At 39.9% G+C, this 144,179-nt stretch overlaps 3 protein-coding genes and 9 long non-coding RNA genes across 13 annotated transcripts; 4 read left to right on the top strand and 8 right to left on the bottom strand.

Moving 5' to 3' along the window:
* Positions 1 to 20,385: 20,385 nt before the first annotated feature.
* Positions 20,386 to 23,459, bottom strand: LOC131006567 (uncharacterized). The gene is made up of 3 exons (XR_009095592.1): positions 23,107 to 23,459; positions 21,222 to 21,285; positions 20,386 to 20,682 (listed from the first exon to the last, which is right to left on the bottom strand). It is a non-coding gene; the product is annotated as an uncharacterized LOC131006567 (long non-coding RNA).
* Positions 23,460 to 31,303: 7,844 nt separating this feature from the next.
* On the bottom strand, positions 31,304 to 34,413 carry LOC131006566 (uncharacterized). Its single transcript, XR_009095591.1, has 3 exons — positions 34,023 to 34,413; positions 32,140 to 32,203; positions 31,304 to 31,600 (listed from the first exon to the last, which is right to left on the bottom strand). It is a non-coding gene; the product is annotated as an uncharacterized LOC131006566 (long non-coding RNA).
* Positions 34,414 to 42,656: 8,243 nt separating this feature from the next.
* LOC131006565 (uncharacterized) lies at positions 42,657 to 44,125 on the bottom strand. The gene is made up of 2 exons (XR_009095590.1): positions 43,525 to 44,125; positions 42,657 to 42,927 (listed from the first exon to the last, which is right to left on the bottom strand). It is a non-coding gene; the product is annotated as an uncharacterized LOC131006565 (long non-coding RNA).
* Positions 44,126 to 46,009: 1,884 nt separating this feature from the next.
* Positions 46,010 to 48,174, top strand: LOC131006564 (uncharacterized). Its single transcript, XR_009095589.1, has 2 exons — positions 46,010 to 47,283; positions 47,882 to 48,174. It is a non-coding gene; the product is annotated as an uncharacterized LOC131006564 (long non-coding RNA).
* A 7,555-nt stretch (positions 48,175 to 55,729) lies between these two features.
* LOC131006563 (uncharacterized) lies at positions 55,730 to 57,656 on the top strand. The gene is made up of 2 exons (XR_009095588.1): positions 55,730 to 56,765; positions 57,364 to 57,656. It is a non-coding gene; the product is annotated as an uncharacterized LOC131006563 (long non-coding RNA).
* Positions 57,657 to 63,698: 6,042 nt separating this feature from the next.
* On the bottom strand, positions 63,699 to 64,684 carry LOC131018134 (uncharacterized). Its single transcript, XM_057946878.1, has 4 exons — positions 64,572 to 64,684; positions 64,383 to 64,452; positions 64,203 to 64,310; positions 63,699 to 64,121 (listed from the first exon to the last, which is right to left on the bottom strand). The coding sequence occupies exons 1-4, from the start codon at positions 64,682 to 64,684 to the stop codon at positions 64,035 to 64,037; spliced, it is 378 nt and encodes a 125-aa protein (XP_057802861.1). The 3' UTR covers positions 63,699 to 64,034.
* Positions 64,685 to 80,743: 16,059 nt separating this feature from the next.
* LOC131006562 (uncharacterized) lies at positions 80,744 to 83,263 on the top strand. The gene is made up of 3 exons (XR_009095587.1): positions 80,744 to 81,022; positions 82,481 to 82,542; positions 83,056 to 83,263. It is a non-coding gene; the product is annotated as an uncharacterized LOC131006562 (long non-coding RNA).
* Positions 83,264 to 94,786: 11,523 nt separating this feature from the next.
* Positions 94,787 to 97,680, bottom strand: LOC131006561 (uncharacterized). The gene is made up of 2 exons (XR_009095586.1): positions 97,448 to 97,680; positions 94,787 to 95,582 (listed from the first exon to the last, which is right to left on the bottom strand). It is a non-coding gene; the product is annotated as an uncharacterized LOC131006561 (long non-coding RNA).
* A 7,510-nt stretch (positions 97,681 to 105,190) lies between these two features.
* Positions 105,191 to 119,211, bottom strand: LOC131006559 (uncharacterized). Of its 2 annotated transcripts, XM_057933703.1 has the most exons (7): positions 118,424 to 119,211; positions 118,267 to 118,338; positions 106,467 to 106,669; positions 106,262 to 106,391; positions 105,864 to 106,175; positions 105,683 to 105,787; positions 105,191 to 105,600 (listed from the first exon to the last, which is right to left on the bottom strand). In XM_057933703.1, the coding sequence occupies exons 3-7, from the start codon at positions 106,667 to 106,669 to the stop codon at positions 105,196 to 105,198; spliced, it is 1,155 nt and encodes a 384-aa protein (XP_057789686.1). In that variant the 5' UTR covers positions 118,267 to 118,338; positions 118,424 to 119,211; the 3' UTR covers positions 105,191 to 105,195. The 2 variants fall into 2 exon arrangements, with proteins under 2 accessions (XP_057789686.1, XP_057789687.1); XM_057933704.1 differs by lacking the exons at positions 118,267 to 118,338; positions 118,424 to 119,211 and adding an exon at positions 106,768 to 106,963.
* Positions 106,768 to 117,105, bottom strand: LOC131018046 (uncharacterized). Its single transcript, XM_057946811.1, has 3 exons — positions 114,515 to 117,105; positions 114,335 to 114,434; positions 106,768 to 107,295 (listed from the first exon to the last, which is right to left on the bottom strand). Exons 1-3 carry the CDS (start codon positions 117,103 to 117,105, stop codon positions 106,768 to 106,770), a joined length of 3,219 nt encoding a protein of 1,072 aa, XP_057802794.1.
* Positions 119,212 to 127,515: 8,304 nt separating the features above from the next.
* Positions 127,516 to 130,553, bottom strand: LOC131006558 (uncharacterized). Its single transcript, XR_009095585.1, has 2 exons — positions 130,273 to 130,553; positions 127,516 to 128,329 (listed from the first exon to the last, which is right to left on the bottom strand). It is a non-coding gene; the product is annotated as an uncharacterized LOC131006558 (long non-coding RNA).
* A 5,384-nt stretch (positions 130,554 to 135,937) lies between these two features.
* Positions 135,938 to 139,278, top strand: LOC131006557 (uncharacterized). Its single transcript, XR_009095584.1, has 3 exons — positions 135,938 to 136,053; positions 137,908 to 137,974; positions 138,578 to 139,278. It is a non-coding gene; the product is annotated as an uncharacterized LOC131006557 (long non-coding RNA).
* The last annotated feature ends 4,901 nt before the right edge of the window (positions 139,279 to 144,179 follow it).

The following is a 144,179-nucleotide window of genomic DNA, read 5'->3' as shown; positions in this document are numbered from 1 at the left end:
TTCAAATGAAAGACTTAGGAGATGCAGCGTACATCCTGGGGATCAAGGTCGTTCGTGATCGCCAGAAAAGGATGTTGAGCTTATCTCAAGCGTCTTACATTGATACTGTGATTGCTCGTTTTAGCATGCAAAATGCCAAGAAAGGCTTGCTACCTTTTAGACATGGCATTCCTCTGTCTAAGGACATGTGTCCTAAGACGCCTAGTGAGGTTGAGGAGATGAGGAAGATACCTTATGCTTCCGCCGTAGGTAGCCTCATGTATGCGATGTTATGCACGAGACCTGATATTTGCTATGTCGTTGTCATGGTTGCAAGATATCAGTCGAACCCTGGACCAGGACACTGGACTGCGGTAAAGCATATTCTCAAGTACCTGAAACGGACTCGAGATTATAGGCTAGTTTACCAGTCAGACAGTCTATTTCCTTTGGGTTACACCGATTCGGATTTCCAGGCTGACCGGGATGAGAAGAGATCTACCTCTGGTTATGTGTTTACCTTGGGAGGTGGAGCCGTATCGTGGCGGAGTGCAAAGCAGAAGTGCATTGCAGACTCCACCATGGAAGTCGAGTATGTAGCTGCTTCGGAAGCTGCTAAAGAGGCTGTATGGTTCCGGAACTACCTCTTGGATCTAGGAGTGGTCCCTAATTTGCCTAAGAGTATCATAATTTATTGTGATAACTCGGGTGCAGTGGCAAATTCTAAGGAACCCAGGAGCCACAAGGCGTCAAAACACATAGAGAGAAAGTACCACATCATACGAGAAATCGTAAACAGAGGAGATGTGCTAGTAGAAAAGATTGATACATTGGAGAACCTAGCTGATCCTTTCACGAAAAGCTTACCGCAAAAGACCTATGAGAAGCATGCTCGAGGGATGGGATTGCGGTTGATGCCACCCACTTAGAGAAAAACTTTCAGTATAAGTGGGAGAGATGAAGTGAAGTTTTTGTAATAGCTAGTATTTAGACACATTGTATAATAAAAGTTTTGCTTTAGTATAAGTGGGAGATTGTTGGATTTGTATACTGAAAGCAAGAACTTTATGCTTGTATACAATGATTCCTGTTATTCACTATTCTTATCTCCTATCTGTTTGGTGTTCATGATTGCATATGTATGTTCTTTATCTCTGTATAAGTAGATTATATGGTGTGTTGTAGATCACAGAAGACCATATAATTGGAATAACCTTAAGAGATATAATATGATCACAGCCGAAATAACTCTAGGACAAGTTATTGGTTTAGGCTGCAGTATTGATGGAAGTAGTTTGTCTTGGCTACTTGTCTATACTGGTACGTCATTACGTATTGATAGGACCACAGTTTGAGATGTATTCTTCTATCTGACTTAAGTGAAGAATCAAGGTCTCGGTGACTCATAAATCTTAATACTAATAAGTATTCAGATATATATGTTAACTCGTATATCACTTTGACTTACTATGGGTGAAAGTTATATACTAACTCGAGTACTCTGTATCTTGCGTGATAGCGGTTAATATATGATATTTGATTTTCTGTATTAGTACCCGTATCCGGTATAGGATAATGACATCCCCTTAAGGAGCTCAATAAGGTTTATTACGCTAAACCCTGCAGGTTGATTAAGTTCAGGCGTAATAATAAAGTTTGAGTGGTACTGCTTAAGGAATTATTAAGAGATTAATTAATTTAAGCTGTCAGAGCTCTAATTAATTAATGGATGTCGGATATTTTAAATACGGAGATTTAATAAGTCTAAATACAAGCCCCGACTCATCACCGGCAATAAAGGGGTAAGTCAGTATCGGTTCTCTAGTGGAATGAACTGATATTTATAAATTAATTATGGTCTGGGCTGACCATGGATAAATTAATTTATTTGAGGCCCATCTTTATTCCTTGTATCTGGTCCCTGGGCTGGCCCAATGTCTCCAAGCCCTAGAAGACAGTAAAATCGGCCCTCTCACCAAAAGTGGCGCCTCCTCCTTCTTTGTGTATTATTAAATACAGCTGTCAGCTCTCAGGAAAATACACTGATAAAAATTAGGGTTTTGAGAGCAGAGGGAGGCGCAGGAACGTGATTGGCTTTCTGTCTTGGGAGTTCTCATAGTTCATTGTCCATCCAACGTTGAGAATCGAGCGGGATACGGTCGAGAAGATCAGAGCTGGAGTCTGAATCATTCGACGCGATCATCCACCATCTGTGCATCCAATTCTCAAGTAAGTATTTCCTAACACCTATGTGCAGCTGTTAAATTCATAGGAGCATGTTAGGAATTAATCGTTGTATGATGAATTAATAATAATCCAAGAAACGATCATCGGGCAATCGAGTATTAATTCAATTTAATATTCCTTCACATCCCCCATCTTCTTGGTGTGAACAATTGCCTTTTCTTCTTTATCATTAGCAGAGGAACAGATGTTAGCAGAGAAATGGCTGATTTATCTGCTATGACTGTTGAGCACTGAGCTTTGCTTCGCTGCTCTGATATCTTGAGGCTGTGCACGCCGGTCTGATTCTTCAAGTAGCCTCTCTAGCTCATCCACTATGCGTTTATGCTCTGTCTCCTCGGGATTGGCAATTTTTTTCTCATTCTTGCAATGGGGGATCTCCAGCTTGATTTCCTTGACATCCTTGCCGTCCCTCTGCTCTGGCTGATCTCGCTGCTCTGGCTGATCTCGCTGCTTTGGCCCGCTTCTCAATTGAATTGCGTTACACTTTTTGCTTGGCTTCACAGCACATTGCTCTTCAGGTACCTCCCTCTTCGGCAGACTATGGGGGAATGGAGCTTTTGGGATGTACTCCCTAAGTGGAATAGGAGATTTGTAGGGTTCCTCATTTGGTTGTTCGTTCTCCTTGCTCATCCTCCTGTCTTTTGGAGACAGAGTGCCATCAAAAATTGCATTGCACTGGCCCTTTGGATTGGCAGTAGTGTTGCTCGGGAATTGGCTCGACTTGTGCTGCGCAGCTGCTTGGTTGACTATCTGACCAACTTGAGTCTCTAAAATCTGCACTTGCTTGGACAGTGCTGAAAAAGTATTTCCAACATGACCCACTTGAGACTCCAAATTGGTCATCCTTGTATTAACAGTTGTCTTCATACTAGACATCTCTGTTAACATCTGCTGCATCATATCCTCCATTGATGCTTTCTTCGGCTCATTTATAATTCCTCCGTTAGATACAGAGAATCCAGGTGGAGGCTGCAAAGCATTGCTCGGATTTCCGTAAGAAAGGTTAGGATGTGGGCGTGCTCCTGGCTGGAACTGCTGACCTCTGCTATATACTCCTGGCTGTCCTCGATTCAACTCACTGATCTTAGTAGTCAGCTCTGTCAACTGAGTAGCCATCGCTGCCTGTTGAGTAACCATTGCTGCCATAGGATCAGAACTGGACGCAGCTGCAACCTTCTTTAATTGAACTCGCTCAGATGGCCATTGGTAGCTCGTAGCAGCCATACTATCAATAATGTTCCATGCTTCAGAACTACTTTTCTGGAGTAGAGATCCACCTGCAGCTGTATCCATGTGCATCCTTGTACGCTCCCCGCAGGTATTGTAGAACATGATAATGAGCGTGCCTTCATCAAATCCATGGCTTGGACACTTTCTCAACTTCTCTTGATACCTCTCCCATGTATCTGCCAGCTTTTCTCCTTCAAATTGCTGGAACTGCATAATGTCCATCTTTAATTTTAGGGTCAGGCCAGGAGGATGGAACTTGCGTAGGAATGCATGAGCCAAATCTTCCCACACGATATTCTCTCCCAGCTGCAGCGTATGATACCACGACTTCGCCTTATCCCGCAGTGAAAAGGGAAAAAGACGAAGATAGATAATGTCATCGGGGACACCATTCATTTTCACCGTGCTACACAGCTCTAGGAAATGCGCCAGGTGCGCATTAGGGTCTTCAATCGCTTGTCCACCATATTGGCTCTGTTGGACCATCGTGATCAAACCCATTTTCAGCTCAAAGTTGTTGACGTTCACTCGTGGGGGCTCCTGGTACACATACTGTGGAATGAACGCTTCATTGATGGATGGTTGTTTCTGAGCCTCTCTCATCTCCTGTACATCAAGCAGCTTCTTCAACTGCTCTTGCAGAGCTCGAATTTGGATTTGCTCAGGAGTAGCCATCGTATCTGTCTCAAATAAAAACAAAAATAAAAAAACAAAAAACTGCAACTAAAGAATAAAACCTATAGTACTGTAGAATCCTATCGAAAATATTAAAGCAACTTCTTAACAGTCCCCGGCAACGGCGCCAAAAAGTTGATCACTAATTTCTTAGCAACAAATACCGCAACTAACACGGTGCAATTGTAGCAAATAATCAGTAACCGAGTATCGTATCCACAGGGACTGACACAACGAAATAACTCTAGCTATCTCCTAAACAGACTATAACAGTAGACAGGCAACAAAAAGTAGGAAGGTTTGATTAGCACTAAATTCAAATAACAACAAATAAAATAAGGTAAAAAACTCAAATAATAAAAGACTCTGACCCTAGGGATGTACTTTTACTAATTAATTATATGCATTTAATCTATTGATTCAATTACCAATTTAATCCAACCCTGATGAGAGATCACAAAACTATTCACAAGCTTCTCTAACGAACACCTATGAAAGTAGATTAATTTACCCCCCCTTCACATTCAAGACTCCAAGGAATAAATTAACTCCCAAGCGTACACAAAGAATAGCTCCCTACAGTTTCACCTATCCCATTCAAGTGTGAAGGCTACTACTATAACATGCATTCCTGAATCGGCTGAACAATTATCGCATTCAAGTCTCAAACTGAACAACTAGACATGTAAATTATTGGCCAAATAATTCACAAGAAATTAAGCACCAGGAATCATGAATCACAAGTTGGAAGGCAAATTGATATCAATAAATCATACACACATAACTAAATAGCTATGTACAAACCCTATGTTCAGATTAACGAACTAGTCAAACATAATAAAAGAAAGCAAAAACATAATTAATGAGAACTCAATTGAAAGAACTGAATTAAATAAAACTCTGAATAAAATAATTGTAGCGGCTTGAATCTTCAATCTTGTGGAAATCCAATCCAAGCTGTAAAAACTGGAAAGCAATAATAATCTAAAGCTATGAAACTGAGAAAATAAAGTTTGGGAACTGAAAAAGGAACCCCAAAATAGGTCAAAAGAAGACCTATTTATAGTGTCAGGGTAAAATACAGTGTTTGAAACCCAAAAGAACTCCAAAAACGCGCAAAACTGAAAAATCCGGGTAGCCGGCGACCCACCCGGCGACCCATCCGGCGGTCACCGGCCCAAGCACAAAAATCCTTCATCACACGGTGATCACCGCATCTTTTCCAACGTTCCAGAAGGTCCGGCGACCTAGGCGGCGGTCGCCGGTCAGGTCGCCGGAAATCCTTCTTCGGGCGGTGGTCAACGGTGTTTGACCGCCGGGTTCTGACTGCTGCGCGCGATGTTTTCGTTTCGCCCATAACTTTCTCGTCTGAAGTCGGATTTGCGATCCGTTTGCGCTCACGAACTCCTATCGAGATGATATACAACTTTTATTTCAGCATAGTTTTCCAAATTCGAACTCAATAAACCTGAAATTTCCTTCAAAGTTCGAGTAAGAATCATGTTTCAAAAGATAAAGCAAATTGAGCACAAAACAATCATCCAACACTCAATTCCTTGTAAAAATGACATCATATGAATACTAAAAACCATGGAAACATGAGTGTTATCAAGGTTATTCCAATTATACGGTCTTCTGTGATCTACAACACACCATATAATCTACTTATATAGAGATAAAGAACATACATATGCAATCATGAACCCAATCAGATAGGAGATTAAATAGTGAACACAGGAATCATTGTATACAAGCATAAAACTTTCTTGCTTTCAGTATACAAATCCAACAATCTCCCACTTATACTAAAGCAAAACTTTTAGTATACAATGTGTCTAAATACTAGCTATTACAACATCCACTTCACACTTCACTTCTTCTCCCACTTATACTGAAAGTTTTTCTCTAAGTGGGTGGCATCAACCGCAGCCCCATCCCTCGAGCATGGTTCTCGTAGGCCTTTTGCGGCAAGCTATTCGTGAAAGGATCAGCTAAGTTCTCCAAAGTATCAATCTTCTCAACTAGCACATCTCCTCTGCTTACGATTTCTCGTATGATGTGGTACTTTATCTCTATGTGTTTGGTCGCCTTGTGGCTCCTGGGTTCCTTAGAATTTGCCACTGCACCCGAGTTATCACAATAAATTATGTCTTAGGCAAATTAGGCACCACTCCTAGATCCAAGAGGTAGTTCCGGAACCATACAGCCTCTTTAGCAGCTTCGGAAGCAGCTACATACTCGGCTTCCATGGTGGAGTCTGCAATGCATTTTTGCTTTGCACTCCGCCATGATACGGCTCCACCTCCCAAGGTAAACATATATCCAGAGGTAGATCTCTTCTCATCCCGATCAGCCTGGAAATCCGAATCGGTGTAACCCAAAGGAGATAGACTGTCTGACTGGTAAACTAGCCTATAATCTCGAGTCCTCTTCAGGTACTTGAGAATATGCTTTACTGCAGTCCAGTGTCCTGGTCCAGGGTTCGACTGATATCTTGCAACCATGCCAACGACATAGCAAATATCAGGTCTCGTGCAAAGCATTGCATACATGAGGCTACCTATGGCGGAAGCATAGGGTATCTTCCTCATCTCCTCAACCTCACTAGGCGTCTTAGGACACATGTCCTTAGACAGAGGAATGCCATGTCTGAAAGGTAGCAAGCCTTTCTTGGCATTTTGCATGCTAAAACGAGCAATCACAGTATCAATGTAGGTCGCTTGAGATAAGCTCAACATCCTTTTCTGGCGATCACGGACAACCTTGATCCCCAGGATGTACGCTGCATCTCCTAAGTCCTTCATTTGAAACTGTTCGGATAACCATTTCTTTATGTCCGATAATAGCTCAACATTGTTGCCAATGAGGAGAATATCATCTACATAAAGTGCAAGGAAAACCACGTCGCCATTGGCATCTAAACGGTACACGCAACTTTCGTTTTCACAACGAGTAAATCCATAGGATTTAATCACCTCGTCAAAACGCTTGTTCCATGACCTCGAAGCTTGCTTAAGTCCATAAATGGACTTCTTCAGCTTCCAAACAAGATGCTCTTCGCCCTTTTTCACAAATCCTTCGGGTTGCTGCATATAGATGTCCCTTCCTTCTTCAAGGAAACCGTTTAGAAAAGCGGTTTTGACATCCATTTGCCAAATCTCAAGGTTCATGTGGGCTGCTATGGCAAGGAGTATTCGGATAGACTTAAGCATGGCAACCGGCGAAAAAGTTTCATCATAATCTATACCCTGTTCCTGGGTATAGCCTTTCGCCACCAGTCTAGCTTTAAAAGTTGCGGCTTCGCCATCCGAATCTCGCTTTCTCTTGTATACCCACCTACTACCTATAGCCTCGAAGCCATCAGGTAGTTCAGTTTTCTCGTATACACCCATAGCAGTCATGGATTCTATTTCAGAAACCATGGCGTCGTACCAAGAATCTGCATCCAGATCTTTCATCGCTTGTCTATAGTTATCAGGGTCGACATCCTTTTGTTCATCAACATGAAGAAGATCCGAAGACTCTCCCAAGAACATAAATCGATCGGGTTGAATTATAACCCTCCCACTACGACGAGGCGGTGGTGGTACAGCTGTGACAATGGTTTGTGTAGTATCCTTTGGTGCATTCACTTGCACACTTGGCTGGGGTAATGGAATCGCCTGTCCATTGCCTTCGATTTCTCGAAGAACAATCTCGGACTTAGATTTGTGATTATCTATATAATCCTGTTCCAAGAATCGTGCGTTGGTGTTAACAACCACTTTCTGATCCTTAGGATTATAAAAATAACCACCTTTCGTTCCCTTAGGATATCCAACAAACAGCATTACTTCACATCTAGGTTTCAATTTCTTCGCTTTCTTGTCTAGCACGTATGCAGGACAACCCCATACCTTTATATGGCTTAAGCTGGGCTGGCGCCCAGACCATAACTCAATAGGAGCTTTAGGAACCGATTTGGACGGTACTAGATTTAGTAAGTAAGCCGCTGTTTCCAAGGCATATCCTCAAAACGAAATGGGCAACGATGCATAACTTATCATTGATCTTACCATTTCCAAAAGAGTTCTATTTCTTCTCTCTGCCACACCGTTCTGTTGGGGAGTACCCGGTGCAGTCAATTGGGATGTAATCCCTGAATCTGACAAGTATTGCAAAAATTCGTTCCCGAGGTATTCGCCACCGCGATCAGACCGCAATGACTTGATAGATTTACCCAATCTCTTCTCCACTTTTGCCTTGAATTCTTTGAATTTCTCAAAGCATTCAGACTTGCGTTGTAGTAGGTAAATGTACCCATATCTTGAGTAATCATTAATGAAAGTGACGAAATACTCATACCCTCCACGAGCTTTTGTGGACATCGGCTCACACAAGTCAGAGTGAATCAATTCTAACACATGCGAGGCCCTATTGCCCTTGGCCTTAAAAGGCCTTGCCGTCATCTTTCCTTCTATACAGGATTTGCAGGTTCTAAATGGAACAGCTTGAAAGTCTTTCAAGACTCCATTTGAAACGAGCCTTTGGATCATATTTACATTGATGTGGCCTAACCTTGGGTGCCATGCATGTGTATATTGTTCATGAGAAAAATATTTCCTTTTATTCGGATTATGACAGATTTGTGATGTAGATGCAACATGGACAAAATTTTTAATTGGACATGTAATAGTATAGAGAGAGTTGTTCAAAATTCCAAAGCAAATAGTCATGTTATTTTTCATGATAGAGACACCCCTATCAAAAGTAACAGAATATCCATCCAAAAATAACTTTGAAACATAAATTATGTTCCGCCGAAAATTCGGCACATATAAAATATCTCTCAAAACTAAAATGTCATCACCAAAACATAAAGATAAATCTCCAATAGCAACAGCTGCGACCTTCGACGCATTGCCCATGGAGATGGTGATCTCATCACTTTCCAGCTGCCTTGTCGGCTTGAAGCCCTGCAAGGTGTAACAAACATGATCAGTTGCCCCCGTATCCACTACCCATGAATGAGTAGAAAACGAAGCTAAACATGTCTCAGTTACTAGAACTTGTGACGTACCTTGTCCCTTTGCCTTGAGCATCAGACAATCTTTCTTCCAATGCCCAGTCTTGCCACACTTGAAGCACTTTCCCTTTCCCGTTGGCTTCTTCACGCCGCCGGTAGGGCCGTCCACTTTGGCTTTGCCACTCCCACTAGCTTCATTGTCATTCTTGCCCTTTGGACCTTTCCACTTCTTTTTCCCGCCTTTCGACGAAGAAGCAGATCCCTTGGCAGCGACAAGAACCTCTTTCTCCTTCCGCATGCCCATAACTCCCTCCGCCGTAACTAGAGCATTCAACAACTCATTAAGAGTATAGTTGGCCTTGCTCATAACGACATTGAGACGGAAGTTCTCATAAGATTTGGGGAGAGTGTTGAGGATGATATCGACTTTGGCTTCGCCTTCGATACCTCCTCCTAGCAGATCAAGCCTGTCAAACAAATTTATCATATGCATGACATGATCGTGCACAGAACTGCCGTTGCTCATCTTACATGCCAAGCTTTCTCTCATCATGTTAAAGCGGGCAGATCTTTCGGACTCCCCATAAACCTCAGAGAGATTTAACATGATCGTAGTCGTATCGTCCATGCCCTGATGCTGGAGTTGCAAAGTTTGCGACATAGTCATCATAATATAGCACTTGGCCATATTATTCGACTTGTGCCACCTCCTATGCGCCTCACGTTCCACATCAGTTGACTGATCAGTTAAAGCCGCGGGACGTGGAGTGGTAAGCACAAAACTGTGCTCGTCAGCGTCAAGAATATACATTATGTGGTGTTTCCATTCGGTATAGTTAGGACCGGTGAGAGGATTGTTTGCTAGAATATTAATTATCGGAGACATAGACATATCTGAAAGTAAACAATTTAAAAAAGTAAGAACATGAAAGCATATAGTTCGTAACAATAATATTGTAACCTTTTGATAAAACAATATTAGTGAAACCTCCAACGGCTCAAAGAATTCCATATGTAAGCCACGTTCGTGTGGACGTTTACACATGAACTCCTCAACCAGACTATATACTTAGTCATTTAATTTCCATCCATGTCAACTTAACCTTTTGACAAAGGAAATTAATAGTTGGACTTAAACTAGACCATATCATTTTCAAGAAGGGACTCCGTGGGGAGTTGTACATTGTACTTGAAATGATATCTAAACAATAACCACAATTTAACCTTGATGATTAAATTCTTGAAATTAGCATACTCACTAGGACCATACCGCTTTCAATTTAATCTCTTGGTTATCTTATTTAAAATCCATCCTCTAAAGTACTCATGAGAATTACACGAGTAAGCCAAGTTCGTGTGGACGTTTACCGCATAACTCCCACTACTTAAATGGATTTAAATATTTTTAATAGAAACCTCAACTTAACAAACTCGTGAAATTAAATACAAAGTAAGTCACGTTCGTGTGGACGTTTACTCATATTCTCAATCACTTTGTCTTGAGGCCGCATGTGGAGGTCTTATAATAATTTTTAATTGCTTAAAAATTATTAAAACTGTTTAGTCTTTTTAATTTCAAAAGGTTTGTTCATGCTCAAGCACATAATCCTAATCATGCTTTTCTAGAACGCAACATGTAAAACATGCTCGCAGAATTCTAAAACATGCTTAAGAAAACGATAAAACCTACTATCATGCTTGTCTAAGCGCAGTTAATAATGCATATTAACAAGCAGAGACGAACAAAAGCAGGTAAATAGCATAAGGGATTAACACCACGACATGCAAAGAATAGTAAAAGAAAAGAAAATTCTTCGTGACCCATTCGTGGAATCCCAACATTTATTCTATTTAAAAAAATAAATAAAATAAAAACAAGACCAAAACTAAAACTCGGCCCGAACACTTTGGCCCGTCATTGGAACTAGGGTTTGGGCCCCCTAGGGTTTGAGATTTGCAGCTAGGGTTTGGAAACCCTAGCTGCCGCCGCCTCCATTGCACAGCCGCCGCACAGCGCCGCCGCAGCAGCAGCCTGGCGTGTGCCGCACCAGCAGCCTGACGTGCGGGCAGCTCAGCGGCAACAGCCTCTGCGCGGCATCCGGCGCACAGCAGCAGCCGGCTCGGCGTCCTCGGCTTCCAGCAATAGCAGCACAGCAGCAGCAGCGGCAGTCCCCGGCGAACGCGGCAGCAGCAGCAACATACGGCAACTGCAGTGGCAACAGCGGCAGCGCGCCGCCCGCCGGGCGCGCACCGCCCCTGCCGGCTGCTTCCCGTCGCACGCCCCGCCACAGCCCGCCTCGCCTCGGCCCGCCTCGTCTCGACGTCATCCGACAATCTTGGTGACAGCAGCACGCGGCAGCCCGGCAGCCTGACCAGGCGCGCACGGCGCACAAGCGCTCGTACGCGCGCTACCCTCGGCGCCGGCAGCCCGTGCCGCACCGTACCCGTCGTGTCTCCTTACACCGTTCTTCTTCGTTGATTCATCGTCATCTTCGTCTCGTACCTCAGTTTTACAGATTTACAATGGAAAAACAAATACAATTGAAATCCTAATCTAACCACGGATTTTCTCACGGTGAAAAACGATTACAACGTCAAACGACGTATTCCACGAATCAACAGACCACGAAGAACAACAGCAGTAAAAACAACGCACATTATTAATCGTACATAAATTAATAATAGAGCCAAGAAATTAATCCTGGGCTCTGATACCAATTGAAGGAATATTAAACTGAATTAACGTTCCGCTTTACCTGATGATCGTTTCTTGGTTATTATTAATTTATCATACAACGATTAATCCTAACATGCTCCTATGAATTTAACAGCTGCACATAGGTGTTAGGAATTACTTACTTGTAAATCGGATGCACAGGTTGTTGATGATCGTGTCGAAAGACTCCAACTCTGATCTTCTCGACTGTATCCCGCTCAACTTTCACCGTTGGATGGACAACGAACTGTGAAAATTCCCAAGGCAGAAAGCTCCTACGTTTCCTGCGCCTCCTCTCAGCTCTCAAACCCTAATAATTATCAGTGTGTATTTCCTGAGAGCTGACAGCTGTATTTTATAATACAGAAAAAGGGAGGGGGCGCCACTTTTGAGTAGGGGACGATTTCTAGCCCTACTTGGGCTAGGAGACATTGGGCCAGTCCAGGGATCAGATACAAGGAATAAAGATGGGCCTCAAATAATTTAATTTATCTATGGTCAGCCCAGACCATAATTAATTTATAAATATCAGTTCATTCCACTAGAGAACCGATACTGACTTACCCCTTTATTTCCGGTGATGAGTCGGGGCTTGTATTTAGACTTATTAAATCCTCGTATTTAAAATATCCTACATCCATTAATTAATTAGAGCTCTGACAGCCTAAATTAATTAATCTCTTTGTAATCCTTAAGCAGTACCACTCAAACCTTATTATTGCGCCTGAACTTAATCAACCTGCAGGGTTTAGCACAATAAACATTATTGAGCTCCTTAAGGGGATGCCATTATCCTATATCGGATACGAGTACTAATATAGATAATCAGATATCATATATTAACCGCTATCACCCAAGATACAGAGTACTCAAGTTACTATATAACACTCGCTCATAGTAAGTCAAAGTGATAAACGAATCAACATATATATCTGACATCTTATTAGTATTAAGATCTTATAAGTCACCGAGATCTCTAATTCTTCACTTAAGTTAGATAGAAGAATATATCTCACTGTGGTCCTATCAATACGTAATGACGTATCAATATAGATAAGTAATCAAGACAAACTACTTCCATCTATACCACAGCCTAAACCAATTATATTATATCTCTTAAGGTTATTCCAATTATACGGTCTTCTGTGATCTACAACACACCATATAATCTACTTATATAGAGATAAAGAATATACATATGCAATCATGAACCCAATCAGATAGGAGATTAAATAGTGAACACAGGAATCATTGTATACAAGCATAAAACGTTCTTACTTTCAGTATACAAATCCAACAAGATTTACTTTGAAATCTTTTACGAACGAGATTTATTTTAAACGGTGAATAATAATATCATTAGTGAAGATATACATTTTTCTAATGAAATTTCTCGGAATTTTTTTTTTTTTTAGATAAATGTGAAGTGAGTTATGTGTGTGCACTAATTACCAGTGTTATGTTATTTTGGCCACATTAGTGCATAAGTATAGTTTTTATTTTAATTAGTGAGTGATATTACATGATTTAATTTTACTACACATTCCTACACTCACACACACATTATTTTAATGAATTTAGCATGTGCTATTTGCCAAGTGGGCAAGTGGATAATGGTGTAGAGATTAGGGGAGACATGGTATTAATTGCCAAATATTCTTAAGATCAAAGAGTATCAAAACAAATCAAAAAAAATCCTCTCACCTCTCTCTTACCCTCACTTTAGCCCCTCTCTCTCTCTCTCCCTCACCTCTCTCTTTCCTCCATTGATCTCCCTTGAAGAGACCTTCCAAGCTTTCCTAAAATCACATCTATGCAAAAATCCTTCACTAAATCAAGCCTTAAACACTTTCTATACTTGATTCAAAGAGATTAGTGGAGTTTCAAGCTTGAAGTTACAGAGAAGAAATTGTCATTTCTCTCAAAATCTTTGAGTAAGTGTTTACATCTCATAGATCTAGACTATATGGTGTTATATATGTGTATATATGTATGATTGAAGCAAGAAAACACCCCCTCACTCCTTTTGTGAGATTTTCAAACATAGGGAGTTTTTCCCCTTCAAAAATCTTTCTCATTCTTTTCTTAAATTAGGATGAGATTTATGCTTACTAAAGTGTTTTAAGATAATTGCTATGTGTGTTGAAAAGTTTTGACATGAGATATGAATTTTCATTTAGTTTAGTTTACCTAAAATTGGGAGATTGTTTAGCCCTATTTTGTGATGATTTTGTGAGTTTTCCTGCTGCGCATTCGAGCTCGTTTTGTACCTTTGTGCTCTATTTTTCACGTGCTCGATGACCTTTTGGGTGTGCTACTATCGTATGCAGGATTCGGGAGTTACCGCGCGTTTTGGCATCGTTTGGAGCGGTTTCGGAGGCAAGGCTCACGGCCGCCGCCGCCAGGCGGCGGCCGCCGTCGAGATGGCGGCCGCGGCCCCACGGCGCGGGCCGTGCTTTACTTGGAGAAGATCAGCGAAAGGCTCCCACGGCGGGCGCCGCCAGCCATTCACCAGCCCAGGTCCCACAATTCAAGAAAAGGCCGAAAGGGGGGGACGGCGCCGCCGGACGGCCGCCACCGCCTCACGGCGGCCGCCGCCCCTGTGCAATTCCGGCAGTTACGAAAATTGCTATAAAATCCGATTTTGAGGGTTTCATTGACACCTTCCGACCCCAGCAGCCTCCACCTGCGATTTTAGGCTTTTTCCCTTAGTCTAGTTAGATAGAAACATTCTAGATACTTGTGGATTCCGCTAGATCGTTGTTTCCATTGAATCGATTGTAAGTTCTTCATTTTGATTAGTTAATCTTTACAAGCTTTCTCGTTATTGCATTGCCTAGATAATCGAGCACTTAGATAATGATATTTGATTAATGCTTTTGATGTTTTCATCGCCTAGATAATTAGTGTTTATGGTTGTTGATTTACTATTGCTTTCTAGATTGCTAGTTAAAACCCTAGTTTTTTGGCTTTCCTGCGTTCTTAATCTGCTTCCCATCTTTCGCCTAGATAGATTTATATGCTTTCTGTTGATTCTGCATTAGATAATTTACAAGCTTATTTAATTACGCCTAGATTTAAAGAGAGAGTGTCAGACCCAATCTACCCGATTAGAGTGTTTAGGTTTTATTTCTGTTTCTTGTGAGTAGCACGATCGAAGCCCTGCTAAGTCTTCCTTGAGAGACGACTTGAGTCACCTTACCACCCTAGGATGACCTCGTATAAATTCGAGTCCATCCGTTAGGTGTTTTTGGGATGAGTCAAATTTTGGCGCCGTTGCCGGGGAAGGCTTTAGGCATTTGATTGTGTTGCATTGTTTTCCGTGTTTACTTTTGTTTATTTCTTTTGACTCGGTTTTTTTCTCCCTTCGGTGCGTTTGATTTGTTTGTTCGTGTTGTGTATGCAAGGACGTAGAAGCTTGAAGAGAAAGCTTGCACCTTACTACGACAACATTCACCGACCTCGTGAGGTCCCTTTAAGCCTGGAGGTGGAGTCCGAGTCCAGTTCGAGAATCCTTGTGGAATCACAGTCTCGAGAGGGAGACTGTGAAGAGAGAATCGTTTCCAACCCCATTCTGGAAGCCGTTGAGGATACACCTTCTGTGCACTCTGACGGAGAAGAAGGAGCTCGGCCTAATCCTGACCAAGAAACCATGGCGGAGCAGAATGTCCAATACATGGGGGATTTCTCCAGGCCGGTCATTGGGAACACTAGCACTTCAGCTATAGTGCTTCCCACTGCGGTCCAGAATTACAATCTGAAGCCTAACGATTCAAACCTGTTGCCGCTCTTTTATGGGATGCCCAGTGAGGACGCCTTGCAGTTCATCCGTGATTTCTGCACCCAAGTGCAGACCTTCCCACTGCTGGAACTCACCGAGGATCAGTTGAGACTCAAGTGCTTACCCTACGCACTCAAGGACCGGGCGAGAACGTGGTTACTGTCCCTGCCGCCGAACTCTATCACCACATGGAGAGAGGCGAGTGAGAAGTTCATGCTGAAGTACTACCCTAATCACAAGACTCAAGAGATTAGGAGCCAAATAATGAACTTCATGCAAGGAGCTGACGAGCCTTTCCACGAGGCTTGGGAGAGATTCCAAGAGCTCCTCCGCCAGTGCCCACAGCACCAGTTAGCACCCGTCATGTTGATGCAGTTTTTCTATGACGGATTGATTCAGACGGCACAGTTTATGGTGGACAGTACAGCAGGGGGCAACATTGTCCGGAAGACAGCTGATGAGCTCAAGGAGATTTTCAACACACTTGCAGCGAGTTCTCAACAGAAATCAGTTAGAGGAAGGAGGGTTGAAGCCAATGCAGTAGCTCCCAACAATGAGCTTCAGAAGCAAGTAGCAGAATTGATGAGGCAAGTTCAGCACCTCAAGATGAACCAGGCAGAAGCCCCACCAGTTCACGCGCCACCAGCTGAAGGATGTGGAATATGTGGCGAATTTGGCCATGGAATTAACGCATGCCATCGAATGGGCGAATTCCCTCCTGAAGGACAAGCAGAAGTCTATGCTGCTCAGGGCTATCCGGGGAGGCCTCAATTTGAACAGAGGCCCAGCTTTAATCAAGGGCAACAAAGCTCCAATTCGGGTTGGAGAGCTCAGCAGCAGAACTACACTCAAGCTTATCAGCAGTAGCAGCCTCAGCAGTATCAACAGTTCTCTATACAACAAGGGAATTTTCAGCAGCAGCAATACCAGAATGCTCCTCAACAGTTTCAGAAGCAAGCTCAACCGCAGAAACCGTCTCTCGAGGACACCATGCAGTCCTTTATGGAGATGACCAAACAAAACATGGAGTCTCAGAGTGCTACTATCAAGCGCCTCGAGACTATAGTTGGGCAATTAACAGGAGCCTTGACTCAGCTGCAGCAAGAACAGCCAACGGGGAGGTTCCCAAATCAGGACCAACAGCCGCATCAAGCTCATGCCGTGGCGGTGATCGAGGAAAATGCCCCAATAACTGCTGGGAAATGGAGAAGCAGAATCGTGCAAGCAATCAAGGCTACCCAATGCCCCAGTGAGCCATTGCCACCTGTCATTGCTACACCAGAACAACCACCACCCAAGCAAGGAGATCCAGGTAGCTTTATTTTTTATATTAGCTTAGGTGGGGTTGAAAAGGTCTTAGGAATGCTTGATTTGGGCGCGGCAGTCAATTTGATGCCGCTTGATATTTTTGAGAAATTGGGAAACAAAGAGCTGAAATGCACGAACATTAAGATAGAGCTAGCTGATGGCTCCATTAGCAGCCCACGAGGCCTTGTCGAGGATGTTGAGGTGGTCGTGAGGGGGATTAGTGTTTTAGCTGACTTTGTTGTACTTGATGTGGGAAAAGGAATTAGAGGCGAGAATGGGCATCTCGTGCTACTTGGCCGACCCTTTATGGCCACCACCCAGACTCGCATCGATGTGAGTACGGGGACTGTGAGTATGGCAAGGGCAGGTAGAGCGATAACATTCTCAACCTTTGATGAAAAACCTACGCCCTCCACTTCCTTAATTCAAAGCTGCTCTTATGTTGAAACTATTGATGCTTTGGAGGAGAACTGTATTGTGCAGGAACTCTTGAATAAGCTGCAGGAGGAGGACGAGATCGTGGAGAAATTCCTTGCTAACTTGCAGGATGAGGCTGACATTGAGCAGGAATTTCTGGAAAAGCTGCCGGAGGAAGTTGATAAAGAGCAATGCCTTCTGTGTGCTTTGCTATTGGAAGAGAAGTTCGAGGAGGTGGTGTCACTCGATCTCGTCGGAGGTGTGGATAGAGGGCCATCCCAGGAGATGAGCATGGAGGACTCATTTGGAGGACCCGCAGCTGCAATTCAAGAAGATGTGTTTACAAGGGCGCTAAGGCAGCTGGAGCTCCAATCGGATTTTGGTTAAGGGGTTCTCTTAGTCGGGCTGGCGACTTAAAATCTAGCGCTGCATGGGAGGTAACCCATGTTTTCTTGCTTTTTCTTGTTTCGTTTTTCGTTTGTTTTGTTTGTGTCTTGTTTTGTTGCTTTTGTAGTTTGGTGCAGGTTGTTGTGTTGGAGACTGCTTGTTCTTTGGACGAGAGAGAGGCGGACATTGTGGGACGCTACAGATTCACCACTGGATCGGTATTTAGGGAAGTTTCCTCTTTCACCCCTCTTTTTGTTTGCACTGAGGACAGTGCCAGATTTTAAGTGTGGGGGGGCGTTTGTTGGTATTTGTAAATCTTGTGGGTGTTTTCTCGTGGTGTTCTTGGGCTTTCTTGTGTTGGGGCGAATGGTCCCCTTGTCTTGTTTTCTTGCTTGTTTTTAAGTGCATCTCGCATGTTGATGGTGGTTCACTGGCGATTCTGGATTGTGTCTGTGTTGTTTGTTATCCTTGCCTTTCGTGATTGATTTGTTCCCAATGAAGTGTAATTAGTTTAAGGTTTTGGTGCAACACCCTGATGAGCAACTCTTGACGTGATTTGTCCGGTAGATGCTAGGGGGAGTGTTTTCAGTGCAATTTCCTAATATCTTTCTCTGTGTTGAATTGTTTGGTTGGTTGTTGAGTTTTTGATAGATCTGGGTCTCTGCTCCTCTAATGGCTTCATTATGAGCATGGAAAACCACACGAGAATATTTTGGATCACCTCCAAAAGTTCAATCTCGTGAATTATGGCTCGTCTATTGAGAGCAAAAATAACTTGACCCCAAAAAAAAGAGAAAGTGAAATGTGAAAAAAATGTAAGAATGTGAAAAAGGATGAGATATGATTGTAAAGGAAATTGCATTAGGAAATTCACCCTTAGCGGAGAATTGGGTCTGATCGGATTGAGTTGTATCATCTTGTTGTTGCATTTTAAACCTTAACTTTGAACATCCGATTGGGGACTTTGATATTTTGAAAGACTTGGATTGGTTGTGTTTGCTTGGTGGGAAGAATCGCTGGTGGATTTTCTGTCGATGTTGTGATTGTTGCTTGAGGACAAGCAAGGAATTAAGTGTGGGGGGGTTGTTTAGCCCTATTTTGTGATGATTTTGTGAGTTTTCCTGCTGCGCATTCGAGCTCGTTTTGTACCTTTGTGCTCTATTTTTCACGTGCTCGATGACCTTTTGGGTGTGCTACTGTCGTATGCAGGATTCAGGAGTTACCGCGCGTTTTGGCATCGTTTGGAGCGGTTTCGGAGGCAAGGCTCACGGCCGCCGCCGCCAGGCGGCGGCCGCCGTCGAGACGGCGGCTGCGGCCCCACGGCGCGGGCCGTGCTTTACTTGGAGAAGATCAGCGAAAGGCTCCCACGGCGGCGCCGCCCCACGGCGGCCGCCGTCTCACGGCGGGCGCCGCCAGCCATTCACCAGCCCAGGTCCCACAATTCAAGAAAAGGCCGAAAGGGGGGGACGGCGCCGCCGTCCCATGGCGGCCGCCGTCCACGGCGCCGCCGCCTCACGGCGGCCGCCGCCCCTGTGCAATTCCGGCAGTTACGAAAATTGCTATAAAATCCGATTTTGAGGGTTTCATTGACACCTTCCGACCCCAGCAGCCTCCACCTGCGATTTTAGGCTTTTTCCCTTAGTTTAGTTAGATAGAAACATTCTAGATACTTGTGGATTCCGCTAGATCGTTGTTTCCATTGAATCGATTGTAAGTTCTTCATTTTGATTAGTTAATCTTTACAAGCTTTCTCGTTATTGCATTGCCTAGATAATCGAGCACTTAGATAATGATATTTGATTAATGCTTTTGATGTTTTCATCGCCTAGATAATTAGTGTTTATGGTTGTTGATTTACTATTGCTTTCTAGATTGCTAGTTAAAACCCTAGTTTTTTGGCTTTCCTGCGTTCTTAATCTGCTTCCCATCTTTCGCCTAGATAGATTTATATGCTTTCTGTTGATTCTGCATTAGATAATTTACAAGCTTATTTAATTACGCCTAGATTTAAAGAGAGAGTGTCAGACCCAATCTACCCGATTAGAGTGTTTAGGTTTTATTTCTGTTTCTTGTGAGTAGCACGATCGAAGCCCTGCTAAGTCTTCCTTGAGAGACGACTTGAGTCACCTTACCACCCTAGGACGACCTCGTATAAATTCGAGTCCATCCGTTAGGTGTTTTTGGGATGAGTCAGAGATCTTGAGTTTAAGGTTTGATTGATAATTTGATGATGAGTATGAGATTATGAGATGTCTAAGATGATGATTGATGGAGTAGATTGTGGACGTGATGTTAATTGATGACTTTGATGTGAGTTAGTTGATGAAAAATTAGGTATATGTGTATCTATGCCTAAAATTGTTAATTGATGGTTTATATGTGTGATTAAGTGGCTTAAATTGATAGATCTACGATTAGATTAATGTTTCATTTGCATTTGTGAAGTTTCAAAAAGTCTAGTTTATCAAAAATCGGGACTTTCATGTCTTTTGTGCTTGTCGCAGCCCGATTCCCGACACTAGTGATAGTGGGGTACGAGTATTGATACGACTATTTTTAAAGAATAAAAGATAAGAAGAATAGGTCGAACATCAAGCGGAAGCTTTCATCAAAGAATGCTTAAGGGAAAATCATCATAAATGATCCCAAGGGTAAAATCGTCAACGTCGTTATAACTTTTTAATTAACAGGAATTTCATGATCAAAAACAAAACAGGTATAGCTTATTTTTCATAAGGAAACATAATATGCAGAGTATCGCAGCAAAAGGCGAACCGGTTACATGTATGGAGACACATAACCGTGAGTATATTACTTGATTCATATTCAAAGTAACTTCACATCAAGACTTTATCGATAAAAAGGAAATACGATAAAGTAAATACGTCATCTAACGATCCCCCACCAGCACCAGACCAATCTCACTCCTCGCTTAGCCTGCACATTTAGAAATACATGCAGGGCGTGAGTATATAATACTCAGTGGGCAAACGCCGAAAAACAAGAAAGGCGCTCTTAGAGCTATAAGTTTGAAGCTTGCCACATCTCAGCAATACACAGAAATAAGTTAGTATTAAATGAATCTGTGCATGCAGTTTTCATAATCAACATCATAAATAAACGATAGCGCTATCATAGTACTCATCATGCATGTACCACATCTACAACTCATCATCATCAAAGGTACTGAGAAGTAGGCCTCCTTCTCAAGCACCGTGACTGGCCGACCCAAAGACGGCTCACAGTCACCTCTGTGTACACTAGCCCTGGCAGGATAGCTATCAACTGCCCAGGACCCGAATTCGTCTCATCTCATCAGTAGAGGGTAACATACAAGCTCAACATAAAAAATTGGCAAGTCAAACATTTCTCAACATCATTTATCTCAAATAATTTGATAAGCTTATAACATCATTATATCATCAAATCATTTTAGAAAGCTCGGATAATATATGTATACTCAAAATATTGCCCACCTGAAGACCTTACTCAAAAACTCCCGTCAAAGCGGAGTTACTTACTTCCCTGCTCTGCTCGTGTCTTCAGGGATCATCGTCATCATCGAAGGTTCATGTCATAAAATGAATCTCGATTAGAACTCAACGACAAAAACTCATGCCTTAACTCATGCTCTATCTTATATTCTATCTCTTAATCGACTCTACATAAACTTCTTCACTCATTTCAAATCCTTAAGTCCAAGGATAGGTTTCAAGAAAATCATGGTTCTAAGTCTCGATTTATCTCTCATATAAGACTCGTCTAATCTCATTAAAACACTTAGGCAACATAAACACATAAGGCACATAAGAAAATACAATCAAACATCAACAAATCATGTTCTGTTTTCCCACTGACTCAACTTCAAAATTTAACACGTTCTGAGTCCGACATCTTCTGGACTCCAGACTCATACCAAAAGAAAGGTATTTGAGTCTAGTTTCATTTAAAAAAAAAGTAGAGTCAGAAACTCCAAGTGGTTTGGGAGATATGGCGTTTTTACCACGGTCTACCATATTCGGCAGTTTTGAGCAATCGGAAACATTGATTTTTGCAAAATAGTAAACGTTGTCAAACTGAGCTCAAATTTGGTGGATATCTAGCCGATACAGTAAGGTGGATACCATAAAAATTTGGAAAGCTAGATCACACAGGAAGCTACTGAAATGAATGATTTTGTCCCCTGTTCTCTGAAATTCCCGGTAGAAATGTGCAGATTTGGTTTTGCATTTTGTAAAAATCGTAAATCAAGTCCCAATGACTTGAAAGTTTACCGGTATGCTCAAGACTCATGTAGGGACATACTGTAAAATTTTCAAAGCCATTAGACATCGACAACCCATCGATCACAATAGGTCCGTAGCCTACGAAAAATCACCAAAAACTCATCTCAAACTCTTAAATGCTCAATTCAACATTCCTTCAAAGAAAACCAATCAAAGCTCATTTTAAACACATATAACACTCAAAAACATTCAAAAACATTTAAAATACTCATCATACTCAAATTAACTCTCCTCTTTTACATCTTAACTCAAATCTCAAGGAAAACGTTTCTACAAACGTATCAAGTCAATCCTCTTCTCAATTTCATGCTTAAAAACACTCAATCATTCAAAATGACCTCATACTTCATATAACTCATTTTATACATATAAATCCCCTATAATCATACCAACCAAACTTTAATAAAAACTCATATATTCACATAAACTCTCAACAAAAACATGACAACTTCACAAAATGGTCATAAAGCAAATTAGACCTCATTTTATCAATTATTGACTTCTCAAAATATGAAAACTCAAAAACTCTCATAAACTAACTCAAGTCAAAATTTTACTTAGCTTCCAATAGACTTAATCAAACATATTAAAACACCAACATCATGCTCAATTACACATATCTTAAGCCAAATCATTTATTAAACACATAGACAAGAAAATCCCAATTTTTACCAAACTAAACTCTTTGACATTTTATGAACTCACATGGATCTTTAATCTCATCATATATCTATTAATCTTAACCCATTTAACTCACATATAAACCATCAATTTACAAATTAGAGCATAGATACACATAGCCCTAATTTTAATAAACTAACTCATATCAAAATCATCATTTGACATCATATACATCTCATGGACTCATATTCATCATCAATTCATCACTTAAATCACTTTTCTCACCTCAAAACAAGGAAAGAAAAAGAAAAATTTTTGAAGGGTAGAACACCCATTTTTTTTTTTTCGAAAATTTTGAAGAATAAGAGAGGGGGTGATTTCTTGCTCCAATCCTTCAAATATACTCATATACAAACTCATACAAGTCTAATCTATGGATATAGAGATCACTTACCCAAGTTTACACCAAATATCAAATTTTCTCTCACTAACTTCAAGATTGAATCTCCATGGATCTTCTTGAATCTAAGGAGATAGAAGGTGTTTAAGGTGGATTTAGAGGGTGATTTGAGTTTTGGTATGAATTTGTGAAGCTCCGAAGGTGCATCAATGGAGGAAAATGGTGGAAAGTAGAGAGATGAAGGGGAGAGAGGTGGTGGTCGAAAGTTAGGGGAGAAGGAGAGAGAGGAATTTGCAAGATATGAAATGATCTTGGTAATCTTATAAAAGATTTGTGAATCTTTAAAGAGGATTTGAGAATCTTATGAAATATTTGGCAATTAATGCCTTGATCTCTCTCTCTCTAATCTCTACACTCTCTCTAATCTCTACTCTTTAAATCTCTACTCTCTCAATCTCTACACTTAGTAAATTTTAGTAATTAGTCTCATACTTGGGAAATTAAAAATAAATCATGTGAGAAGGGTGATTAAATAATAATCACAAAAACTATGGAAATATTAATCATTAATAAAGTACCATAGTATAATTATTCATGTGACCAAAATAAAATAATTATAGCACTAATATTAGTGCACTCACTCAATTATAATATTCCTCATCATAGGAAAAATAATTAAAAAAAAATATTATGCTTGGAAAAATTTCCATAAACCGGCATCATTCGATTTCTCGGTAAAAACAAACCGCACTTTCTTTGGAAACTTAATAAAAATTCCCAAGTGCTAAGGTTTCAAATAAAAATCATAATAATATGGTCATATTGACACACGTCACAAAATCACATAATCACTCAGTCACGTAAATTCACATAACATCACATCAAAGCAGTTGGCAAACACAAACAGACTAAACGTCTCTCTCTAACCGACTATTTTCATCAAGGTTCTCACTCTTTCTTTCTCGACTCTATTTCCAACTCATTATTCCTATTTTCTTAATAGGACAGTCAATCTCTGATATCTCAGTATCCGGTATCTCTATTCCCGGTAGTTGGAAATAAAATAAAATCTCAGCTCAATTCAATCAGCATCTCTATCTCAACTCATTTCTCAAATCTCATCACTCTAATTCCATCATCGGTTTATTCACTCGTATCTCTATTTAAAAGACAATCTGTCTTATCTGCTCATAAAAAAAAAAAAAAAAGTAGTCTCGTAATTCGACATCTCAGTACTCTCAATAGTGTTAAGACACTATCTCACAACATAGGAAAAGTACGGGGTGTTACATCCTACCCCCCTTAAAAAAAATTTCGTCCCGAAATTTGAGTTATTCTTCTTCGGGAAAAAGCTCTGGGTACTTCTCTTTCATCTTCTCTTCAAGTTCCTATGTTGATTCTTCTTGACCGTGAGGTCTCCTTTGGATTTTTACTAAGGAATCATCTTGTTCCTCAATTGTTGGATCTTCTGGTCCAGCATAGCATCAGGTCTCTCTTCATAGCTCGAATCTGGTTCTAGGGACACTTCTTCTCGATGGATGATGTGTTTTGGATCAAACACGTACTTTCTCAATTGAGAAACATGGAAAACGTCATGGACGTTCGCGAAGCTCAGAGGCAACGCTAGTTTACAGGCTACATGGCCTATTTACTTTAATACATATCATAAGGTCCTATATATATATATCTCGGTTTGAGTTCTTCGTTAACTCGAAAATGACATGCTCCCCGAGATAGGGAAAAACTCACACAAACATCATTTCTAACGTCGAAAGAATCTATCAGTGATTACTCAACTGTTTGATTTTCTTCTCTCGATTTTGCTAATCGATGCCATAATTCATGGCTATGCGGTTCCACTTCTATTGTGAAAGTCTCTAATAGGTATAATTGTATAAGGTTGCCAAAGTGGCACCTTCACGTGTTAACACGTTAAACATCCTTCTACGAATGATGCCATCTCTCGCTTCTTATTCTCCTATCAAAGCGTCGTTTCAGTCTTGGCACGTATTCATACTTTCCGCCTGTGCGGTGTAAAAGGTATCATGAGCTTTGCTCGAAATTTCATTTTTCAGCTCTTCTTTATCAGGCACACACAGTCGCTCTCTTAAAACTAAAATGGCATTATCTGCCGCCTCTTGATAATTCTCTATTTTCTCGATTCGAATCTTCATTCGCAATCTTTCCATCTTCTCATCCTCTCTCTGAGCTGTGACTATTCTCGATCGTAAGTCAGGTGTCATGCTCAGTGCAGAAATTATTATTTCTGTCGTTGGTGGTGGTATCTCTACCTTCTAATTCATCTTCTCGAATTCCTTGATTGGGTTCACTTCTCGTGTAAGGAGAAATCCTAACTCTCCCTGATTCTTTCTGCTCAATGCGTCGGTTACAACGTTAGCTTTTCCAGGGTGATAATTTGCTCCTCGATCGTAATCCTGCACTAACTTTCATCATCTTCTTTATCGCATGTTCAGATCTTTTTGCTCAAGAATTATTTGAGACTTTTATGATCGGTGTATCTCTCACACAGTGCTATGTAGAGACGGTGTCTCCAGATCTTCAAAGCAAGCACTACGGCTGCTAATTCTAAATTATGCGTTAGATAACTCATCTCGTGTGGTCTCTGTTGTCGCGAAGCATACGCTATAACTTTTCCCTCTCGCATCAGTATAACTGCATACTCTCTGTCCGCTTTCGGAACAGCTAACACTGGGGCATTAGTAAGCCTCTTTTTCAGCTTTGAAAACTTCGCTCGCATTCGTCCCTCTAAACGAACTTGACTTCTTTCTTTAGCAGGTGCGTCAATGGCTTAGCGATTTTCGAAAAGCCCTCAATAAAACGTCGATAGTATCCTGCTAATCCTAGAAAACTACGAATCTCGTGCAGTGTGGTTGGCGATCTCCACTCATGTATCGCTTGGACTTTCGCTGGGTCCACTTTAATTCCTCTCGTAGAAACAATATGGGCGAGAAAATTGATTTCTTTAAGCCAAAACTCGCATTTGCTAAACTTCGCATACAGCTTTTCCACTCGTAATCTTTCCAACACGATCCTCAAATGCTCTTCGTGTTCTCGTTTACTCTTCGAGTAAATCAGGATATCGTCTATGAAGACTAACATGAACTTATCTAAGTATTCGTGAAAAACGTGATTCATGAGGTCCATGAATATTGCCGGGGGTATTCGTCAAACCGAAAGACATATCTTCCAAATATCATTGAGTTATAGTAATGCCATAATGCATACGCGATGCCGTCTTCGGAAATATCTTCCGATCATATCTTCAGCTGATGGTATCCCGTTTTCATGTCAAACTTTGAAAAGGTGCTCGCTCCTTGTAGTTGATCGAATAGATCATCGATCCGGGGTAACGGATATTTATTTTTTTAACGTCACTTGTTCAACTCTCGATAATCGATACACAGCCTCAAGCTTCCATCTTTCTTTTAACAAAAAGTACTGGTGCTCCCCATGGGGAAACACTGGGTCGAAAAGAAACTCATATCTAGAAATTCTTGGGGTTGCAGCTTTAACTCTTGTAACTCAGCAGGGGCCATTCTGTACGGTGCTTTCGACGTCGGTACGGCGCTAGGCTCTAACTCGATCGTAAACTCAAGCTGTCAATCTGGGGTAATCCCGGTAAAGTCTCAGGAAAATGTCTTTATACTCTTCGCACATCTGGTACGTCGTCAACGTTTGCCTCGAATTCATCTCTCTGGTTCAGATATACAGCGTACACGGTTGTATCTTTTCTCCGCAAGAGATTTCTTGCTTGTAGCGCCGAGATGATCGGCGTCTTCTTCCATTTTCTCTTAATGCCAATGAAGGAAGTGGGTTCTTGGCCAGGGGGCTGAAAAGATATTCGTCTCTCCTTGCATTGTATCTATGCATGGTTTTCCTCTAACCAGTCCATTCCCCATATTATATCCAAGTACCACATATACATCAGTCTCAGATTTCTGATCTCGAGCTTAATCGATTTTAACTTAAATTCTAAGTTAGGGCATACGGATAAAACCGTAGTAATTCTACCTATGGGTGCGGTTACTCTTTAGAGGTTATGGAGCAAGCTCTACGTTCAGTGTCGAACAAAAATACTATGGGCACATCATTCAACTTGCCTATATTTGACAAATTTCCTCTATTCTTGTCTGGTGCTTTCTACTTAAGCGCAAACAGTCTCTGGTGATGCGGTTGATTTGCCTGCGGGGCTGGTAGTTGCCTTCCTGACTGACGTGGTCGATAGGCTGGCTGTTGTCGCTATGGTGGAGGTAGCGATAGGATTCCCTTCATTGCTTCGAGTTGCGGTCGAAACTGACTCGATCGTCTTTCGCTTCCACTTTGCTGACGATTCGGACACTGATGCGAGTAGTGTCCGATCCTTCCACAGGTGTAACAGCTATTCTTTCTCATCTTGCGTTCTCTCCGACGTAATTTATTGCTCTTCGACAAAGCGATAATCCTCGCGGTCCTTGAAAAACTGCTGCTGGGGCAGCTGGGCCAATTATAAGGCTGTTCATCTCAGTTCTGATGTCGCGGTGGCGTATTTTGACCCTGCCACGGCTCCTTGGGGATCTTAACTTCGGTCATCCCATTTTCTCTTTTCTTCTTGCCTGCATCCAGAAAAGGATGGATTGCACGTCTGAGTGCTCTAACTCGTTTGGGTGCTGAAGCTCAAATCACGTTCTCTGGCTGCATTGCCAGTTCTATATCAAATGCTCTATTTAATGCTTCAGTACACATAACCGCATTCTGACTCGTTAAATCGTCTCGAACCTCTTATCTCAAACCTGATCGAAACAATCCTGACATCTTCTCGTTCATCTCTTCTTGATATGTGGCATACCGAACCAAGTCGCGAAACTGACGTTCGTATTCAGCTACGGTTTTATTGCCTTATCTCATATCATCAACTCTATTTCTTTCTTTCAATTTGTTTCTCTTTCTCGACAAAACTCGAAGGGAACATATATCAACCTTAGAACTAATTCTCATAACTCACAAATCGTAAGACTCTTACTCGACATCATATTATTTTCTAAATTCTCATAACTCAACGTCAAAGACATATCTCATGTCTATCATCGCAATCATCAGCTCAAAACACTACTCAAGCATAGAGACTCTCTGGTCATCGTCATATAAACATATATGAAAGTTTTTCTCTTTCGAGAACTCTTACTAACTGCGGGGAATGACGAAAATAAAACATCCTGTAATACTGTGACGATGCTACATCTATACTAGTCGTCATCTCAGTCTACTATCGTGGAAAACATTATCTGCTCTAATCTGTCATCTCGATCTTCTTGAATCTGCTATTGCCTATTCTGGCTTAGCATCACTTCTTCTCGTCCTCGAATTGATTAGCTTTCGGCATACTTGGCTAATATAAGAAAATCCATAATCAAACAGTCATGCTCGTCCCGTAATAAAATATATTCTACGACTGCTCCCCTAAATCGGGTTTCTTCCATACACTCTTCTTGTTATACCATCCTAATTACCTAGACGATCCTAACTCTTGTCGGATGTGGTAGGGAATAGGATGTGATGAATAAAAATGTCTGATCTTGAACAAGACGAGCTCAAGTAATGGAATGATTCCATAATAGCCAGTGCTATTTCAAGGATAATGAAGAAGTTACAATCAAGGTAAGATCAAAAATTAGAACAGAAGCTAGAATAAAACTGAGATATGATATGATTGGGGTAAATCAATACTGGGAGTAGAAGCAATCCACTAAGTGGAAAATGAATGAATAGATTGTCCACTATTAAAGCAAAGGGGTAAGGATTTCCAACACAAACGGCTCAGGCTCAAACACAGTGGATCTGGAAAAATTTCTTAATAGCAAATAGTTCATCTCATGTTGGAGTTCAAATGGATGCAGAAAAATTTAAATACGTCCAAGCGGGATAGGGACTCAATAAGTCTACTCTCATGACTATCCTAGCGATGATACGCGCGGTCCCGGTAAAAGTACCTCTATTTCAAAGTACAATTGGTCAATAGTATCTATGCATCCCATGAAGTTTTCATAACACGTTCGTCCTATTAGGGTCGTGTCCCTAAATCGCGATGAAATCTCTAACTCTCGTCGTATTATCTCAACGGTTGGTTTCTCTGCTCTTCTTCTTCATCTTCTTCTCGATTTATGTTCCTTCTGTTCCCTCTTCTTCTCGGAGGTATACTATAAAGGAAAAAGAGTTATATAACTATCGGCTTCTAAACTAACCGTTCGTCGTTACAAAATACAAATCCTCGTTTTCATTTCACTTCTATATCTCATTTATGATCTCAAAATTCTCAAAATTCTCGTCTATCATCGTTCGTAATTCCCATCAATCTCTATTTCTCATTTTTCATCAAACATCATCATTATTCTCGAAACTCTGATAAAGATAGTGAAACTCACTAATCATCAACATCTCTTATATATATATATATATGGAAAATTGCCTCTCTCTCGAGGTCTTTTACAAAAGTAGGATCCTATGTATAAAGGCCCTAACACCAAAATGATGCTCTGGCTATACAAGCATCATAAATACTAAGCATATATAGATCTATGCTATACACACATACACACTATACTATGCTTCTCTACCTATATATATATATATATAACAACTATGCATCTATACATATATACGCGTCTACAAGACATACGTGATCACTAGGCATCATCTCTCGAGATCCAGCTCGTCGCCTCCATCAATACGGGCTGTCATAGTCTGACTCATCCACTATCGGAGTATAGACAGGTGTCTCAGGAATAGGTATCCACGTATCAACTCCATCGGCCGTAGTCTGACGCTGCAGCGGCTGCGTCCAACCATAGCCGACCGTCATCTCGGGAGTCTCCTCATCGGGGTCCTCCTCATCACTATCGGAGCGTGCCGGCCGAGATCCTCCCTCCTGGGCGTCTCGGTACGGTGAATATAGAATCGAGTGCATGTACGTCTGAAAAGCCAAAGTGCCTGGCTCAGGCAACGGGGCAACCCTCGGATATGGATCGGAAGGAACATGCTGCGTCTCAGACTCAGTAGAAACAATCGGCTGCGCCGACTCAACAGGTGGCAATGGCAACGGTGTCGTCGCCGGTGTCAAATCCCAAGGCGAGAAATCAGCGCTGGGAGAAGGAATAAGTGATACAAACGCAAACGGATCACGCTCAATCCCAGGTGAGTACGGCTCGAAAACCATCGGCTCTGGATCATCAGACTCGAGAGAAACTGAAATCGGATCAGCTGGGGGTAGAGGTGCCATCGGAAACGGCTCCTCAGGAAGTGGAGGTACAACAACTAGCTCCCCTCCCTGGGCTGGTACCTCAAGCTCTCCATACGGCGGTGAAGGTGGATCACCATAAGCAAAGTAACGGTGGCTCAGCGTCGCGATAAAGCCACTAAGGTCTCCGTACCTGATGCCCTCCAACCAGGTAGTATCTACGTACTGGGGCACTAAAGATGCCGCCCAGTCTCGCCACAAAGGTGGCAGTAGTGGAATCAAAAGCGTAATGGCCTCTGCGCCATTGATCCCGTAGGGAATAGCCCTCCTCCATCGTCGGTGATAGTGTGCCAGAAGTTCACCCAAGGTGTCATCCTCGTCCGGGATATACTCCCTGAACCATCGCTGCATCGCTATCTCAATATGACTCGGCATCCTGTAATATAAAACATCATATCCATTAGAAAATGGATGACGAAACTTACTTGGTACATCTCAATCAACAACATACTCGTCCTCGTTTGGTACGGTGGGGCATCGGCTATACTAGCCTCAACATCTCTCCTCATATTCCACATCAACTGCCTCATATCAGATTCCATCATCTCAAACAATTCCGCCATCAAAACAATTCATAACTCATTAGTGAAACAAACTCAACTTTCAATCAAGAAAGCGACAAGAAACAACATCAACTTCTTACCTCGTTTAAGCCGGAGGAGATGGGGTGCTGGGGTTTCGTTTCAAACTGACTCTCTCAAACTAGCCTAAGAATTCAAATTAGACTAGTACTCAATTTAAAAAGATACCAGTAATCAAAGGTTCAACTCAGTCAAGCAATAGACTCAGAGCAGATGACCTGCTCTGATACCACCCTGTCGCAGCCCGATTCCCGACACTAGTGATAGTGGGGTACGAGTATCGATACGACTATTTTTAAAGAATAAAAGATAAGAAGAATAGGTCGAACATCAAGCGGAAGCTTTCATCAAAGAATGCTTAAGGGAAAATCATCATAAATGATCCCAAGGGTAAAATCGTCAACGTCGTTATAACTTTTTAATTAACAGGAATTTCATGATCAAAAACAAAACAGGTATAGCTTATTTTTCATAAGGAAACATAATATGCAGAGTATCGCAGCAAAAGGCGAACCGGTTACATGTATGGAGACACATAACCGTGAGTATATTACTTGATTCATATTCAAAGTAACTTCACATCAAGACTTTATCGATAAAAAGGAAATACGATAAAGTAAATACGTCATCTAACGATCCCCCACCAGCACCAGACCAATCTCACTCCTCGCTTAGCCTGCACATTTAGAAATACATGCAGGGCGTGAGTATATAATACTCAGTGGGCAAACGCCGAAAAACAAGAAAGGCGCTCTTAGAGCTATAAGTTTGAAGCTTGCCACATCTCAGCAATACACAGAAATAAGTTAGTATTAAATGAATCTGTGCATGCAGTTTTCATAATCAACATCATAAATAAACGATAGCGCTATCATAGTACTCATCATGCATGTACCACATCTACAACTCATCATCATCAAAGGTACTGAGAAGTAGGCCTCCTTCTCAAGCACCGTGACTGGCCGACCCAAAGACGGCTCACAGTCACCTCTGTGTACACTAGCCCTGGCAGGATAGCTATCAACTGCCCAGGACCCGAATTCGTCTCATCTCATCAGTAGAGGGTAACATACAAGCTCAACATCAAAAATTGGCAAGTCAAACATTTCTCAACATCATTTATCTCAAATAATTTGATAAGCTCATAACATCATTATATCATCAAATCATTTTAGAAAGCTCGGATAATATATGTATACTCAAAATATTGCCCACCTGAAGACCTTACTCAAAAACTCCCGTCAAAGCGGAGTTACTTACTTCCCTGCTCTGCTCGTGTCTTCAGGGATCATCGTCATCATCGAAGGTTCATGTCATAAAATGAATCTCGATTAGAACTCAACGACAAAAACTCATGCCTTAACTCATGCTCTATCTTATATTCTATCTCTTAATCGACTCTACATAAACTTCTTCACTCATTTCAAATCCTTAAGTCCAAGGATAGGTTTCAAGAAAATCATGGTTCTAAGTCTCGATTTATCTCTCATATAAGACTCGTCTAATCTCATTAAAACACTTAGGCAACATAAACACATAAGGCACATAAGAAAATACAATCAAACATCAACAAATCATGTTCTGTTTTCCCACTGACTCAACTTCAAAATTTAACACGTTCTGAGTCCGACATCTCCTGGACTCCAGACTCATACCAAAAGAAAGGTATTTGAGTCTAGTTTCATTTAAAAAAAAAGTAGAGTCAGAAACTCCAAGTGGTTTGGGAGATATGGCGTTTTTACCACGGTCTACCATATTCGGCAGTTTTGAGCAATCGGAAACATTGATTTTTGCAAAATAGTAAACGTTGTCAAACTGAGCTCAAATTTGGTGGATATCTAGCCGATACAGTAAGGTAGATACCATAAAAATTTGGAAAGCTAGATCATACAGGAAGCTACTGAAATGAATGATTTTGTCCCCTGTTCTCTGAAATTCCCGGTAGAAATGTGCAGATTTGGTTTTGCATTTTGTAAAAATCGTAAATCAAGTCCCAATGACTTGAAAGTTTACCGGTATGCTCAAGACTCATGTAGGGACATACTGTAAAATTTTCAAAGCCATTAGACATCGACAACCCGTCGATCACAATAGGTCCGTAGCCTACGAAAAATCACCAAAAACTCATCTCAAACTCTTAAATGCTCAATTCAACATTCCTTCAAAGAAAACCAATCAAAGCTCATTTTAAACACATATAACACTCAAAAACATTCAAAAACATTTAAAATACTCATCATACTCAAATTAACTCTCCTCTTTTACATCTTAACTCAAATCTCAAGGAAAACGTTTCTACAAACGTATCAAGTCAATCCTCTTCTCAATTTCATGCTTAAAAACACTCAATCATTCAAAATGACCTCATACTTCATATAACTCATTTTATACATATAAATCCCCTATAATCATACCAACCAAACTTTAATAAAAACTCATATATTCACATAAACTCTCAACAAAAACATGACAACTTCACAAAATGGTCATAAAGCAAATTAGACCTCATTTTATCAATTATTGACTTCTCAAAATATGAAAACTCAAAAACTCTCATAAACTAACTCAAGTCAAAATTTTACTTAGCTTCCAATAGACTTAATCAAACATATTAAAACACCAACATCATGCTCAATTACACATATCTTAAGCCAAATCATTTATTAAACACATAGACAAGAAAATCCCAATTTTTACCAAACTAAACTCTTTGACATTTTATGAACTCACATGGATCTTTAATCTCATCATATATCTATTAATCTTAACCCATTTAACTCACATATAAACCATCAATTTACAAATTAGAGCGTAGATACACATAGCCCTAATTTTAATAAACTAACTCATATCAAAATCATCATTTGACATCATATACATCTCATGGACTCATATTCATCATCAATTCATCACTTAAATCACTTTTCTCACCTCAAAACAAGGAAAGAAAAAGAAAAATTTTTGAAGGGTAGAACACCCATTTTTTTTTTCGAAAATTTTGAAGAATAAGAGAGGGGGTGATTTCTTGCTCCAATCCTTCAAATATACTCATATACAAACTCATACAAGTCTAATCTATGGATATAGAGATCACTTACCCAAGTTTACACCAAATATCAAATTTTCTCTCACTAACTTCAAGATTGAATCTCCATGGATCTTCTTGAATCTAAGGAGATAGAAGGTGTTTAAGGTGGATTTAGAGGGTGATTTGAGTTTTGGTATGAATTTGTGAAGCTCCGAAGGTGCATCAATGGAGGAAAATGGTGGAAAGTAGAGAGATGAAGGGGAGAGAGGTGGTGGTCGAAAGTTAGGGGAGAAGGAGAGAGAGGAATTTGCAAGATATGAAATGATCTTGGTAATCTTATAAAAGATTTGTGAATCTTTAAAGAGGATTTGAGAATCTTATGAAATATTTGGCAATTAATGCCTTGATCTCTCTCTCTCTAATCTCTACACTCTCTCTAATCTCTACTCTCTAAATCTCTACTCTCTCAATCTCTACACTTAGTAAATTTTAGTAATTAGTCTCATACTTGGGAAATTAAAAATAAATCATGTGAGAAGGGTGATTAAATAATAATCACAAAAACTATGGAAATATTAATCATTAATAAAGTACCATAGTATAATTATTCATGTGACCAAAATAAAATAATTATAGCAGTAATATTAGTGCACTCACTCAATTATAATATTCCTCATCATAGGAAAAATAATTTAAAAAAAATATTATGCTTGGAAAAATTTCCATAAACCGGCATCATTCGATTTCTCGGTAAAAACAAACCGCACTTTCTTTGGAAACTTAATAAAAATTCCCAAGTGCTAAGGTTTCAAATAAAAATCATAATAATATGGTCATATTGACATACGTCACAAAATCACATAATCACTCAGTCACGTAAATTCACATAACATCACATCAAAGCAGTCGGCAAACACAAACAGACTAAACGTCTCTCTCTAACCGACTATTTTCATCAAGGTTCTCACTCTTTCTTTCTCGACTCTATTTCCAACTCATTATTCCTATTTTCTTAATAGGACAGTCAATCTCTGATATCTCAGTATCCAGTATCTCTATTCCCGGTAGTTGGAAATAAAATAAAATCTCAGCTCAATTCAATCAGCATCTCTATCTCAACTCATTTCTCAAATCTCATCACTCTAATTCCATCATCGGTTTATTCACTCGTATCTCTATTTAAAAGACAATCTGTCTTATCTGCTCATAAAAAAAAAAAAAGTAGTCTCGTAATTCGACATCTCAGTACTCTCAATAGTGTTAAGACACTATCTCACAACATAGGAAAAGTACGGGGTGTTACAGTGCTTTAGTTTAAGAAAAATGTTTTTGAGGCAGCTCTGGCCTCCGAGCTAACTATTCTGCTCTGCTCTCCCGAGTCATTCTGCTCTGCTGTGCCGAGTCATTCTGCTCTGCTCTGCCGAGTCATTATGCTCTGCTCTATCGAGTCATTCTGCTCTGCTCTGCCGAGTCATTCTGCTCTACTCTGCCGAGTCATTCTACTCTGCTCTGCCGAGCTATTCTGCTCTGCTCTGCCGAGCTATTCTTCTCTGCTCTACCGAGCTATTCTGCTCTGACGTCCGAGCTAATTCTACTCTGTCTGTTGAACTCACACTACTCTGGCTACCGAGTAATCTCTGCTCTCACCACCGAGCTAAGTCGAATGAGTCAAATATTTATGTATTGATGTTCTTGAGCATTATAAGAATATAATATGAGTTTTGAAGAGTTTTCATTAAAGAAGTATGGAGTTTGAGTATGTTTGCTTGTATGTTGAGTGTGGAGTCGTCTTGCAACTCTTTTGTACCTACTGTTTTCGATGGGTTATTGTTACCCAAACACCATGAAAATTTTATGATAAGTATATATGAGAGTCTTGAGCATACTGGTAAAATTTCAAGTCTTTTGGACCTTGTTTACTATTTTTCTAAAATGTAAAATCCCAACTGCCACATTCTGCCAAAATTTTCGAAGGGCAGCCCTGAGAGTCACCTTTTTCAGTAGCTTTCCCTAATGTTTTGATTTCCAAATTTTTATGGTAAATACCTTAATGTGTTAGCCAACTACCCACCAAAATTCCGAAGTGAAACTGGTTAAGTTATTAATTTGAGAAAATGCAGAATGATGTTTGTATGTGATATGTATATGTGTTTCTATGTGCCTTATGTGTCTATGTATGTCTATGTGCTTGATTCTTATTAGTCTAGCCCTACTTGAGTGACGAGTCAAGAGTAGGATTTGTGATTTCTTAGGATATATGTATATACTGAGGAGATTGAGATAGTTGGAGTATATAGAAGATAAGTGACGGGATAGCATTGAGATATGAATGATATACATAGTGAGGGAGTTCCTGACTAGTTTTATTTATCTTATCTCATGAACCACTCCGACGTTGTGACATCTAAAGATACGAGCAGAGGACGGAAGTAAGATCGCCCAAGTACTACGAGAGTAAGCTAAGTTTGTCAGATGGGCATTATTTTGAGTATACATATTATACGAGCTTTCTTAAATGATATGATATTTATGATTATGATTTGAGTTAATGTTATGCTTGAAACTAATTGACTTGCCGAGTTTTGTTGATAATGACTTGTGTGTTACCCTCTACTGATGAAACGAATTCGGTCTTGCCACAAATGGGATTTTGTGCACAGAGGTGACTGTGAGCCGTCTATCGGGTCGGCCGGTCACGGTACTTGAGAGGGAGGCCTACTTCTCAGTACCTTTAATGATGAGTTGTAGATGTGGTACATACATGCTAAGTATTTTGACTGCTGTCGCTTATTTATGATGCTTATGATTTACAACTGCTTACACAGGTTCTTTCCAACTAAATCACTGTGTATTGCTTATGTGGCAAGTTCAATTTATAGCTCTAAGAGTAAGCTTTCATCTATTTTTCGGCATATGTCCACTGAAAATTTTGTACTCAGCCCTGCATGTATTTCTAAATGTGCAGGATAAGCGAGGAGGATGAAGATCGGTCTGGTGCTGGCGGGGACTTATTTTGGACGACGTTGTTTCTTTTACCGTATTTCTACTTCATACGGTAGCCTTTTGAGGTTGGATGTTTATATTTTAAACTTAATCTAGAAATACACTCTCGGCTATATGTCTTCATACATATAATCTGTAATACCCCGTTTCCTCGAGCTAAGTTTAGAATAATTTTGAACTTAGATTTAAGATGATTCACGCCGAATTGAGAAAAAAGAATTTATTTAATTCCAACAAAAATGATTTACGAAAGCATTTGTAAATTTTCAAGTTATTTAAATTTTTTTTGGTGCATTGCATATTAATTTAAATACGAGTATGTTTCCTCTGCCGAGTGATTCCTCTGGCGAGTGATTCCTCTGCCGAGTGATTCCTCTGGCGAGTGTTTCCTCTGCCGAGTGATTCCTCTAGCGAGTGTTTCCTCTGCCGAGTGATTCCTCTGGCGAGTGATTCCTCTGCCGAGTGATTCCTCTGGCGAGAGTGATTCCTCTGGCAAGAGTGATTTCTCTGACGAGTGTGACTCCTCTGGCGAAAGCTATCTCACTGCTCCCCGTGTTTCCCCTGGTATCACCTTTTCTCTGCTCAGACAGAGGAATCACCATTCCTCTGCTCTGGTGCGGAATTAACTTTAGAGAGAGAGAAGTCAAAGCAAGTGGATAAACATAGTTAACGGATAAGATATTTTATGCAAGTGGATAATTAAGCATGTGTTATTTATCCAATACTTGATGGCTAAGTAAATGGGGTTAAATAAAACAACACCTTTCTCTTTCATCCCTCATAACAGACGTCTCTTTCCTCTCTCTTCTCTCTCTCTTCTCTCGACTGTCATCACCCAACACCATTGATGAGATTACTCCACCCTTCTCGGCACATTCATTATCCCTTCGGTAAGAAGTTAAACCATCAACTCCTCATTCGAGCAACAACAAGAACGAATCTCAACCGAAACCTCTTAAGGTTCCCTCTTGAGCCCTTATCTCATTTACTCAACTGTAAATTCAAGCATATCAATGGTGTCATTCCAGTAAACCAACATACCAGTATAAGTTTTTGCAAAGTGCATACACTCTGTTCGTATATAATTTTACAAGCATGATTTTTTTAAAAGAATGAGGAAAAGGTTGGGTGTTGGGCTAGGGCTGAAGTCAGTTGGGCTGCCCTATTTTAATTAATTGAACTATTAATTAGTTTGATTAATTATTTTCAAGACTAGTTTTCATAATAATATCATATTATTATTATGTGCATATTTTAAGTAATTACTTATTATATGCTAAGCATGACATGAAATTGCATTTATTTTGCAATAAAAGTATTTATGATTTAATTGGTTTTATATATAATTCCAATTATTAAAGAAAGATGAGTACGAATATTGTTGGTGTTCTTAACTCAAGAGAAATGTTTTCAATTATTTATTCATTGAATTTTGAAAACCCGGCTAAGTGGATCATAGAATAGTAAGCACTACACCATGACTTAAGATTAGATTCAAGGAGACCTATTGAGAATAGATTTCTTGTAGGCTTTGAGATTCAGGAGGATTAGCACCGCTATTCCGATTCAGAGATAAGAATAAACGACGGGCTTTGCCTAATCAGGTGGGCTTACTTTCCAAGTGTATAAAGTATGATTGAGTTATTAAGCTCTAAATGTTTCATTTAAATGCAAATTATTTATTCAATGAAATGAAAACTGTTTATCCAATAAAATGTTTATGTGCACTCTGCTCTGTTTAAGGCTCGCGCAGTTAATCAATTGAGGTTCTCTTATGACCTAATACGTTGTTTGAGAATTGTGTACACTTGTTAGTTGACTCGGTGGGTTGATCTCCATCGGGCTCTAACCAGAGGCGTTATAAGGGTGCTCGGCTGGATGTGTTCCGGAGCATGTGAAATATAAGGGCCTGTCTGGATAGCATCCCGGGGTCAAAGTAAACTTGTCTGGGTTACGCCCTCAGTTCAAGTAAGCGGGAGACAGAGATCCGTCGGTGGCTAAAAGGTCCGGGATCACAGCGAGTAACAGAAAGGGAGTGTGACATGTGCGCACAAATGAAAGAAATTATTTTAACATGCTTAGAAGTTGTTTCACTTTAAAACCTTCTAAGTTATGTCAAGTATGATTGGATAAACTGTCTTTATTAAATTATGAAATGTTTCAGAAAATGCATGCCCACTAAGTACATTAGTGTCACGGCCGCGCTCGCTAAGGATAGCGAACTCGGGGAACCCGCGACTAGGGGAGGGAATTTAGGAGCGGAGTTAGAAACGGGGCATGCTCGGCTTCTTGAAGACTCGACCTTGGATAAGGGGAACAATGGAAATAACTAAACATTAACGAAGGCCACAAGGGGGCCGTACATAATATTATCCGAGAGGGTACCCAATGAGTTCAAAAGAAACATTATTGAATAATACATATTGTTTGACGAATGACATGATATCTAGCAAATCAGTGTTCGCAGCGGAAAAACAACAACTCGAGCATATGTGTGGAGACATATACTCCGCTCTGAGGTACTCTTCCTAGATCGACAAAAGCTCCGCTTGCACACCACATCCCCGATCACAGCTCAACCTGCACATTTAGAAATACATGCAGGGCTAAGTACGGGAGTACTTAGTGGACACTTGCCGAAATATACATACATACATAATATTATATTGTCAAGCCTTTCAACAGTAGTAAGATACGAGGGTTTTCCTTTAAAGACTCGTATTTACCGAAAATATGATTTCTTTCATAAATATCTCGAGCCGGCATTTTACTATCATTAATCACCATATCAGTAACTCGTGCCGAGAGGTAGGCCTCCCTCTACGGACACTATGATCGGCCAACCCGCTAGATGACTCACGATCACAAGGGTGTATACTAATTCCGAAGGGATTTGCGGTCCCATCCAGAATCCGAATTCGATTAGCATCAGATAGGTAATTAATAACAAAACATAAAGCATTTAGGCATTGACAATATCATTCAAAATCATAAGCATAAAATCATAACAATTTTATAATACGGTTTTAGTTTATACGTAAGAAAGCTCACCTGGTTGTGGTGACTCACGGCTAAGCCTTAAACGCTTGCGTTCAACCTTGATTCGGAAAAGAAATAACGCAAGGTCTTAGTCCGTGGAAGTTCTAAAATAAATGAGGATGCGTAATGCAATTATGCATGGCTCATATTCCTTTTTATTAACCAATTAACCCAACTAGGTTCCGTCCCATGAAGTCAAGTAATTAACTACATTGGTTCGTACTCATTAGGGCGTTCTACTGTCAGCGAAACGTAATAATCTCCCTTTGTGTAAGCAAGGGAAGAAAAATAATAAAGATTTAAACACCCTAAGTTCTCTTCGCTCTCTCGCGGTCTGCTCTGCCTCTTCGCTTTCTGCTCTGGAGGTCAGCTCTGTGGCAAAGTGGTTCCTCTGGCGAGGAACAATTCCTCTGGCGAGGTGATTCCTCTGGCTAGGTGATTCCTCTGGCGATGTGATTCCTCTGGCGTGGCGATTCCTCTGGCGAGGCGATTCCTCTGGCTAAGCGATTCCTCTGGCGAGGCGATTCTTCTGGCGAAGCGATTCCTCTGGCGAGGCGATTCTTCTGGCGAGGCGATTCCTCTGGCGAAGCGATTCCTCTGGCGAGGCGATTCCTCTGGCGAAGCGATTCCTCTGGCGAGGCGATTTCTCTGGCGAAGCGATTCCCCTGGACTGGACGACTCGGCTCCGCTGGCCTTGTCCCCGCTGGACCTGTCCCCGCTGGCCTCGTCCCCTCTGGTCTCGGCCCCGCTGGACTCGTCCCCGCTGGACTTATCCTTGCTGGACTTGTCCTCGCTGGACTCGTCCCCGCTGGACTTGTCCTCGCTGGACTCGTCCCCTCTGGACTTGTCCTCGCTGGACTCGTCCCTGTTGGACTTGTCCCCTCTGGACTTGTCCTCACTGGACTCGTCCCCTTTGGACTTGTCCTCGCTGGACTCATCCCTGCTGGACTTGTCCCATCTGGACTTGTCCTCGCTGGTCTGGGAAGAGCGACGGGGACTCCAGTTTTCAAAACCAGACATCTCCGTCCTTATCTCGTCTCGATTCTCACTCGTATACAGACTTTAATCTCTACCTATGTGAGCATGCTGTGATTATTCATGTTCGTCTACGTTTTAAAGCTAAGGTTCTCGTCGTTCATCAAGGTTCAAGTCGTAGGTTCTACTAAATCGTGACTTAATATGCTTTTTGTTCATTCGTTTACAGCCCATAAAATATGATCTCTGTGAGTGTGTGATCACTATTTTTATAGCAACAAAAACTGCAACTAAACAGTGCAATTGTAGTACGCAAATAGTAAGCAGAGTATCGTATCCACAGAGACTGTAAAACGAAATTGCACTATCTATTTCCTAAACAGACTCTAACAGTAGACAAGTAAAACAATAATGAAGGTGAATTATGAACTAAGATTAACTAAATTAAAACTAAAGAGCATATAAATTACGATTACTTAACTCAAATATATGGAAAACTCTGACCCTAGGGATGTACTTTCACTAATCAACTACATGTATTCAACCTATTGATTCAATTACCAATTTTAATCCAACCCTGATGAAAGATCACTATATTATTCACAAGCGTCTCTAACGACCACCTATGAACGTAGATTAATTAATCCCTTTTCGCATTCAAGACTCCAAGGAATAAATTAACTCCAAATAGCACATAAAGAATAGCTTCCTATAGCTTCACCTATCGCATTCAAGACTCAAGGCTAACACTATATCATGCATTCCTGAATCGGCTGAACAATTATCGCATTCAAGACTCAAACTGAACAGCTAAACATGTAAATCATTGATCAGATAATTCACAAGAAATTAGGCACCAGGAATCATGAATCACAAGTTGGAAGGCAAATTGATATCAATAAATCAAAAACACATAATCAATCAGCTATGTACAAACCCTAGGTTCAGATTAAAAGACTAGCCAGACATAATAAAATCAAACATAAACATAATTAAATTGAACGCAATTGTAAAAAACAAATTGTATAAAAACCGAATTAAAACGATTGTAGCGGCTTGAATCTTCAATCTTGATCCAAACCTTGAAAACTGGAAAGCTAAAAAGTTCTAAAGCTATAAAACTGAAATATGAATGTTGGGAACTGAAAAACTAAAGCTGGGAACCCTAGATAGGTCAAAAGAAGACCTATTTATAGTGTCAGGGTAAAATACAGAGTTTGAAACCCAGAAGAACTCCAAAAACGCGCAAAACTGAAAAATCCGGGTAGCCGGCGACCTGCCCGGCGACCCATCCGGCGGTCGCCGGCCCAAGCACAAAAATCCTTCATCTGGCGGCGATTGCCGCGTCTTTTCCAACGTTCCAGAAGATCCGGCGACCCAGGCGGCGGTCGCCGGTCAGGTCGCCGGAAATCCTTCTTCGGGCGGTGGTCAACGGTGTTTGACCGCCGGGTTCTGACTACTGCGCGCGATGTTTTTGTTTCGGCCATAACTTTCTCGTCTGAACTCCGATTTATGATCCGTTTGCGCTCACGAACTCGTATCGAGATGATCTACAACTTCTATTTCAGAACATTGTTCCAAATTTGTCACAGCCCGCAATCCCTAAGGATGGCTTAACCGGGGTTATGACTCGGGTAGGGGATTAAGAAGCGGGGAAAGAAAGGGGCATTTACATAACAATCAAACATTTTACGAAAAGAGACATTTGTTTATATAACACTAGGATCATAACTGATCACTTGGGCAAATACAAGACGTTCGTTCGGGAAGACCCGTCGAAGTGGATTACCCAACAAAAGAGTATCATATTTGAAATAAAACATTAGCTTTAACAGAGTATCTTGCAGCGGAAATACGTGTGAGTTATACATATGAAGATGTATACTCAAGGTTACATTACTGTTCTATGTCAAAAGGTACATCCGCTCAACTCCACTCCATTCCATCACCCGCTCAACCTGCACATTAGGGAAACAACATGCAGGGCTGAGTAAAAATACTCAGTGAACATATGCCGGAAACATAACAATTTATATCATTTATTGTACTGCCAACAGTAACACACAGGGTTTTACTTGAAGGACCCGTGCTTACTAAACATTTTCTTTCATTTCATAAAGTTGGATGCGCATCCCATTTTCAGTCTATATGATCCATATCTGTTCCTTTTACGCGCCGGGAAGGAGGCCTCCTTCCACGGACGCCAAGACCAGTCGCAAGCGACACACAGTCTCCATGAGTGTACACGTTAACCCTTACTAGCAAACCTTCGTCTAGCGTAGGGTCCGAATTCGATTTCCTTTATAGTTGGCGAACCAACACAGATAGGATACATACATAAAACATAAACATTTTTTTTGGCAGACAATCATTTCATAAACATTTCATTTCCTTTCATAAGAACCATTCATCAATTAATCATTTCCATAAACATTTCATTTCGTAAGAACCATTCATCATTTGAAATAACACAGTTATATCACGTCATTCATTTCATTTCGTATAAGAGGCCTGTATGCAGGGGATCTCTATATACGTGTTTTAAGAAAGCCCACCTTATTCGTTCCCACAACGGGCGTAGAGTTACTTCCCTCTTTAGCTATCACTTCCCGCCTGGACCTTTATTGACGAAGAATCGATAAGTTTGAGAAGAAGTCGTGAAAGAAAGGAAGATAGGTCTCTAAACTAAACTATCTCCTTTAATGATTTTAGGGTTCTAGCATCCATATTAATCTTGTCTCGTTCAAAACATTAAACTCAAAACATTTATCACATAACTAACATATAGGTTCGAAACTATTTATTCGAATATCAACATGCGCATCAACCATAACTCATTCTACTCACGCCATCAAGTCAGATATTCCGTCATTTAATAACAAATCATATGATATCACATAGACAAATTATATCATCATAGATCATGCTTTCTCATACTTAAAACAATTTAATCCTTTTCAAATAATCCATATTAATAAGCCATTTGAAAAGAATTCATTAAATAAGAGTTTAACTCAAAAATATTTTATTTTAAAGTCCATTTATAAATACTTGAATTAAAGGAACTCTATTTATTTAATTAATTTAAAGGTTAATATATAATTAAATTAATCAAGCTCAATTTAAATTAATAATTAAGAGCTCAAATAATTTAAATGGATATAAGCCCAAATTAATTAGATAAACTAAGTCCATCATATTTTTCTTTGAATAAGGCCCAAACAATTAAATTAAAAGATCCATCAGATTTTATTTAAAAGGGCCGAGCCCATATAGATAGAGGCCCATCAGATTTTAAAGCCCAAGGCCCACCTTAATTCTTAACCTAAACACACACACATTAAAACACCTTCAAGCACACACACATCAGCCCACATCTCACTACTCTCTCTCTCTCTATCGGTGCTCTGCCGCCGCCGCCCCGACGGCGGTGCCCGCCGGACGGAGGCCGGCGTCGGCCCCTCTCTTCTCTCCCTGATCTCTTTCCCCCTCTCTTCTCCTCTATCTCTCTCGCTCTCTCGGCCGCTGGACCCAGGCGCAGCAGTAACGCCCCGCTTTTACCTAGCTAAATCTAGAGTAAATTTGAACTTTGAAGTAGGACGATTCACGTCGAATAAAGAAAATGAATTTATTTTAATTCCAACAAAAATGATTTAAAAAAAAAAGTATTTGTAAATTTAGTTATTAAATTTATATGCATTGCCTATTTATTTAATTAAGCATTTAAGCATTTTCACGAGCTTTTAATTAGCAAGATTTGAAAGGAATTCCTTTTATAAATGCACCAAGGATTTAATTACATTCCCATTACAATTTTACTACATCTATTATTCCTACATTATACAATAAAGAAAGTTACATTGGTACTCATTTATACATAGACATATACACACATTTGTAAGATACAAGTACACCAAATACCAACATCTCTCCATCACCTACGACACCCTCCCTGCAGCTTTATTTCATTCACACAATTAAAGTATATGCCTACACTCTATTTTCCTTCATTCACACATCTACTCTTGAAAGAGCAACAGCATAGCCGTGCAGTCACCCCACCCTATGCCTCATAGCCGCCCACTCTACAGCCCAATTCCAGCCCCAAAAGTCAGGCTGTGCAGATCCCAACTTTTCTATCAAATCAAATGCGCCATATTAGTTTGACATTTTCCACAACTAGCTTTTCCTTTCTATGCTACCATGCCTTAAAAGTAGCCTCTCTTTCAACACTTAACATCACTACCCACCTACTCCCACCTTTTTGCAACTTACATAACTGGGTTGATCCGAGCTTCCATCTTCCATCCTTCCATCTCCACACGAAACACTTACAAGTCACAAATTTTAAGTCCAGCCAAGAATAGCAGAGCAACCAAGCAACGGCCATTTCAGATTTTGAGCAGCTCACTCAAACTCAAGGTTTCATCTTTAACTCCCCTGTTTACTTCATTCCAAATTATGATTAAGAAACCCAAGCCATTTTATGTATGAAGCTGTTCAGCTGCCCAACAAGAAACTCACGCATTCATACATTCACAAATTTTCATTTGAACAGATTTTATAACACATATGTAATTTTTGTATACATATTCTGTACATACACACATATGTGTATAAGCTAGTATTGAATGATTTTACATGTTGAGTAAATGAATAAAAAGAAGAAGAAAAATAGAGTCTTGAAGCTTTGTCTTGCTTTAATTTCGAACCTTAATGTGGTTGTTGGCTGTATGAGTCGAGAGGAGGGATGCGATCGGCGGCGGTGGTTCTCCTACTGCTGTCGGCCGGAAGTTTCAGAGAGGGAGAGATGGGCTGGGTACAGCTGAGGGTGTCGGCGATGGTGGCTTGGCTGCTGTCGCCGGACTGATTTGAGAGAGAGCTGAGGGAGGTCGGCGGCGGCTCTTTCCTGTGGAGGGAGCGGCGCTGCCGCTGTGTGCAAGTGGTTGAACCAAGCGAGAGGTTTGAAGAGAGTCGAGGGAGATAGAGGGCGCCGGTGGCAGCCCGCCTCATCTGCTGCTGCTGTAGGTGGTGGCGTGGTGGCCGCGACGCCGATGGATGGCGGCGGTTTTCGCTGCTGCTCACCGGAATAGAAGGGGGTAGCATCTGGTCTGGGCTGGGGATTTGTTGAGGTCAGGACGGTGGCGGCCTGGGAGTCACCGGTCGGCGGCAGCTTTTGTTGTTGCGTCGCCGGAGTCGGGGAAGAGAGCGGCTTCCGCTGCTCGTTGGCGGAAGTTAGAGAGAGAGGAGGCCGCTGCACGGCGGCTCTGCCCGCTGATGTCGGGCGGTGACCGTGACGGCGGTTGCTGCCGCCGAGAGAGAGGGAGAAGAGGAGGGGCGTCGGGAGAGGCAGAGAGCGAGAGAGAGTGAGCGGCTGAGAGGGAGAGTTCTGGGGGGGGGTGTCAGGCGGCAGCGGCGGCGCGGTGTCGCCGGCGGTCGCTGCTGCAGCGTGTGTGTGTGTGCGTGGGGAGTGACTGTGAGTGTGAGAGAGACGAAATGGGGGGATGGCGCAGCTGCGTGAGTTGAATTGTGTGTGTTTGTGTGTGTGCGTGTTGACTGTGTGTGTTTAGGGGGGGAAATAGGGTTTGTGTTGGGCTTGGGGTTTTGGGCTCCTATTTTGGGCCGAGTTAAATCATTTGGGCCGATTTTAATAAATGTTTGGGCTTGTTTTTATTTTTTTTTATTGGGCCATGTCTATTTATTTAGTTGGGCCTTTATTTTATTTAAGGATTTTGGGGTGCAGTTTTAATTCGAAAGAGTTGGGCCCGATTTATTTATAATAAACTTGGGTAGCCCTTGTATTTTGGGCTACGAAATTTTATAAAAATGGGAGGGTGTCTTTGATTTAATTAATTTAAATGGGCTACCCAATATTTATTAATTAGTCTTATAATAAAGTTTGATTAATTATTTTAAAGATAATTAGCAAAATAATATTATTATTATGAAGTGCATATTTTAAGTAATTACTTATATGCTAAGCATGACATGAAATTGCATTATATTTTTGCAATAAGAGTATTTATGATTTAATTGGTTTTAATTATAATTCCAATTTTTAAAGAAAATCGAGTAAGGATATTGTTGGTGTCCTTAACTCAAGAAATTTAGTTTTCAATTATTTATTCATTAAATTTTTGAAAACCCGGCTAAGTGAATCATAGAATATTAAGCACTACACCATGACTTAAGATTAGCTTCACGAGACCTATTAAGAATAGAATTTCTTGTAGGCTTTGTGACCAGGGGGATTAGCGCTGCTTTCCCAAGACAGGTTTATATGTGATTATGATCTTCAGGCTTTGCCTAACCAGGTGGGCTTACTTTCCAAATGTACAAAGTATGATTGAGTTATTAAGCTCTAAATATGTCAATGAAATGCAAATTGTTTATTTAATGTAATGAAAACTGTTTATCCAATAAAATGTTTTTGTGCACTCTGCTCTGTTTAAGGCTCGCAACAATGAATCGATCGAGGTTCCCTCTTGACCTAACACGTTATTTGAGAATTGTGTACACCTATTAGCTGACCTGGTGGGTTGATCTCCATCAGGCACTAATCATGTATGAGGCGTTATAAGGGTGCTCGACGGGATGTGTTCCGGAGCATTGGGTCCCAAATGGGAGCTTGGCTGGGTTACGCCCTCAGTCCAAGTAAAGCAGGAGTAATGGATCCGTCGGTGGCTAAAAGGTCCGGGATCACAGCGAGTAACGGAAAGGGAGTGTGACATGTGCGCACAAATGAAAGAAAATATTTTAACATGCTTAGAAGTTATTTCATTTTAAAACCTTCTAAGTTATGTAAATTATGATTGGATAAACTGCCTTTAAGAAAATATTAAATGTTTATGAAAATGCATGCCCACTAAGTACATTAGTACTTAGCCCAAAAATACTTTCAAATGTTTTCAGGTTGGCTGGCCGGTGCTGACGGGACGGAGCTGAGGCTAGAGATAAATTCCTATGTTAGACTTCCGCTGTAGCAATTACTCTTATACATCTTTTGTTTTCTCAACTTAAGATGACTTCATTTGAGCTTCAATTTAAAATTTATAGTTTTATGTTAATGAACGTCGGTTGTCAGAAGCATGAAACAAAACTTGTGATCCAAAGGGGCCTAGCCTGACTTTCTATCCTATTTCGGGTTTTAACAAGGTATTTCCCTTGTTTATTTCTATGAATTATTCACACCTCGATTATATTTATTCCTTCAAGAATTGGGGTGTGACAGAATGGTATCAGAGCATAAGTTTTCTTTCATGTTTCTGATAACCATAAGCTTTTGATGTCGAGTCTAGAATAGTATCTCTAGACTTCTAAGAATGTCAGTAGTCCTCAGCTCGCCGTCACACTGCCGCAACCAAGGTACGATAATAGTTTCAAAAATATACATATATGTATTTCAGATGTTATGAAAGTTTTCAAGAAAATGTGCGCCTTATGTTTACGATGTTATGTGAATGCTTTTTGTCGTGTTTGGGACTGCCCGAACCCATAACGACTTAATAAATGTATTTCGTGTTTGGGACAACCCGAGCCCTCAACGAATCAATGTATGTATGTATGTATGTATGGTCGAGTTAGATTCCTTGAATCTTTCCGGCATAAGCAAAGTTTTTCATGAAGGGGACATTTAATGTCTATATGACTCAAAATTTCAAAGAAAGCAAATATATGTATGTATGTATGAATGAATGAATTATGAGAAAGCTTTATGTTATCATTTTAGGTTCACTGCCTATATGATTAGAATGATAAGTTCTTTTACAAACCGTTTGAGAACCACCCAAGAATGTCTTAAGAATGTTAGTCGTGATAGCACCGCTAGAACGGCATAGAATGGATTTATATGGTACCAATGATTTATGATTGAAGTACTTAGAAGTAAGTGCTTAAGTTAGAAATTCAATTAGAGCCTTATAAGAGATAAGATGTTGACATGATTGGGGGCGAAGCTCCCATTTGACTGAGTGACTCGCCGTGCTGGGTCTGGCCAGCCCACATGACTATGATCTCGGTGATTGTCAATTTAGTCATCCCAATGTATAAACTCGTACTATATAGTTGTCCCAATAAGATCTTCTTTGATTACGATAAGCATAATATGATTAGAATGAGTTCGTTTGTCACTAGTTCTCGAGACTATAGACATGGTGTTCTCACAATTAGAAAGATGCGATAACAATCAAGCTATATAGCCGCACTGATAGTGAAGTCTAGTATCCCAAACTAGATTACCCAGATATGCAATTCCGAGGACGGAATTTTTATAAGGAGGGAGGGATGTAACGCCCCGCTTTTACCTAGCTAAATCTAGAGTAAATTTGAACTTTGAAGTAGGACGATTCACGTCGAATAAAGAAAATGAATTTATTTTAATTCCAACAAAAATGATTTTAAAAAAAAAAGTATTTGTAAATTTAGTTATTAAATTTATATGCATTGCCTATTTATTTAATTAAGCATTTAAGCATTTTCACGAGCTTTTAATTAGCAAGATTTGAAAGGAATTCCTTTTATAAATGCACCAAGGATTTAATTACATTCCCATTACAATTTTACTACATCTATTATTCCTACATTATACAATAAAGAAAGTTACATTGGTACTCATTTATACATAGACATATACACACATTTGTAAGATACAAGTACACCAAATACCAACATCTCTCCATCACCTACGACACCCTCCCTGCAGCTTTATTTCATTCACACAATTAAAGTATATGCCTACACTCTATTTTCCTTCATTCACACATCTACTCTTGAAAGAGCAACAACATAGCCGTGCAGTCACCCCACCCTATGCCTCATAGCCGCCCACTCTACAGCCCAATTCCAGCCCCAAAAGTCAGGCTGTGCAGATCCCAACTTTTCTATCAAATCAAATGCGCCATATTAGTTTGACATTTTCCACAACTAGCTTTTCCTTTCTATGCTACCATGCCTTAAAAGTAGCCTCTCTTTCAACACTTAACATCACTACCCACCTACTCCCACCTTTTTGCAACTTACATAACTGGGTTGATCCGAGCTTCCATCTTCCATCCTTCCATCTCCACACGAAACACTTACAAGTCACAAATTTTAAGTCCAGCCAAGAATAGCAGAGCAACCAAGCAACGGCCATTTCAGATTTTGAGCAGCTCACTCAAACTCAAGGTTTCATCTTTAACTCCCCTGTTTACTTCATTCCAAATTATGATTAAGAAACCCAAGCCATTTTATGTATGAAGCTGTTCAGCTGCCCAACAAGAAACTCACGCATTCATACATTCACAAATTTTCATTTGAACAGATTTTATAACACATATGTAATTTTTGTATACATATTCTGTACATACACACATATGTGTATAAGCTAGTATTGAATGATTTTACATGTTGAGTAAATGAATAAAAAGAAGAAGAAAAATAGAGTCTTGAAGCTTTGTCTTGCTTTAATTTCGAACCTTAATGTGGTTATTGGCTGTATGAGTCGAGAGGAGGGATGCGATCGGCGGCGGTGGTTCTCCTACTGCTGTCGGCCGGAAGTTTCAGAGAGGGAGAGATGGGCTGGGTACAGCTGAGGGTGTCGGCGATGGTGGCTTGGCTGCTGTCGCCGGACTGATTTGAGAGAGAGCTGAGGGAGGTCGGTGGCGGCTCTTTCCTGTGGAGGGAGCGGCGCTGCCGCTGTGTGCAAGTGGTTGAACCAAGCGAGAGGTTTGAAGAGAGTCGAGGGAGATAGAGGGCGCCGGTGGCAGCCCGCCTCATCTGCTGCTGCTGTCGGTGGTGGCGTGGTGGCCGCGACGCCGATGGATGGCGGCGGTTTTCGCTGCTGCTCACCGGAATAGAAGGGGGTAGCATCTGGTCTGGGCTGGGGATTTGTTGAGGTCAGGACGGTGGCGGCCTGGGAGTCACCGGTCGGCGGCAGCTTTTGTTGTTACGTCGCCGGAGTCGGGGAAGAGAGCGGCTTCCGCTGCTCGTTGGCGGAAGTTAGAGAGAGAGGAGGCCGCTGCACGGCGGCTCTGCACGCTGATGTCGGGCGGTGACCGTGACGGCGGTTGCTGCCGCCGAGAGAGAGGGAGAAGAGGAGGGGCGTCGGGAGAGGCAGAGAACGAGAGAGAGTGAGCGGCTGAGAGGGAGAGTTCTGGGGGGGGTGTCAGGCGGCAGCGGCGGCGCGGTGTCGCCGGCGGTCGCTGCTGCAGCGTGTGTGTGTGTGCGTGGGGAGTGACTGTGAGTGTGAGAGAGACGAAATGGGGGGATGGCGCAGCTGCGTGAGTTGAATTGTGTGTGTTTGTGTGTGTGCGTGTTGACTGTGTGTGTTTAGGGGGGGGAAATAGGGTTTGTGTTGGGCTTGGGGTTTTGGGCTCCTATTTTGGGCCGAGTTAAATCATTTGGGCCGATTTTAATAAATGTTTGGGCTTGTTTTTATTTTTTTTTATTGGGCCATGTCTATTTATTTAGTTGGGCCTTTATTTTATTTAAGGATTTTGGGGTGCAGTTTTAATTCAAAAGAGTTGGGCCCGATTTATTTATAATAAACTTGGGTAGCCCTTGTATTTTGGGCTACGAAATTTTATAAAAATGGGAGGGTGTCTTTGATTTAATTAATTTAAATGGGCTACCCAATATTTATTAATTAGTCTTATAATAAAGTTTGATTAATTATTTTAAAGATAATTAGCATAATAATATTATTATTATGAAGTACATATTTTAAGTAATTACTTATATGCTAAGCATGACATGAAATTGCATTATATTTTTGCAATAAGAGTATTTATGATTTAATTGGTTTTAATTATAATTTCAATTTTTAAAGAAAATCGAGTAAGGATATTGTTGGTGTCCTTAACTCAAGAAATTTAGTTTTCAATTATTTATTCATTAAATTTTTGAAAACCCGGCTAAGTGAATCATAGAATATTAAGCACTACACCATGACTTAAGATTAGCTTCACGAGACCTATTAAGAATAGAATTTCTTGTAGGCTTTGTGACCAGGGGGATTAGCGCTGCTTTCCCAAGACAGGTTTATATGTGATTATGATCTTCAGGCTTTGCCTAACCAGGTGGGCTTACTTTCCAAATGTACAAAGTATGATTGAGTTATTAAGCTCTAAATATTTCAATGAAATGCAAATTGTTTATTTAATGTAATGAAAACTGTTTATCCAATAAAATGTTTTTGTGCACTCTGCTCTGTTTAAGGCTCGCAACAATGAATCGATCGAGGTTCCCTCTTGACCTAACACGTTATTTGAGAATTGTGTACACCTATTAGCTGACCTGGTGGGTTGATCTCCATCGGGCACTAATCATGTATGAGGCGTTATAAGGGTGCTCGACGGGATGTGTTCCGGAGCATTGGGTCCCAAATGGGAGCTTGGCTGGGTTACGCCCTCAGTCCAAGTAAAGCAGGAGTAATGGATCCGTCGGTGGCTAAAAGGTCCGGGATCACAGCGAGTAACGGAAAGGGAGTGTGACATGTGCGCACAAATGAAAGAAAATATTTTAACATGCTTAGAAGTTATTTCATTTTAAAACCTTCTAAGTTATGTAAATTATGATTGGATAAACTGCCTTTAAGAAAATATTAAATGTTTATGAAAATGCATGCCCACTAAGTACATTAGTACTTAGCCCAAAAATACTTTCAAATGTTTTCAGGTTGGCTGGCCGGTGCTGACGGGACGGAGCTGAGGCTAGAGATAAATTCCTATGTTAGACTTTCGCTGTAGCAATTACTCTTATACATCTTTTGTTTTCTCAACTTAAGATGACTTCATTTGAGCTTCAATTTAAAATTTATAGTTTTATGTTAATGAACGTCGGTTGTCAGAAGCATGAAACAAAACTTGTGATCCAAAGGGGCCTAGCCTGACTTTCTATCCTATTTCGGGTTTTAACAAGGTATTTCCCTTGTTTATTTCTATGAATTATTCACACCTCGATTATATTTATTCCTTCAAGAATTGGGGTGTGACAGAATGGTATCAGAGCATAAGTTTTCTTTCATGTTTCTGATAACCATAAACTTTTGATGTCGAGTCTAGAATAGTATCTCTAGACTTCTAAGAATGTCAGTAGTCCTCAGCTCGCCGTCACACTGCCGCAACCAAGGTACGATAATAGTTTCAAAAATATACATATATGTATTTCAGATGTTATGAAAGTTTTCAAGAAAATGTGCGCCTTATGTTTACGATGCTATGTGAATGCTTTTTGTCGTGTTTGGGACTACCCGAACCCATAACGACTTAATGAATGTATTTCGTGTTTGGGACAACCCGAGCCCTCAACGAATCAATGTATGTATGTATGTATGGTCGAGTTAGATTCCTTGAATCTTTCCGGCATAAGCAAAGTTTTTCATGAAGGGGACATTTAATGTCTATATGACTCAAAATTTCAAAGAAAGCAAATATATGTATGTATGTATGAATGAATGAATTATGAGAAAGCTTTATGTTATCATTTTAGGTTCACTGCCTATATGATTAGAATGATAAGTTCTTTTACAAACCGTTTGAGAACCACCCAAGAATGTCTTAAGAATGTTAGTCGTGATAGCACCGCTAGAACGGCATAGAATGGATTTATATGGTACCAATGATTTATGATTGAAGTACTTAGAAGTAAGTGCTTAAGTTAGAAATTCAATTAGAGCCTTATAAGAGATAAGATGTTGACATGATTGGGGGCGAAGCTCCCATTTGACTGAGTGACTCGCCGTGCTGGGTCTGGCCAGCCCACATGACTATGATCTCGGTGATTGTCAATTTAGTCATCCCAATGTATAAACTCGTACTATATAGTTGTCCCAATAAGATCTTCTTTGATTACGATAAGCATAATATGATTAGAATGAGTTCGTTTGTCACTAGTTCTCGAGACAATAGACATGGTGTTCTCACAATTAGAAAGATGCGATAACAATCAAGCTATGTAGCCGCACTGATAGTGAAGTCTAGTATCCCAAACTAGATTACCCAGATATGCAATTCCGAGGACGGAATTTTTATAAGGAGGGAGGGATGTAACGCCCCGCTTTTACCTAGCTAAATCTAGAGTAAATTTGAACTTTGAAGTAGGACGATTCACGTCGAATAAAGAAAATGAATTTATTTTAATTCCAACAAAAATGATTTTTTAAAAAAAAGTATTTGTAAATTTAGTTATTAAATTTATATGCATTGCCTATTTATTTAATTAAGCATTTAAGCATTTTCACGAGCTTTTAATTAGCAAGATTTGAAAGGAATTCCTTTTATAAATGCACCAAGGATTTAATTACATTCCCATTACAATTTTACTACATCTATTATTCCTACATTATACAATAAAGAAAGTTACATTGGTACTCATTTATACATAGACATATACACACATTTGTAAGATACAAGTACACCAAATACCAACATCTCTCCATCACCTACGACACCCTCCCTGCAGCTTTATTTCATTCACACAATTAAAGTATATGCCTACACTCTATTTTCCTTCATTCACACATCTACTCTTGAAAGAGCAACAACATAGCCGTGCAGTCACCCCACCCTATGCCTCATAGCCGCCCACTCTACAGCCCAATTCCAGCCCCAAAAGTCAGGCTGTGCAGATCCCAACTTTTCTATCAAATCAAATGCGCCATATTAGTTTGACATTTTCCACAACTAGCTTTTCCTTTCTATGCTACCATGCCTTAAAAGTAGCCTCTCTTTCAACACTTAACATCACTACCCACCTACTCCCACCTTTTTGCAACTTACATAACTGGGTTGATCCGAGCTTCCATCTTCCATCCTTCCATCTCCACACGAAACACTTACAAGTCACAAATTTTAAGTCCAGCCAAGAATAGCAGAGTAACCAAGCAACGACCATTTCAGATTTTGAGCAGCTCACTCAAACTCAAGGTTTCATCTTTAACTCCCCTGTTTACTTCATTCCAAATTATGATTAAGAAACCCAAGCCATTTTATGTATGAAGCTGTTCAGCTGCCCAACAAGAAACTCACGCATTCATACATTCACAAATTTTCATTTGAACAGATTTTATAACACATATGTAATTTTTGTATACATATTCTGTACATACACACATATGTGTATAAGCTAGTATTGAATGATTTTACATGTTGAGTAAATGAATAAAAAGAAGAAGAAAAATAGAGTCTTGAAGCTTTGTCTTGCTTTAATTTCGAACCTTAATGTGGTTATTGGCTGTATGAGTCGAGAGGAGGGATGCGATCGGCGGCGGTGGTTCTCCTACTGCTGTCGGCCGGAAGTTTCAGAGAGGGAGAGATGGGCTGGGTACAGCTGAGGGTGTCGGCGATGGTGGCTTGGCTGCTGTCGCCGGACTGATTTGAGAGAGAGCTGAGGGAGGTCGGTGGCGGCTCTTTCCTGTGGAGGGAGCGGCGCTGCCGCTGTGTGCAAGTGGTTGAACCAAGCGAGAGGTTTGAAGAGAGTCGAGGGAGATAGAGGGCGCCGGTGGCAGCCCGCCTCATCTGCTGCTGCTGTCGGTGGTGGCGTGGTGGCCGCGACGCCGATGGATGGCGGCGGTTTTCGCTGCTGCTCACCGGAATAGAAGGGGGTAGCATCTGGTCTGGGCTGGGGATTTGTTGAGGTCAGGACGGTGGCGGCCTGGGAGTCACCGGTCGGCGGCAGCTTTTGTTGTTACGTCGCCGGAGTCGGGGAAGAGAGCGGCTTCCGCTGCTCGTTGGCGGAAGTTAGAGAGAGAGGAGGCCGCTGCACGGCGGCTCTGCACGCTGATGTCGGGCGGTGACCGTGACGGCGGTTGCTGCCGCCGAGAGAGAGGGAGAAGAGGAGGGGCGTCGGGAGAGGCAGAGAACGAGAGAGAGTGAGCGGCTGAGAGGGAGAGTTCTGGGGGGGGTGTCAGGCGGCAGCGGCGGCGCGGTGTCGCCGGCGGTCGCTGCTGCAGCGTGTGTGTGTGTGCGTGGGGAGTGACTGTGAGTGTGAGAGAGACGAAATGGGGGGATGGCGCAGCTGCGTGAGTTGAATTGTGTGTGTTTGTGTGTGTGCGTGTTGACTGTGTGTGTTTAGGGGGGGGAAATAGGGTTTGTGTTGGGCTTGGGGTTTTGGGCTCCTATTTTGGGCCGAGTTAAATCATTTGGGCCGATTTTAATAAATGTTTGGGCTTGTTTTTATTTTTTTTTATTGGGCCATGTCTATTTATTTAGTTGGGCCTTTATTTTATTTAAGGATTTTGGGGTGCAGTTTTAATTCAAAAGAGTTGGGCCCGATTTATTTATAATAAACTTGGGTAGCCCTTGTATTTTGGGCTACGAAATTTTATAAAAATGGGAGGGTGTCTTTGATTTAATTAATTTAAATGGGCTACCCAATATTTATTAATTAGTCTTATAATAAAGTTTGATTAATTATTTTAAAGATAATTAGCATAATAATATTATTATTATGAAGTACATATTTTAAGTAATTACTTATATGCTAAGCATGACATGAAATTGCATTATATTTTTGCAATAAGAGTATTTATGATTTAATTGGTTTTAATTATAATTTCAATTTTTAAAGAAAATCGAGTAAGGATATTGTTGGTGTCCTTAACTCAAGAAATTTAGTTTTCAATTATTTATTCATTAAATTTTTGAAAACCCGGCTAAGTGAATCATAGAATATTAAGCACTACACCATGACTTAAGATTAGCTTCACGAGACCTATTAAGAATAGAATTTCTTGTAGGCTTTGTGACCAGGGGGATTAGCGCTGCTTTCCCAAGACAGGTTTATATGTGATTATGATCTTCAGGCTTTGCCTAACCAGGTGGGCTTACTTTCCAAATGTACAAAGTATGATTGAGTTATTAAGCTCTAAATATTTCAATGAAATGCAAATTGTTTATTTAATGTAATGAAAACTGTTTATCCAATAAAATGTTTTTGTGCACTCTGCTCTGTTTAAGGCTCGCAACAATGAATCGATCGAGGTTCTCTCTTGACCTAACACGTTATTTGAGAATTGTGTACACCTATTAGCTGACCTGGTGGGTTGATCTCCATCGGGCACTAATCATGTATGAGGCGTTATAAGGGTGCTCGACGGGATGTGTTCCGGAGCATTGGGTCCCAAATGGGAGCTTGGCTGGGTTACGCCCTCAGTCCAAGTAAAGCAGGAGTAATGGATCCGTCGGTGGCTAAAAGGTCCGGGATCACAGCGAGTAACAGAAAGGGAGTGTGACATGTGCGCACAAATGAAAGAAAATATTTTAACATGCTTAGAAGTTATTTCATTTTAAAACCTTCTAAGTTATGTAAATTATGATTGGATAAACTGCCTTTAAGAAAATATTAAATGTTTATGAAAATGCATGCCCACTAAGTACATTAGTACTTAGCCCAAAAATACTTTCAAATGTTTTCAGGTTGGCTGGCCGGTGCTGACGGGACGGAGCTGAGGCTAGAGATAAATTCCTATGTTAGACTTCCGCTGTAGCAATTACTCTTATACATATTTTGTTTTCTCAACTTAAGATGACTTCATTTGAGCTTCAATTTAAAATTTATAGTTTCATGTTAATGAACGTCGGTTGTCAGAAGCATGAAACAAAACTTGTGATCCAAAGGGGCCTAGCCTGACTTTCTATCCTATTTCGGGTTTTAACAAGGTATTTCCCTTGTTTATTTCTATGAATTATTCACACCTCGATTATATTTATTCCTTCAAGAATTGGGGTGTGACAGCAGCAGACACCACCACCGCGGTGTGCCGCCATCGCCGGGCCGCCGCCTGCTCCCTCATTCTCGCGGCAGATCTGCCGCGACCTGAAGACCATGGCGCCGTCGCTCATCTCGCCATCTCCCTTTCTCCCTCGTTCTCACCTTCTCTCTAATTCTCACTGACTCATACACACACACGCACGCAGACACGGCGTAAGCCGCGCCGCCGCGTGGTCCTCCCCTTCGCCGGTGGACAGACGGCCTGGAGCCGCCGCCTCCGTCGTCCGTCGAATTTAAAGGTAACCCCTAATTCCCTATTCTCCTTTTCTTTTTCCTTTCCTCATCTTTTCCCTTTTCTAAATTAAAAACTGAAATCCCTCTCTCCTTTTCCCCTGTGGCAGAACGAAACCACGGCTCCGCCGCCTTCCGTCGACCATCGGCAGCCACCGCGGCTGCCGTCCCCTGACCTCGACTCATACACACAGCAGGGGTTCAAGCCTCAAAACAGTCACATATAGCATATAGGATTTAGCACAAATTCAATTACTAAACTGTATACTCTTTGTATTTTCTTTAAAAGTCTGTAATTTAAGCAAATCATTGTATCCTTGCATGTATATCTGTAATAGGTTTCAAAGAAAAAGTATACACGCATATAAGAATTACTAAGCAATTGTGTGTGTGGGTTGAAACCGTGAAGTAGGCATAGAATGAAGGATGTAAAACCTTCAATATTGGAATTTGATTTGTATTTCTGCGAAATCTGGTATACATCATAAGTTAGATATGTGCTGTGAAGAAATATTGAAAATGATAGTAGTAAACATCAGCACTATTACCGTGAATCTTGCTGGTGAAAATGGGCTGCAGTAGTTGAAAATTGTGGTGTGAAAATGGTGAAGTGTTGGGGAAGGCTTTAAAGATATAGAATTGGATTGGTGGTTGATTTGTGACCATGTATCTCTTAATCCCACTTAACAAAATATCTAAGGTTTAGTAAAATATCTAAAGATTAACACATTAATCATGTAGTTTCAATCTCATATAAATACATTAACACATAGCATAAAAATCCATTTGGATTTGTCAATTTAATAAATTAAAATCACATAGGCTCACTTTAACAATTAATTAAAAGAGCTATATTTAACACTTCAATGTTAAATCCTCGATAATAAACTATTGGACTCAATATATATATTGAGTGTATCATTCATCTAAAATAAGAATAAATCATCACGTATATAAATCATCAAATTCATATAAGTCTGTATTTTATTAATGGATGTCGAACCCTAATTATCATAATAAATCCTTAAATCAGTCATTAGAAGAATTTAATCCGTCGGGTCATTACATACTATCCCCCTTAAAAGAAATTTCGTCTCGAAATTTGTACCTCAGGAAACAACTCTGGGTACTTCTCTTTCATGGTAGACTCGCGTTCCCATGTCGCCTCTTCTTGACCATGATGTCTCCATAAGACCTTGATTATTGGTATCGATTTATTCCTTAGTATCTGAACCTTCCGATCTAAGATAGATTCGGGTCTTTCCTCATAACTCATATCTGGACTAAGGACAATGTCGTCTCTATGGATTACATGCTTTGGATCGTAAACATATTTCCTTAACTGCGACACGTGGAATACATTGTGCACATTCCCAAGGCTTGGCGGCAACGCCAACCTGTAGGCTACAGGGCCTATTCGTTCTAGTATCTCATATGGTCCTATGAAACGTGGCTTAAGTTTACCCTTTACACCGAATCTAACGATTCCTCTTGATGGAGAAACCTTCAGAAAAACTTTCTCTCCATCCTCAAACTGTAGGTCCTTTCGGCGTTTGTCAGCATATGACTTCTGTCTATCCTGGGCCTCCTTGATTCTTTGTCTGATTTGACGGACGATCTCAATCATCTCGCCTACTGTGTCAGGCCCTAGGATTATTCTTTCGCCCACTTCATCCCAGTAAAGTGGCTGTAGTAACCCACTCTTTTATCAGTATTTTGATTACAGTATTGTGTGTTTATTTACCTATCTGCTAGTGATTAAAGTTTTATGTTTCCTATTATGTCTCTGAATTTATGAATCTCTGTGACAAAGTTACTTAGCTATCAGTATGCTTGTTTATTTTATTTCGCGTGTTTAAAACCGCGATGAGAATCTTTGAGTGATGAATGATTATTAATCTGAGTTTTAACCAACTTAGCTAAGTTGTGTTATCTTTCATGATGGAGTCTAGTGCACATGGTTGATCAAGTCGTGAATTAATTCCGACTTTGAGGATAATTAAATCTACGGATTTAATTTATGTCTGAGAATAGCGAACGAATTAAATCTACGGATTTAATTTAGCATTATCGACTTTCGAAAACAGTATTTCTAATACTGAGAAAATCAACCCTGAAGGGTTTTTAATTAGACTTTTCCCTCTCACCCTATCCTACCAACACAATGATTAGAAAGAGAAGGAAAAAGGGAGAGAGAGAAAAGAGGGATAAGGGCGGCAGCCATGGCAGCTCCTCCCATTGGGCAGCAGCCGAAAGGCCACCCTCCTTTCCCCACGCAAAGCTGCAACAAGCAGCTCTCCCCTTACACCACGCCAGCGCTGCCCAACCAGCCAAGTCCACGCCAGCGCCGCCCTGCACAGCAGCAGCACCCCCCTCTCTTTCCACGCCAGCTGCAGCTCCTCCCATTGGGCAGCAGCCGAAGAGCCGCACTCCATCTCCACGCTGCAACAGCAGCAGCAACGTCAGAGCAGCAGCAGCCCCTCCATTGGGCGAGCAACTGAAGAGCCTCCCCTATGCCACGCAATACCAGCCAGAGCTGCCACCCTTAGGCACTCGAGTACACCAGCCGAGTTCCCCTATTTAAACTCCTCTTCAACCCTTCGTGCCCCCCTTTCTACCCCCGCTTCTAAATCCCCTCCCTTCGTCGCGATTTCCCCGAACTCGCTATCCCTAGCGGGTGCGGCCGCGACAAATTTGGAGAAATGTACTGAAATAGAAGTTGTATATCGACTCGATTGGAGTTCGTTAGTGCGAACGGATCATAAATCGGAGTTCGGACTAGAAAGTTATGGCCGAAACAAAAACATCGCGCGCAGCAGTCAAAACTCGGCGGTCAACGACTTTGACCTCCGAAAATTGGCATTTTGAAGAAGAAATTCGGCGACCTAAACGGCAACCACCGAGTTGGTCACCGAAATCTCTGTTTCAGTTTTGCACCGCGAGTTCTAAATTCAGCGGGCGCCGAATTTGGTAGTTTTTCAGCACAAAAACGGCGGTCAACTCGGCGACCGCCGAGTTTGACCGCTGAATTGGGCGGTTTTGCGAGATTTTCCGATTTTTAGAGTTCTTCTGAGTTCCAAACACTGTATTTTACCCTGACACTATAAATAGGTCTTCTTTTGACCTATTTTGGGTTCCTTTTTCAGTTCCCAGCTTTTATTTTTCTCAGTTTCATAGCTTTAGATTATTATTGTTTTCCAGTTTTTTACAGCTTGGATTGGATTTCTATATGGATTGAAGATTCAAGATTTTTTATTCAATTTTTATATAATTCAGTTCTTTCAATTGTGTTCTTTTTAATTATGTTTATGTTTTATTTTACGATGTCTGGCTAGTTCGTTAATCTGAACATAGGGTTTGTACATAGCTGATTAATTATGTGTGCATGATTTATTGATATCAATTTTCCCTCTAACTTGTGATTCATGATTCCTGGTGCTTAATTTCTTGTGAATTATTTGGCCAATAATTTACATGTCTAGCTATTCAGTTTGAGTCTTGAATGCGATAATTGTTCAGCCGATTCAGGAATGCATGTTATAGTAGTAGCCTTGACACTTGAATGAGATAGGTGAAACTGTAGGGAGCTATTCTTTGTGTACGCTTGGGAGTTAATTTATTCCTTGGAATCTTGAATGTGAAAGGGGGTAAATTAATCTACGTTCATAGGCGTTCGTTAGAGAAGCTTGTGAATAATTCTGTGATCTCTCATCAGGGTTGGATTAAATTGGTAATTGAATCAATATATTAAATGCATGTAGTTAATTAGTAAAAGTACATCCCTAGGGTCAGAGTTTTCTTTATATTTGATTTATTTATCATTGTTTCTCTGCTCTTTAGATTTTATTTTGTTAAATTTAGTTTTTGATTCACCTTCCTATTTGTTTTGCCTGTCTACTGTGAGTGTCTGTTTAGGAAATAGATAGAGTCATTTCGTTTTACAGTCTCTGTGGATACGATACTCGACTTGCTGTTTCTGTGCTACGATTACACTGTTTAGTTGCAGTTATTGTTGTTAAGAAATTAGCGATCAGTGCTTTTTGGTACTCAGCCCTGCGTATGTTTCTAAATATGCAGGTTAAGTTGTGGTGCAGATGGAAGCGAGCAGAGCAAATTCTTTGATGTATATGTATTAAACCAGACTCAGGATTCCATGTCTTCAATACATGTAATCCACTTGAGTTATTTCCGCTGCAACACTTAATGTATTTTACTTTATTGATGTGTTGTACATATTTTAAATCAATAGCTTTGAGAATTATGTCACTTGAAAGTTAGACAACTTGTCGTTGTGTATTGTAAGTTGTCTACTCATGAGTTTTAAAAGTGATTACTTATGATTATCCAATATTAAAGTAATTCATCGTTAAAGCAGGTTCATTATTATTATTGATATCTCTTTTCTTTAGCATTTTCTACTCCATTTCCCAGTCACACCTTTCCCCGGCTTAACTATACACTAGCTTAGACCGGGCTGTGACAAGTGACCTGCTTGTCCATAGTTGAAGCAACTATTAGTTCCAACTTTGAAAACCCCCAAGTGCATCTTGTTGCACTTGGCGCACGGCGGCGTCCTCTGTTGTCCTGATGACTGTTCAGGATATTGTTGTTTACCCTGTTGTCGCTGGCCTTGTCCTTGCCACGGCATTTTGTTGCCCTGTCCTCTGTCCTCCCACTTTCTCCTTCCATTATGTCCTTGAGGCACAATCTGTTGTCCTCCAGGTGTTTTTATCTGAGTCAACGGCAGTGTAGGTGCCTGCAGTATTTTCTTTGGCTGCATAAACGACTCCATATCCACGGCTCGATTTAAAGCCTCGGTGTATGACAAAGCACTCTGACTTGCCAATACTACCTTAAAGTCCTGCCTTAAACCAGCACATAAAAACTCATACATCTTCTCATTAGTATCCATCTTTTGATGAGCAAAACGTGATAGATCACAGAAATTCTCGGTTATACTCTACAACCAATTTCTTTCCTTGCATCCAACTTCGAAATTCAGCCTCTCGTTGCTTACGGTACTCCTCGGTACGTACTTCTCAAAAAGAGTAGCCTTGAAATGTTCTCAGGTGTAGTTTACCAGTTGCTCGGGTGTCAGCACTACTAAAAAAAATGCTCATACGTAACGGTAAATTTCCGTTATGTATGTACCAAAACTACCATTGTATATAGTGGTGTTATGTATGAGGGCGCTCATACATAACGGTAACATACCGTTACCTATACAATGTATACATAACGGTATCTGGGATATATATAACATATCCAAAACCGTTGTCTATGACAGTAATACATAACGAAATTTTTCTGTTATAAAATGTCTTTTTTCCGATATGTATTTGTCATATAGATAACGATTTTTTATGTTTTATATAACGGTTTTCCGCCGTTATCATATGGGAGAAAACATAACGATTTTTCACCGTTATGAAAATTATTTTTGCGTTATAAAATATAATTCGTACATACAGTTTTGCTATTATAGACAACGTTTTTTTGTATTTAGATAACGGTTATTTCCGTTATCTTTGAGTATGAATTATAACAGTTTTTTACCGTTATGAAATTTATATTTTTTGTTGTGTAATTAGCTAATAGATAACAATGTTTATCTGTATTAGAAACGGCAATGAGAACCGTTATGTATTCTTAGTTATAAAATAAACCATATTTTTCGTTTTTTTTGTTTTTTAGCCTGTTTTTTGTAATTTTCTAATTTAAAATCATACAAATATACAATATTCTCAAATAATACAATCCAAAAAATATATTATATAAAATAACTTAAACTTCCAAACATTGTAGCTTCAAAGTACCTAAAGTAGTCATCCAAACATTAACAAAAAATGGTGTTCAACACAATTTTCACCAAATTCTTCATCATTTCCAGATTGAAAATCCATACAAAAAAGCAAACAAAATGCCACATCTTCCTACGTACCCCTGACTTTTATTGTCGTACACCTGACCATGAAAGAGAATAATTCAATAAACAGACTACTATGTGTAAGAACACACTTAGGAATGATATAAGAGGATTAATAGCTTGATTATAATTCACAAGTCAAACAAAATATATAGCTGATCAGTCCAACACATGTAATAAAACACACTTAGCCCATTCCTCGCGAACTTCATCAATTTCAACTTGAGAATAGGCTACATTCGTAAACTGTACAAATAAAAAGTAGTGATCAAATGTAGTTTATTAAGAATGTTACATTAAAATATGAGTATATATTTATAAGCATACCAATGATGGCAGAGAAATATTGTCAGCCCTTTCAAACCCTTCGACTATGTCTTTCATATATCGCATCACAAAAAATCCACATTCTGTACTGCCAGGTTGCTTAGGACCCTATGTTTAGAATCATAAAAATACGAGGTCACCAACTGTGAATTAATATTATTTATAAACAATAGCACACACCTTTATGATGTCCCATTTTGCTGAATTCTTGATTTTCTTTCCATTATGTGCATTGAAAATACTCATTGCGCTTCAAAAGAATGAATACAAACAAATTAATATACGGACAACAACTTGTAAAACTTACTTATCAACAGCAAATAATAAAGATACACAAAAAATTTATTACATAAATTTTGTAAAACTTACTTGTCAACAGCAGCTTTCCAAGGGATGTCACGATTTCTGTGATAAAGAGAGTCCAACAGATAAACGTGGCCTTTGTGTGGTTCAATGATGTGCCTCTCACTAGTCTTATACATCAAAAGAATCTACTAGGATAACTCAAAAGTTGTAAGGGTTCAACCCTAGAATGACATCAAAACAAATTGTTCAAGAGACTCAAATGAATGACCAGAGGGTAGAATGGAGTAACTACCAGGTCGAACAAAATGACCTAGAGTAAGAACCCATCTGACTTTTTCAACCGAAAGTTGAAACACGTGGGTTTATTAACCCATAGGACATCTACTGAGATTTGGATCATGTGGATTGGCCAGGTCCAACATAATCACTCCCCAGTCACACGGGAAATTCTATCCCGAACTTGAAAATTCTGGGTCTTCGAAACCCTCAACATACTATACATAAGAAAACTTATGTTCGCAACAACAAGCTAAAAGCTTCAACTTTGGGTCCCATGTTCTAGACTCGTGTTCCGAATGTTCAACATTTTTCAACTCACCTCTCATGTTGTGGTAGTGGTGGCGGAATATTATCTCGCCTATCCTTCACATCACATTCATGATGACATCTTTGAGGCATTTTGTAATTGTTGGGAACCTTGAGGAATATTCTAATCCTTGTTTTGATGATACCAAAATTCATAGGTCTTAATTGTAATAGACTAGAACAGTTTTGAACTCAAGTGTTAGAGTTCGTTTCTAGTTTAGTATGCGGTTCTGAAGATTGAAGACTGAAGGACGAAGGACTAAAGACTGAAGACGGAAGATACCAACTGAAGTATCAGTTGAAGAATCAGTTCGGAACTGATTACTTAATGCGTGCCACGTTGACTCAGCGGACTGATACTAAAGTCAAGTATCAGTTGAACATTCTTCCTCGGACTGATCTTCCAACGTTCAAAGGAAGCCACGTACTCACAAAAGTACAGCCGCATTAAATGCAGAGATCTCAGAATCTTATCTCTGCAGAGGTCATTCCTATTTGGTGGTTACTTTATCAGAGACGTCACATCTCCTGTCCCTCAAGAGAGCCGTTTCCACCAGACAAGGGACCTCGAAGATTGAAGCCTCAGCCCAAATTCGAATTGCTCACCAACGGAAGAAATCTTGAGGACGTTCGACGCCAACGGATCTATTCAAGAGTTCTCCTACAAATAGCGCTCGAGGATCACTTCAACCTTCACCGATTCAACGACATAAGCTGAAGCTCTGCCAAAATCGCAGCCTAAAGCTTAACCTCCCCAAAGCTTGAATCGAAGAAGAGAATTCCAAAGCTAAAATCAGTCACTGCTGATTACATACATTCTCTTAGACCTTAGGCAAACCTCTGTTTACCCAGAAGCCAAGGTCAAACTTGCTACAAAGAACTTGTTCTTTGCAGTATAGTTGGCACTCGTTCAAACCTTCTTTCCAAAAGAAAGATTTGAGTGTTTGAGTGATTCGGAGTTCAGAAAGGTACTCTGACTCTGAGAGTCTTAGCGTGGGTTATGCTAAGCAACAGAAATCCGACACGAGTGAAGTGTGGGTACTGAAGAAGGGTTTTCTTCAGTGGTACGGTTGTGTGCACCCGACAAGCACACGGTTTGGTTTGCAGTGCACCTGTTAAGCACTTGTGGAGTGGATTGTTGGTCTGATCAACCGACCGTGGATGTAGGAAAGGGTTTTTCTGAACCACGTAAAAGTCTCTGTGTTGTTTACAGCTTTCAGTTTTACTTTCCTACTTGTGTTGTTTCAATTGATAAACCGAATACTGAATAACTGCAAAGAGAAACCTAAGACCAACAACATGCTCAACCGAGGCTATTGCGAAACTAAGTTTAATTTTCGCTGCGTATGATATCAGTCTGACTGATCTATCTTTTGATAGTCAGGAAGAGTGTTATCATCTCTGTTTTAGCAAACTCGACTAAAGCCCATAAGTGCATCAGTTAAGTTCCAACAACTTAACTGATAACTCCTTACTGAAGAGCTTTTAGTATCAGTCGTCAACCCTGTTTGGTCAAAACTGTTTTCAGTCAACAGGCGTCACTGTTTGCATGTAAAGTTTCGTTTAGATCTCTATCTTGAGATATCTCACTTCGAAGAGAAGAAAAATAGCCCATAGGTATATCCTCCCCATACACCTATTCGAGACCCCCGGGACCTAACAATTGGTATCAGAGCAGGTTGTTTGCAAGAACATTCTGTATCTGATTAGGTTCTAATTGAACTAGATCCTTTTTCTCAAAGGTCTCGAAAAAGTTTTCTCTTTCTTTTTGTGCTTGCTGTTTGCTCTATCTGCTGTTATCTGTTCTCTCTTTTTTGATGGAGACTAACCACAGCAGATTATCTTCTCTACCTATGTTTAGTATTGAAAAATACGACATATGGAAGTTTCGGCTTGAAAGCTTCCTCACCGCCCAACCTTGCCGAATGTGGGAAGTCATCACCAAATGACCAATCACCATCACCGAAACCGTCAAACGGGTTCCTGTTGATCCTCGACAGGATCCTTACGATGCGGTCCAACCAAAGCAAAAGGCAGACTTCACCACCGAAGAAAGGAAGCAAGATGAGCTTGACAACCTCGCCAAAAGCATCATCTCCGACATCGTTCCCGACAAGCATGTCATGAAGATCATCAAGTGCGGAACTGCAAAAGAGATGTGGGACATTCTTGAAAGAATGTGCGTAGGTTCTAAGGAAATCAAGGAGAATAAGCTATCCATAACTTGCCAGAAGTTCGACTCCTTCCTCATGCTCAAGAATGAATCTGTCGAAGAAATAGAACTCAGATTCAATCAAATCTTGAATGAAGTTCAATCCATTTCTAAAGACAAATACACTCAACGAGAAATCAACCTAAAGATTCTTCGAGCACTGCCAAGAGGAGAATGGCAGATCTACTCAGTCGCTCATCAGCATAAGCCTGGATTCAGTCAGCTCCCGACAAACAAGCTCTTCTCTGATCTCATGGCAAATGAGTTCGACCTTCAGAGAAATCTTGGAATCAAGAAGGCTGGAGGATCTGACGAAGATGTTCCATCAACCTCAAGAGGAGCAGCACTGAAAGCTTCAGCAAGAGAAGGCAAGAAGCAAATCAAGGAACCAGCGGAACTCAACACTGAGGACTTCTTCAGTCAATATGCTTTGTTGACTGAAAGATTTAACAAAATGGAGTCCAAGTTTCAGAAGTACAGAAGGTTCCACAAGCAGCACTACAAAGGAAAGGAAAGAGAAAGCAACTCCAGACATTCCACTGATCGAAGCGGAGAAAGAAAGTCAGGCGCTTACGACATCAAAGACATGGAATGCTTTGGATGCAGAAAGAAATGGCACTTTCGAAATGAATGCCCTGAACTGACTCAATCTGAACGCAAAGAGCTGAAAGCCAAGAAAGATCGCAGCTTCTCAAGGAAGAAAGCGATGGTTGCTGACGATGCTGATTCTTCCAAAGACACATCAGAATCATCCGACTTCGACAGCACCAGCTCAGACGATGAGAGTCAAGCCCTGATGGCCAATGGATCTGAAAGCGTGGCTGACAACAGCTACGACAATGGAATGAATGGCTCAGAGATAATCTCTCATTCTAAAACTTCTTATATTGATAACTTCCTGATGTTTCAGGAGACCACTCAGAATCAGGAGAAAGCTCATCCGATGAAACTGACCAGTTTAATCAGCTCATGACTGATCACTGTCAGTTGAGGAAAATGTTCGAAGATCTCCTCAAGCAGAATCAGAAAATGGAAAAGGAGATCAATGATGAACGAGCTAGGAATCAGACAATCATCTACTTTTCGGATGAAACTTGTCTTGATCAGCTAATCATGGAGAACAGTCGACTGGAAGAAGAGCTCAGAATCTCCAACTCAGAATGTGATAGAGCATCTCATGAGATCAAGAGGCTCAATCACAAGCTGGAATAAACAGTCAAGGACTGCATGATGAAGTCACCCATGATGAACAACTTTCCATCAAAAGGCCTTGTTGAAAGCATTGGAGGAAAGGTTGCAGCTGACAAAGGAAAGAATATCATGATCATTTCAAAGGACGATACTTCTGAAATCACAACATCAGAAGAATCAAGAGATCATGATATGGACGAAATTCGCAAACAAAAACTGATGGTAAGATCAAATGTTCCACCTCCACGGAGCTACAGACGAGCAAAGGAGGCCCCCAACCAGATCATCCTACTGAGAAGACTGGAAAGCAGATTTCAGTCAAAGATCGGGGAAGGAACATCAGGAGTCAAGAAGAATCTTCCTCACCAGTCCAGGGGGAAAAGCGGCCACATCAGCCAGAATCTGAAATCAGTTCAGTTTCAGAAAGAACAACATCCATGGAGACAAAACAATAATGAGTCTAGACGAGCCAAGCGACATCCACGACGACAAGCAACTGGACATCATACGACTCATGTTCCACGACATCAGTCAAGTCTCCATCAGTCTGAAAAGACTCGAGTATCTCAAGGAAGATACTTCATCAAGCAAAGAAGACCTCAACCACTCATCAAACAGAACTCCTACAAGAGTGAGGCCTTCAAAAGAAAATCTCAACAGAAGAATGCCAGTGTGCCAACTAAAGCGCCAACAACTTCAGTCAGACGATCAGCAAAGCGCAAGAGATCAGCCAGATCAATTCTGAAGCAGATATGGGTTCCAAAGGGAACTCGAGCTAACATCGAAGGACCCAAATCTTGATTGGGTACCTGAAGTAACTCTTCCTTGCAGGTCAAAATCAGGAAACACAAAAAGAAGGAAGAAGTTAAAGCTTCAATCAGAACATGGTATCTGGATAGCGGGTGCTCGAAGCACATGACAGGCTACAAAGAATATCTATCACAGTATGTTGAGAAAGCTGGATCCAAAGTTGCATTCGGAGACAACTCAATCGGAGAAACAAAAGGCTATGGTATGCTCAACAAGGGTAACGCCAGTATCAGTAATGTTAGCTTTGTTTCTGGTCTAAAACGTAATCTGTTGTCTGTGAGTCAATTTTGTGACAGCGGTTTCACAGTGAAGATCAAAAAGGATGAATTCTCTGTTAGAAACAATCAAAAGAATGTGGTTCTGAAAGGTTTCAGACAAGGAAGTCTCTACGTCGTTTCATGGGAAGACAGCCCACCTGAAACTTGCCTCATCAGCAAAAGCAGCTCGGAGCTCAACTGGCTGTGGCACAGGAGACTCAACCATCTCAACTTCAAGACGATCAACAAGCTTGCTAAACATCAACTGGTAGAAGGACTGCCTTCTATTGTGTTTCAAAAGAAGCAAGAGTGTGAAGCATGTCAAAGAGGAAAGCAGACGCGAATATCATTCAAGTTAAAGTCAGGACACTCCTCTGGAAGAATTCTTCAACTACTTCACATGGATCTGTTTGGCCCAATATCTCCAAGAAGCTACAACGGTAGGAAGTACACCTTAGATGTTGTGGATGATTATTCACGATATACTTGGGTTATCTTTTTCTTCAAAAAGAAAGAGACACTGGAGGAACTGCCAAAGCTGCTGAGAAGACTGAGCGTGGAAAAGGAAGTCAACATCATCAGCATCAGATCAGATCGTGGGACTGAGTTCCTCAATACTGTCATTCGTAAGTATTGTGATGAACAAGGAACCAGTCATCAAACTTCTGCAGCAAGAACTCATCAACAGAATGGAGTTGCAGAAAGAAGAAATAGGTCTTTAAAGAAAGCAGCAAGGACAATGCTATCCGAATCAAAACTCCCCTTGAAGTTTTGGGCCGAAGCAGTCAACAACGCATGCTACACACAGAATCGCTTCTTCCTCACTCAAAGACATGGAAAAACTCCATACGAGTTATGGAAGAACAGGAAGCCTTCAATTGCCTATTTTCATGCTTTCGGTTCTAGGTGTTTCATCCACAACTGTAACACCCCGTACTTTTCCCTATGTTGTGAGATAGTGTCTTAACACTATTGAGAGAACTGAGATGTCGAGATACGAGACTACTTTTTTTTTATGACCAGATAAGACAGTTTGTCTTTTAAATAGAGATACGAGTAACTGAACCGATGATAGAGTTAGAGTGATGAGATTCGAGAAATGAGCTGAGATAGAGATGCTGATTGAATTGAGTTGAGATTTTATTTTATTTCCGACTACTGGGAATAGATTTACCAGATACCGAGTTATCAGAGATTGACTGACCTATTAAGAAAATAGGAATAATGAGTTGACATAGAGTCGAGGAAGAAAGAGTGAGAACCTTGATGAAAAGAGTCGGTCCGAGAGACGTCTAGTTTGTTTGTATTTGCCGACTGCTTTGATGTGACGTTATGTGAATTTACGTGACTGATTGATTATGTGATTTTCGTGATGTGTGTCACTGTGACCAAGTTATTATGATTTTTTATTTGAGACTTCAGCATTTGGAATTTTGATTAAGTTTCCAAAGCAAGTGTGGTTCAATTTTTATCGAGAAATCGAATGATGCCGGTTTATGAAAATTTTTCCAAGCATAATATTTTTTTTTAATTATTTTTCCTACGAAGAGGAATATTATAATTGAGTGAGTGCACTAATATTAGTGCTATAATTATTTTGTTTTGGTCACATGAATAATTATACTATGGTATTTTATTAATGAGTGACATTTCCATAGTTATTGTGATTTTTATTTAATCACCCTTTTCACACTTTATTTTAATTTCTCTACCATATGTTATATGCCTCAAATTACTAAGTGTAGAGATTGAGATAGTAGAGATTGAGAGTGTATTATTGAGACAGTAGGGATTGAGAGTGTAGAGATTAGAGTGAGAGAGAGATTAGAGTGAGAGAGATCATCCATTAATTGCCAAATATTCCCTAAGATTTCCAAATCACTTTAAAGATACACAATATCAATTCAAATCTTGCAAAGCCAAATCTCTCTCTCCCTCACTTGAAATTTTCGGCCAACTCACCTCTCTCCCTCACACACACTTTCGCCCAACACACACTCATCTCCTTCATCTCTCATTTCCACCATTTTCCTCCATTGATGAAAACCTTCGAAGCTTCCAAAAATATTACCAAACACCTCAAACCACTCTAATATCTTCCATAAACACATTCTAGCCACTTTTAATCAAGAGAATCCTTGAAGAAGAGCTCCAAAGTTAGAGTGAGAAAGTGTGAATTTTGGTAAGAATTTGGGTAAGTGGCCATGTTTTTCTATAATTCTTGATTGAAGGATGTTGTATGTGTGTATTCTTGAAAGATGAAGCAAGAAAATCACCCCCTCCCTATTTCCTTAATTTTCGAAAAAATGGGTCTTCACCCCTTCAAAAAATTTTCTTTTTCTTTTCTTGATTTGGGGTGAAAAATGAGAGTTATGTGATGAGTATTGATGATTGAGGTATGTTGTGAAATATGTGCCTTGAGATGTGAAACTTTGATGGAAGTTAGTTTACCCAAAAATGGGAACTTTTGAGTCAAAGAGTTAAATGATGAATTGATGATGTAAATGAGTCCATGAGATGTATATGATGATGATTGATGGAGTAATTTGAGTATATGATGTCAATTGATGATTTTGATGTGAGTTAGTTTACAAAAATTAGGGATGTGTGTATATATGCCCTTATATGTAAATTGATGGTTTATATGTAAGATTAATTGGTTAAAAATGAAAAATATATGAATAGATTAAAGATTCATATGTGTTTATAAATTTTCAAAGAGTTTAGTTTAGTAAAAATTAGGACTTTTTGGTCTATGTGTTATTTAAGTGATTTTGCTTAAGATATATGTTTTTAAGCATGATAGTAGTGTCTTGGTATATTTGATTAAGTCTATTGTAGGCTAAATAAAATTTTGGCTTAGTTTAGTTTGTATGAGTTTTGAGTTCTTGTATGATGTGAGTTTGATGCTTGATAAAATGAGGTCTAATTGCTCTATGATCATTATGTGAACTTTATCCATGTTTTGTTAAGAGTTTTATGTTGATACATGGATTATCATTAAAATATAGTTTACATGATAAAAAGAGAATGAATATGTGAATAATGAGTTATATGATGTAAATGATCATATTTGAGTATTTGAGTAATTTCGGGCATGAAATTGAAAAGAGAATTTGTTTGATACGTTCGTTGAAGTGTTTTCTATGAGATTTGAGTTGATGATGAAAGAAAAGAGTCGAGATTGAGTATTATGAGTATTTTGTTGAGTTTGAATGTTTTTAAGTGCTATAAGTGCTTAAAATGAGCTTTGATGAGTTTGCTTGGTTTAAATGTTGAGTTGAGCATGTTTGCTTGTGTGTATGATTCGGAGTCGTTTTTCACGACGCACTGACCTACTGTTTTCGAGGGGTTTTTGATACCCAAACACCCTGAACATTTTATGGTAAGTATATTTGAGAGTCGTGAGCATACCGATAAAATTTCAAGTCATTTGGACTTAGGTTGCTATTTTTATAAAATGTAAGACTAAAACTGCTACGTTCTGCCGAATTGTTCTGTGAGTAGCCATTAGAGTCACCTTTTCCAGTAGCTTTCCTTAGCATTCTGGAACCCAAATTTTTATGGTTGGGACCTGAGCGTCTTAGCTAAGTACCCACCAAATGTCAGACCTTTTTGACAACGTTTACGATTTTTCAAAAATCAAACTTTTCGGTTGCTAAAAACTGCCGAATATGGTAGACTGTAGTAAAACAGTCATATCTCCTAAAATACTTGGAGTTTTTGATCCTACTTTTTTTAAATGAAACTAGACTCAAAGAGGTTTCTTTTGGTATAAGTTACGACCCCAGGAGAGTTCTGTACAGAGTCTGGTGAGGTTTTAAAGTTGAGGCTAGTATAGCCGATGCCCCACCGTACCAAACGAGGACGAGTATGTTGTTGATTGAGATGTACCAAGTAAGTTTCGTATCCATTTTTCTAATGGACATGATATTTTACAGGATGCAGAGTCGAGAGGAGGCAGCGATACAGAGACGATATAGCGAGGCGATGCGCCGATGGTTCAGGACTACGGGACTGCGAGAGGGCGATACTACTCTTGGGGAGTTTCTAGCGCTTTACCATCGACGTTGGTTGGAGGCTAGTGCCCATGGGATAGATGAGGCTGAGGCTATCACTCACCTGATTCCACAGTTGCCACTTGGATGGCAAGACTGGGCGGCTTCGCTGGTGCCGCAGTATATTAGGAGGACTGAGTTCGGGCGGTTAGTGAGCGCCGATTTCCGTGGTTTCATCGCGACGTTGAGCCACCGTTATTTTGCTTTTGACGAGCCACCTCCACCGCCGTATGGACAGTTAGAGGGACCAGCCCAGGGAAGGGAGCTAGTTGTTGTGCCCCCACTTCCCGAGGAGCCGTTTCCGATTGCACCTCCACCCCCAGTTGATTCGATACCAGTTTTATCTGAGCCTGTTGTTTCAGAGCCGACTATCTTTGAGACATACTCTCCAGTGGTAGAGCATGACCCGTTTTCGTTTCTATCACTCATTCCTTTTCCCAGCGCCGAGTTACCGCCTTGGGATTGGACATCGGCGACGGCACCTTCGCCATTGCCACCTGTTGAGTCGGCGCAGCCGATTGTTTCTACTGAGCCTGAGATACAGTATGTTCCCTTCGATCCTTATCCGAGGGTTGCCCCGCTGCCTGAGCCTGGCACTTTGGCTTTTCAGACGTATATGCACCCGATCTTATACCCACCGTCCCGAGATGCCCAGGAGGGAAGTTCTCGGCCCATACACCTTGACAGTGATGAGGAGGACCCGGATGAGGAGACTCCAGAGATGACGGTCGGCTACGGACGGACTCAGCCATTGCAGCGTCATACTACAGCCGACGGAGTCGAGACATGGGTACCTGTTCCCGAGGTGCCGGTTTATGGACCGATGATGGATACTGACATCGAGGATGAGCCGAGCGATGACAGCATCTATCGACTGATTGACGAGTACGGGAGTCAGGAGGCAGAGCAGAACGAGGAGACGGAGCCGAGTGAAGATATGGATGATGACGAGGCGACGAGCAGGGTTACAGGAGGTGACGACTGGTGATCACGTGTATTTAGTAGACGCATACATATGTATAGATGCATAGTTGATATATACGTATATGTATATATATATAGGTAGAGAGGCATAGTATAGTGAGTATGTGTAGATAGTATATATCTATAGGTGCTTAGTACCTATGATGCTTGTATAGTTAGAGCATCATTTTAGTGTTAGGACCGTTGTACATAGGATCCTACTTTTGTAAAAGACCTCGAGAGAGAGGCAATTTTCCCTATATATATATATATATATATATATATATACAGAGATGTTGATGATTAGTGAGTTTCACTAGCTTTATCAGAGCTTTGAGAATGATGATGATGTTGATGCATAGTGATAAATGAGAAATAGAGATTGACGAGAATTATGAACAAAGATAGACGAGAAATAGAGTAGACGAGAATTTTAAGAATTTTGAGATCAAAAACGAGATATAGAAGCGAAATGAGAAAAAGAGAAATTGTTTTTTTTATGACGAACGGCTAGTTTTGAGGCCGATAGTTATATGTTTCTTTTTCCTGTTTAGTATGCCTCCGAGAAGAAGGGGGAACAGAAGTAACATAGATCGAGAAGAAGAGGAAGAAGAGGAGCAGAGAGATCCCACACCACCACCTCCCCCACAACAAGAGAGGAGGGTAGAGGAACTTTTTCTGCGACAAAATCCACCAACATTCAATGGATCAGGAGATCCCGCTGAAACCGAGGAGTGGATTCGAAGTATGGAGAGAATTTTTAGATTCCTTAGATGTAACGACGCTGAGCGACTCATGTGTATGTTATATCAACTTAAGGGATCCGCAGATTTCTGGTGGGAAGCGAAACAGAAGACGATGAACGAGGAACAGATAGTAGCTCTTACTTGGGAGCAGTTCAAAGAAGCTCTTTGCGAGAAATACATACCCCGTAGCTATCGAAAGAAGAAAGAGATGGAGTTTGTAAATTTGAAGCAAGGGAGTAAGACGGTAGCTGAGTATGACCGACAGTTTTGCGATTTGGCTCGATATGCTCCATATCGAGTAGATACAGATGAAAAGATGTCAGAACTGTTTTGCTCCGGATTAAAGCAAGAGATACGAGTCGTTTTAGCGAGTCAGAGTGCGCTAACCTACGCTGAGGCTTTAAACCGAGCGCTAGACATGGAACTAGCAATACAGCCAGAGAGACCGAGTCAAGGCTCGATTCCACAATCAAACCCGAATGTTCAATCGGGAAATCATCCTTTTGCTGGACAAGGCCAAAAGGGCAAGAGAAAATGGGATGACCGAAGTCAAGGTCCCAAGAAGCCGTGGCAGAGTCAGAATGCGCCACCGCAATTTCAGAACAGAGATAAACGACCTTATGTTGGCCCAGCTGCCCCAGCAGTTTTTCAAGGACCGCGAGGATTACCGCCTTGCCCGAAGTGCAATAAACTCCATTTGGGAGAGTGTAAAATGGGACAGAATACCTGTTACACCTGCGGAAAGGTCGGGCACTACTCGAACCAGTGTCCGAATCGTCAGCAAAGTGGGAGCGGAGGACGACCGAACCAGTTCCGGCCGCAACTCAAAGCATTGGAAGGAATTTTACCGCTACCTCCGCCACAGCGACAACAGCAAGCCTATCGACCACGTCAATCAAAAAGGCAGCATCACCAGAGGATGTTTGCACTGGAGCCGAAAGCACCAGAGAAGAATCAAAGAAATTTGACAGGTATAGGCGAGTTGAAAGGAGTGCCTATCGTAGTTTTGTTTGATACTGGAGCTTCGCATTCTTTTATCTCACATACTTGTGTCGATACCTTAGAATTGAAGGTAGAGCCTGCCCCACAATCTCTAAGAGTAACCACCCCTATAGGCAGAACTACTACGGTTTCGCACATGTGCCCTAACTTAGAATTTAAGTTAGAATCGATTAAGCTCGAGGCTAGAAACCTGAGATTGATGCCTATGTGGCACCTGGATATAATTTTGGGAATGGATTGGTTAGAGGAGAATCATGCGAAGATACAATGCAAGGAGAGACGGATATCTTTTCAGCCACCTGGCCAAGAACCTACTTCCTTCATTGGCATTGAGGGAAAATGGAAGAAGACACCGATCATCTCGGCACTGCAAGCAAGAAAGCTCTTGCGGAGGAAGGATACAACCGCGTACGTTGTATATCTGAACCAGAGAGACGAATCCAAAGCAAATGTTGATGACGTGCCAGTCGTGCGAGAGTATAAAGACGTTTTTCCTGAGACTTTACCGGGATTACCCCCAGATCGACAACTCGAGTTTACAATCGATTTAGAGCCCGGCTCAGCACCGACGTCGAAAGCACCATATAGAATGGCCCCTGCTGAGTTACAAGAGTTGAAGCTGCAACTTCAAGAACTTTTAGATATGGGCTTCATTCGACCCAGTGTTTCCCCGTGGGGAGCACCAGTTCTTTTCGTTAAAAAGAAGGATGGAAGCTTGAGGCTGTGTATCGATTATCGAGAGCTGAACAAAGTGACGTTAAAGAATAAGTATCCGTTACCTCGAATCGATGATCTGTTCGATCAACTACAAGGAGCGAGCACTTTTTCAAAGATTGACTTGAGAACGGGATACCATCAGCTAAAGATACGATCGGAAGATGTTCCGAAGACGGCATTTCGTACGAGATACGGACACTATGAGTTTATAGTAATGCCTTTCGATTTGACGAATGCTCCGGCAGTATTCATGGATCTCATGAATCGCATTTTTCACGAATACTTAGATAAGTTCGTGTTAGTCTTCATAGACGATATTCTGATTTACTCGAAGAGTAAACGAGAACACGAAGAGCATTTGAGGATCGTGTTGGAAAGATTACGAGCGGAAAAGCTGTATGCGAAGTTTAGCAAATGCGAGTTTTGGCTTAAAGAAATCAATTTTCTTGGCCATATCGTTTCCGCGAGAGGAATTGAAGTAGACCCAGCGAAAGTTCAAGCGGTACAGGAGTGGAGATCGCCAACCACACCGCACGAGATTCGCAGTTTTCTGGGATTAGCAGGATACTATCGACGTTTTATTGAGGGCTTTTCGAAAATCGCTAAGCCATTGACGCACCTGTTGAAGAAAGAAATCAAGTTCGTTTGGACGGACGAATGTGAGCAAAATTTTCAAGAGCTGAAGAAGAGGCTCACTATTGCCCCAGTTTTAGCTGTTCCGAAAGCAGACAAATAGTATGCAGTATACACTGATGCATCGAAGCATGGTCTAGGTTGTGTACTGATGCAAGAGGGAAAAATTATAGGGTATGCTTCACGACAACTGAGACCGCATGAAGTGAATTATCCGACGCATGATTTAGAATTAGCAGCCGTAGTGCATGCTTTGAAGATCTGGAGACACCATCTCTATGGAGCACGGTGTGAGATATACACTGATCATAAAAGTCTCAAATATTTCTTTGAGCAAAAAGATCTGAACATGCGACAACGAAGATGGCTAGAGTTGGTGAAGGACTACGATGGCGGGATAAATTATCACCCCGGAAAAGCTAACGTAGTAGCTGACGCGTTGAGCAGAAAGAATCAGGGATAGTTAGGATTTCTCCTTACTCGAGAAGAGAACCTGATCAAGGAATTCAAGAGGATGAATTTAGAGGTAGTAATACCACCACAAACGACAGAAATAGTAATTTCTGCATTGAGCATTACACCTGACTTACGATCAAGAATAGTCACAGCTCAGAGAGAGGATGAGAAGATGGAAAGGTTGCGAATGAAGATTCGAACCGAAAAAGTGGAGAATTATCAAGAGGCGGCAGATAATGCCATTTTGTTTGAGGGAAGACTATGTGTGCGTGATAAAGAGGAACTAAATAATGAAATCATGAGTGAAGCTCATGACACCCCTTATACTGCACACCCAGGAAGTACGAAGATGTACCAAGACTTGAAAACGAAGTTTTGGTGGGAAGGAATGAAGCGTGAGATAGCGTCTTTCGTTGAAAGATGTCTAGCCTGTCAGCAAGTGAAAGCGTTACATCAACGACCCTATGGCAAGTTACAGCCATTGGAAATTCCAGAGTGGAAATGGAGTGATATAGCCATGGATTTTGTGACAGGATTGCCAAAGTCAAAAAGAGGAAATACCGCTATTTGGGTAATCATCGATCGATTGACGAAGAGTGCACATTTTATACCGATTCAGATTACTTATGGATCTGACAAGTTAGCTCAGATTTATATCCGAGAGATAGTGCGATTGCATGGAGTACCGATGACGATCACATCAGATCGAGACTCAAAGTTTACTTCACGATTTTGGATGAGCATGCAGAAAGAGTTGGGTACTAAATTGAATTTTAGTACAGCGTTTCATCCGCAAACAGATGGACAGTCCGAGAGGACTATTCAAGTTTTGGAGGACATGATCCGAACTGTAGTGCTTGATAGAGGAAATCAATGGGAGCAAGTTTTACCCCTGATTGAGTTTGCTTACAATAATAGTTTTCAGTCAACTATCAACATGGCTCCATACGAAGCCTTGTATGGAAGAAAGTGTAGATCTCCGCTTTATTGGGATGAAGTTGGAGAGAGAAAAGTACTTGGACCTGACGCGATAGAAGAGATGATCACTATTGTAAGACAGATTCGACAGAGAATAAAAGAGGCACAAGATCGTCAGAAATCTTATGCAGACACCAGAAGGACGGAGATTCATTTTGAAGTAGGAGACAAGGTTTTTCTAAAAGTTTCCCCATCTAGAGGAGTTCACCGTTTTGGAGTGAAAGGAAAACTTAAACCGAGGTATATAGGACCTTATGATATATTAGAGAAGGTAGGCCCTGTAGCCTATAAACTAGCGTTGCCTCCGAGCTTCGCGAACGTCCATGACGTTTTCCATGTTTCTCAATTGAGAAAGTACGTGTTTGATCCAAAACACGTCATACATCAAGAAGAAGTGTCCCTGGAACCAGATTTGAGCTATGAAGAGAGACCTGATGCTATTCTGGACCGGAAAATCCAACAATTGAGGAACAAGTCGATTTCTTTGGTGAAAATCCAATGGAGACATCACGGTCAAGAAGAATCAACATGGGAACTTGAAGAGAAGATGAAAGAGAAGTATCCAGACCTTTTTCCCGAAGGTGAATAACTCAAATTTCGGGACGAAATTTTTTTTAAGGGGGGTTGGATGTAACACCCCGTACTTTTTCCTATGTTGTGAGATAGTGTCTTAACACTATTGAGAGAACTGAGATGTCGAGATGCGAGACTACTTTTTTTTTTTATGACCAGATAAGACAATTTGTCTTTTAAATAGAGATACGAGTAACTGAACCGATGATAGAGTTAGAGTGATGAGATTCGAGAAATGAGCTGAGATAGAGATGCTGATTGAATTGAGTTGAGATTTTATTTTATTTCCGACTACTGGGAATAGATTTACCAGATACCGAGTTATCAGAGATTGACTGACCTATTAAGAAAATAGGAATAATGAGTTGACATAGAGTCGAGGAAGAAAGAGTGAGAACCTTGATGAAAAGAGTCGGTCCGAGAGACGTCTAGTTTATTTGTATTTGCCGACTACTTTGATGTGACGTTATGTGAATTTACGTGACGTGACTGATTGATTATGTGATTTTCGTGATGTGTGTCACTGTGACCAAGTTATTATGATTTTTTATTTGAGACTTCAGCATTTGGAATGTTGATTAAGTTTCCAAAGCAAGTGTGGTTCAATTTTTATCGAGAAATCGAATGATGCCGGTTTATGAAAATTTTTCCAAGCATAATATTTTTTTAAAATTATTTTTCCTACGAAGAGGAATATTATAATTGAGTGAGTGCACTAATATTAGTGCTATAATTATTTTGTTTTGGTCACATGAATAATTATACTATGGTATTTTATTAATGAGTGACATTTCCATAGTTATTGTGATTTTTATTTAATCACCCTTTTCACACTTTATTTTAATTTCTCTACCATATGTTATATGCCTCAAATTACTAAGTGTAGAGATTGAGAGAGTAGAGATTGAGAGTGTATTATTGAGAGAGTAGGGATTGAGAGTGTAGAGATTAGAGTGAGAGAGAGATTAGAGTGAGAGAGATCATCCATTAATTGCCAAATATTCCCTAAGATTTCCAAATCTCTTTAAAGATACACAATATCAATTCAAATCTTGCAAAGCCAAATCTCTCTCTCCCTCACTTGAAATTTTCGGCCAACTCACCTCTCTCCCTCACACACTTTCGCCCAACACACACTCATCTCCTTCATCTCTCATTTCCACCATTTTCCTCCATTGATGAAAACCTTCGAAGCTTCCAAAAATATTACCAAACACCTCAAACCACTCTAATATCTTCCATAAACACATTCTAGCCACTTTTAATCAAGAGAATCCTTGAAGAAGAGCTCCAAAGTTAGAGTGAGAAAGTGTGAATTTTGGTAAGAATTTGGGTAAGTGGCCATGTTTTTCTATAATTCTTGATTGAAGGATGTTGTATGTGTGTATTCTTGAAAGATGAAGCAAGAAAATCACCCCCTCCCTATTTCCTTAATTTTCGAAAAAATGGGTCTTCACCCCTTCAAAAAATTTTCTTTTTCTTTTCTTGATTTGGGGTGAAAAATGAGAGTTATGTGATGAGTATTGATGATTGAGGTATGTTGTGAAATATGTGCCTTGAGATGTGAAACTTTGGTGGAAGTTAGTTTACCCAAAAATGGGAACTTTTGAGTCAAAGAGTTAAATGATGAATTGATGATGTAAATGAGTCCATGAGATGTATATGATGATGATTGATGGAGTAATTTGAGTATGTGAATAATGAGTTATATGATGTAAATGATCATATTTGAGTATTTGAGTAATTTCGGGCATGAAATTGAAAAGAGAATTTGTTTGATACGTTCGTTGAAGTGTTTTCTATGAGATTTGAGTTGATGATGAAAGAAAAGAGTCGAGATTGAGTATTATGAGTATTTTGTTGAGTTTGAATGTTTTTAAGTGCTATAAGTGCTTAAAATGAGCTTTGATGAGTTTGCTTGGTTTAAATGTTGAGTTGAGCATGTTTGCTTGTGTGTATGATTCGGAGTCGTTTTTCACGACGCACTGACCTACTGTTTTCGAGGGGTTTTTGATACGTAAACACCCTGAACATTTTATGGTAAGTATATTTGAGAGTCTTGACCATACCGATAAAATTTCAAGTCATTTGGACTTAGTTTGCTATTTTTATAAAATGTAAGACTAAAACAGCTACGTTCAGCCGAATTGTTCGGTGAGTAGCCATTAGAGTCACCTTTTCCAGTAGCTTTCCTTAGCATTCGGGAACCCAAATTTTTATGGTTGGGACCTGAGCGTCTTAGCTAAGTACCCACCAAATTTCAGACCTTTTTGACAACGTTTACTATTTTTCAAAAATCAAACTTTTCGGTTGCTAAAAACTGCCGAATATGGTAGACTGTAGTAAAACAGTCATATCTCCTAAAATACTTGGAGTTTTTGATCCTACTTTTTTTATATGAAACTAGACTCAAATAGGTTTCTTTTGGTATAAGTTACGACCCAAGGAGAGTTCTGTACAGAGTCTGGTGAGGTTTTAAAGTTGAGTCAGTGCAGAGTGAAGTTTGTTTTTGACTTGTCTATGTGTGTTTTTAATATGCTTAAGTGTTTATACTTGTTTATGTGCTTGATTGCTATGAGTTTGAGCCGAGTTGGGAGTTAAGTCGAAAATAGGACGAATGAATCCTTAGAAGCCAAGTATACCTAGGGATTGAGTTTTAACGGGTAAATAGACGTTGAGTGAGAAGTTTTAGTTAAGATGAGATCGGATTTAGAAATTGAGTTTCTGACTAAGGTTTGTTTTATCGCGTGAACCTTCGATGACGATGACGATGTGATGATGACATATGAAGGCCCGAGCGAGACGAAGAAGTAAGTTGCCTGATTTCTTTCCAGGATTAGCGAAGGACTTCAGGTGGGCAATATTTTGAGTATATGTTTATCATATGAACTTTCTAAAATGATTTGATGATGTTATGAGATTAACAAAGGTTTTGAGATAAATGATATTTGAGAACTGTTTGACTTGCCAATTTTTGATGTTGAGCTTGTGTGTTACCCTCTACTGATGAGACGAATTCGGTCCTGCCACAAGCGGGATTTTGTGCACAGAGGTGACTGCGAGCCGTCTTCGGGTCGGCCGGTCACGGTACTTGAGAGGGAGGCCTACTTCTCAGTACCTTAATTATAATGATGAGTTGTAGATGTGGTACATGCATGTTAAAATCTTTGACTGCAGTCGTTTACTTATGATGTCATGATTATGAAAACTGCATGCACAGATTCATTTAATAGTAACTTATTTCTGTGTATTGCTGAGATGTGGCAAGCTTCAAACTTATAGCTCTAAGAGCACCTTTCTTGTTTTTCGGCTTTTGCCCACTGAGTATTATGTACTCACGCCCTGCATATATTTCTAAATGTGCAGGCTAAGCAGGGAGCGAGATTGGTCTGGTGCTAGTGGGGGAGAGTTTCTATCGATGTAATTTAAATTTTTATTTTGCCTTTATGATAATAGAGTCTTGATGTTGAAATACTTAGTTTTCTTTTAGGATCAAGCAATACACTCACGGTTATGTGTCTTCCTACATATAATCGGTTCGCCTTTTGCTGCGATACTCTGCATTTTATGCTTCCTTACGAAAAATGAGCTATACCCGTTTTGTTTTTGTTCGTGAAATTCCTAATAATTAAAAAGTTATGACAATGTTGACGATTTTACCCTTGGGCTAATTTTATTGAGTTTTTCCTTAGCATGCTTTGACATGAGCTTCCGCATGACGTTCACCTAGTTGTTCTTATCTTTTATTCTTTAAAAATAGTCGTATCGATACTCGTACCCCGCTATTACTAGTGTCGGGTTTTCGGGCTGCGACAACAACAATGAAAAGAAAAGGTTAAACACATTTGATAGCAAGGCTGATCCAGGAGTCTTTCTTGGATACTCTGGAACAGAACGTTCGAGCAAAGCCTATCGAGTGTTTAACTCTCAAACTCTTTGTGTTGAAGAAACACCTCATGTGGTCTTTGATGTGTCTACAGATCATTTCAGGGAACAAGAAACTGAAAGGTGTGTCCAGAACAATGAAGGTTTCAAAGCTGAAATCCACAACACCGAGCCCGCTACTGTCTTGGTGTGGGGACCAGGAAAAGATAAAGATACTGAGAAGCTTCAGTATCAAAAGATCAGCCAAAGGTCTGAAGCTTAGACTGGAGCCAATGCAGATGGCATCAGTCAAGGGGGAATTCTAGTTGCTGAAGATCGAGTTGAACGTGCCGAAGCAGCTACAGCTCAACTCTCCCCTGCCCCAGAAGGTGCTCAACACTTCAGAACCATTCTGACTGAAGAAGCCCCACCATCTCCAGAAGAAATCAAGAAGTATCGAAGATGGTTTGAACTCCACTCAAAGGAGAACATCATTGGAGAACCATCAGATGGCGTCAAGACTCGAAGATCAATGTGCAACCTCGTTTTTGACATCAATCAGAACTGCATCAACGAAGATAAGATTTTCAGCTGTTTCTTATCATCTACAGAGCCCAAGGATGTTGAAGAAGCTCTGAAGTCCACTCAATGGGTCATCGCAATGCAAGAAGAACTCAATGAATTCAACCGGAATTCAGTTTGGGAGCTTGTGGATCGACCAGACGATGCAAAGGTGATTGGTTTGAAATGGATTTTCAAAAACAAGAAAGACGAAGAAGGAAATGTTATGAGAAACAAAGCGAGGCTTGTAGCAAAAGGATACAGTCAAGAAGAAGGAATCGACTACGACGAAACGTTCGCTCTAGTTGCCAGATTGGAAGCAGTCAGACTCTTCTTAGCCTTCGCAGCTCACAAAGGTTTCAAGGTACACCAAATGGATGTGAAGTGCGCATTTCTCAATGGAGTGCTCACCGATGAAGTCTATGTGGAACAACCTCCAGGCTTTGAGTATGCTGCACCAGAAAAGGTGTACAAGCTGAAGAAAGCGCTCTATGGCTTGAAGCAAGCTCCAAGAGCGTGGTATGATACTCTTTCGGAGTATCTTGTTGAACAAGGTTTCAAGAAAGGATCTGTGGACAGAACTTTGTTCACTCTCAAAGAATGAGAAGATCTCTTACTTGTTCAGATTTATGTCGATGACATAATTTTCGGATCCAAATCCGAACGCATGTGCAAAAAGTTTGTTGACATCATGACCAACAAGTTCCAAATGTCCATGATGGGATAAATGAATTTCTTTCTCGGATTGCAAGTCAAGCAGACCAGCGAAGGAATTGAAGGAACCATATTTTGACATATGATTCACGTGCCCGTGATCCATTTCGGATATCAAACGAATACATACAAAAACCATATGCCTATAGCAAGAGGATAGAATCTTACTTGCAAATCCGGCAATGATCGACTCCAGTGTTGATCTTCCAACTTGTTCCTACGGCAAGACTTGACGTTGGGTGGCAACGATCTTCAAGTCCTCTCCTTTTCCTAGGGAAACGCGCCGCCTCACTTTTCTGTGCTCTCACAGATTTCTCTCTATTTTATCTCACGTAATGTCACAAGTAATTAGAATTAGGGCTGTACCTATTATTTATACTGGGTATTAAAACCCTAAATAATAAGCCCATCATCTAATTAAACTAAAACAAAGCCCAAAGGCTTAAGTGAGAAATAGATGGACGGACGCCCCATATGGAGTGAAGCCTTTATTGGGCCAAGCGGGGATCTACTAGCTTGAATAAAGTTTGGCCTGGCCTCCCAGTGCTCGATTTTCCTATTCAGCCCAGAATAAAATCAAGACACAATTATTAATTTATTCCACTAGAAAATTAATACTGAATTACCTCTTTATTCTTTAGGTGAGTCGGGGCTAGTATTAGACTTAATTATTCCCCGTGTTTAAGATATACAATATCCATTAATTAATTAATTCCTCTGACGATCAATTAATTAATTAATTAGTCGTTTAATTATAAACGACATCTCGAGTGCTACCACTTAAACTTATTATCGTATCGGAACTAATTTCACCTGCAGGGTTTAATACGATAAACTTATTAAGTTCCTCGAGAGGATATTATCATCCTGTTATTAGCAGGACACGGATCCTTATTGCAATATAATCGCATGTCAAATAATTATTGATATCACCCAAAGTATCGAGTATATTAAGCTTCAAGAGAACTCTCGCCCATGATAAATCAAAGCAATAGTCAATCTATTATTCACACCGATTAATCCAACTAAGGTTAAGACTATTTAAGTCGTCGAGATCTTGATTCTTAATTAGTCAGAATATAAGAATTCATCTCACTGTGATCCTGTTCAATACACGAAGGTACTAGCATAAATAAATAGCCAAGACAAACTATTTATCCATTTATGCTACAATCTAAACCAGCAACTCGTCCATAGTTGCCTCGATTGTGAACTCAATTTATATCTCAACTTTTTCCAATTATATGATCTTCTGTGATCTACAACACACCATATAATCTATAGTATGAGATAAATTGGACTATAATAGGATTATGCAATAACAATATTTCAGATAGAAGAATCACAGTGAACTAAGGAATCAATGTATACAACCATAAAGTCTTGCTTTCAGTATACAACCCTTCAGGAATACTGATCAGTCAGTCCAAGTATGCCAAGTTCGGTATTCAGCACATGAAATCAGTCAAGATCCCAATGAACACAAACTGGAAAGTTGATCCAGGCTCAGAAGGAAAATCTGTCTCTTCGACAAAGTACAGAGAAATCATTGGATCATTGCTGTATTTAACTGCGAGCAGACCAGAAATCCCATTTGCAGTCGGAGTATGTGCAAGATATCAGTCAGATCCAAAGGAAGCTCATTTGGATGCAGCAAAACGAATTTTACGATATCTCAAAGGCACACCCAACTTAGGATTGTGGTACCCAGCAGACGACGATTTCAAGCTCACCGGATATTCAGACTCAAATTTTGCTGGATGTAAAATTGATCGCAAATCAACCTCCGGAACCTGTCAATTCCTAGGCAACAAGCTCATCTCATGGTTTTCAAAGAAGCTGACTTCAGTCGCCACCTCCACAACTGAAACTGAATATGTTGATGTCGGAAGCTGCTGCTCACAACTCCTGTGGTTAGTCCAACAGTTGAAGGACTATGGGATAGACGAAAAGGAAGTCCCAATCTATTGCAACAGCTCCAGTGCTATTGCAATCTCCCAGAATCCAGTTCATCACACCAGAGTCAAGCATATTGCTATTCGACATCACTTCATCCGTGATCACGTCGAAAAGAAGAATATCTCTGTGGAATGGATTCCAACTGCTGTTCAGAGAGTGGACTTGCTGACCAAAGCTCTTCCAGAAGAAAGGTTCAACGATCTGTGTGGAAGGATCGGCCTCATCAACCTTGAAGAGTGATGCTGTGTTTGAAGATTTTCTCAAACAGTCATGCTGACTGGTGGTCATCCAACTGCTGTTCTACGATCGCTGACATGGAAAGCAATGAAGTTAAGCGCTCATCTAAAGAGAAGCCATCCTGATGATTCAACCAGAATCAAGTGGTATCGACTGGCTACAATGATCAGTCGATCAGTAAGTATTTTTAAAACTTACTATTTAAAATCAGTTATTTCAGTTAAGAGCCTTGAGTCTTAATTCAAAATCTTTCTCTAACTGATCAGTTTCTTTCAAAACCTTTAACTGATTGTTGGAAAATGGAATATCCGAGAAGGACAAGTGTTTTAAAAGGGAAAATCTGTTTTGATTGAACTTGTCAAAATCTTCTCTAAAAATCTTTCCAACCTGTTGCCTCTGTGATAAAATTTCTTGAGAACCTCATTGACATGACATAATGCAATGATACCTCTCACCTTTTTGAAGCTTCAGTCCCCTGCAGTGACGGCGGACGTGAAAATTTTCTTCAAAAACATTTTTAGGCGCAGTCTTCGAAAGACTTTTCATCTTTTTACTTGGTACAAATTTTGTCTATTTATACCATGTTGTCTTCACTCTTTTTCTACATCAACTAACAACTATCCACAGCCTTCACTGTGAGAAAAAGTTTCAATCTTTCCAAAGTTGCAGAGAAATTTTGTTCCAACTAAAGGAGAAATCTATGACTGCAAAGTCATGGAGTGGGAGAATGACGCTCACATACTTGGTCTTCACCGGACCCTTCCACTGGATCTCAATGTCTCTCCGACGTCAAAGTTTGCTCTACCCTCACTTGTATCCAGCGAAGCGAGTGTCTTCCATCCCCATGCCCGGACCATATGGCTTGAAGTACCTGTCTCAAGAAGACAGTCTTCACCTGTTCCTCAGGGAAGCTTTGCACCTTTTGTAAAGCTTCCATGTGGTACAACAACAATGAGCAGGAGCTCGTTGTCAGCCGGCGCAACATCGACAGTGCTAGTCCTCACGACTACCACTGATTCGATTTTTCATCCTCACCTTCTCTTTCCTCCATGTATGACGTGGCGCGTTTTGATCTAATTCTTTCATCAAAGCCTCGCCATGCATTTCCTTCGTTTCACCTCCCCACCTCTCGCACTCCTCTAATTCTTCCCTCCTCGCCCTCCGGATCGTATGTATAGCTGCATCTCATGATTATCTCTAAGATGCTATGCATACTTTCCTTTCCTTCACTTTGCTCTTCTCCACCTCTCCGTCTCCATCACTTCTCCGTCTTCCTCTCTCATCTCTCTACCTCTCCACTGGCGTCTTCTTCCTTCTGCATCTCTGGACTCACCCTATTCTCGAATCTTCTCAAGAGCTTCTGAGACTAGGAGTTGGGTACCGTCTGATCATAGCTTCCATCTTCAGCTCTCTTTTTTATGTTGCCAAAAAGGGAGAAAGTCAGAAGTCAGAGAGAAACCTTCCCTAAGGTTGCTCCTGCCCCTTCTTTCTTGACTGAAGATGAGATAGCAAAGGATCACCAGAAGTTGTAAGGACGACATTCCAGTAAAGACCTCAACTCAACGGAACACAAGTGAGAGTGGAACAAGCTTAGGAACATGAAGACACGAAGACAGAAGATGAAGATCAAGAAGTTCAAAGGCGCGGCCAAGCAGACTGCTGGAGTCCATGGGTTTCCCATGTTGTTTTTTATTGTTCTTTTTACTCCAATGTAAGTCTTGCTTTGTACCTCGACTGATGGCTTATCAGTCTTTCATTAATGAAAAGAACTTCTTTTTGATCTCAACCTGAAGACAATGACTCTTTGTCCAGGCTCTGATTATGTTTTTCTGTCTTTAGAACTGTTTCGTTCTTAACTCTAAGTACAAGTTTTTAGGTTCTTTTGTTAAGGGGGAACTGTTTTCACCCCAGTTTTAGAACTTGTGCTATGAGTTCAGTCTTTTTGTTGTCTAGAACTGCTGTATGGTTTTGGCATCATCAAAAAGGGGGAAATTGTTGGGAACCTTGTGGAATATCCTAATCCTTGTTTTGATGATACCAAAATTCATAGGTCTTAATTGTAATAGACTAGAACAGTTTTGAACTCAAGTGTTAGAGTTCATTTCTAGTTTAGTATGCGGTTCTGAAGACTGAAGATTGAAGGACGAAGGACTAAAGACTGAAGACTGAAGATACCAACTGAAGTATCAGTTGAAGAATCAGTTCGGAAATGATTACTTAATGCGTGCCACGTGGACTCAGCGGACTGATACTAAAGTCAAGTATCAGTTGAACATTCCTCCTAAGACTGATCTTCCAACGTTCAGAGGAAGCCACGTACTCACAAAGTACAGCCGCATTAAATGCAGAGATCTTAGGATATCCTTATCTCTGCAGAGGTCATTCCTATCTGATGGTTACTTTTCAGAGACTTCACATCTCCTGTCCATCAAGAGAGCCGTTTCCACCCAGACAAGGAACCTCGAAGATTGAAGCCTCAGCCCAAATTCGAATTGCTCTCCAACGGAAGAAATCTTGATGACGTTCTACGCCAACGGATCTCCTACAAATAGCGCTCGAGGATCACTTCAACCTTCACCGATTCAACGACATAAGCTGAAGCTCTGCCGAAATTGCTACTCAGCCTAAAGCTTAATCTCCCCAAAGCTTGAATTGAAGAAGAGAATTCCAAAGCCAAAATCAGTCACTGTTGATTACACATATTCTCTTAGACCTTAGGCAAATCTCTGTTTACCCAGAAGCCAAAGGTCAAACTTGCTTCAAAGAACTTGTTCTTTGTAGTGAAGTTGGCACTCGTTCAAAGCTCCCCCCCAAAAGAGTGTTTGAGTGATTCGGAGTTCAGGAAGGTACTCTGACTCTGAGTGAGAAATCTTAGCACGGGTTGTGCTAAGCAGAGAAATCCGACGTGAGTGAAGCCTGGGTCCTGAAGAAAAGTTTTCTTCAGTGGTACGGTTGTGTGCACCCGGCAAGCACACGGTTTGGTTTGCAGTGCCCCTATTAAGCACTTGCGGAGTGGATTGTTGGTCTGATCAACCAACCGTGGATGTAGGAAAGGGTTTTTCCGAACCACGTAAAAGTCTCTATGTTGTTTACAGCTTTCAGTTTTACATTCTTACTTGTGTTATTTCAATTGATAAACTGAACACTGATTAACTGCAAAGAGTAACCTAACAACCAACAACGTGCTCCACCAAGGCTATTGCGAAACTAAGTTTAATTTCCGTTGCGTATGATATCAGTCTGACTGATCTATCTTTTGATAGTCAGGAAGAGTGTTATCATCTCTGTCTTAGCAAACACGACTCAAGCCCTTACGTGCATCAGTTAAGTTCCAACAACTTAACTGATAACTCTCAGTATCAGTCGTCAATCCTGTTTGGTCAAAACTGTTTTCAGTAAAACAGGAGTCTGTGTTTGCATGCAAAGTTTCGTTTTGATCTCTGACTGAGATCCCTCTGATTGAGGATTTGAAAAATAGCCCATAGGTGTATTCCCCCCCCCCCCATACACCTATTCGAGACCCTCTGGACCTAACAATTGTCATTGCCATTCTCATGCAAAACATAAGGGATTTATCTAAAAGGCCTTATGTTCGCTAAACTCAATTTCATTTCTCAAAGTTGTCTGCGCAGACTTTTCTCATCAAGTAAGTATCGTATCTGTTAACTCATGTACTGAGAGGGAGGCCTCCCTCTACAGCACTGTAATCGGCCAACCTGAAAGCTGACACACGATTACTGTGTACACTAATTCTACCTCGCGTAGAATCGATATCATTATGCTCAGACAGATAGATAACATACCAAAACATCAAATATTTGGCAATACAATAACTTCAAAATATATTTTCGATTCAAGCTTCGAAAGAAAAATAAAACATCAATGCATTTAATATCCGTTCAATCATACATCAATACATAAAACGCATTAACATCTTGATTTTAGCGTAGAAAAGCCCACCTCGTTGCGTCTTTGTATCAACGGGGAACAATCACTCTCTCTCCCTACGACTTTACTTCCCAAATGGACCTTCATCGTTATGAAGAATCGATGAGAAGAATGGTCATTATAAAAGAAAACTCATTTATTAACCTAAACTCGCATAAGGAATTAAAACTTAACAATTTTAACTCTACTGCCCCGCCAGCGCTGACTTGGCAGCCAAAGCTGACCACTCGGCAGAGCTGAAATCAGATGCCAGAGCTGACCACTCGGCAGAGCTGACTCGGTAGAGCTGAAAATCACACGCTAGAGCTGAAAATCATACGCCAGAGTTGACCACTCGGCAGAGCTGAAAATCACATGCCAGAGCTGACCACTCGGCAGAGCTGAAAATCACACGGTAGAGCTGACCAGTCGGCAGAGCTGACTCGGCAGAGCTGACCACTCAGCAGAGCTGACTCGACAGAGCTGAAAATCGCACGCCAAAGCTGACCACTCGGCAGAGCTGAAAATCATATGCCAGAGCTGAAAATCACACGCCAGAGCTGACCAACTCGACAGAGCTGACTTCACACGCCAGAGCTGACCAACTCAATAGAGCTGACTTTCACACGCCAGAGCTGACCAACTCGACAGAGCTGAATTTCACACGCCAGAGCTGACCAACTCGACAGACCTGAGTCACCTGACTTTCGCAGCCAGAGCTGACAAACTCGACAGAGCTGAAATTCAGACGCTAGAGCTGACCAACTTGACAGAGCTGAATTCCTCAGCCAGAGCTGACAAACTCGGCAGAGCTGAAATTCAGACGCCAGACTCAAAAGCTCAAAAACCTACTCATGCTCATCTAAACATTCTGTCCTCATTCTGCTCTTTTCTAACATTTCTCAAAAACCTCTAAATTAAACTAGCATGCTCAAAAGATATCCTAGAACACATAAACACACAAATTATTCATCATGTAACGTCTCAAACTTCATGAACAAAAATAATCATGCTCTAAAAACTTATACAAATTTCATGCTTGGAAAAATACGAATTTAAAATATAACAATCCTAGCATACTCCTAAGCACAATTATCTAGTCAAAACGATCAAACAAAAATCAAAAGACGAGCTAAATGGCGAACAACGGGGCTGCCCTCATGGGTCGTGTAGCTACGGTTCATTCCGTTCTTACTTCCTTCATTAAACATGCTCAACTATATGCTAGGAACAACATACTAAAAATTCACAACGATCCGACATCGTTTCAAAATAAAGTCGAGAACTCGACGTTTGTCGACGTCGACAAAACTCGAAAATTTAACCATCAAAACATAGGTGGAGATGACACCTACCTAGATATGTAATCGAAAAGATGATTGGGGCTCGTCTCGGCACTCAAATCGGAGCTTGAAAGCTTCAACTCCAAGCAACAATGGAGAAATGCGTGAGTGTGGTGTGTGTTCTAGGTGTTAGTGCGTGTGAGTGAAAGTGAGTGGAGTGTTTGGCTGACACACAGCCGCCAATTATAAGAGAAAGGGGCTTTGGGCGGCTGGGGGGGTGGTCAAGGTAGGGTAGGTCTAGATATTTAGGATATTATCCAATTAGTCGTTAAATATCTCGTTTCGTCTCGTTTTAATGACTAACTACCCATACTCTTCGTTACTCGCCCTCTCAACCTCTACTTACTTTCATTACACTCGTAATTCTATAAAAATTTAGAAAACTCAAGCTCGTTCTCGAAATTCTAATAAACGAGCTCTATTCGTTTATCGAAAAATTCCGGTTTACTATTCACTCGTCGTCCAAAAATAAAAACTTTCATCATTGGACTCGTATTGAAAAACTAAGAATATTTCTCGACGACGCGCACATAAGATTTTGAAAGTCGACAAAAAGACGAAATAGCAATTATTACTATTCATCGTCAAAATGTTAAAATTTTAAAAGCGTCTTAACGGACTCCGATCTCACTTCCGAGTTCATCGTTCTCATTCAAGTAATTATCTCAAATTATTCAAATACTCATACTCAAATACGGATATAAAATCCCACATCATCCGGATATAAAAATACTGACTTCTCAAAAACTGTAAATCAAAGTAGTTCTAAATAAATTCTCATGTCTCTATAAAATTAAAGGAGGGAGCTAAAACCTTAATTACTCAAACTTAAGCAATTAAACAAGTCATTAAAAGCCCGAATATTACACTGCTAGAGCTTTAATTAATTAATGGATGTCGAATATTTTAAATACGGAGGTCAATTAAGTCTAAATACAAGCCTCAACTCATCATCGGTAATAAAGGGGTAAGTCAATATTGATTCTCTAGTGGAATTGATAAACATGCATTTTTACCTCTTGGTGTGTCATATTTGATGTTTAGTTATGAGGATTTTGTGTGTTTGATGATTTATTTGAGCTTATATTTGTTTATGATCAAGAACTTGTCACTTGCTTGTTGTTTGAACGAATTTTCAGAAATAATGAAGCAGAATTTGGAAGAATTGGCTGAAATACAAGTTGTAGTTCATCTCGAGAGGAGTTCGTGAGTAGACATGATTTGAATTTCTAACTGTTTGATTCAATTAATTGAGACTGTTATTCCTTTTTTATGTTCTTGTTATAATTGTTTGCTTTATTGATTGGCCACCAATTTAGCATAATCATATGTTTTAATTTGATATCGGGAGATGATAATTATTACCTGAACTAAGAACATACAACATATATATTTAATTGTAAAGGGAATTGATATTTGTGAGGGCGTTAATCCTATGAGCTTTTAGGAGTTGCATGTTTGAAGTGCGATCCGGGGACGGTAGCCTTGTATGTAATCAATGGTTTGTATGCCACGGGAGTGGGTATATACTAGTTTCAAGATTGCCTTAGGAATCATCTTATTAATTGAATTGAACATGTTATTTAGGAGAATCTGTTGAAACCTTTGCCTTGGGAAATCTTTTCTTATCTGTTTCTCTGTTACGCAGCTTGTTTTATTTTGTTTCCTGTTATTTATTTATTTAGTTTTAAAAACACAACTCTAAATTTCATTTTTCCAGATAGAGTAGAATAATTTAGGATAGGAATTGGTTAATTCAGTCTCTGTGAATACGACCTTGCTTGCTACTGTACACAATTGCACCCGTACACTTGCGGCGTGTCAAATAAAATAGCGAACAGGAATGAATTAATATTTATGAATAAGCCCATCTTTATTCCTTGTATTTGATCCCTGAGCTGGCCCAAAGTCTCCTGAGCCTTGTAAAGGGAATTTTCGGCCAACACAGTTCTTAGGGCCCTAGGTCTGTGTTTTGTCTATAAATACAGATATCTGCTCTCAGATTAAGACACACAAAAGCTAGGGTTTTAGAGAGCAGAGAGAGAAGGGGGCGCCGCATACTACTGAGGCCGAAAACCCTAGGGAGTTCTCAAAGATCGTTGTCCATCCAACATTGGGAATTGAGCGGAATACAGTTCAGAAGGTCAGAACTGGAGTCTCTCGATTAGATTATCAACAGCCTTTGCGTTCAATTCACAAGTAAGTGATTCTAACATCAATGTGCAGCACTTAAATTCATAAGAGCATGCTAAGTTTAATTTATGTATAGTTGTCGCAGCCCGATCCCGACGCTAGTGATAGCGCAGACCGAGTATCAATACGACTAAATAAAAGAATAAGAAAAGATAAGAAGAATAGATTGAACATCAAGCGGAAGCTCACATGAAAACATGCTAAGGCAAAACATCATAATATCATCTCAAGGTGTAAACGTCATCATCATCATAACTCCAGAAATAGCAGGATTCTCAAGAACAAATGCAAAGCAGGTATATCTAAATATTCACAAGGAAACATATTATTCAGAGTATCGCAGCAAAAGGTGAACCGATTATATGTATGAAGACACATAACCGAGAGTAGATTGCTTGATTCAAAAACAAAGTAACTCCACATCAAGACTTTATCAACACAAAGGAAAAGCGATAAAGTAAATACTTCAAACGAAACTACTCCCCCACCAGCACCAGACCAATCTCGCTCCATGTTTATCCTGCACATTTAGAAATACATGCAGGGCGTGAGTACAGAATACTCAGCGGGCAAACGCCGAAAAACAAGAAAGCTGCTCTTAGAGCTATAGATTGAACTTGCCACATCTCAGCAATACACAGGGATTAAAAGTAAAAGAACCTGTGCAAGCAGTTTTAAATCATAAACATCATAAATAAATGATAGCGCTAACAAAATACTCATCACGTATGTACCACATCTACAACTCATCATCATCAAAGGTACTAGAAGTAGGCCTCCCTCTCAAGTACCGTGACCAGCCGACCCGAAGACGGCTCGCAGTCACCTCTGTGCACAAAATCCCGCTTATGGCAGGACCGAATTTGTCTCATCTCATCAGTAGAGGGTAATATACATGCTCAACATCATCAAAACTTGGAAAGTCAATAGTTTAAAACATTGTTTAACTCAAATTATTCGTCAAACTCATAACATCATCAAAACAGTTTAGAAAGCTCGTATGATATATGTATACTCAAAATATTGCTCACCTGAAGGTCTTCGCTCAAACTCTAGATAGAAAGGAGACAACTTACTTCTTCACTCCGCTCGTGTCTTCAGATATCATTATCATCGTCGAAGGTTGATGAGATAAAATAAACCTCAGTTAGAAACTCAATTACTAAAGACTCCAATCCTATCTCAACGATATCCTGTCACTCATCCTCTATTTACTCAATTAAATCTCAAATTCCTAGGTATATACTTATATCTTAAGAAATCACAAATCCTACTCTCGACTTAATACTCAAATAGGATTAGACTAATAGCAATCAAGCACATAAACATGCATAGGCACAATAAGCATACAAGCTCACACATATACATATCACATACAAACATCATTCTGCATTTTCTGAAATTAAAAACTTAACCAGTTTCACTTCGGAACTCCACTGGGGTCGAGACTCATATCTTTGGAAACCTCTTTGAGTCTAGTTTAATTTAAAAAAAAGTAGGATAAAAAACTCCAAGTAGTTCAAAAGATATGGCTGTTCTCCTACAGTCTACCATATTCGGCAGTTTTGAGCAATCGCACGTTTTGATTTTCGGAAAAATAGTAAACGTTGCCGAAAAGGCTTGAAATTCGGTGGGTTGTTATCTAACACACTAGTGTCTTCACCATTATAATTTGGAAATCAAAACATTAGGGGAATCTACTGAAAAAGGTGACTCTATTGGCTGCTCTTCGAAATTTTTGGTAGAATGTTGCAGTTGGGGTTTTACATTTTAGAAAAATAGTAAACGAGGTCCAAATAAAATTTTCAAGGTCTTTGGGTATCAAGAATCCAACGAAAAAGTAGGAAGAAAAAGATCATAAAATGACTCCAAACTTGAACATAAAGCAATTGTGCCGAAACTCCGGACTTCTTCGATGAAAACTCATCAAAAATTTATTCTAAGCTCTTATAACACTCAAGAACATAAATACATAATCATTTGACTCATTATAACTCAAATTCGACTTTCCTCTTTTACATCATACTCGATTCTCAAACGAAATTTCAAAGAATGATTCGTTTCATCTCTCATCACATATTCATGCTCAGTGATTCTCAATTAGCCACATATGGTCACATGTATCACATAACTTAACATATTAGCATAGACTCCTTTTGTTCATGCAAACTAGACTCGGAGCAAAACCATGTATCAACGTAAACTCTCAATTAAAGCATGACAAACGCTTATATAATATCTAATTAGCATACAAACATCTTCAAACCAAGCATTGACCTCATAATATGAGAATACCCAAAACTTATGTAAAGTAAACTCAAGTAAAATCTCACATAGGTAACAATTGATCAATTAAATCTTTAATAACCACTATTAGCATGCTCAATATCATTTATCCTAAGCCAATTCACATAGTTAACACATAGGCATGAAAGTCCTATTTTTTGTTAAATTAAACATTTTGAAATTTCGCAAATGCATATGAAACATTAATCTATCCTTAAGTTTATCAAATTAAGTCACTTAATTACACATATACACCATCAATTAACCAATTTTGGCATAGAGACACATATACCTAATTTTCATCAAACTAACTCACATCAAAATCAACAATCCACATCAAATCATCAATCTAATCCTTCAATCATAATCTTAGACATCTCATAATCTCATACTCATCATCAATTTATCATTTAAACCATAGACTCAAAATTTTCCAATTTTAGGCAAACCAACCTAAGTAAAAATTTGCATCACTTGACAAAGGTTTTCAACACCCATAGCAATCATCTCAAAACACCTTAGTAAGCATAAATCTCATCCCAATTTAAGAAAAGAATAAGAAATTTTTTTGAAGGAAAATGGAAGGGGGTATTTTCTTGCTTCAACCTTACATATTAACATATAGAATACCATAGAATCTAGATTAAAAAATAAAAAATAAAAACACCACTTACTCAAGACAAGATAAAAGCACAAATTTTCCTCTCTCTAGCTTCAAGCTTAAACTCTACTAATCTCTTTGAATTCAAGTGTAGAAAGTATTTAGGGCTTGATTTAGTGAAGGAGCTTCCAAGGTCTCTCTAATGGAGGTTCATGGAGGAAAGAGAGATGAGGGAGAGATGAGGGAGAGAGAGAGAGAGAGGGGCGAGAGGTAGAGGTGAGAGGTGAGATGTGAGAGAATTTTGATTTGTTTTGATACACTTTGATCCACAAGATCAAGTGTAATATTCTTCATTAATGCTTGTCTCCCAAAGCCTCTACATCCTAATCCACTTGCCCACTTGGCTAATTAGGCACATGCCTTATGAAATAAAATATTAAATGTTAGAGTGGTAGTGTGTAGTAACTTTTAATCATGTAATATTACTCATTAATTAAAGTAAAGACTATAGTATATATATACTTGTGTGGCCAACGATAAAAATAATAGCACTAATCATTAGTGCAATCACACAATCAATTTTACATCATCCGAGGAAAAATAAATTTGAAACATATTGTTAGAAAATTTTCTTCATAAATCAGCACTTCACTATTTCTCGATGAAAATAAATCTCGTTGTTAAAAAAAATCTCAAAATAAAACTCACGTGTTATCATTCTCAAGAAAAATCATAATCACTCAATCATAAATGCACACGTAATAAAAAGCCACATAATCAGTCAAACAAATAGTCTCACATAACGTCACGTCAAAAACAATCGACATTCGCAGACAAACGAATCATCTCTCAAATCGACTCTTCTCTACAGGGGTTCTCACTCTTTTTCCTCAACTCCATTTCTAACCCGTTGTTCCTATTAACATAATAGGCAAGTCAGTCACACCGATAGTTCTATATCCGGTATCGAAAAAAAAATATAATCTCTTCTCAATTTCAATCAACATCTCTAACTCAACTCATTTTCTCAAAGCTATTCACTTTCTAACTCCGTCATTGGTTCTAACAACTCATATCTCTATCTATAAAGAAACTCTGTCTCATCTAAAATAATCAGAAATCTATCATATCAAAAATTGCAGTACTCTCAATAGTCCCTCGGCACTATTACTAATAAGGAAAAGTACGGGGTGTTACAATAGTGAATTAAGATAATCTAAGAAATGATCTTTGGGCAAGTCGAGTATTAATTCAATTTAATATTTCTTCAATTGGTATCAGAGCACTGATTAGTTTTCTTGCCTGTGTCTATAATTCGCGTTCGATTAATATATGCGTTGTTTTTATCTGATGTTGTTCTTCGTGGTCTGTTGATTCGTGGGATACGTCATTTTGACGTTGTAATCATTTTTTCACCACGAGAAAATCCGTGGTTAGATTAGAATTTCAATTATAATTTGTTTTTCGGTTGTAATATGTAATTGTGAAAAATGAAACAAAGATGATGACGATCCAACAGAGAATGGAGAATAAAACATTGGTGGTGGCTGCATTATGCCGACCGGCGGGTGCTGTCGTCGTGCGTGTATGCGCAGCGCGCACCGGACCACGCCTTCGCGCGCCAGGGCCATGCACTGTCACACACTGCACTCGCCGACTATCGTGCCGAAACCGTGCGCTGCTGCGAGCTGCACTCGCCGGCTGCCGCGCCGAGACCGTGCGCTGCCGCGCGCTGCACTCGCCGGCTGCCGCGCTTCGTACGCTGGATCGCCGGGAGTCGGCTGCTACGTATGCTGGGGCAGCGCCTCCGTGCGCTGCCGTGCGCGCCAGGGCCGTGCTGGCAGCGGCGGCGAGGGGCAGAAGGGGAGCGGCGGCGCCGACCTAGGGGGCCCAAACCCTAGATGGCATGTTTCCCTAAAACCTAGGGGACTCAAACCCTAATCTCAAGTTCAAACTCGATGGACTCTTTGGGCAGTTTTTGTTTTGCTTTTCTATTCTTTGTTATAGATTAGAAAGGAATTCCACGAATAGGTCACGAAGAATTATTTATTTTCTTTTATTTTTCTTCACATGTCGTGAATGTTTTTATTATGCAAAGCATGTAGTGGATGTTTAAGTGCTTTGGATATCGCAGATGCATATCCTGTCGTAGTTAACATTTATTTATTAACTGCGCTTAGACGAGCATGCTAGGTTTTATCGTGTGACGCCCCAATTTTCTTATTAAATAAAAAGAAGTACTTTGATTAAAAATAATAAGATTTAAATATTTAAATAACTAAAATCTAAATCCAGCTGAGAAAAGTATATAAACATCATAAACTGAGTCTTTATTCCAATTGATAATAAAACATTATTTCTTCTTTATCTTGACCATCACTCGCCCCGCCTCTCATCGCCCGAGTCATCTCCTGAAAAAGATACTCCCTCCGTCCGCCAAAAATGTACCACTTTGGCTGGGCACGGGATTTAATAAAATTGGTGATGATTTTGATGTAGTGGAGAAAGGGTCCCACCACTTTATGGGATATGTGGTTGAGATTGAATTTGGGGTGGGTTTTATTGTAAATAAAGAGTGTTTGTAAGGATAAAAGATTAAAGTGGGTGGTGGGACCATTTCCATAAAAGGAAAGTGGTATACTCTTTGCGGACGCCCAATATAGTAAAAGTGGTATACTTTTGGCGGACAGAGGGAGTATTGTTTTGGGGTGAGTACAATAAACTCAGTGGGGTGCATTTATCCATATTATAAGAATCACAACAAAATATAAGTGCAATGAAAACTGTCTGCTCTTTCATATTGCCCGAAAGCAATAACTTTTTGTCTCTTAGCCCGAAGGCTATATAACTTTCTGTCTCATATAGCCGTAGGTAGGCTATATAACTTTCTGTCTCATATAACCCGTAGGCTATAACTTTCTGTCTCATATAACTCGTAGGTTATAACTTTCTGTCATATAACCCGTAGGTTATAACTTTCTGTCTCATAGCCCGGAGGCTCTGCCTGCTTCTCACACATATAAATTGAGTAACACGTATAATAAGGACTAATGTTAAATGCAACGTTATAACCCCACCTTAACCTTTCTTGAATAAATCTTGCAATTAAATAATTAAGTCTCGCGCGCCGTTGCTAAAATGAATTATGAAATCATAATTAAAAATACATTTACATCAATGAATGCACAATGTATATATATACATATATATATATATATAAACTTTTTTCTATAAATTACACATATATAATTATAATAATAAAAATCGTTTAGCACTAATTATTTATTAACTAAAACAGAATACTTTAATTAAGTACTACAACATATGTAGTAAATCAGAATATGTTAAATACAGTATTTAAGCATAACTCTATATATATATGCACATTAACTTATTAAACAAACAAGCGACAAGATTAGTTTAGGTAGTAAAAGTACTTCCTCTGTCCATAATTTAATGCCCTACTTGCCTTTAAAAATCTGTCCACAATTTAATGCCTTATTCTGCTTTTTGTACCCTTTTACTCTTCTTCTTTTTCTATATTTACTACCCTTTGCCACTAATTCACCCACCTTAAAACACCTTTATCATTTTTATATTCTATATTTACTACACTTTATCACTAGTGGATCCACTCACAACACTTTTATCACTTTAGTCAACTATCTTTATCACTTTAGTCAACTACCCTTATATTTCATCCACATCACCTTTTTCAACTTTCTTAGTCTCCGTGCCCACACCCAAATAGGGCATTAAATTGTGGACAGAGGGAGTAATTGATATTACGTATATATATACACAATACATGTAGGAACTTAAAAAGAAAAATGAAAAGAAAGCTCAACTAGTCTACATACATATATATATATATATATATATATATATATATATATATATGTACGAATCTGACAAAGAAAATAATTAGTAGGCACTATCATCTATGTGGAAATAGAACCTTCAAAAAGTTTTCAAAAGAAACAGAGAAAGGTGAATGGTGCGAAAAGAAATAATATTGTGGAAGAAACTGGAGGAGGGTTTACCTCTGCGGAAAAGCTCTATGAATAATTGTTTTGAGTGTGAGGAAAAATAGTGAAGAGAAGTGGTATTTATACTAGAAGATAGAGGTTTATTTTTGGCAGTGAAATTAATCAAGGAACAATCTTTCCATAATTTTAATATTATAAAGAAGGAAAGGTGAATTAGGGTTTCCAATTAATTGGTGCTGAAAATTGTAGAGAAAAATATTACTTTGGGCTCAAGCAATGGGCTCCAAGAAAGTATTGGGTTGAAATAAAAATATAGTTGTTTGGGCTTAAATATGTAGTAACTTATAACTAAAGAATAATAATAATAAATGCTTAAAATGATTAAATGCTCATGCTCATGCTCATGCAATATCTAGGCGCGACTTATAAGACTTAAAATTTAATTATTGAAATGAATTAAAGAAGAGAAAATTTTTCGTAGTAAAAAAAATATTTTGGGGCACTACATCCTTACCGACTAAAAAAAAAATTTCGTCATCGAAATTACTTACCTGAGTCAAACAAAAGAGGGTATCTAGATCTAATGTCATCTTCCTTTTCCCATGCATGCAGCCTCGCTATGATCATGTCTACTCTATTGGACTTTGACTAGAGGGATTTCTTAACTTCTTAACACATGAACTTTTGTATTCAAAATGGCTATCGGGTGCTCATCATAAGTTAGGTCCCTATCTAGTTCGACATGATTCACAATGTTGCCCTGGTCGTGGACGAATTTTCTCAAAGACGAGACATGGAAGACGTTATGTATCGAAGTCAAGCTTGGCGGCGACGCTAACGATATGCGACCTCACTAACTTGTTCGAGAATATCATAGGGCCTGGTGTAACGAGGTCTTAGTTTTCCTCCCTTGTCAAACGATCTATTCCCACCACCTTTCCTGAGGTAATTCTTACCTTCAAGGGTTGTATCAGCTTTTCGTAAAATCTCCTTGCGATAGATGAATGCGAAGCACTGGAATCAAAGAGTACTATAGCAAACTTGTCCAGAACGAGTAAGATACCTGACATAGTTTGAGCCTCTCCATCCATCTCTTCCTGGTTCATGGCATAAACTCATGCATCTCCCTTGCGGGCACCATTGTTGTTGTAGTTTTAGTTTCTTCCCATATTGCTGTTGTTGTTGCCGTGATTTCTTCCCCAGTTATTGTCCTTATTCTGCCAAGTCGGGACGTTGTTGTTGTTCGGGACATTCATACTCCGTGCTTCTGTGTAGTTCATCGCCATGTGTCCTCCTTTGTGACATCGGAAGCATACGTTCTCGCCAGATTTGCACTCTCCGAAATGGTAATGCTGACAACGTGGACAAAGAGATTTGTGCGGTGCCAATTCTTGGTCGTCTCCCACATTACTCCTTGGTTTCTTTTCTAGCTGGGGGTTTCTCATTTTGTCTCGATCATCCCAGTGCCTCTTTTCTCCAGTATGTTGAGGTCGAACTACAGAGTTGTCCAGTTTCAGGCGTGATGTGATTGCTTGGGCTCGTTCTAAGATTTCCAAGTATGATGTAATGTTTAGAGCTGCTAAGTGCCCTCCAATCTCAGGGCGTAACCCATTCTCAAATCTCCATGCATTCTTTTCATCTGTGCCACCAAGTGGGGGGCGAAACGGGCTAGTTGGGTAAATTTCCGCTCGTATTCCAAAACGGTCATGTTTCCTTGCTCCAAGTTCATGAGCTCTATCTCCTTTTGTTTGCGAAAGGCCCTTGGGAAATACTTCTGTCGCAGCCCGATCCCCGACGCTAGTGATAGCGTGGACCGAGTATCGATACGACTATTTTAAAAGAATAAAAGACAAGAAGAATAGATTGAACATCAAGCGGAAGCTCGCATGAAAAAGTGCTAAGGAAATCATCATAAATCAACTCCAGGGGTATAAATGTCAACATCGTCATAACTCCAAAAATATCAAGAATTTCAAAAACAAAAACAAAGCGGGTATAACTCATTTTTCATAAGGAATCATAATATTCAGAGTATCGCAGCAAAAGGCGAATCGATTATATGTATGAAGACATATAACCGCGAGTACATTGCTTGATTCAAAAGAAAACAAAGTATCTCATTCATCAAGACTTTATCGACAAAAAGGAAATGCGATAAAGTAAATACATCAGCTAAATAAATCCCCACCAGCACCAGACTAATCTCGCTCCTCGCTTAGCCTGCACATTTAGAAATACATGCAGGGCGTGAGTACATAATACTCAGTGGGCAAACGCCGAAAAACAAGAAAGGTGCTCTTAGAGCTATAGGTTTGAAACTTGCCACATCTCAGCAATACACAGGAATAAGTTTAGCGTAAATGAACCTGTATAAGCAGTTTTAATAAACATGATATCATAAGGAAACGACTGCAGTCAAAGATCTCAACATGTATGCACCACATCTACAACACAACAATATCAAAGGTACTGAGAAGTAGGCCTCCCTCTCAAGTACCGTGACCGGCCGACCCGAAGACGGCTCGCAGTCACCTCTGTGCACAAAATCCCGCTTGTGGCAGGACCGAATTCATCTCATCAGTAGAGGGTAACACACAAGTCATTATCAACAAAAATCGGCAAGTCAAACAGTTCTCAAACATCATTTATCTCAAAACATTTGATAAACTCATAACATCATCAAAACAGTTTAGAAAGCTCGTATGATATATGTATACTCAAAATATTGCCCACCTGAAGTCCTTCGCTAATCCTGGAAAGAAATCAGACAACTTACTTCTTCGTCTCGCTCGGGCCTTCATATGTCATCATCACATCGTCATCGTCATCGAAGGTTCATGTGATAGAACAAACCTTAGTCAGAAACTCAATTTCTAAATCCAATCTCATCTTAACTATAACTTCTCACTCAACGTCTATTTACCCATTAAAACTCAATCCCTAGGTATACTCGGCTTCTAAGGATTCACACGTCCTATTATCGACTTAACTCTCAACTCGGCTCAAACTCATAGCAATCAAGCACATAAACAAGTATAAACACTTAAGCATATGAAAAACACACATAGACAAGTCAAAAACAAACTTCCACTACAAGAAAACGCGGCTCTAACGACCGAATTTTCGGTCGTTAAACTCGAAAAAACGGTCGTTACAGACCTAACGACCGAAACAACGACCGAAAACTGTGGTCGCCATTTTGTTCGTCGTGTGCTCTTCAACGACCGTTTTTTTTCGGTCGTTGAAATTCAACGACCGAAATTTAATTATAACGACCGTTTATTCGGTCTTTAAAACCGTAGCCAAGCTCCCAGGGACGACGAAAATCAGGGATTAGCGACCGAAATTCGGTCGTTGATCAACGACCGTTTTAAAACGGTCGTTGGTGATCTCAGAAGATCAACGACCGTTTTAAAACGGTCGTTGATCAACGACCGAATTACGGTCGCTAAGCCCTGATTTTCGGTCGTTAAACAACGACCGTTATTAAAACGGTCGTTGTTCTTCCGAAAGAATTAACGACCGTTTTTAACTCGGTCGTTGTTTAAAGACCGAAATTTCGGTCGTTATAGGTCGTTTTTCCTGTTTTTTCCGTCATTTCTTAACGACCGTTTTTTTTTAAAATTTCGGTCGTTTTTTTGTTTTTTTGTTTTTTTGTTTTGTATTCCTGTTTTCAATTATATAGCAATCTATAAATTATTCAAAATCATGAAGATGAGCAAAGTAGAAAGACATCAAATATAACAAAGTAGCAAATCATAAAATATGTCAACAAATTTAGAAATTCAGTATTCAAAGTATAGTATCAAACAAACGATAGTAAATAATATAATCAGAGGTCCGGGTGGGTCCCATCAGAGGCGTCGGAGGGGGACTGTGCATGATATCCTCGCATGAGGAGGGCGATCTGGGCTTGCATCTCCTGTATAGCCTTGCTCTGAGCCTCCTCGCTCGCTCTCCTGACCTCTAGCTCCCTCTGTGTGGAGCTCAGCTCCTCCCTCAATGTAATGAGCTCATCTCTCGAGGCAACAGGGAAAGGAAACTGGGAGGTGCTAGTGGAGTGCGTGCTCGACGAATCGCCGCTCTCAGTAATCGCCCTAGACATCATCATGCCTAATCCCATGATGCGCCCCCTCGAATCAGGAGCGACGACCTCTCGGAAGATGCGCTCTACATCTACGGGCGTGACGTCTTCCTGTGTTTGGCGAAGCTCTGCCAATCGCCTCTCGACCTCCAACTACAATACAAAAATAGTTAGAATAGTTGTAAAATAATTTATTCGAACAAAGGAATTTAAACATACTAAATTAACGTCATACCCCGTGCTGCGCAGGTCGTCCAGCGGTATACTGTCCATTCTTATAATGCATCCGTCGAAAAGTCGCCCAAGTAGCCTCGTCAAAAGAAATATTGCTCTCCCGAGCCTGACAAAACACATTAAAAATATAAGTAACAATTTAGTAATGCATAAAAATTTTAAATAAAACGTTGTAAAGTTACCAGATGCTCAGCATGATCTAAAGCACTGCGCGACCCTCCATGATGGATAGCCATCCCTGTACCCGGACCGCCTGGCTCTGAGCGGCGATTCCTGGACGCCTGAGCAGACCTTGCCTGAGTAGCAGGCAAAGCCCAATAAGCCCTCCAAGCTGCCTCAATGTTAGGCTGAAGATATTCAATCTTCTTCTTATGTATCAACAGGACCTTCTTGCAATTGCTGATGTAATCCTTGTACGCCACTCGAGCTGACTTAACCCACGCTTTCTTAATAACATGCCTGGTATGTTGCGTTTTATCCCAACAAAATGCTTTCTATTTAAAGATATTGCAAATAAGAAAAAAATTAGTATTGTGATTGTTTGTTTAGAATATAAAAATTGTATATGAGATGATCGTACCTCAAACTCATCAAAATAAAAATCCCTCATCCCCTCAGTCAAATTCTTCCAATTGGTGCCACTTTCATGTGGCATACCTTGAAAGCTATCAGTCGCCCTAGCCCGAATAGCTCCAGTCGGCCTCAGAATACTTAAAGTGTTGAAATTAAATTTAGAATTAATGTACAAAACAATTTGAAGTTAACTGATACATTGTGAAACGTACCTACGAGTGAAATAAACCCATGTCCGCCCATCACTAGCAACACGTTCCTCCTCCACATTAGGGTTTTCATCCACTGGCGGCCTATTATCGAAAATAGGACCAGAACCGGATGGACCCGAACCAGATGGAGTAGAACCGGATGGACCCGAACCAGATGGAGTAGAACCGGATGGATTAGACCCGGATTGAGTAGAAGCATCCATCTATATCCAAATTTGAAGTAATTAGTACATTAGTTTATTATTTAACACATTAAATATATAAAATGTTCAAATATGTTTTATTTGAAGTCATTAATTACTCAATCTGATTCAGTGTTAGAAGACTCGGGGGATTGTAAAATAAGGTCTTCATCATCTTCATCATCATCATCATCATGATCTATGTCCACCTCGCCTCCATGTGGATGAACCATTGTTGAAATGTCATCTATATTCGTAAGAGATATTCTGCCTACGACTTCCTCTTGAAAAGGCAAAGACGTTGTTGGAAGTTCAGTTGTGGAAACTTCAACAACTGGCCTTGCTTTCACTTTACAAGCGGCCAACCAATTGCTTCTGTTGTTATTTTTACTTGGATACAAGCAATAATAAACTTGTGCAGCTTGATTGGCGAGGATAAATGGTTCGTATTTGGAATAACGACGATTCTTGTGCACCGAAACCAGATTGAAGTCACGATCAATGTCGGTTCCAGTTGGAGTTTGAGGGTCAAACCACTCACATTTGAATAATGTGGTTGTTTTTATTGGTAGCCCAGGATACTCTAGGACAACAACCTCTAACAAACGACTATAGAAATCTAACTGGACACCGTTCAACACTGAACCCTTAACGCACAATCCACTATTATCAGTTGATTTCTTCGAGCTGTTTAGCCCTATTTTGTGATGAATCTCTGGGTGTTTACGTGTTATATTGACTTTTATTTTGGTCTCTTTCACTTAAGAGTTGAATGATTTGAGCTTTTGTGCTAATTTTGTTGTCTCAGGATTTTGTGCTCACATTGATTGATATGTGAACAAAAGTAAAGTCAGAATTTAGTTGAATGGTCTGAAGAAGAATCAAAGTTCGTCTCGATACGAGTTCGTAGGCGAAAACGGATCTAAAATCCGACTTGAAACGAGGGAGAACGGACCAAAACAAAACCGCTGCGCATTGCAGTAGACGGCGGGCGCCGTGGGACGGCGGCCGCCGTGCCCATTCTGCGAAAGGCCCTCACGGCGGCGCCGTTACACGGCGGCGGCCGCCTCTGTGCAGATCCGACAGTACGATTTTTCGATTAAAAACCCCTTTCTAGGGTTTTACTTTATCATTCTCGTCTCCAGCAGCCTCCATAGGCGATTTTCACCTCTTTCTTAAGGTTTTTAGAGTTCCACAACACTTACCTTCAATCTTGGATTCATTGGATTGCTATGTTTTGTAAGAACTCCCTTTGATTCTCTTTGTTTATGAATCCTTTGGTTATTTAAGTCTTTGTTTCTCTTGTCTTTAATGAATATGATGATTGAAGATTATTGTTGTTGATTCTATATTCTCTTGGTTTTATGAATCTTTTGGTTAATTGAGTTTTGTGTTTTATGTATTTGATGAATGTGAAGATTGAAGTTCATTGTTGTTGATTCTAGATTCTCTTGGTTTTCTAAATCCTTTGGTTTATTTGAATCTTTATTTTGTGTTTTGATTAATATGATGATTGGAGATAATTGTTGTTGAGTTTAGATAATCTACGTGATTCGTAGTTTGTTGCTATTGTTTACCCTTTTCCTTTCTTGTTGATGAATATTTAGAGATTTCTTTTATGGAGATTAAGATTTTCTTGCATTCGAATCTTATGCTTGATTGAGTTTCTTGCCTAGGTAGTTATTAATCTTTGATGTTTACAAGTTTATGATCGTTTGGTTTAGTGTTGGAGTTGGAAACTCTAGTTGATTTCGTTAATGTTCAAATGCCATGTTCTAGTTAGTTCGTCGTTGAGTTGCTTGTGAAATTCTCTTTGATTGTGTGTGTTTGCTTAACATTCATTTGATCAAATGTTAATATGTTATTTCGCCTAGATAATCGTTGTTTATGGTGTTGAATTGATGATTGCTTTCTAGATTGCTAGTTTAGAACCCTAGCTTTGTTTGCCTTCTTGCATTCTTATTGGCTTTATATCTTTTGCCTAGTTAACTTTATATGCTTTATTTTAATTACGCATTAGTTAATCGGAGAGAAAGTGTCAGACCCAAACTTCTGATTAGAGTGTTTAGATTTCTTTTAAGTTTCTTGTGAGCAATACGATTAGAGCCCTGCTAAGTCTTCCTTGTGAGACGACTTGAGTCACCTTACCACCCTAGGACGACCTCGTATAAATTCGAGTCCATCCGTTAGGTGTTTTTGGATGAGTCAAATTTTGGCGCCGTTGCCGGGGAAGGCTTTAGGCATTTGATTGTGTTGCATTGTTTTCCGTGTTTATTTTTGTTTATTTCTTTTGACTCGGTTATTTTCTCCCTCCGGTGCGTTTGATTTGTTTGTTCGTGTTGTGTATGCAAGGACGTAGAAGCTTGAAGAGAAAGCTTGCACCTTACTACGACAACATTCATCGACCTCGGGAGGTTCTTTCAAGCCTGGAGAAGGAGTCCGAGTCCAGTTCGAGAAGTTTTGTGGAATCACAGTTTCAAGAGAAAAACTGTGAAGAGAGAATTGCTTCCGATCCCATCCTGGAAGCCGTGGAGGAGACGCCTTCAGTGCATTCTGAAGAAGAAAAAGAAGAAGCTCGGCCTAATCCTGACCAAGAAGCAATGGCGGAGCAGAATGTCCAGTACATGGGAGATTTTTCCAGGCCAGTTATTGGGACCACTAGCACTTCTGCGATAGTGCTTCCCACGGCGGTCCGGAATTATAATCTGAAGCCCAATGATTCAAACCTGTTGCCGCTCTTTTATGGGATGCCCAGTGAGGACGCCTTGCAGTTCATCCGTGATTTCTGCACCCAAGTGCAGACCTTCCCACTGCTGGAACTCACCGAGGATCAGTTGAGACTCAAGTGCTTACCCTACGCACTCAAGGACCGGGCGAGAACGTGGTTGCTGTCCCTACCGCCGAACTCCATCACTACATGGGGAGAGGCGTGTGAGAAGTTCATGCTCAAGTACTACCCTAATCACAAGACTCAAGAGATTAGGAGCCAAATAATGAACTTCATGCAAGGAGCTGACGAGCCTCTCCACGAGGCTTGGGAGAGATTCCAAGAGCTCCTCCGCCAGTGCCCACAGCACCAGTTATCACCTGTCATGTTGATGCAGTTCTTCTATGACGGATTGATTCAGACGGCACAGTTTATGGTGGACAGTACAGCAGGGGGCAACATTGCCCGGAAGACAGCTGATGAGCTCAAGGAGATTTTCAACACACTTGCAGCGAGTTCTCAACAGAAATCAGCTAGAGGAAGGAGGGTTGAAGCCAATGCAGTAGCTCCCAACAATGAGCTTCAGAAGCAAGTAGCAGAATTGATGAGGCAAGTTCAGCACCTCAAGATGAACCAGGCAGAAGCCCCACCAGTTCACGCGCCACCAGCAGAAGGATGTGGAATATGTGGCGATTTTGGTCATGGAACCAACGCGTGCCATCGCACGGGGGAATTCACATCTGAAGGAGAAGCAGAGGTCTATGCTGCTCAGAGCTATCCGGGGAGGCCTCAATTTGAACAGAGGCCTATCTTTAATCAAGGGCAACAAAGCTCCAATTCGGGTTGGAGAGCTCAGCAGCAGAACTACACTCAAGCTTATCAGCAGCAGCAGCCCCCGCAGTATCAGCAGTATCAACAGTTCCCTATGCAACAAGGGAATTTTCAGCAGCAGCAGCAATACCAGAATGCCCCCCAACAGTTTCAGAAGCAAGCTCAATCGCAGAAGCCGTCTCTCGAGGACACCATGCAGTCCTTCATGGAGATGACCAAACAGAACATGGAGTCTCAGAGTGCTACCATCAAGCGCCTCGAGACTACAGTTGGGCAACTAACAGGAGCCCTGAATCAGCTGCAGCAAGAACAGCCGACCGGAAAGTTCCCGAACCAGGACAAACAGCCGCATCAAGCTCATGCCGTTGAGGTAGTCAAGGACAAGGCCCCAATAACCATGGGGAGATGGAGAAGCAAAACTGTGCAGGCAATCAAGGCTACCCAATGCCCCAGTGAGCCACTGCCACCTGTCACTGTTGCACCAGACCAACCACCACCCAAGCAAGGAGATCCAGGTAGCTTTATCGTTGATATTAGCTTAGGAGGGGTTGAAAAGGTCTTGGGAATGCTTGATTTGGGTGCGGCAGTCAATTTGATGCCGCTTGATATTTTTGAGAGGTTGGGAAATAAAGAGCTGAAATGCACGAACATTAAGATAGAACTAGCTGACGGCTCCATTAGCAGCCCACGAGGCCTTGTCGAGGATGTTGAGGTAGTCGTGAGGGGGATTAGTGTTTTAGCTGACTTTGTTGTACTTGATGTGGGAAAAGGGATTAGAGGCGAGAATGGGCATCTCGTGCTACTTGGCCGACCCTTTATGGCTACCACCCATACTCGCATCGATGTGGGTACGGGAACTGTAAGTATGGTAGGGGTAGGTAGAGCGGTAACATTCTCAGTTTTTGATAAAAAACCTACTACCCCCACTTCCTTAATTCAAATCTGCTCTTATGTTGAAACATTTGATGCTTTGGATGAGGATTGTATTGTGCAGGAATTCCTTAATAAGTTTCAGGAGGAGGACGAGATTGTGGAGGAATTCCTTGCTACCTTGCAGGATGAAGCTGACATTGAGCAGGAATCTCTGGATAAGCTGCACGAGGAAGGTGATATTGAGCAAGGCTTTCTGTGTGCCTTGCTCCTAGAAGAGAAGCTTGATGAGGTTGGGTCATTCAATCTCGTGGGATGTGTGGATAGAGGGCCATCCCAGGATACGAGCATGGAGGACTCATTTGGAGGACCCGCAGCTGCAATTCAAGAAGATGTGTTTACAAGGGCGCTAAGGCAGCTGGATCTTCAATCGGATTTTGGTTAAGGGGTTCTCTTAGTCGGGCTGGCGACTTAAAAACTAGCGCTGCATGGGAGGCAACCCATGTTTTCTTGCTTTTTCTGGTTTCATTTTTCTGTCGTTTTGTCTGTGTTGTGTTTTGTTGCTTCTGTTGTTTGGTGCAGGTTGTTGCGTTGGAGACTGCTTGTTCTATGGATGAGAGAGAGGCAGACATCGTGGGACACTACAGACTCACCACTGGATCGGTATTTAGGGGAAGTTTCCTCTTTCACCTCTCTTTTTGTTTGCACTGAGGACAGTGCTAGATTTTAAGTGTGGGGGGGTGTTTGTTGATCCTATGGGTGCCTTTTTGTTGTGTTTTTGGGCTTTCTTGTGTGGGGCAAATGGTCTCCTTTATCTTGATTGTTGTTTGGCTTCAAGTAATAATGCACACTTTGATGATTTGTTCACAAGTAAATTTCATGCTTTGTGTTGGCTTGGTTGCTATCTTTGTCTCTCAGGCTATGCATATTCCTCTCTTGATGTAAGTTGTTTAATGTTTTGGATGCAACACCCTTATGAGCTATTCTTGACGTGATTTGTCCGGTAGATGCTAGAGGGAGTGTTTTCATTGTGATAGCCTACGATCTTATCCCTTGAGTTTGAATGTTGGTTTGTTGTGAAGTTTTCTATAGCTTTGGGTCTCTGCTCCTCTGACAGTAGTGTTATGAGCATGGAAAACCACGTGAGAACATTTTGGATTACCTCCAAAAGTGTTGATCTCACGAAAGTTGGCCCATCTATTGAGAATGGAATAACATCACCTTTAAAAGAAAGATGTATAAAATTTGATTTGGTTTGATTGTTTATCATCTTCAAGGAAAATGGGATTGGATTATAAAGGCAATCACATTAGGGAATTCACCTCTAGCGGAGAATTGGGTCTGATCGGATTGAATTGTATCATGTGGTTGTTGCTTCTTAAAATCTTAACAATGAACATCTCGTGAGGAATGTGAAAGGCTAAGAGACTTAGATTGGTTGGAGATGTGAATGGTGAGGAAGTTTTCTTGTGAACTATCTTTTGGTGTCGTGACTTTGCTTGAGGACAAGCAAAGGATCAAGTGTGGGGGGGTTGTTTAGCCCTATTTTGTGATGAATCTCTGGGTGTTTACGTGTTATATTGACTTTTATTTTGGTCTCTTTCACTTAAGAGTTGAATGATTTGAGCTTTTGTGCTAATTTTGTTGTCTCAGGATTTTGTGCTCACATTGATTGATATGTGAACAAAAGTAAAGTCAGAATTTAGTTGAATGGTCTGAAGAAGAATCAAAGTTCGTCTCGATACGAGTTCGTAGGCGAAAACGGATCTAAAATCCGACTTGAAACGAGGGAGAACGGACCAAAACAAAACCGCTGCGCATTGCAGTAGACGGCGGGCGCCGTGGGACGGCGGCCGCCGTGCCCATTCTGCGAAAGGCCCTCACGGCGGCGCCGTTACACGGCGGCGGCCGCCTCTGTGCAGATCCGACAGTACGATTTTTCGATTAAAAACCCCTTTCTAGGGTTTTACTTTATCATTCTCGTCTCCAGCAGCCTCCATAGGCGATTTTCACCTCTTTCTTAAGGTTTTTAGAGTTCCACAACACTTACCTTCAATCTTGGATTCATTGGATTGCTATGTTTTGTAAGAACTCCCTTTGATTCTCTTTGTTTATGAATCCTTTGGTTATTTAAGTCTTTGTTTCTCTTGTCTTTAATGAATATGATGATTGAAGATTATTGTTGTTGATTCTATATTCTCTTGGTTTTATGAATCTTTTGGTTAATTGAGTTTTGTGTTTTATGTATTTGATGAATGTGAAGATTGAAGTTCATTGTTGTTGATTCTAGATTCTCTTGGTTTTCTAAATCCTTTGGTTTATTTGAATCTTTATTTTGTGTTTTGATTAATATGATGATTGGAGATAATTGTTGTTGAGTTTAGATAATCTACGTGATTCGTAGTTTGTTGCTATTGTTTACCCTTTTCCTTTCTTGTTGATGAATATTTAGAGATTTCTTTTATGGAGATTAAGATTTTCTTGCATTCGAATCTTATGCTTGATTGAGTTTCTTGCCTAGGTAGTTATTAATCTTTGATGTTTACAAGTTTATGATCGTTTGGTTTAGTGTTGGAGTTGGAAACTCTAGTTGATTTCGTTAATGTTCAAATGCCATGTTCTAGTTAGTTCGTCGTTGAGTTGCTTGTGAAATTCTCTTTGATTGTGTGTGTTTGCTTAACATTCATTTGATCAAATGTTAATATGTTATTTCGCCTAGATAATCGTTGTTTATGGTGTTGAATTGATGATTGCTTTCTAGATTGCTAGTTTAGAACCCTAGCTTTGTTTGCCTTCTTGCATTCTTATTGGCTTTATATCTTTTGCCTAGTTAACTTTATATGCTTTATTTTAATTACGCATTAGTTAATCGGAGAGAAAGTGTCAGACCCAAACTTCTGATTAGAGTGTTTAGATTTCTTTTAAGTTTCTTGTGAGCAATACGATTAGAGCCCTGCTAAGTCTTCCTTGTGAGACGACTTGAGTCACCTTACCACCCTAGGACGACCTCGTATAAATTCGAGTCCATCCGTTAGGTGTTTTTGGATGAGTCACGAGCCATAAGAAACCGTATGAAATTTGAATCCGTTGACAAAGAATCCTTGGTATGTAGTAACTCTGTGCAGAGGTCCCAATGACAAATGATGCAAAAATGAATTGACTAGCCCATTTGTTGGATTTGAAGCCTATTCAATGAAAGAAACTGATTAGTTACAAACAATTGTAGTATACTTTGACATAATACGTTGAGTTGAAGTTCATTGGATGAAAGAACTTACATATGCTTTGAACCATGTGGGAAATTCTTTCTCAAGTTTCTGTTGAAGTTCATTGGATGAAATATCACGAAATTTGGCCCGCATTTCATCCTCAAACAACCTATTGATTAATATATATCATATTTATTAAACAACCTATGTGTAGATTAATAAATTTAATAACATATGCTTTGTACATACCCTGTGTAGGTTTCTGTAACTTCTGTGCAATTGTTTAGCACGTACAAATGGGCGGCGTCGTGCTCTTTAGGTTCTAGAAATCTAGTTGTCATCTTTCCAAATGGTCTCCCAACATACTTGAAGACAGACAACATGTCAGGGATCACATCAACACCACTACCTTCAAAGTTTCGAGGTACATTCCGTTGCTTTGTCTTAACATGATCTTCAAAGTAATAACAACAGAATGCTGTAGCCTCTTCCACAAGATAAGCATTTGTAATTGATCCTTCAACTTTGGCTTTGTTTTTAACTGTTTTCTTCAACTTTCCCAAGTACCTCTCAAATGGATACATCCATCTATACTGTACAGGGCCTGCCATCATAGCCTCATCGGCCAAGTGTATTGGAAGATGCTCCATAGAGTCGAAGAAACTAGGAGGGAAGATTCTTTCCAACTTATAGAGAATGACAGGAATATTTTTTTGCATCTGAAGAAGATTGTCAACTTGAATGTTTGGTGAAGTCAAATCTTTGAAAAAGAGACAAAGATCTGTAATTGTTTTCCACACATTGAATGGTAGAAGATCTTTTAGTGCGACCGGCAATACTCGTTGCATCATCACGTGACAATCGTGACTCTTCATACCAAACATTTGAAGTGTACTCAAGTTGACACATCTACCCAACGAGGATACATAGCCATCAGGAAATCTAAGCCCTTCAATCCACTTAAGTAAGATTCTTTTCTCATCATTATCAAGCATATAACATGCTTTAGGGTACTTTCCTGTTTGTTCATTGGCTTCTAACTCAGGTCTGCGACAAAACCTATTCAATTCTTCGCGAGATTTGGCCGTATCCTTTGTTTTGCCTTTAGTGTTCATAATGGTGTTGAACAAATTATCAAAGACGTTCTTTTCTATATGCATAACATCAAGATTATGACGTATAAGCAACGAACTCCAATATGGCAAATCCCAGAATATACTTTTTTTCCTCCAACCTGATTCATAAGTTCTTTGTCGTTTAGATATCCGTAATCGAGTCTCTTCAACTGTCAATTCTGTTACTTTTTTAATCCCCAATCCCTCAATCTCAGCCAACAACTGGTACCCATTTTTTGTTTGTGGAGGACCTTTTCTTACTTGAGCATTTTTTATAAACGCATATTTGTTGCGTCGAAAAGGATGATCAGTGGGTAAGAACCTCCTATGACAGTCAAACCAGGATTGTTTACCACTCAAAGGTAATCGAAAAGAATCTGTATCATCACAACAACGTGGACATGCCAATCTACCAGCTGTACTCCAACCAGAAAGCATAGAATAAGCGGGAAAGTCACTAATTGTCCACAAAAGTGCAGCACGCATTTGGAAATTATTCTTCAATGATATGTCATACGCTTGGACACCCACTTCCCAAAGATGAGATAACTCAGCAATCAACGGTTGAAGAAAAACATCAATCATATCCTTTGGATTGTGTGGCCCAGGGACGACAGCAGTGAGAAATATGTGTTGTTCTCTCATGCACATCCAAGGAGGAAGATTGTATGGAGTAAGTAGGATTGGCCATGAGGAATATTGCTTTCCAAAATTGTTGAATGGCGAGAATCCGTCAGTACAAAGCCCCAATCTCACATTTCTGACCTCAGCCGCAAAATCAGGAAATGTGTTGTCAAAATGTTTCCATGCAGGTGAGTCTGCAGGGTGTCTCATCACACCATCATTAACTAATGTAGCATGCCATCGCATATCAGCTGCTGTTGCTTTAGATGCATATAACCTTTGCAATCTTGGAGTGATGGGAAAGTAATGCATCTGACTTACTGCAACTAGGCGTCGTTGACGACTACCACTGGGACCAGAAGATTCTTTGTAACGGTTTGCATCGCAAAACTTACACTCGTTCAAGCTTTCATCATCCCCCCAAAAAAGCATACAATTATTACGACAACAATCAATCTTCTCAACTGGCAAACCCATCCCACGAAGCAATTTCTTTGCACTGTAGAAATCTCCAGTCACCAAATTATTATCGGGAACTATTTCTTTAATCAACTCCAAAATCTGATCAAAACATCGCTCAGACATATTATTATCAGATTTTAAACTCATCAATCGAGCTACAAGAGATAATTGGGTATGGGTTTTACAGCCAGGCCACAACTCTCTATCAGCCGCCTTTAACATATCATACAAATGTTGGGCTGTTGGGTTTGGAGATTCTTCAATTAGATCATCGACATTGTGAAATTGAGCTGTCGCTACATCCATCACCATCGTCTCATAACGATTAACTTCTCTATCTTCCTCAATGGTTACAATACGCCTAGCAACATCAGGGACTTGCACTAACGCTTCACCATGCATCGTCCATATATGGTATCTAGGGATAAAACCATTCTTTGCCAAGTGAACCCTAACAGTCATTGGAGTATCAAATTTTTTGTTCTTACATTTCGTGCATGGGCATTTGATCTTATTTCCAATCATTAAGTCCGGTCGAGAAAGTGCATAATGGATAAATACTTCCAATCCATCCATGAACTCTCCTGTTAGACTACCTTGAGCATATCGCCTATACATCCACCCTCTATCTAAACTCATGTTTATATTTCCTGCATTCATATATTATTAATGTTTTAATTAGTTCACACATTAGATATAAAATTAAGATGATGAATAAGAGTGGAAATTAAGATTAGAAATTAAGATTAAGATTAAGATAAGGATTAGGAATTAAGATTAAGATTATGAAATGAGATTAATATTTGGATTAGGAATTAAGATTAAGATTAGGATTATGAAAGGAGATTAAGATTAGTATTTGGAATTAAAATTAAGAGTATGATTAAGAAAGGAGATTAAGATTTGGATTAGGAATTAAGAACTCAAATAAGGTCGGAGATTAGGATTATAGAAGGATGACCGAAGATTACGATTAGGATTTCAAGAAGGATGATTGAAGATTGAAATTTCAACACAACAACAAAACCAAGGCGGTAGTCATTGCTACCGCCTCCGCCTCTCCCCCACCGGCGGCCCAAACTCCAATTAATCACAATCATACTTAATCGCCTCTCCCCCACCGGCGAAACTATCATGCTTAATTATAATTAAAACATGCTCAACGCAATTAATCATGCTAAATCATATATTTCGCCTCTCCCCCACCGGCGATAAAGCGAATTAAATAAATTTAAACATTATAAGTTCTTTAAATAGAAATTAAGCTTCCTAAGTTCTTTAAATAGAAATGAACCTAACTAAGTTCTTTAAATAGAAATGAACCTAACTAAGTTCTTTAAATAGAGATTAACCTAACTAAGTTCTTTAACTAAATCTAATATATATAAACCTAACTAAGTTATTTAAATAAATCTAATATTTACAAATAAACCTAACTAAGTTCTTTAAATAAATCTTATAAAATAAATTATCTTACTAAGTTCTTGTTCTTTAAACAAATCAAATACAAATGAACATATATATAATTAACATATAATTTCACATTACATTCAAACTAAATTCACATTAATTCACATATACTATACAACACAACAACCAAATTTCACATTAATTCATACTAATATAATTAACATAAATTTGAAACATAGCCTACATTAATTCACATATAATTTATACTAAGTTCTATGTAAATTTCACATTAATTCACATATAATTAACCTAAATTCATATATACTAACATATCAATATTAACCTAAATTCAAATTAATAGCCTACATTATATAAGTTACACGAACTAACCTACAATCTCTTATTCCGGCAACGGCAGGAGCTTTCCGGCGAGGGCAGGGGCGGTCCGGCGAGGGCAGGGGGCTGGGAATTAGAGTTAGGGTTAATAATTGATGAAATCTATAAAAAATAATTAATTAGGGTTAGGATGAATAATTAATTAACTTACCGTAGAGTATCACGTCGACGGAGAGCAGCGGCGTCGGACGGAGAGCGGCGGCGGCGGCGCGTCGGACGGAGAGGAGCAGCAGCGGTCGCGTCGCGTCGGACGGAGAGAAGCAGCAGCGGTCGCGTCGGACGGAGAGGAGCAGCAGCGGCGGCGTCCGGTGGAGGTGGCCGTTCGATGGACGGAGGCGGCGGTGTCGGGAACGGCGAAATCGGCGGAAGGAGGTGGAGAATCGGAGGAGGAAAGGGTGGAGAAGAAAATGGGGGAAAAATTAGAAAACCTAAGTTAAGTCCGCGAATTCAACGACCGAATTTCAATTTAACGACCGTTTTTCGGTCGTTGCTAATTTTAATTAAAATATTAATAATTTTCGGTATACAACGACCGAAACACGGTCGTTATAAATAATTATTTCGGTCGTTAATATTAAATATATTTAAATAAATTAAAATACAACGACCGTTAAAAAACGGTCGTTAAATATTTCCGAAAACTTAAAAATATCAGAACTCAAATTTAAATAAATTAAAATACAACGACCGTTAGAAACGGTCGTTACATTAAAAATATATCAAAATTCAAAAAAAAAACCAACGACCGTAAAAACGGTCGTAGTTACGGTCGTTATAAGTTAACGACCGTTTCGTTCGGTCGTAGGAAATAAAAAAAAAATAAGATTTAAAATATTAAACAAAACGGTCGTTAATATTAAAATTTCGGTCGTTACGGCCGCCTTTTTAACGACCGAAATTTTCGGTCGTTAATTTCGGTCGTTGGAGTCGCTGTTTCTTGTAGTGTTCACTCTGCACTGACTCAACTTCAAAACCTCACCAGACTCTGTACAGAACTCCCCGGGAGTCGTAACTTATACTAAACGAAACCTCTTTGAGTCTAGTTTCATTTAAAAAAAAGTAGGATCAAAAACTCCAAGTAGTTTAGGAGATATGACTGTTTTACTACAGTCTACCATATTCGGCAGTTTTTAGCAACCGAAAAGTTTGATTTTTGAAAAATAGTAAACGTTGTCAAAAAGGTCTGAAATTTGGTGGGTACATATATAAGACACTCATGTATTAACAATAAAAATTTGGGTTCCAGAATGTTAAATAAAGATACTGGAATAGGTGACTTTATTAGCTACTCACCGAACAATTCGGCAGAACGTAGCAGTTTTGGTTTTACATTTTATAAAACTATTAAACGAAGTCCAAATGACTTGAAATTTTACCGGTGTGCTCAAGACTCTCAAATATACTTACCATAAAATTTTCATGATGGTTGGGTATCAAAAACCCCTCGAAAACAGTAGGTCAGTGCGTCATGAAAAACGACTCCGAATCATACACACAAACAAACATGCTCAACTCAACATTTCTTCAAAGCAAACTCATCAAAGCTCATTTTAAGCACTTATAGCACTCAAAAACATTCAAGTACAACATAATTCTCATATTACTCAATCTCGACTCTTTTCTTTCATCATAAACTCAAATCTCATGGAAAACGTTTCAACGAACGCATCAAACAAATTCTCTTTTCATTTTCATGCTCGAAATTACTCAAATACTCAAACATGATCTTATTCATCATATAACTCATCATACACATATAGATTCCCTTTTTCTCATGTAAACTAAACTCTAGTGAAAACTCATGTATCAACATAAAACTCTTAATAAAACATGACAAACTTTCACATAATAGTCATAGAGCAATTAGACCTCATTTTACCAAGCATCAACCTCACATCATACAAGAACTCAAAAACTCATATAAACTAAACTAAGTCAAAATTTTACTTAGCCTACAATAGACTTAATCAAAGATAAAAAGACACTACTATCATGCTTAGAAACATATATCATAAGCCAAATCACTTAAATAACACATAGACCAAAAAGTCCTAATTTTTATTAAACTAAACTCTTTGAAATTTATAAACACATATGAATCTTTAATCCATTCATAGATCTATCAATCTTAACCAATTTATCTCACATATAAACCATCAATTTACAAATTAGAGCATGGATACACATATCCCTAATTTTATTAAACTAACTCATATCAAAATCATCAATTGACTTCATATACTCAAATTACTCCATCAATCATCATCATATACATCTCATGGACTCATCTACATCATCAATTCATCATTTAAATCATCAACTCAAAAGTTCCCATTTTTGGGTAAACTAAACTCCATCGAACTTTCACATCTCAAGGCACATACTTCACAACACACATCAATCATCAACAAACATCATATAAATCTCATTTTTCACCCCAAATCAAGAAAAGAAAAAGAAAAAAATTTTGAAGGGTGAAGACCCACTTTTTCGAGAATTTGGAAAAAAATGAAGGGGTGATTTTCTTGCTTCAATCTTTCAAGAATACTCACATACAACATCATTTAAGCAAGATTTATGGAATACATGGTCCCTTACCCAAATTCTTACCAAGACTCACACTTTCTCACTCTAGCTTTGAAGCCCTCCTTCAATGATTCTCTTGAATATAAGTAGCTAGGATGTGTTTATGGAAGATTTTAGAGTGGATTGAGGTGTTTTGTAAAATTTTTGGAAGCTCCGAAGGTCTCTTCAATGGAGGAAAGTGAGAGATGTGGGAGAGAGAGGGGTGGTCGAAAATGGTGAGTGAGGAGTGAGAGAGGATTTTGCAAGATTGTAAATGATCTTGTGAGGATTTGAAGATCTTATGAAATATTTTGTGATCTTAGGGAATCTTGATCTCTCTCTCTCTCTAATCTCTACACACTCTCTCTAATCTCTACACTCTCTCAATAATCTCTACACTTGGAAATTTGTGGTATTTAGTCACATGGTAGGGAAATTAAAAATAATAGTGTGAAAAGGGTGATTAAATAATAATCACAATAATTATGGAAATATCACTCATTAATAAAATACCATAACATAATTATTCATGTGACCAAAATAAAATAATTATAGCACTAATATTAGTGCACTCACTCAATTATAAAATTCCCCTTCGTAGGAAAAATCATTTAAAAATATTATGCTTGGAAAAATTTTCATAAACCGGCATCATTCGATTTCTCAATAAAAATAAACCACACTTGCTTTGGAAACTTAATCAGAATTCCAAATGCTAAGGTCTCAAATATAAAATCATAATAACTTGGTCATAATGACACACGTCACAGAAATCACATAATCAATCAGTCACGTAAATTCACATAACATCACATCAAAGCAGTCGGCAAACACAGACAACCTAGACGTCTCTCTGACCGACTCTTTTCATCAAGGTTCTCACTCTTTCTTCCTCGACTCTATGTCAAACTCATTGTTTCTATTTTCTTAATGGGTCAGTCAATCTCTGATAACTCGGTATCCGGTAATTCTATTCTTGGTAGTCGAAAATAAAATAAAATCTCAACTCAATTCAATCAGCATCTCTATCTCAACTCATTTCTCAAATCTCATCACTGTAACTCTATCATCGGTTTAGTCACTCGTATCTCTATTTAAAAGACAATATGTCTTATCTGGTCATAAAAAAAAAAGTAGTCTCGCATCTCGACATCTCAGTACTCTCTATAGTGTTAAGACACTATCTCACAACATAAGGAAAAGTACGGGGTGTTAAATCCTACCCCCCTTAAAAAAAATTCGTCCCGAAATTTGAGTTATTCACCTTTGGGAAAAAGCTCTGGGTACTTCTCTTTCATCTTCTCTTCAAGTTCCCATGTTGATTCTTCTTGACCGTGATGTCTCCATTGGATTTTCACCAAAGGAATCGACTTGTTCCTCAATTGTTGGATCTTCCGGTCCAGAATAGCATCAGGTCTCTCTTCATAGCTCAAATCTGGTTCCAGGGACACTTCTTCTTGATGGATGACGTGTTTTGGATCAAACACGTACTTTCTCAATTGAGAAACATGGAAAACGTCATGGACGTTCGCGAAGCTCGGAGGCATCGCTAGTTTATAGACTACAGGACCTACTTTCTCTAGTACATCATAAGGTCCTATATATCTCGATTTGAACTTTCCTTTATTCAAAAACAATACACTCCCCAAGACAGGGAGAACCTACAGAAAACGTTGCCTTCAACGTTAAAAGAATCTACCCAAATCTAGAAGTTCTTGGAGTTGCAGCTTCAACTCTTGCAACTCTGCAGGGGCCATTCTACACGGCACTTTCGACGTCGGTGCGGTACCGGGTTCAAGGTCAATCGTAAACTCAAGTTGTCGATCTGGGGGTAATCCCGGTAAAGTCTCAGGAAAAACGTCTTTGTACTCTCGCACGACTGGCACGTCATCAACGTTTGCCTTGGATTCCTCTCTCTGGTTCAGATATACAACGTACGCGGTTGTATCGTTTCTTTGTAAAAGCTTCCTGGCTCGCAGCACTGAGATGATGGGCGTCTTCTTCTATTTTTCCCACAATGCCAATGAAGGAAGTAGGTTCTTGGCCAGGTGGCTGGAAAGATATCCGTCTCTCCTTGCATTGTATCTTCGCATGGTTCTTCTCTAACCAATCCATTCCTAAAATTATATCCAAGTGCCACATAGGCATCAATCTCAGGTTTCTAGCCTCGAGCTTAATCGATTCTAACTTAAATTCTAAGTTGGGGCACACGTGCGAAACCGTAGTAGTTCTGCCTATGGGTGTGGTTACTCTTAGATGTTGCATAGCAGGCCCTATACTCAATTCTAAGGATTCGACACAATTATGAGAGATAAAAGGATACGATGCTCCAGTGTCGAACAAGATTACTATAGGTACGCCTTTTAACTCGCCTATACCTATCAAATCCCCTTGATTCTTGTCCGGTGCTTTCTGCTCAAGCGCGAACAGTCTCTGGTGATGCGGTTGATTTTCCTGCGGGGCTGGTTGTTGTATTCTAGTCTATCGTAGTCGATAGGCTGACTGTCGTCGCTGTGGTGGCGGTAGCGGTAGATTTCCCTCCATCGCCTTGATTGCGGATGAAATTGACTCGGTCTTCCTCCGCTTCCTCTGACGATTTGGGCATTGATTCGAATAATGTCCAACCCTTCCGCAGGTGTAACAGCTATTCTGTCTCATCTTGCATCCTCTCAGATGTAATTTATTGCACTTCTGGCAGGATGGTATTCCTCTTGGTCCTTAAGAAACTGTTGCGGGGCAGTTGGGTCAACATAAGGCCGTTTATCTATATTCTGATAATAAGGTGGTGCATTTTTACTCTGCCACGACTTCTTGGGACCTTGACTTCGATCGTCCCATTTTCTCTTTCCTTCTTGCCCTCGTCCAGAAAAAGGTGGATTTCACATTTGAGTGCTCTAATTCGATTGGGGTGCTGAAGCTTGAATCGCTTTCTCTGGCTGCATTGTTAGTTCCATATCTAGCGCTCTATTTAATGCTTCAGTACACATAAACGTACTCTGACTCGTTAAATCGACTCGAATCTCTTGTCTCAATCCTGATCGAAACAATTCTGACATCTTCTCATTCGCCTCTTACTCGATATGTGGCACACTAAACCAAGTCACAAAACTGACAATCGTATTCAGCTACGGTTTTATTGCCTTATCTTATATTAACAACTTTATTTCTTTCTTCATTCGGTTTTTCTTTCTCGGCGGTAGTCTAAGGGAACATATATCAACCTTAGAACTAATTCTCATAACTCACAAATCATAAGACTCTTACTCAACATCATACTATTTTCTCAATTCTCATAGCTCAATGTCAAAGACATGGTTCATGTCTATCATCACAACATCAGATCAAAGCTCTACTCAAGCATAGAGACTCTCTGGTCATCGTCATATAGATATATAAGAAAATTTTCTCTTTCGAGAACTCTTGCTAATTGCGGGGCATTACGAAAATAAAACATCCCCTAATACTATGACGACGCCACATCTATTCTAGTCGTCATCTCAGTCTACTAACGTGGAAAACATTATCTATTCCAATCTGTCATCTCGATCTGCTATTGCCTACTCTGGCTTAGCATCACTTCTTCTCATCCTCGAAATGGTTAGCTTTTTGCATACTTAGCTAATATAAGAAAATCCATAATCGAAAAGTTGTGCTCGTCCCGTAGTGATGTATTCTACGACTGCTCCCAAAAATCGTGTTTCTTCCAATCACTCTTCTTGTTATGCCATCCTAGTTACCTAGACATTCGTAACTCTTGTCGGATGTGGTAGGGAATAGGATGTGATGAATAAAAATATCTGATCTTTGTACAAGACGAGCTCAAGTAATGGAATGATTCCATAACAGCCAGTGCTATATCAAGGATAATGAAGAAGTTACAATCAAGGTAAGATCAAAAGCTAGAACAGAAACTAGAATAAAAACTGAGATATGATATGATGGGAGTAAATCAACACTCGAAGTAGAAACAATCCATTAAATGGAAAATGAATAAATTGTCCACTGTTAAAGCAAGGGGTAAGGATTTCCAACACAAACGGCTCAGGCTCGAACACAGTGGATCTGGAAAAATTTCTCAATAGCAAATAGTTCATCTCCTGTTGGAGTTCAAATGGATGCAGAAACATTTAAATACGACCAAGCGAGATAGGGACTCAATAAGTCTACTCTCATGACTACTCTAGCGATGATACACGCGGTCCCGGTAAAAGTACCTCTATTTCAAAGTACAATTGGTCAATAGTATCTATGCATCCCATGAGGTCTCCATAATACGTTCGTCCTATTAGGGTCGTGTCTATAAATCGCGATGAAATCTCTAGCTCTCTCCGTATTATCTCAACTGTTGGTCTCTCTGTTCCTCTTCTTCATCTTCTTCTCGGTTTATGTTCCTTCTGTTCCCTCTTCTTCTCGGGGGTATACTATAAAGGAAAAAGAATTATATAACTATCGGCCTCGACACTAGCCGTTCGTTATTACAAAATACAAATTCTCTTTTTCTCACTTCACTTCTATATCTCATGCGTGATCTCAAAATTCTCAAAATTCTCGTCTACTCTATTTCTTGTCTATCATCGTTCGTAATTCTCATGAACTCTATTTCTCATCTATCATTCTCAAAGTTCTGATAAGGAAAGTGAAGTTCACTAATCATCAACATCCCTTGTATATGTATATAAGGAAAACTGTCTCTCTCTCAAGGTCCTTTACAAAAGCAGTGTCTTATGTACAAAGGCCCTAACACTAAAATGATGTTCTAGCTATACAAGCATCATAAGTACTAAGCATCTATAGATCTATGCTATGTACACATACACACTATACTATGCTTCTCTACCTATATATATATATATATATATATATATATATATATATATATATATATATATCAACTATGCATCTATACATATATACACGCGCCTAGTGGATAAACATGAACTAGCTATCGTCTCTCGAAGTCCTGCTCGTCGCATCGTTGACTTCCATATCCTTGCTCGGCTCCGTCTCTTTGCTCGGCTCTGTCTCCTGACTCTCATACTCATCGATCTGTCAGTAGACGCTATCGTCGCTCGGCTCATCCTCAACATCGGTGTCCACCATCGGACCAAAAACTGGCACCTCGGGAACAGGTACCCATGTCTCGACTCCGTCGGCTGTAGTATGATGCTGCAATGGCTGAGTCCGTCCGTAGCCGACCGTCATCTCTGGAGTCTCCTCATCCGAGTCCTCCTCATCACTGTCAAGGTGTGCGGGCCGAGAACTTCCCTCCTGGGCGTCTCGGGACGGTGGGTATAAAATCGAGTGCATATACGTCTGAAAAGCCAAAGTGCCAGGCTCAGGCAGCGGGGCAACCCTCGGATATGGATCGAAGGGAACATACTGTATCTCAGGCTCGGTACAAAACAATCGGCTGCGCCGACTCAACAGGTGGCAATGGCGAAGGTGCCGTCGCCGGTGTCCAAACCCAAGGCGGTAACTCGGCGCTGGAAAAAGGAATAAGTGATAGAAACGCAAACGGGTCATGCTCTACCACTGGAGAGTATGTCTCAAAGATAGTCGGCTCTGAAACAACAGGCTCAGATAGAACTGGCATCGGATCAACTGGGGATGGAGGTGCAATCGGAAACGACTCCTCGGGAAGTGAGGGTACAACGACTAGCTCCCTTCCCTGGGCTGGTCCCTCAAACTGTCCATACGGTGGTGGAGGTGGCTCGTCAAAAGCAAAATAGCGGTGGCTCAAAGTCGCGATGAAGCCACGAAAATCGGCGCTCACAAACCGCCCGAACTCTGTCCTCCTGATATACTGCGGCACCAGCGAAGCCGCCCAGTCTTGCCATCCGAGTGGCAACTGTGGAATCAGGTGAGTGATAGCCTCAGCCTCATCTATCCCATGGGCACTAGCCTCTAACCAACGACGGTGGTAAAGCGCTAGAAACTCCCCAAGAGTATCACCCTCTCGCAGTCCAGTAGTCCTGAACCATCGGCGCATCGCCTCGCTATATTGTCTCTGTATCGGTGCCTCTTCTCGACTCTGCATCCTGTAAAATATCATGTCCATTAGAAAATGGATACGAAACTTACTTGGTACATCTCAGTCAACAACATACTCGTCCTCGTTTGGTACGGTGGGGCATCGGCTATACTAGCCTCAACATCTCTCCTCATATTCCACATCAACTGCCTCATATCAGAATCCATCGTCTCAAACAATTCCGTCATCAAAACAATACAATACTCATTAGTGAATCAAACTCAGCTCTCAACAGGAAAGCAATAGAGAAGCAACATCAACCTCTTACCTCGTTAAGCCGGAAGAGATGGGGTGCTGGGGTTTCGTTTCAAACTGACTCTCTCAAACTAGTCCAAGAATTCAAATTAGACTAGTACTCAATTTTAAAAGAGTAGAAGCATTCAAAGGTTCAACTCAGTCAAGCAATAGACTCAGAGCAGACGACCCGCTCTGATACCACCCTGTCGCAGCCCGATCCCCGACGCTAGTGATAGCATGGACCGAGTATCGATACGACAATTTTAAAAGAATAAAAGACAAGAAGAATAGATTGAACATCAAGCGGAAGCTCGCATGAAAAAGTGCTAAGGAAATCATCATAAATCAACTCCAGGGGTATAAATGTCAACATCGTCATAACTCCAAAAATATCAGGAATTTCAAGAACAAAAACAAAGCGGGTATAACTCATTTTTCATAAGGAATCATAATATTCAGAGTATCGCAGCAAAAGGCGAATCGATTATATGTATGAAGACATATAACCGCTAGTACATTGCTTGATTCAAAAGAAAACAAAGTATCTCATTCATCAAGACTTTATCGACAAAAAGGAAATGCGATAAAGTAAATACATCAGCTAAATAAATCCCCACCAGCACCAGACCAATCTCGCTCCTCGCTTAGCCTGCACATTTAGAAATACATGCAGGGCGTGAGTACATAATACTCAGTGGGCAAACGCCGAAAAACAAGAAAGGTGCTCTTAGAGCTATAGGTTTGAAACTTGCCACATCTCAGCAATACACAGGAATAAGTTTAGCGTAAATGAACCTGTGTAAGCAGTTTTAATAAACATGATATCATAAGGAAACGACTGCAGTCAAAGATCTCAACATGTATGCACCACATCTACAACACAACAATATCAAAGGTACTGAGAAGTAGGCCTCCCTCTCAAGTACCGTGACCGGCCGACCCGAAGACGGCTCGCAGTCACCTCTGTGCACAAAATCCCGCTTGTGGCAGGACCGAATTCATCTCATCAGTAGAGGGTAACACACAAGTCATTATCAACAAAAATCGGCAAGTCAAACAGTTCTCAAACATCATTTATCTCAAAACATTTGATAAACTCATAACATCATCAAAACAGTTTAGAAAGCTCGTATGATATATGTATACTCAAAATATTGCCCACCTGAAGTCCTTCGCTAATCCTGGAAAGAAATCAGACAACTTACTTCTTCGTCTCGCTCGGGCCTTCATATGTCATCATCACATCGTCATCGTCATCGAAGGTTCATGTGATAGAACAAACCTTAGTCAGAAACTCAATTTCTAAATCCAATCTCATCTTAACTATAACTTCTCACTCAACGTCTATTTACCCATTAAAACTCAATCCCTAGGTATACTCGGCTTCTAAGGATTCACACGTCCTATTATCGACTTAACTCTCAACTCGGCTCAAACTCATAGCAATCAAGCACATAAACAAGTATAAACACTTAAGCATATGAAAAACACACATAGACAAGTCAAAAACAAACTTCACTCTGCACTGACTCAACTTCAAAACCTCACCAGACTCTGTACAGAACTCCCCGGGAGTCGTAACCTATACTAAACGAAACCTCTTTGAGTCTAGTTTCATTTAAAAAAAAGTAGGATCAAAAACTCCAAGTAGTTTAGGAGATATGACTGTTTTACTACAGTCTACCATATTCGGCAGTTTTTAGCAACCGAAAAGTTTGATTTTTGAAAAATAGTAAACGTTGTCAAAAAGGTCTGAAATTTGGTGGGTACATATATAAGACACTCATGTATTAACAATAAAAATTTGGGTCCCAGAATGTTAAATAAAGATACTGGAATAGGTGACTTTATTAGCTACTCACCGAACAATTCGGCAGAACGTAGCAGTTTTGGTTTTACATTTTATAAAACTATTAAACGAAGTCCAAATGACTTGAAATTTTACCGGTGTGCTCAAGACTCTCAAATATACTTACCATAAAATTTTCATGATGGTTGGGTATCAAAAACCCCTCGAAAACAGTAGGTCAGTGCGTCATGAAAAACGACTCCGAATCATACACACAAACAAACATGCTCAACTCAACATTTCTTCAAAGCAAACTCATCAAAGCTCATTTTAAGCACTTATAGCACTCAAAAACATTCAAGTACAACATAATTCTCATATTACTCAATCTCGACTCTTTTCTTTCATCATAAACTCAAATCTCATGGAAAACGTTTCAACGAACGCATCAAACAAATTCTCTTTTCATTTTCATGCTCGAAATTACTCAAATACTCAAACATGATCTTATTCATCATATAACTCATCATACACATATAGATTCCCTTTTTCTCATGTAAACTAAACTCTAGTGAAAACTCATGTATCAACATAAAACTCTTAATAAAACATGACAAACTTTCACATAATAGTCATAGAGCAATTAGACCTCATTTTACCAAGCATCAACCTCACATCATACAAGAACTCAAAAACTCATATAAACTAAACTAAGTCAAAATTTTACTTAGCCTACAATAGACTTAATCAAAGATAAAAAGACACTACTATCATGCTTAGAAACATATATCATAAGCCAAATCACTTAAATAACACATAGACCAAAAAGTCCTAATTTTTATTAAACTAAACTCTTTGAAATTTATAAACACATATGAATCTTTAATCCATTCATAGATCTATCAATCTTAACCAATTTATCTCACATATAAACCATCAATTTACAAATTAGAGCATGGATACACATATCCCTAATTTTATTAAACTAACTCATATCAAAATCATCAATTGACTTCATATACTCAAATTACTCCATCAATCATCATCATATACATCTCATGGACTCATCTACATCATCAATTCATCATTTAAATCATCAACTCAAAAGTTCCCATTTTTGGGTAAACTAAACTCCATCGAACTTTCACATCTCAAGGCACATACTTCACAACACACATCAATCATCAACAAACATCATATAAATCTCATTTTTCACCCCAAATCAAGAAAAGAAAAAGAAAAAAATTTTGAAGGGTGAAGACCCACTTTTTCGAGAATTTGGAAAAAAATGAAGGGGTGATTTTCTTGCTTCAATCTTTCAAGAATACTCACATACAACATCATTCAAGCAAGATTTATGGAATACATGGTCCCTTACCCAAATTCTTACCAAGACTCACACTTTCTCACTCTAGCTTTGAAGCCCTCCTTCAATGATTCTCTTGAATATAAGTAGCTAGGATGTGTTTATGGAAGATTTTAGAGTGGATTGAGGTGTTTTGTAAAATTTTTGGAAGCTCCGAAGGTCTCTTCAATGGAGGAAAGTGAGAGATGTGGGAGAGAGAGGGGTGGTCGAAAATGGTGAGTGAGGAGTGAGAGAGGATTTTGCAAGATTGTAAATGATCTTGTGAGGATTTGAAGATCTTATGAAATATTTTGTGATCTTAGGGAATCTTGATCTCTCTCTCTCTCTAATCTCTACACACTCTCTCTAATCTCTACACTCTCTCAATAATCTCTACACTTGGAAATTTGTGGTATTTAGTCACATGGTAGGGAAATTAAAAATAATAGTGTGAAAAGAGGTGATTAAATAATAATCACAATAATTATGGAAATATCACTCATTAATAAAATACCATAACATAATTATTCATGTGACCAAAATAAAATAATTATAGCACTAATATTAGTGCACTCACTCAATTATAAAATTCCCCTTCGTAGGAAAAATCATTTAAAAATATTATGCTTGGAAAAATTTTCATAAACCGGCATCATTCGATTTCTCAATAAAAATAAACCACACTTGCTTTAGAAACTTAATCAGAATTCCAAATGCTAAGGTCTCAAATATAAAATCATAATAACTTGGTCATAATGACACACGTCACAGAAATCACATAATCAATCAGTCACGTAAATTCACATAACATCACATCAAAGCAGTCGGCAAACACAGACAACCTAGACGTCTCTCTGACCGACTCTTTTCATCAAGGTTCTCACTCTTTCTTCCTCGACTCTATGTCAAACTCATTGTTTCTATTTTCTTAATGGGTCAGTCAATCTCTGATAACTCGGTATCCGGTAATTCTATTCTTGGTAGTCGAAAATAAAATGAAATCTCAACTCAATTCAATCAGCATCTCTATCTCAACTCATTTCTCAAATCTCATCACTGTAACTCTATCATCGGTTTAGTCACTCGTATCTCTATTTAAAAGACAATCTGTCTTATCTGGTCATAAAAAAAAAAGTACTCTCGCATCTCGACATCTCAGTACTCTCTATAGTGTTAAGACACTATCTCACAACATAGGGAAAAGTACGGGGTGTTACAACTTCCCCATCACTTTCTCCTTGAACGTTCTCCAAGTGATGGCTCTCATCTACTCTTCAGTAAGGGCAGCAGTTTCCGACTCCCACCAGTGTCCTGCATCGTCTGTTAGTTGGAAGGCTGCACATGTCACTTTCAAGTCGTCCCTATAGCGCATATAGTTGAAAATGCGTTCCATCTGGCGTATCCACTCCTCAGTCCCTAAGGGTCCTTCCTTCTCTCTTAGAATTGGCGGTGCTATGCTTTGAAATTGTGCTACTATTCCGTTTCCACTTTCTGCTTGAGGTTGATGCGGTTGCTGAGGCAATACTCCTCTCAGTGCTTGTACAAGCACGTGGGCCAGCGTATTAACGTCATTTTGATTTCGATTCCTATTCCCCATCGATTGAGTGGCTTCGCTATCAGATTCTTCGTCTGTCGGAGGTCTCCTGTTACCCCTTGTTCTGGCCATAAACTAAAATAATGCGGTATATAGTAAGAGTTATGCGACAAAAACAACTATAGGTACTAATTCTCATTGATACTAAGAGATTCGTCGTCCTAATTCTTGTACACTCGTTGGCACCGCTATACTCATTCTACAGGTTTTGCGTGTTCTAACCATCTAGACAAGTAATCTCGAGGACGCGGGGAAAAAAATAAAATAAATAAAACCCATCTTTATTGAGAAAAACTTAAAGCATTATTGATAACACTCATTTTTTCATGGTTTTTAGTGTTCATATAATGTCATTTTTATAAGGAATTGAGTGTTGGATGATTATTTTGTGCTTTTATTGCTTTATCTTGTGAACTATGTTACTTGCTCGAACTTTGATGGATTTTACAGGATTTTCGAGATGGAATTTGGAAATATTGTCAGAAATAGAAGTTGTAGTTCGTCTCAAGGGGAGTTCGTGAATACAAACAGATCATAAATCGAAGTTCGGACGAGAAAGTTATGTCCAAAACAAGAAAGTCGCGCACAGTAGTGAATAGTGTTGACGGAAATTTCCAAATTTTTGGGAATTTTCGGGTTTTTTATATTTTCTCAGTATTTTCGAGTTCTACACTGTATTTATCTCCTGTGCCTATATATAGGTCCTTTCCCTGACCTATTAGACACAACTTTTCACATCTCTTCACCTCCTTTCTTTTTCTTTTTCTTTTTTTCAGTTTTCATAGATTAGATTTATTTCTGCAGTTTCAAGCTGTTCATCCAGAATTTCTTCCGGGTTTTATCTATTTCATTTATTTTAATTGTTTTTTATTTATTTATGCTTTTGATTTATTTTAGTATGTCTAGCTAGTTCGTTAATCTGAACCTAGGGTTTGTATATAGCTGATTAATTATGTGTGTGTGATTTATTGATATCAATTTGCCCTCCAACTTGTGATTCATGATTCCTGGTGCTTAATTTCATGTGAATTATTTCGCCAATAATTTACATGTCTAGTTGTTCGATTTGAAGACTTGAATGCGATAATTGTTCAGCCGATTCAGGAATGCATGTTATAGTAGTAGCCTTGACACTTGAATAAGATAGGTGAAACTATAGGGAGCTATTCTTTGTGTACGCTTGGGAGTTAATTTATTCCTTGGAGTCTTGAATGTGAAGGGGGGGGGTAAATTAATCTACTTTCATAGGTGTTCGTTAGAGAAGCTTGTGAATAGTTTTGTGATCTCTCATCAGGGTTGGATTAAATTGGTAATTGAATCAATAGATTAAATGCATGTAATTAATTAGTAAAAGTACATCCCTGAGTCTTTTAATATTTGATTTATTTATCATTGTTTTTCTGCTGTTTAGATTTTTTTATTAAGTTTAGTATTTGATTCACCTTCTTATTTGCTTTGCCTGTCTACTGTGAGTGTCTGTTTAGGGAATAGCGAAAGTAATTTCGGTTTTACAGTCTTTGTGGATACGATACTCAATTGCTTATTATTTGCTACAATTTCCTGTGTTAGTTGCAGTTTTTGTTGCTAAGAAATTAGTGATCAACTTTTTGGCGCCGTTGCCGGGGACTGTGTAGAATTTACTTTAATATTCCTGATAGGACTTAGGCATTCTTTCAGGCTTTTATTAATTTTTTATTTTTATTTCATGGCTCCTGATGTTTGACTGATATGCCCCTCAGAGTATAGGCGTATAGTGGAAGATCTGGAAAGACTGCTCGAAGAATCGGACAAGCGTGCACAACATCAGTCTTATTCAAAGCTGCAGGATGCCGAGGAAAAAGATGAGGAGATTGAGAAAATAGCAGCTGATGAGCCCCCTACTCCTAAGGAGGATTTTAGCATCCCTCATATTTCGGCTGCTATAGAGCATGTTTCTATTCCTGCTCCTCCCAGGCCCGAGTACAAGCCTGCTGCTCCAATCCCCCGCTGCTAGGCCAAGCCAAATTCAGATGAAAAGATAGTCAAGTTCTTGGAGATATCTTTGAAGCATAATGATCCCGATTACTTTATCGTTGCTTGTGTGATTGGTTGGCTTACCTTTTCAGAGGTGTTTTGGGATTTAGAGGTTTGCCTTCTTTTGATGCCCCTCTTTGTTTTCCAGCGTGTGGGGATAGGATGAGTCATGAGGTATCGTCGAGCTCTAGACGTTAAATTAAGCACTTGTTGGGAGGTAACCCAACCGTTTTCTTTGTTTTGTTTTCTTTCTTTTAGTTTCTTTTTGTTTCTTTGTTTTATTTGTTTTGTTTGGGAGTTTAGTGCAGTGTTGAGCTTGGAATATGCGAGAACTCGCGCCTTGTCCATAATACCACCATGGAGCATGTTTTTCTGTGAGTAGTGACATACATATCATCATCCCTCCAAACTTATTTTCGAATTTATGTTCTGTAATAAATTTGGGGGAGGGGGTGAGAGTAGATATGTGTATCACTTTTATTATTTTTGTTGGCTTTATTGTTTTATCTTGCTTGGTTGGTGGTGTGTGATTGTTAGCTCCATTAGATTTTTGGTAAGATGCCAATGATGATTTCTGTGAAAAAAAAATTGGAGTTTGATTTTCTTTGATGATTTGAGCATAATTGGAACTAATTTGCACAATTCTAGAGTGATTTTAACCTTGACTTTTAGACGTTGAATGAACCTGTGAGATTTTGAGCCATAGCTGTTTATCATACACAGTTTATTCTTTATTCTGAGTTTTGTCATGCATGTGGTGATCTTCTAGAACTTGCCATGGTTTCTGTGTCGAGGTTGTTGTTGTGCCCAAGATTAGGAGATGATTTTAGGCCATCTTTTGTTAACCACATTATTTTTCCCAAACACTGTCCTTAACGAAAAATTATCATTTGTTATCTACTTTGAACCTATTTAGCTTTTATTCTTTAGCCGGATGATAGGGGGTATATGGGATCTCCGTGTGGTGAATATCATAGTGGGTCATGAAAAAAGAAGGGATGATATTGTGCTACTATTTACTCTTATAAGCTCTAGAAAAGTTGTGAAAAGAAAAAAAAATGTTCAAGAAAAAAAAGAAAAAGAAAAAAAGTATAAAGTCGAGTGTTTATTGAAAAATTTATTAGAAAATCGACTTTGTGTGTTGAAAATAAATGGAAAGCATAAAAGAGTGTTTAGTTCTGTATTGTGATGATTAAATCTCTTGAGTTATGTTGATTATGGTGATATAGTTGAGTAGAAGATGGAATTTATTCCATACTTGATTTGTGAAGCTATAAGGTTGGTGTTCTTGATCTTTTTGACTCACTTAGCCTATATTTCCCTACCTTAACCAATGTCCCTACATGTAATACCCGTGCTTTTGATGACGTGTTTAATTGCTTAAGTTTGAGTAATTAGGGTATAGATCCCTTGTTTGATTACTTTGTAAAGAGATGAGGAGTTATATGAAGTTTTTTTTTTTTAAAGATGTTGAGATGTTCTTTTGATGATGTTTGGATGATGTGAGATTTTATATCCGAAATTGAGTTTGAGTATTCGAATAATTCGAGATAATTATTTGAATGAGAACGGTGAACTCGGAAGTGAGATCTGAGTCCGTTAAGACGTTTTTGAAAATTTTGACTTTTTGACGATGAATAGTAAAATACTGCTATTTCGTCTTTTTGTCGACTTTCAAAATCTTACGCGCACGTCGTCGAGAAATATTCTTAGTTTTTCGATACGAGTCCAATAATGAAAGTTTTTTATTTTTGGACGACGAGTGAATAGTGAACTGGATTTTCTCGATAAACGAACCGAGCTCGTTTATCAGAATTTCGAGAACGAGCTTGTGTTTTCTATATTTATATAGAATTACGAGTGCAATGAAAGTGAGTAGAGGTTGAGAGGGCGAGTAACGAAGAGTATGGGTAGTTAGTCGTTAAAACGAGACGAAACGAGATATTTAACGACTAACGGGTTAATATCCTAAATATCTAAACCTACCCTACCCAAACCACCCCCAAACCGACCAAACCCACCCACTCACATTTATTACACGGCTATATCAGCCAACTCACACAACAACAAACACATTCACACACACAACACCTAAAACACACACACACTTCACGCCATTTTCATTTTAGCTTGAGCTCAAGCTTTTGACCTCCGATTTGAGCACCGAGACGAGCGCCGATCATCTTTTCGATCACGTATCTAAGTAGGTAAGATCTCTACCTACGTTTTGATGGTTTTCTTTTCGATTTTCGTCGACGTCGAAAAACGTCGATTCTCGACTTTATTTTGAAACGACGTCGGATCGTCGTGAAATTTTAGTATGTTGTTCTTGGGTAGATGTTGAGCATGTTTAATGAAGGGAGTAAGAACGGAACGAACCGTAGCTATGAAACCCATGAGGGCAGCCCCGTTTTTCACATATTAGCTTGTCTTTCGATTTTTGTTTGATCGTTTTGACTTGATATTTGTGCTTAAGGGTATGCTAGAATCGATATATATTAAATTCGTATTTTTCCAAGCACGAAAATTGTATAAGTTTTTAGAGTATGATTATTTAAATTCGTGAAGTTTGGGACGTTGCATAATGAATATTATTGCGTATATGTGTTCTACGATATCACATGAGCATGCTAATTGATTTACAATTTATGGATGATAATTGTTGAACGAAATTAAAACTGGAATTCTGTCAAAATTTTACAGCAGTTTCAAGCTTATGTTTCGATGAGTTTTCATTGCTTGATGGCTCTGAAATTTTAGTATGTTTATCTATGATATGTGTATTTCGTCGCTGCAAAATTTCATGTCTTTTGGATGATGTTTGGTATTTTAAAGATATTTTGAAACAATCCTTGACAGAATCTGTCAACTGTTGGTAGACTTCACAAAAACGTTTATATCTATTAATCCATGAAGGATTTTGCATCACCGTTTTTTTTAAACGAAACTAGACTTCAATACGTTTCTAAAAACATAAGATTTCGATTTTTATGACCTCTGAAACAGAGCAGTTTATTATTTCAAAAATGCCCTGTTCTGCTGTCATATTTTTCCAACAGTAAAAGTGTATGAGTTTCATTGTTTATTTGGCAGATCATATGAACGTTTTCTCTTGTGAAATTTTAACCAAATCTTCAAGGATACCTTTAGTTTGGGCTGATTAAATTTGATGGAATTTTATTAAGGTTTGCCTTGGTTTCTAATGGCCTAAACAAAATTGGCAGAAACTGTAAATCTTTGACAGCCTGCACTAAAAGAGCAATATCTCCAAAAACCTTTAACCTTTTTGGTTAACTACCATTTTTAGAGTGAACTACACTTCATGGAGTTTTTGAGATCAATTGGTATGAGAGTTTATGATGATTGAGTTGGTTGTTATGAATTTTTAAAGATGACACAAAAACAGCAAAACTTTCTAGAAAACAACTTGATTATATTTGTTTTGATGGATGATACGATATGACTAAATGGTGTGAGTTGTGAGAGTTATGATTAACGCACATAAATGTTGGTATCTGACACTCGAACAATTGGTGTCGAGTATAAATGATAGTTTACTGATAAAGAGTTTTGATGATTTTGAATTGTTTGGTTTGCGTTGAAAAGATGTCAAGATGTTAAGTTTTGAGTCGAGAGACGAGTTCACGTAGTGAGATTCACGCGTTGAAATCTCGTGGCTGACATTATATATGAATAGGTCATACCGAAATTTTTAGTGAAATTAGAATTTGAGCATAGTCAATTCTTGTTGACCCGTGACTCAAATACATGCCTAATGGAAAGTTTAACTTTCTAATCGGTTAATTAGACGAGATGAGAGCGAATAGATCTGCTAAGAAAGTGGACTTTTCGATGTGTTAAATATTTCTTTTAATTGAAGCGCTGCTAATTATAACATAAGGATGTTATAATTAATGAGTAATGACGAGAGATAATAATTGTTATATTGATTAACAATCAAGAGAGATGAACATTAGAGATACTAATGTTTCATAAAAGAGATTAGATTATTAATCGAGGTTTCTTTTATAACTTCTCACCAATTCTTCATAACGATGAAGGTCCTTTTGGGAAGTAACGACTTGAGGGAGAGAGTGACGTTACTCATTGATACAGAGACACAACGAGGTGGGCATTACTTTTACTATACGTATATAGAGATCCCCTGCTTGTCGTAGGCCTCTTATACGAATGAATGCATGAGATGATTTAACTGTTAATTTCAGTTTTATATATCTATCAAACGAGTTTAATGCTACCTTTGAGCAAGTTATTTCATGACAAAATCTTTGAGTTAAAGTTATTTCAAGTATTGTCTTGCCATAAAATGTTTAAATTTTAGTATGATATCTATCTGCTTTGGCTTTGCCAATGATGCAATCGAATTCGGGTCCTGAGCAGTTGATAGCTATCCTGCCAGGACTAGTGTACACCAGTGACCGTGAGTTATCTAGCGGGTTGGCCGGTCAAGTGACCGTGAGAGGTGGCCACCTCTCCGGCACACAGTTTCAGATATGATAGATTACAAAAGAACTTAGTCTGATCAGACGAACTTTAAGAATCACAAATGAACTTAGTAAGCTTGGGCCTTTTTAGCGAAAAACTCCCTTGCTGTACTGATTATGATGGCATGACAATTTATAGTTTCGAAGCATGTATTTTTATACCTAGGCATACGTGCCCACTGAGTGCTTTTGTACTCAGCCCTGCATATGTTTTCTAAATGTGCAGGTTGAGCTGATGTGATGATGGTGCTGCAATGAGCGGAGTCTCCAGGGTTGTTAATAAATAGTTAACCTGTCTAGAATATGTCTTCATACATATGTCTAGCTACTTTCCGCTGCAAGATATTGTTGATGTTATAGTATGTTATGTCATACTTTGAGTCTTAAGAGAATGGTTTCATACGATGTATAACTTGATTAATGATATTAATTAAGTTTTATGCTGTCTTTCATAGACTGTTTTCAATTGAGTATTAATGAATAAAAATGACGAGTTTTATTAAGATGAGTAAGTTTTACGGCTATAAATGACGCCCCTTTTCTTCCCCTTCTTCTTTAACCCCATCCCTAGTCGTGGATCACTCGGCCTAACTATCCATAGTTAGGGCGGGCTGTGACAGAGTGGTATCAGAGCGAAGGTTAAGCTCTGAATTAGAAGTCTTGAGTTTAGTCTAGAATGAGTCACTAGACTAATAGTTATTAACAACCGTGAGCTCAGCGCACCATCACACCAGGCTCAACGAGGTATGTAAAATTTCAAAGTTTATTTGACGTTAAATTTTGAAGAGCACGATGTTGAGGTTATATGATGAGTTATGATGTTATGCTTTGAAGATGCATAGTTTGAGTTTGAGGATGACAACATGATTAATAATGAGTTATTATGTTGTAAGAGCATATGTTGACGTTACATGATGAATCATGAGAGCGTTTATATCATATGATGTTATATGATTGAGGATGCATAATTATGAGTTATGATGTGATGTATTTGAGATGTTTTGTGATGGGAATTGTTTGAGTAGTTGTGATAAGTCACGATGATTTAGATGAAGGAATCTAATGTCATTGTTAAGAGAGATTTTTTTTACTAAGTAGAAGGATGAAATGAGAACTTAGAGCTAAAGCTTGAGAGAATTAGCAATTGCTTTAAGTACTTGTTGGTTTGAGTTATGAGTTTGAGTTATGAGCTTGAGTATAATAGCATGATTAATGATGAGTTATTAGCATGCTGCAATGAGATATTGTACGATATGTTGAGTTATTTTGTGACGCGAGTTTTGCTCACGCAACCTTAATGGTACTTGAGGAGGTATCATGAGCCATAGTCTTTGGAGATGGCTTTGAGAGAGAATTGTTGAGTTGTCTTACTGAGTCACGATGATTTAGATTAAGGGATCTAATATCATTGTTTAGAGAGATTCCCTACTAAGTAAAGACGGGACGAGATGAGAATTTAGATGTTTTGAGCTTAAGTTTTAAGATAACAGTACTACTTAATAGGAGTTTTGCTAAGTTATGTTTTGTTTATTTCTGTTGCTGGAGCCAAGTAGAGTTAGTTCCTAGAGTCACCTTTAAGTTCTCCTTATAGGTTGGCCAGGACTGTTGGCACTGCACGAAAGTGGACTGTTGTGAGATCGAACTCAGGAAAGATCGGATACGAGGACGAGGCGTACAGTATGTGGTACAGAGATACCCTAGCAGATTTTCAAACACATGTTCATAGACTATGAAAGGATGAAAGCTTTATGGTTGTTACTAGACTGGATGGCATCGTGCACCTAGTCCCCGTGCTACCAATCGAGTGGTAGGATTGAGCAAGGAAGAAAGCCACTCAATATGATGGGACATGTCGTCTTGAGCATTGGACCCACAGGAGATGGGATTTGTTACAGATACCCAGATTTTCTATGCGGATCTACTGACCGGATGCTTGTTTTCTACCAGGGACTCTAGAAGAGTGTAGTAGATATCGAGTCGATCCTTGAGTATCAGTTACCAAAGATGATAAAATGATAAACGATAATGAGGATGAGAAGTAGCCGAGGAGGGCTAGAGTTGATGAGGATGAGAAGAGAAGTTGATGTAGGCTAGAGCTAAGGATGATCTTGAGAGTATGCGCGGTACACCCTCGTTTTTGATTAGTTGCAATTACATTGCGATGTATATAACTTACTTAGGAGATACTGGTACTTGAGATTTTGACATGATGATAGATAAGCATGCGAATTTAGTACCCTACTGATGTTAAATAGATGGATGTTCCTAGTGTGCTAAAGTAGCAACTAGATGAGTTAACTGGTAGCAATTACCGTAGGAGGTCCAGACCGAGATATAGTACTATTAATGGTGTCGATTTAGAAGGGACATTACGATAGATACTATGGTTTTTGTAGGGTTTAAATAACCCCTTTATGTAAGCCCTCTAAAAAGAGGCATTCTACTGATGGATATATTAGGTTGACCAGAGTGGTCTTTTTGTTAGCATTTCGTGAGTGCTTATTGCCTTACAGATGAATGTTAAGGTGACCGTGAGGGTTTCCTTAAAGTTGAGTTAGTAAATTGAACTTGAGTTTTGAGGATGCTTAGAGCGTTGGTCGAGTTGAGTTTTCCTTTTGTGATTTCAAAAATGCCTCAAAGATGTCATCAAGAGTGTGATGTGAAGGATAGGCGGGATAATACTCCGCCACCACCACCGCAACATGAGAGGAGAGTCGAAAAATATTGAACTTTCGAAACAAGAGTCTAGAACATAGGACCCTGAGTTTAAGCTTTTAGCTTGCTGGTGTGAACTTAAGTTTTGTTATGTATAGTATGTTGAGGATTGTATAATTTTGATCTGTAGACTTTTCTCTCAAGTGGAGCTACTGTAGACTTTTCTCTCCTCCGCGTGCTGCTTTGCGTGACATCCGGTTCCGCCGACCCCGAGGCGATCTGCTGCTCTCCTCCGCGTGCTCCTCCGCGTGCTGCTTTGCGTGACATCCGGTTCTCCGAGCAGCAGCAGCAGAGAGGCGATCGCACGTCAACGGAGGCGATTGGGGAGCGGAGTCGAGGCGGCGATTGGGCAGCAGCAGCGATCCAGCAGCAGTATCGCCGATCCAGCAGAGAGATCCAGCCTCATCGCCGATTCGCCACATCGCCGATCCAGCAGCAGTTGAGAGAGCTCGCCGATCTACGGTCTGCCGCCACCACCGACGACCGGCGAAGATCACGCGTTCGGTGCAGCACAGCAGCGTCGGCCTCCTGGTCGAAGAGGAGCAGCAGCAGCGCGGCTCTCCGGTGAGAAATCGCAGTCAACGCTGCGCCCCGCCTTCTCCGGTTGCGCGTAGCCACGCTCGCCATCTCTCTCCGGTCTGCCGCTGCCACCAGATCGACGAAGATCAGTCATCCGGTGCAGCAAGCAGCATCAGCAGTGGCGGCTTCCAGGAGTTCGGTGGCTTCAGCAGCGTCCGGCGAAGAGTTCTGCGCGGCTCGTCCGTCCAGACGACCCAGGTTGTGGGTGTTGGCTGGTGTTTCTGGTGGCCCAGCCACCCGGCGTTCGCCACCTCCGCCTCCGCCCTGCAGCCATTGTTGAAGGTCCGCTCCCTTCAGGAAAATGGATTTCTTTGCTGAGATCGCCGGCACACCGTCGAACGACCAACCGATGCCGCCAACGTCGACGAGCAAGTCATCGACGCCAACCATGCAAATCAACCAACAACAGTTGTCGATAATGGTTGATAAGTCAGGGCTGAATCTGCCGAAAGTTTCCAATAATTTCTCTAGTCATAGCCATGGAGAATGTCACGACAAAGAGAAATTTGCTGCTGAATCTACTAAGGGTGTGGCTGAGGAATCTACGCCGACGACATCCAATACTAGGGTTCCGAATTTGATCAATGAAAACAATACTAAGAATGCATCGGCGACGGAGCTTCATCGGCCGAGCACCACTTCTTTTGCTTCGCTTCTGAGGAGACCCCGACAAATTGAACGTACGCCGGATGTACTTGTTCATCGCTTCACTTCGCTGCAACCGGATTTCTCTGGTGAAATACCAACGCTTAGGGTGCCAAAAGAGCATCTGCTGCCCAAGATAAATCAATTTGAGCATGCTTTAATTGGTCGTCTTCTTCTTAGGAAAGGAGAGAAGCCGCGTCTCCTCATGGATCTTAAACGTGATCTGTAGGTGGCTTGGAATTTTGACAATGATTGGCAAATCATCCACATGGGAAAGAGCTTCTACACTATTAAATTTAATACCGCTGAAGACAAGGCGTTAGTTCAGAAAAGCACCTCTTGGGAGTTACCTTTCGGAACCATGCGATTACGCGAATGGGTAAGATTCTTCGATCCCTATAAAGAAATTTCCTCACTTTGTGAAGTTTGGATGCGCATTTATTATTTGCCCTTAGAATTTTGGACTCTGGATGTCATTACGGGTATTGGAAGGGCGATGGGATCGCCTATTAAAGTTGATGGGGCTTCTGCACGTGGTGCTGCTGGTCATTATGCTAGAATTTTGTTGGAAATTGATCTCTCGCGTCCTCTTCCGGAGGCTTTGCTGGTTGACGGGGAAGAACGTTCCTTTCACGTCGAATTTGAATTCGAACAACTCCCGGCCTTCTGCTCTAAGTGTAAGATCACTGGACATTCTATTGATAACTGCAATAGAATGAAGAACAATTACAAGGAGGACAGCAGGAAGGGGAAGGCCAAAGACATGCCGCTGGGTAAAGACAATGAAATAATTAATAAGGGAGCTGCCAAGGATGTTAGGGCACCTAACTGGAAGCCTAAATCTTGGGACCAGAATAGGACTGCCCAAGCTCACAGACCGCAGATTATCACTGAAAATCAGTTTGGGGTTTTGGAACAGGTGGCTGTCGAATAAGAGCAGATTATAAATCAGTTGGGGGTTTTGGAACAGGTTGCTGTTGAAGAAGAGCAGATTCAGACACCGCGGGGAACAAAGAACCACAATCAGTCGTTGGCTTTAATTGATAGGAATATTGATTTTGAGGATGTCAATGGAGATAGATTAACATCGGGTCCGGATATCTTACAGGCGATCACTATGCCGGTTATGGAAGAGAGAGATTGGGGAGACGAGTCTGATGGGCAGTCGGATGTTGGCAATACACTGCCTGAAGCAAATTCACAACAGATCGTTATTTTTGAAAGTTCGGACAATCAGGATAAAAATTGGGAGAAACAGGAAAGGATGATGGAAAGCGCTATCAAAGCTCAGCGGATAGTGGAAACTTTCAGGAATTGTGAGGCGGAGGCGCAGGTGAAAAAAAGGGGGAGACCGCCGAAAGATTTGGCGGCAAAGAAACCGATGATTCGTGGGGAAGATAGTATCAAGAGTCGTCTCCGAAAGTCGGTGGAGCAGCAACCTAACCAGCAACCTAACCAACAGGCTGAAGATTTCATCAAAAATAAACTTTACAAAGCTTGGGAAGCAGGAGATAAACCTCGAGATTTCATTATTACGTCAGGGAGCTCGAAGAATGATAGAGCCCTAAATAATGTGGCGGCCAAGAGTTGGGCAGCTGAAGTGGAATCGGGTGAAAACCCGAACACGAATTCTCAGTCTTTATGATGAATGTCCTCGTATGGAATGTCCGGGGCCTTACGGACGAGTCCAAACGAGTTTTAAAGGAGCATTGCGACTCCTTCTCCCCTGTGATTGTTGGGATTATTGAGCCTAAGACGAATCTCAAGAAGACTTATTCAAGATTTTGGCGTTCTCTGAATCTTATTCCTTGTTTTCAAAATTCAAGACACAACATGAGTTCGAATATTTGGGTTTTTTCTCATCCTTCTGTTATTCATGATGTGATTTT

Source organism: Salvia miltiorrhiza, chromosome 1 (assembly GCF_028751815.1).
Source record: "Salvia miltiorrhiza cultivar Shanhuang (shh) chromosome 1, IMPLAD_Smil_shh, whole genome shotgun sequence".
NCBI lineage: Eukaryota > Viridiplantae > Streptophyta > Magnoliopsida > Lamiales > Lamiaceae > Salvia > Salvia miltiorrhiza.
Note: the sequence above shows the minus strand (reverse complement) of the source record. Positions and strands in the feature narration are given on the sequence as shown.

Excerpts from the sequence above, each read along its gene's own strand:
- LOC131018134 (XM_057946878.1), bottom strand. The coding sequence starts at position 64,684 with ATGTATAAGACTAGTGAGAGGCACATCATTGAACCACACAAAGGCCAC. Across the intron at positions 64,453-64,571 it reads TGGAAAGCTGCTGTTGACAA|CGCAATGAGTATTTTCAATG; the intron begins GTAAGTTTTACA and ends ATTCTTTTGAAG. Across the intron at positions 64,311-64,382 it reads CAAAATGGGACATCATAAAG|GGTCCTAAGCAACCTGGCAG; the intron begins GTGTGTGCTATT and ends TTCTAAACATAG.
- LOC131006559 (XM_057933703.1), bottom strand. The coding sequence starts at position 106,669 with ATGGATGCTTCTACTCAATCCGGGTCTAATCCATCCGGTTCTACTCCA. Across the intron at positions 106,392-106,466 it reads TGGGTTTATTTCACTCGTAG|TATTCTGAGGCCGACTGGAG; the intron begins GTACGTTTCACA and ends CAACACTTTAAG. Across the intron at positions 105,601-105,682 it reads GACGACCTGCGCAGCACGGG|TTGGAGGTCGAGAGGCGATT; the intron begins GTATGACGTTAA and ends TTTGTATTGTAG.
- LOC131018046 (XM_057946811.1), bottom strand. The coding sequence starts at position 117,105 with ATGAGTTTAGATAGAGGGTGGATGTATAGGCGATATGCTCAAGGTAGT. Across the intron at positions 114,435-114,514 it reads GTTACAGAAACCTACACAGG|GTTGTTTGAGGATGAAATGC; the intron begins GTATGTACAAAG and ends ATTAATCAATAG. Across the intron at positions 107,296-114,334 it reads CCACATGGTTCAAAGCATAT|GGTTCAGTGTTGAACGGTGT; the intron begins GTAAGTTCTTTC and ends TTGTGCGTTAAG.